Source organism: Aplidium turbinatum, chromosome 18, assembly GCF_918807975.1.
Source record: "Aplidium turbinatum chromosome 18, kaAplTurb1.1, whole genome shotgun sequence".
NCBI classification, from domain to species: Eukaryota; Metazoa; Chordata; class Ascidiacea; order Aplousobranchia; family Polyclinidae; genus Aplidium; species Aplidium turbinatum.
The window spans coordinates 2195470-2339648 of record NC_137489.1 but is presented as its reverse complement, the minus strand read 5'-3'; the positions used below and the strand labels follow the sequence as shown (position 1 = coordinate 2339648).

The 144179-nt window shown below is 36.8% G+C and overlaps 1 non-coding gene and 1 pseudogene across 1 annotated transcript; one reads left to right on the top strand and one right to left on the bottom strand.

Annotated features, from left to right (window-relative positions):
- Positions 1-46959: 46959 nt before the first annotated feature.
- On the top strand, positions 46960-122078 carry LOC145787878 (cullin-4A-like; annotated as a pseudogene).
- LOC145788016 (U6 spliceosomal RNA) lies at positions 86100-86205 on the bottom strand. Its single transcript, XR_014291477.1, has one exon. It is a non-coding gene; the product is annotated as a U6 spliceosomal RNA (small nuclear RNA).
- Positions 122079-144179: the final 22101 nt, after the last annotated feature.

Here is a 144179-nt window from a genome sequence, read left to right as displayed (position 1 = left end):
ACAAGATAGAATATGTTTAACAATCCTCACTCAGTAACCACAAGTATTTTCAAAGTTAATTAAATATATAAAAGCAACAATAAATCATGGATTGTAATAGTAGAAAAAAATTATATACAATAATTTTGCTTTATTTGTTATGTTTTTTATTTTATTTCTTTTTTATTGTGTACATCTTCATAAAACAACTTTTCTTAATTATAAACATTATAAAGCGGTCGTTGACTGGATTGCACTGCGAGGTTATTAAAGGGCAAACGATGTCTAACAATCATCGCATAGCAATAACAATATTCTCAACGCTAATTAAATACATAAAAACAACAACAAATCATGAATTAGCAACAGCAAAAATTTATACACTATAATTTTTTTATTTTGCTTTTTTAATATTTTTTTTTACTGTTTTTGATTATTTTTCATTCCATACATCAGCACAAACAAAAGATTTCTTAATCGTAAACATTTTAAAGCTGCAGAGGCAGGCAAAGAGATTTGTTGCACTCTTGTGTGACGTCAGACGCATCAAACTAACAGTGGGTCCAAATGGAGCTCGTACGTAACGTTGATTCAACGTCAGTTTAAAGCTCGATGTGATATCTGGGATAAATATTTAGTGGAATAAAAGACTAATTAAAGTCTTCAAACACCGGACGTGATCATGGATACAATGAAAAAGTCAAAATACAAGGGTACTCAAACTGAGTGTCAGGCATGATTGGAGTAACCCAGACGGCAAAATCCGCCATTTTTACGTTGATTCAACGTTTTTAGACGTTAAATCAATGTAAAATGACGGATTTTGCTGTCTGAGAAAGTCATTGCCCACTCAGGTATGGATGCTGCAAATGTCGACAGAAATGATTATTCTTGTGCAATGTAGGATGAGCAGAACAACTTAAATCGTTCTAAACATGAACTGAATTTGGAATCTCATCGAAACACAACTGTGTTTAGCATAAGTTATGTCTTGTTGCTTTTTCTAAACGCATGATTCCAGTGTGACAGAACTTTCTAGTCAGGTCAGATTAATCAAATTGAAGGCAAGATAATCGCAATGCGCATACTTGTGTAGTTATTCGTTTCATTCTTAACAGTTCAAATGAAGCTATTTCTTGCTTCAAGTTCAAATCAATTACCACGAGTCTGTAGCTTACGCAGAAAAAGATATTTTGAACCAAAAGTCGTTGTGTTGATGTCATTGGCAATGTGGCACTTTGCGTTGAAAAAGTTGTCGGCTCCTGATGTAGGATTGCAACAACGAATAGTAGATACATACAGAACACGTAATCTCAAAGCAGTATTTGCACGTACATGCAAAACATCAATATATAGCCTAATGTCATAAAATGTCAATTATTACGCATATGTTGACAATGCAGGTGAACAACCTCTTGAACAATACAGAGGATCAACATTTGTGTGTGATTTGTTGTTCATGAACTTTGCCTTTGCTGCATTCGAATGCGTATCAATGACGGAATCTCCTTTACCTTTCTTGCTAGAAACAACGAGTATATCCACGGATTCACTGCGCTGTTGATCGGAATAAGAAAGATGGCGGTTATCACGTAAACAAAATTTGGTATTTTATATCCATCAAACGACAGGAAGGACATAATGCAAATAGGAATCCAACACAAGAACTATAGTCCTGTTGCTCAACACAACAAACAGTGTACCAGCCTCATTTTTTTAATCAAAAATCGATTTCGCTTTTAAAGCATCTTCAGTTTGATATTGTCAAGAGAAAAAAAAAAAAAAAAAAAAAAAAACACAGAGAAGTCGGTGATCACAATGCGCATGATTGTTCCCGATAAGACTTTGCTTCTTTTGGCTTGTGCTTGACTGACGGTGTTGACATTGCCTTGTCTAGCTGCGGCTATAATGATAAGTGGAGGTTGAATGTTATGGTACTTCGTGCATGAACGTAGATTAATAAATAACAAGTAAACAAAACTACGCAATACAGCGCAGCCATTAATATGGGTAAGAAGATTGCTTGTAAAATCAAAACAGTGACACATAGTTAATAAGTACTCTAAGACCATGATCATTGGTAGGTTTGGTTGGTAGGTTTGGATTCCAGCTCTGGTCATTAAAAGAGATGAATAATTACCGTTTGTCCTTCTTCCGTAGAGCTGTGAAATGAGTCGGGTAACAACGCCAAAACATTTTAAATATGATTCAAAATTGAAAAAAAAAGGACGGTGCGTGAAAGACCATGGCAGTTGAAGAACGACAATAAATAAACAATATCATTATTATTATTTACCAGTGCGAACACATTACCTTGATTGTTTTTGTAACTTGCAGAATAGTAAAGTATCACGTAAACAACGAACATGTAGAAGAATGCTGCGAAATTCATCATTAAAATCGCAAACGAGTAGATGAATGCCGGTTCATTTGCAGTGCCGTAATATCTGGTAAATTAAAATGTGAAAATAAAGATGAGCAGGGTTACAAAAACTTATTAGACGTATCCTAGCCTATACAACTAACGAGATTTGTTGGTATTTGTTCTATTGATGCAATCACACAAAATAGAATAGATCTTTCCCACGGGAAGCGTTTGGAAACTTATTTCATCTGCGTGTGGTTTTCCCCATGATGCTATTGAGTACAAAAAGGTAAAAAGTGGTTGCAGAAGAAAAACTGGAGCAGTTTCTTCATTCAATCACCTCAAGTTCCCAATCTGGTGTTACAATATAGGCTATTGTCGAGATGAAAGATATAAGCGATTGATGTGAAAATACTGCGACATTATGAATTCGTCAGTAGGATAAATTGTTGCTCGTTTTATGAATTTCTTTTAACCATAGACAAATATAACCTAACAACCAGACGACATTTTACATAATAACATGAAAATAAACCACAAATTACAAACGTTTTCGGCCATACTCATGTTAGCCCTTTTCAAGTAACCAACTGACATGAGTAACATGAGTATGGCCGAAAACGTTTGTAATTTTTAGTTTATTTTCATGTTATTATGTTAAATGTCGTCTGGTTGTTAGGTTTTATTTGTCTATGGTTAAAAAAATCACCTCTACCAAAATTGTATCACGAATTTCTGTTGCGATAATGTCACGTTTTCATCACCAAACCAGAAATAGGGATAGCATGAATTAATTTTAATTTCAACTTAGGTCTGATTTTAGGATACAACAATACATTCCAAGACCTCTGGCAAAAATGTTTTGAAATTTCTGTCCAACTCCCCCCCACCCTCAAAATTACTTTTTGCGTAAACATATCTCATCTTGTATTGATGTCACTTTTTGTTTATAATATCTAAAGTTCAAATATTATTTATTATTTGCTACTGCACTTAAACGTAATGTCGGTTCGTGTGCATGACTAAGCGCATGCGCAAAAAGGTAGGTACTGGAAATACAGATATTCTGAAAGAAGAAATAGAGTAGAGAGTAGGCTACCACATTAAATTGATCCAAGCGTATTGTATAGCTTTTACTACACAATTATGGCTTCGTCAATTGCTTGACTACATACCATTCTTGCCAAAGTAGAACTCGATTTCGATTGTTATATCATTGTCACTCTGATGACGTCATTTATGAAACTGTCGATGCCATAACAGCAAAATCGATTTTTGATTATTAAGAATGAGACAGGTAAACTGTTGTTGCGTGACTATAGATGTATACTAATGATATATGAGACAGACAGACTGTCAACCGTTTCAAGAAGACAATTTTCTGGGTTAGATTCACAATAACAGAAAAGTTTTATTGGATAAAGTAGAACTTTAAACCTTCTTATTTGACAAGATTCTTATTTGACAAGATAGACAGGTATGTAGTCACTGTTAGTTCGCCCCGTTAGCTCAGTGGTTACGCGCCCGGCTCACGATCACGCGGCGCAAGATCGACCCTCGGGGTGTGCGCTTGAGCAACGCATTTCAGGACTGCTCTTCATTCAGCTGCACCTAATGAATGGAATAATTTCCTTGCAACAACACTTTACCAATCGGAAACTTCACTCTGTTAATCACGGTAACCAGCCGCAAAAATTTTTTTCCCCACGACAGTTCTGTCTCATAGATTCTAGTCACTCTAAAAGTAAGATTTTCCGAAAGTATTTTGAGAGATTGGTTGATTCAGATTGCGAAATAACTATTTGCCAATGAAATTCTGCAATCATGATAAAATATAAGCTTTCCCTAACCCTACTTTTTTTGAAAAGCTCTTGTGCACCGCAAAAATTAATTTAAAGAAAAAAAAAAGTTTGACTGCGACAGGCGTCGAACCCTCGTTCTCACAATCACCAGACAGAGAAGCAAACCACTTCACAAACCGTGCCAACGAGAAACCAGTGCATTCACACGGTTTTAATACAAACTTTTACCAAATACGTACATGAGACAAAAATATCGTGGAAAAAAAATTTCGCAACCGGGCCAGCGTCAAGAGCCCCTACAAGTATGCGAAACTATCAAGAATAACCTATCAAGGCCAGTGGCGTACGCAGAATTTTCTCAAGGGGGGGGGGGGGCATTGAGAGTAGCGTAGCCAGAAATTTTTAAAGGCGCGCGAAGCGGCGGGGGGTCTGGGGGGCCTCCCCCAGAAAATTTTGAAAAATTACTTTGAATTTGGTGAATTCTGAGAGCATTTTCAACAAAAATGTGGGTATGAATATTATTGTAAAATGGTGCTGTCAGGTGGCATAGCAAAAGGATAAGATCATGTTTTCTTCGGCATTTTTCGAAAATAAAGCTAAGTCTCTATGTTTTCTTGTTGTTAATTCCTGGCTGAGATGTTTGAATGTTTGGTATTGGCAAAACTCGCTCTTTTAATGCAGTTTATTTTAAAATTAGGCAGTTTTTTTTAGACTGAAAGCATCATTCCCAAGCATAAAGAGACTGAAAGCATCATTCTCAATATCGTGACGTCACACGCGTGCTAAAGCGGGGTTTTAACCCCAACCCCACCCCCCCCCTTGGCTACGCCACTGGCCATTGAGATCCCAGACGTCTTCATGATATCCCAGTATGGTTTTAGTTTAGACTTTATCCACTTCTCTCTCACTAATCGCTATAACAGGCTTACAGAACACTATGCTGCATTGGCATACCTGGGGTGGGGTAGGTGGATTGGGCCATGTATTTCGTGGCTTAGTCTATAAAACAACATTGTTACAGTAATTGCTTTGACAGAGCAATGCAAAACATATTAAATGCCTTAATCTACGTCGTTAACTACTAAAACATTTTTAAGGGGGGGGGGGGGGGGGGCATGGCCCAATGCCCCTCTCTGCGTACGCCACTGATCAAGGCTTTGTCAGTCCGAGGATAAAGATTCAAAACCAACCAACCAACCAACCACTGACGAAGTCTTATGTGGCAAAAACTTTACAATACGATACACTTGAATTCATCAATTTAGAGCAGTATCCTACTCCCTATTTCATTGATTGCTATTTAATAATGATAATTTTTGTGCAAATTATAAAGATAATTAAGTCATACATTATCTTTATATATACATATCACAATCTTTTTCACAAATTGTAATTAGAAGTTCATCATACTTGACCACAAAATCTACACCAGAAAACTGTTCGCTGCAGTCTTGCGACGTGTTGGCGAGTATTAGTGAAGAAGCAGATCTCATTTGAACTTGAAACGACGTAATCAAATAGTAGAGCGGCAATTTTTGTGACTTGATGAATAAAAGTCCTTGCAGAAATTAATTTTCAGGGTAAAGAATTTTAGTGAAAAAAATTGAATGCAGTAATATGACGACCTTTTAAAGTACATGTAGTTCAAACAGCAATAGAAAATGTTGGGTGGAAATTCAATGTTCATGACAAAGTCCAATTGATATTCGTCTGTTGCAGATCGCGATTTCGGGTATTAAACCCTCTTCAGTACAACTTATTAGCTCATAGTATCAGTAAAATTTACAGCAGTTCAATTTAGAAAATGATTAAAAATGTTATGTGGTTGCTAAAGAACAAATTAGTCTGCGAGATTAGTCTGCGAGCAGTAATAATGACAATTTCTATGCAAATTATGAAGGTTATTAGGTCAAACAACCGACAGTTGCAACAATAAAAAGCACGAAAATATTAAACATTCAGGCAAAGTATGTAAATTCTAACAATAAACAAAGGGGTCAGTCAAGCTGACATACACCTAAGCCTGGGACCAGTCAAGCCGGCCTCCTGTAGAATGATCCATATAAAACAGGGGTGGGGAACCTGCGGCCCGCGTGACTGTTCCATTTGGCCCGCGTCAAAATTTCTTTACCCAAAATATATTGAAACAACAGCTTAAAAAAGAGTAGGCTTTGCATTCTCAGTATATTGCGAATGGCTTTCTATGACTAGTTAATCCATCATAGAAGGCCATTTGTAACAACAATGTGTACGTCACAATGTGACCGTCACAATGTGACCAGTTATTGTTAATCGGTCAGTTATGGCCCAGGGCTTCCCAAACTGGGGGTCGCGTAATGAACTTCAGGGGTCGCAGAAAGTATACCAATTTGCACAATAGACTGCATATTAACACTTCTGTGCGAGATGCTGTGACAGTTATTAACTTTATTCAGAGTCGCGCACTCAATAGGCTGCCCGTATTTTTGAAAATTTAAGAGGTGAAATGGAATCGGAGTTAAAAACTCTTTTACTACATCGTGAAGCATCAGGCCAAACCCTCGACATGAGGATTAATTCATGGCCTGTATAATCAAAATTGGTTGATGATGATGATGATGAAGCGAGGTGGCTTTCAAAAGTCAATGCTTTAAAATGGCTAGCCAATTAACGTTGAAAACCGAAATCGCGATTTTTCCAACAGAATAAAATTCAGTCTTGGTCCACCATTTTCGCAATGACATCTAGCTTTTGGAATTATGCCAATTGTCAGATTTGCTTGAAGAACTGAACGAATTTAATTTGTCCCTCCTAAGAGAAGACATCAATATTTTGCATTGAAACCTAAAATTGATGCGTTCATCAAAAATTTGAACATCTGGAAACAAATATTTCAAAATGATTTATATATCTGAAATATTCTCACTTCGCCTACCGTCGTTCCAACCTAAACAGCATTGAAATCGCCTTAAGACCTGCAATAACAAACACTGAGCCACGGCTGGACTTGCTTTGTTGCAGAAAGCAGTCACACCCGTGACCCATCACACTGAATGTGTTTGTTTTTTGTTTTTGTTTCCAGTAGGCTGCCAGTGCCCATAGCCCCATAGGCTTTGTTGCTATGGTCAGAAATAAATAAAAACAAATCGACCTGAGAACGGTAAATTGTTTTTGACTTTCGTTAGATTTAAGCTTTTCAATAAATATCACAATAGTATATTTCGCACTGTTGGTCGTTTTAATGGTAAGGGCCGCGAAACATTTTAGGAGATCAAAAGGGATCGCGAGCAAAAAATTTTGAGAAGCCCTGAATACCATTCGTGAAAAGTGTTTTGCAGAGTAGCCTACTTCTCAAATTAGCAAAATTTTACGTTGTATAATGGCTTCTAGAAAGAAAAGAAAGATTGGTGATGAAGGCAGAATGTTCCAGAAAAATTGGACAAAATTTTGAAATTTTTAGTGGCCCGCCTGTGTTATTTCTCTTTTTATGTGGCCCGCAATACTAAAAAGGTTCCCCACCCCTGATATAAAAGGATGCGAGATACTTCTAAAATAAATGAAAAAAATAGAGAATTTCGACACTTTAAACCCTGATTAACGTAAAGTCAATAGAGGATCCGCGTAAAGCAGATACAAAAGCATCTAATTTAGTGAAAAAAATTGAATGCAGTAATATTGACGACCTTTTAAAGTACATGTAGTTCAAACCAGTGGCTCCGAGAGGGGGGGGGGGGGAAGTCGGGCTACTTTCCCCCCCTAGCATAACATTGTAAAGGAAAAACGAGTAGTTTTTCGTTTTGTCACTTTAGAGGGGGGCCCATTTTTACTACTAAAATAAAAATTTATCAACTTATAAATATTTGAATGAAATGCGTAGTTACAAATATTTTTCGATCATTGTAGATGCTACTTTAGATGTTTCTTATCAAGAACAAACCATTCTTGTATTGAGTCCGGCTGTGTTAAACTGCTTCAACGCGTGAAGTCTGTTGCTGTTAAGCCTGCTGATCTCTGTATCACTAAACGTTTTATCTTGTGCTAACTTGAAAACTAGTGCTGCTTTGGCTAAGCGTGTATTATGTTTGCTTAACCAACTGTACCTTGACATGAAAAACTGCGTTTGCCAGGCATATGATAATGGATCCAACATATTTGGAAAAGTGTCCAAGCAAGATTGAAGGAAGTAGGCTAAATCCTTCTTGCCTATTTTCTGCTTAAGGATGTCATTGCTTAAATGCACTAGAGTTGGAGTTCATGGTGTGCAGTGTTGTCCAAATATTATATTAGTTTTAAGTAGTCTAATTGATCGACTATGAGCTTATGTCATTTTCAATTGCAGCCAGGCCAGATAGGAAATTTTAAAGAAAGTTATCCCATTTCCAAGCATCCTACCTGAGCAGTTTCAAACCTGTGCTTCTCTGCATTATGTAGATCACAGTCCTAAACGAGATTCATTCTACTAACCTATTTATGCAGAGATAAAGAACTGTGCAATGTTTTTCGGCCCCAAATGAGGCCCACACGACGACGACGAATGGACAATAAGCTGATGGATTTAATGAAGTTAAAGGAAGATGTAATCGAAGTTACAGAAAGCTGGAAAGAGTTGACTACTCGCAAGCTTAAGTTGTTATGGGAAATATGAATTAAAAAAAAGATTTTATTTTTTGGGGACGGAACGCTCCAACAACTCCGCTTCACCAGCTCAATCTTACAAACGAAATTTATTCTACTGTACGCTATGTTGCAAAGGATTCGCTAGCTGTTGGTAGGTTATTCACAAATGTATCAACAAACTCAAAGATATCGATAAGTTTGAAGTCCTATGGAAATATCATTGTATGTCTGATGTGTAGTTGCAAGCATGTGGAACAAATTTAAACAAGTTGTACAACAATGACATGTTGGATGAGTTGGTAGGCTACTTTTGAAAGAAAGCTACCCAGCAAACTTGAGCTGCAAACCGGAACGCATCACCTCAGGCTCATGATATCTGCTCAAGGAAATCATTGATTGCAACTTTCGAAACACTTTTCCAAATATTTTTGTTAGGCTACTCCAAAAATTTGTTACGTAAACCAGTACCTCCAACGGTTGCAAGTTGAAAACGTGGTTTTAGCACACAGAAACTTGTAAGAATTGTTTACGCTCCACCACGACTCAAAACCGAGTCAACAGTTTATGCATGTTGTGCATCAAATTAGACCTTTCAAAATCTTTATTATTTGATGCTGTGATCCGTAACTTTGCATTGCAAAAGGTTCGGAATGGATTGAATGCTTTTTGAGCTATTTTCATTGCCCGCACTGTGTCTGTGTGTTTACAACTCTTCCTCTATCTACTGTAAGTTATACTAAAATTACCACCTATAACACTTTCGATTCACAACATGACTGGAGCCAACGCAGATGCAGTGACGCAGACTTGTCAAAGGAGGAGACGTTATCACCGACCCAAAAGCGATTCTTCCAGGATTCCACACAACAAACAGACAAGAATTCATCAGCAAATACGCCCACACTGCCCAAACACCAGAGAGTTTGCACAAACTACTGCATTCTTTGGATATGGTGCATTTTTCTTAGAAGTGTCTTTATTTGGGAATAGAGAATCGTTTTGGTACGGGACCTAAATTATTCTCTTAACGGCCATAGCCAAAGGCACCATGTATGAGATGTGCATGTAAACATCATATAACTTCACTGCGATTCTTTCAAGAGAAAATATTGAGCAACAATGGCAATTTTGCTGCAAGTGTAGTCGAGTGATTTTTGTTGATTTTCATATTGAAAGAAGTTCTTTCTTATAAATATATACGCTGTTTAAAATCGAAACTTTAAAGGAATTCAATTTCACGATGAGGAAAGTAGCCAAGTTCGGCTTAAGACACATGATGCAAGGCATGATACAAATTTGTTACTTGTATTTTTGCTGAAAAATGTGTTTTTAGGGCCCACTTTTAGTATTGTTTCCCGACCAGTCATGATTTCTCTCGGAGGCCCTGGTTCAAACAGAAATAGAAAATGTTGGGTGGAAATTCAATGTTCATGACAAAGTCCAATTGATATTCGTCTGTTGCAGATCGCGATTTCGGGTATTAAACCCTCTTCAGTACAACTTATTAGCTCATAGTATCAGTAAAATTTACAGCAGTTCAATTTAGAAAATGATTAAAAATGTTATGTGGTTGCTAAGGAACAAATTAGTCTGCGAGATTAGTCTGCGAGCAGTAATAATGACAATTTCTATGCAAATTATGAGGGTTATTAGGTCAAACATATTTGGTCAAACAACCGACATTCCAACATTTTCTATTTCTGTTTGAACTATATGTACTTTGAAAGGTCGTCAATATTACTGCATTCAATTTTTTTCACTAAATTAGATGCTTTTGTATCTGCTTTACGCGGATCCTCTATTGACTTTACGTTAATCAGGGATTAAAGTGTCGAAATTCTCTCTTTTTTTCATTAAAGAATTTTATATGGCATTTTTAAAACAATTTACCAGAGGTCTTAGCATACTCTGTTGTATCCTAAAACCATGGCTAAAGTTAGATTTGAAAAAATGCCTCCTCCAACCCACTAAACGTTAAAAAAAAATAATGTCAAGCAATGTAACCATGGAATCTTGAACAGTATGGCGCCAGCCGCCAGGTTACTTGTTGATATTTTCAGCTCTTTCAAGGTTTTGCAATTTTCATGCGTTTCATTTCTTTTCAACAAACACAAACAAAAAACAGAAGTAAACCAGTCAAAATTGCAAATAAACGTTTAAATTACTTTTGTTTTGAATACCCTAAGCTGCTTAAGAAAAGTATTTTAAAACTCCTTAGGCCTACTTACCTTGGTAAGCATACTCCATCTGTGCTGTAATACCTAAATTTTTCAAATGTGATTTTGTTAGATTCATCGCAATAATATGGAACGACGGAAGACTTGTTGAATATTTGGCAAAAACTTAAAATTGACATAGATGTTACTTCTGGAATGGTTTGTCTTTCACCTGGAAGCTTGTTTGCTTTTTTAACAAAATGTTGTAATCTGTTTATGTTGAACACAGAATTGCGTGCATAAGGTTGATCTATAACAATTGCAGTTGTCAGGTGGTTGGAGATTGATGGAAAAGTTGGAATGACAGCAAGAAGTATAGACAAGACCCACAAGCATGCGATTATGGAACTGAGACGCCTCCAACTCATGAGCTTTGCTTTGAAAGGTTTCCAAACTACATACAATCGATAAGAGGACATCACAACCAGCATGCAAACTGACATTTGACTTGAAACTACAGCAAGGACACCAGCAAACACACATTGATTGCTGAGTAACCAGTTTCGTTTGTGCTGACAATAAGTTCCAGAATACTCAACAGATTTTGCAGCAATAAATAAAAGATAGAAACCCATCAAGAAATCTGACACTGCTAAGTTGAGGAGCATGATGTTGAAACAGAGACCAGTTATAGTGGAAGAAGCGTTTGCGTTTCGATTGGCTTCCACAATGTCAGCAGATGATCTAATGATTACGATTAAGTTTCCTATCACCGCTGATATCATTATGATCCACAAAGCAGCATAGAAGAATTCGTTTCCAATCAATTCTTTTTGTGAAGAAATAATTGAGTTGGTGATAGGGCATTCGTCGGAGTAATCATCACAATCAAAGAATCCGTCATACATTTTTCCTGCAGAAAGAATTTTTTTTTTGTCTGCACAATAAAAATAGATCTCAGGTGAACAGTACAACTCATCCATCAAATTGTCGCAATCTTTTGCAAAGTTGCATCTGTAAGCATTAAGTGATGAATAAACACCAGCTTTAAATTTCAATGAGGTATGGCGTGCGTAAATAAGTTATAGCGTAAATTTAAATAAGGAGCGAACGATTTGCGTCCGAAAATACTTGTTGGTTAAAGATGCCGGTCAGAATTAGGCAGAGGAGATGCATGTCTGCGCAGAAGTAGTGTTAGAAATCCTGTTGAAACCGCGTCTCGAAATCTGATAAAGCGACCAGCTGGGCAGACAACAAGTTTTTGTCCCACAATTTTTCTGCTTATCGCGGTAATTAAAGCATCCTCCAGTCACCACGTGTTAATTAAACTCACTGCTGTTACAAAAAAAAAACTGGTAAACGTATGCGGTGCTTTAAAATAGTAATTGAGCATTAAATAGAAATCGACCAACTAAATTAAATTCAATTAAATTCAAAAAATAGTAATTGAGCATTAAATAGAAATCGACCAACTAAATTAAATTCAATTCAATTAAATTCAATTAAATTCAAACTCAAACACCTAAAACTTGGAAAAGCTCCTGGTCCAGAATATTCACTCGTCCAGAAGTTTTCAAGCACGCCGGTTATGCTTTGACGTCTTAATTATGCGATTTCAGTCTTCCTGCTTGCGCTGCCTGATTTTGAAAGTATGTAGATTGGAAGATCCTTGATTGTCGCGATTTGTAAGCCGAATAAAACACCAGACCAAGGGTTTTTAAACACTTTGAGTTGACCCCCTTGAGGTCACTTGTAAAACTTTGTGCCCTCCTTTTTCGTTTAAGTTTTAATCAAAATCAAACTACATAAATTTTACATGTTTTGGATTTTAAAACAAACCTTATTTTCTATAAACCATCATTTTAATTCGACATTTAGTTGAAGACAACGCACATCGCATGTCAGATTCACAATTAGGCTTTTTCCGAGATTGTTTCTCTTCACACTTGCAAATGCAGAAAACGACTTTACCATAAAATAGGCGTCACAAACAACCATTGTTAATACCGAACAATGGACTAAACAACGACCACAAGAAGAAACGCTGGGAAGTAAAGTCAAAACTAGGTCAGATTACCAACCCAATAATCGTGACACAAGGTAGGCTGATAAATAACGTAATACAGGAGATGTAGCCCAACAGTGCGCAGTTTTTCTGAATTTTTCCTCAGAAGCTTTTCAACAATATTGTTTTGTCTATGTGATTTGTTGGTACTGTCTTTGTTCTATTTATTGACAGTTTAGTTTAAGTTGTGCGATAAGCAGTGTTTGTATAATGACAGTATAAAAATGCTTCCAAAATGTGAGCAATGAAGTACACGGGTGTCATACAATGTCCAATGCCCATGTAGAGTTGCTACAATACCCTCTGTACCTACTACCAATTTCTTGCGGTAATATTGTCAAACTAACACTATATCTTGCAGCTTAACTGCTTTAATCTCTTCTTCTTTTGGAAGTATGAAAGTTAGAATTTTATGAGATTTCGACTGATCTTTTTTCATCCATATTGTTGTAACCTACTTTTCGTTGTAGCTTTCAACCCTAGTGTTGAACCAATTTTTTCGTTTCCATCTTTGCAAGTATGTAGGCCAGTCGTTAACTTATATAGTTTTCTGTTCTGTCGACTATCTTCTTTGCTTCCAAGGTTAATGTCTTTTTCATCATCGTATGGCACAACCATTTTATTGCAAGTGGAGTTTTCAGGAACCAGAAACGATTTTTTAATTTGTTTATTTTTTCTTTTTGTCTGTGCACTTTGAACTACCTTTCGTCTTTCTTGATTTTTCTACCAGCTGTTTGCAAAGTATATTCTCAACGGTTGTGTGACCTGTATTAACGCTAGTGCTTGGTTGGTTAGATTTAATCTTTATCCTCGGACGGACGAAACCTCTGGTAGATTAGGCAGTTTCACATAAGTTAGCCTCCTTGTAGAGGCTTTGAACCACTGACGCAGGCCCGGTCACTGAAATTGACAGAGTGAAGCTTCCTCTTGTTGTTGAAGTGTTGTTACCGGGGAATTATTTCAACCACTCAGTGCCGCTGAATGGAGGGCAAGCTAGAAATGCGTTACTTAACGCACCCCGAGAGTCGAACCAGCGCAGCTTGATCTTGGAGTTTCTTTGTGTAGAAAGTCAGGCTCTTAACCACTGAGCTAATGGGGATAACAGGTTTCCCTCCTTTTGTTTTTTGATAGATCTCGGTCAATCTGCTTTAGGAGATTGGAAATGATCCACTGGGAAAAGTTCTTCCTGGGTTCCCATATCAGTATGTTTCATCAGAAGTGATATATGGATTTGGGCTTCTAACATACCATCGTTTGTAACTTGGGGCTGCTCTTGGTTTTCTATTGTAAGTGGAGTACATTTGCAAAAAGCTTAATCTGGAGATGCTGCGATTGTGGAAATCTTCATCTGATTGCGATGATGGAAAGTCTGTAGCATATTCTGCCAGGAAGTCATTTTGTATAAGTATGTTGCCAGGACTTGTTAGAGAACAATTTCATTCCACTGTGCAAGGTTGCAACTTTGGGCACTGTTGGGCAAGGAACTATCGTTGGTGGGCACTGTTGGCAACAACGCCATTTTGAACAAAACAAGCTGTAACTTTCTAACTGGTGCAGTAATGCTATTGCAAAATGTAACAGATGAGACTACAGGCAACCTATTCACAACGGCATCGCTAAATATGTGATAAAGGTGATGATGTGTTGATGAACACTGTTTTCATTTTGACGCAAAATAATGAAACTCTCCTCAAAATTTGACATTCTTTTACAGCCAGCTGCACGTCTCTAGCTAAACTTCCAAGTTGTAGTGGGGACATCGTTGGTCACGTTGCAGTACTTTAAACTCGCTTAAGAGTAAAATCAGAATGCATTGCCGCCAAAGCCGGAGGTTGGGTTCTGTAGGACACTGGGCACTGTTGGAGGATCTCCCCGACATTCTTCTGTATTGAAATCTATATGATAGACTTGAAAACTCAGTGATTGTCTGCATCTAACAGCGTGTCATGGGCACGCAGTGTAAAGCATAGTTGTAGAGTCGGAAAGAATTTGTCGGAACTTGAACGTCTACGAAGTTATTAAGTCCGAATTTTAACATCATGCATTACAGTTTTCAAGCGTATGGGTCGCCTTGTTTAGGCGTACGTGTAACTTATGCTTTACCGTGAGCCAGAATATCCAACATTGCGTTTCTGACTTTATCCCCACATTACAAAATTGGAGATTTTTAATCGAATTGTTTCATTGAACAGCAACTGAGCTGCTGGCTCAAAGGTATTATTGTGCAGTCATCATAAACCTGGCACACCGGTATTTACTGCATATACTATTCCAACATTCTATTTACCTGTCTCCTGTACAATGATCGTGATAAATTGGTGATGACAGATCGTTTTGATCACAATGCTTCAGAAGGGGACAATACATTTCATCGCTTGAGTCTTCGCAATCTATCGTTTTATTACATGCATACTCGGACCTTGGCCCGCAACGTTCGCCACATTTACCTAGTAGTCGTGTATTTGGTTGGCCGCCATACCAACTGCAATTGAACCAATCACAGTAAGGGGATTCGACTGAAATAGAAGTACACGATGGAGATACAGTAGTTTCATCTATGTTATTTTCATTGATGAAGTTAAAGGATAAACGTTCAGTTTGTTATGAAATTAATAGTAAGTTAGCCTACGTTAATAACTGGATAAGATATAGGCCTATTAATATTGATAATACTATTATTATGATAATATTACTAATAATATTGATAATAATTAAAATAATTCTACAATTGTGAAAACGTTTTAGACCAGGGGTGTAGACAGCACAAAATTTTGGGGGAGAGGCAAACAAGTAATATTGCACGTGTCAGTAAGCCCGGCAACGAGTCGATGAAAGCAAAGCACCTGGAAGGGGGTCTGCGGTCTTCTCCAAAAAAATTTAAAAAATATCTCAAAATTGTGCATTTTCATAGTACTTTTGGCGTAAATAAATAATCAAACTCTGTCAAAAAAATCTGTAACACAGGTTGACATGTTTATTTAAACTATTTAGGCAATTAATCTCTTTGCCCCCCCCCCTGACTACGCCCCTGTTTAGCACGGTCAATCCTCGTAACAACTTCAGAAGATGATGAAAATAAAAAAGTAATGTTACCTAAGTGGTAACTAATTTTCAAGATAACGAGATAATTCAAGTCATGGTGATCGTTTGCATTTAAACTTTCGACAGGAAGAGCTACGTAGATCAAACGTTACTGAAATGCAATATCCATCTTTTAGCCTACAGTACATTGACCAAGTTTTCGGTATTTGAACAATGGAAAATCCAATGAGATTGTGAAAGCTAACTTGGGCTATTCAAAATAAAAATATTTAAAGTTTTAGGATAATTTTAGTTCGATAAAAATTGTCCTATTTTGGTTTTGTTTCATTTTGTAAGAAATTTCTTACTTATTCCCTTAGGTTTGTTGCAAAAGTCAAGCTATGTCGTTTGATTATTATGAGTTGAAAGCGAAACTTACAAAATCTCAAAACGCTGAAAAGCGTGGAAATACTTTACTCCAACTAGTCCAATTTTGCGTTATTTTTTATAGATATAATAACTTTTAATCACTAAACTCGTTCTTCTTTTTGCTTTTGTTCTTCACTATTCTTGACATGTCATTGCTGTTCTGTTAGATTTGACAATGCTTCAGACTCACCAGGGCATCCAGCTCCACATTCATCCTCTCCGCTAGAACATTCGATACGTCCATCACATTTTACGGCATTGATCCGATTAAAACTTGAACTGGAATTGATTCGTGTAATATATAAAACAAAAACAATTCAAAAAAAGATAAATGAACTCAACATGTTGTAAGTTACGAAACGAATGGTCACATTCAGTGGCGTAGCGTAACTCATTTGATTGGGGGAAAGTCCAGAAGCATGAACATTCAACTTGACGTAAAACTTAGCCTTAGGTAATTTTTAATTTATAAAATTTGATATTTTACCCAATAAGTTATCCAATAAACAATAAAACCTGAATATTTTCATATTATGCTCAACACAAAAAAGAGTCATAAAAGACAAAACTTGATTTCTCTGAATTCGACAACGCAGGTTTTGAAAAACTAATTATTGAAATTAGCCTACTATTCCTGCTGTATTGTCACAAAGATAAAGTACTAAACATTTAACTCTCAAAAAAACTTTTTTAAATCAGTCACGTACGCAGAAAATTTTTTTATGTGGAGAAGTTTGAAAAAAAATTGCATGAAACTACATTGAAAATAACCAAGGTAACCACATTGTCAGCAGTGTTGGGCGCGATAACTCATTTTTCAGTTAAGCGATAACGATAAACGATGAATCAAAAAAAAGTTAAGCGATAACGATAAGCGATAAATTATCGCCGATAATGTCCGATAACGATAATTTTTTTTTTCCTGATTAGCGCTGCCCCATCCCACGCAGCACGAACTGTTTTCATCAACATGACGAAAAATCGAACATAATATATATACTGTAGTGTAAAGGGACAAAAGTTTTTGTAGGTTATACATAAATAGAATCGCAACAGCGGCAGTAGGTATATCGAATCTTCAACCTCTTGATCCAGAATCAAACCACTGAGGTAACCGCCGTGCTTATAATTATAGCCTACCTTCAGATACCAGTTGGATGCGTTTATCAATTGAGTTATAGGCTACTGCCGCTTACGTGCAGTAGGCAAAATAATTAAATCAAATGAATATACCATAAAAAATTCCAAACTTTGTATTTTGCTTTCTGCTTAAAGGTCTGTTTACAGCAAAGTCAGCAATAATTGAAAAAATTCCAAAAAAACGCAAAATGCTTGAAAATTTATCAGTAATCTTAAGCGTTATTGGTAGTAAAAATGTGCATACTGTGAAATCCATCAAGCTTGTCAAATTAGTCGTGTTTGTTTAAGAACAAAAACATAATTATCGTAATTTACTGATAATTTCAGATAATTTTTTTGTTTTCTTTGTGAACACCATCATTAAAGCAATGGCAGAACGCTGAGTTATTGAGATAAGAATTACAATATAAGCACTGTATTTGTGGGAATAAAAATATTTGATTGAGGTAGGCTAGGTCGCATAGGTAAATGAGAAAGGTTATACTGTATTTAGTGAATTTTACCACGCAACTCGATGCGCCTATTGTCATGCAAAAACTACTACAAGATGCAAAAATTGTGATGTCGGTCTGCATGTTAAATGCTTCAAGCAATATCATATTCCGCAATGACTTGTTTCAGTGATGTTGTGTTACTTTGAGCGATAAGTGAAATGTAATAACTAGGGCCATTTAAAGTCATTAAAGTCATATTTTTTTCTATGCATCAGTAAGTCGTGAAATCAATTTTAACGCAAAAACCGCATCCCTGTGAGGTATATTAAGAAAGTTATGAAGTCATATAAAGTCATATTTTCCTGGTTAGGTCATAAATCAGCTTTTTAAGTTATATAGTCATATTTTTGAGTTATAAAGTCATGCCGTTGTATACTTTAAATAAAAAGTACCAATTTAAGCGGTGAAGCAATTAAGCACTAAGAAAGTAAGGCAATTTCTGATTGAACGAAGGCAAACTGTAAGATTAGCCTACATAACACTTACAGTCACAGACTTCCACAACACTTACAGTCACCTATATTTTATGAGGTCACACATTGCATTGTGTTGCAAAGCATTGTGTTGCAAATCAAAGAGGCCCATGCTGATCTAAATGCCTTTGATTTCGGAAAAGATCCGCTTGAGCTCAAAAATTACATTAAGAAGCGATTGGACAAAAACGATGTGAAACAAATTATGGAGCTACTAAGACAAGACATTTCACCAGCGCTTTATGCAAAACTGCAGAAGTGTCAACCCACATCAGCGTCTGTGGAGCGCTCATTTTCCTTACTAAAGTCATTTTTACGTCCAAATCGTAACTTCAAAGACTCTAACATTCCACACTACATGAAACTGTAGGCTACTACAACAGTGGTTTATAAAAAAAATGGATGTGTATTACTGTTATGTTGCGTATGATTTACTCTTTAGTTCCGTGAGTGACGTTGTGCGCATGTAAAAATAAACAATTTTCACATAAAGTCATATAAAGTCATATTTTCCAAAAAATAAAGTCATATTATTGATTTTTTAAGGTCATATAAAAATGGCCCTAGTAATAACGCTTAAGCATTACGCACAAGAAACATGTGAAATTTGATAACGGATTTGCCTAGCCTCCTATATATACGACGGCTTTTTACTCAAAAAGTACAAACACAATTAGGAAATAAATAATTGTGATATGTTTTTTGGTCATAATTATGCAATATTTAAATTTTCTGAAATTTTTTTTAAGTACTTTCACTTTCGGCACAAATGGGTTAACTTTTTAAGTTAAATGGCACTTACGCATTTGGTTATTATTTTTGGATTAAAGTTATATCGCCAAGCTAGAAAAAAATCGATCTTACAGTCTATAACCGATCTTGTGTTGTTATTGTGTGTGAATTGTGTCTTTTCAACTGAGTTTGTGACGTAACCGCACGTCAGCCACGTCTCAAGGCAAGTTCTTGCAATTTTAGTTAATCTACTCAACTAAAAATTTAATGCGCTTAAAACAGTAAGTTTCATGTTTTGACTACAGCGATTTTATTTTTTTTCGACAATTACTAAAAACTAACACTTCCAACGAAAAAAGAAAACACAAGAATAAAATAGTTTATCGTGAGGTGGCGCGAAAGACCATGTTTCCGATTTAAAAGCGGCCTCGTACTGCGACACTTTCACAAACCATTTGCCAATTTCTTTCGCTTCGCTTCAAAGGAATCTGTACCGCCTGTGCGCTTACATTTTAATTGTAAAATTTACTCGCGATTGCCGATTGCAGCAAAACAACAAGAGGCTTGTTGCATGCATTTCATTGCATTGCAATTTGCAACTCTAAACATTATTGTGTTGTCAGGGCCGTCGCTGCAGGGGGCGTGCCTCCTCCCCTGACAACGACCTGTGCACACACACTTCAGGCACTGAAGAAGAACTGGTTTTAATTTTAGTTTCATTAACTAAGTGGCTAGTAAAAATATTACTTTTCATGGTCTTTCCACTTGTGTGTTGAGCCGAAATAAAATTTATCGGCGATAATCAAATATTGCTATTGGCGATAACGATAAACGATAACTGAAAAAATAATTGAGCAATAACGATAAGCGATAAATATCTATCGCCGATAATTATCGCCGATAATGCCCATCACTGATTGTAAGAAACCTACTCCTTATGGACTAGACGCCACTGCCTGTTCTTGTTGCACCCTCTGTGCTTTAAAAAAGTACCTCACGAAAATATTGAAATTTTCCTTAGTGAGAATTCAGTGCAATCAGTACTAGTTGAAGATTTGCGGATATCTGATTTCAAATAACTGATTTCAGCTGACATTCAAAGATTGAGAGGTAAACAAACTTTTGATGTAACCGAAAGATGGTAGTACTGTAATGTCACCATTCTTTTTTAAATTATTAAATTGGTAGCAATGTTTTTAAAAACACTAACTTTATTAGTGACTTTATTTTGGAATGATAAAGCTTTGGTAGAAAGTTTGCTTTGTTGAACTATAGAGAAATAAAACATAGTAACCTTATTACACACAAAAAATATAGCATAATTAAAATAAACTCAAACGTTTTCGACACGTACGTGTGTCCTCATCGGGAATTAAATCTGCAGTATACATAAAATGAAAAATCGTAAGATAAATTTGACTTTGCACTGTAACTGTAACGACACTTTGGGCTGAAAAGCACAAACTTAAAAAATGATACGAGCATCATTGCGATTAAATTATGCGATGAGAAACAGATCACATCAGGTGTAAACTACTGGCATTGCACAAACAATTAGAACACACACTAAAGGAACGATGAGCCACAGGCGAAGAACTGCCGGTTGAGAGATGGATTGTTACGTTTGATTCTTAAGGCTTCCATGATCTTAGTCTGAAAATCAGATCTACCTCGAGAGATGATTTTAAATTGGTCGATCGAGACATTGTCAGTGCACGTTTCACAAGAGGCGATTTGCTCAATTGAAATCAGAAAATTATGTGGCTTTACGATCTCATTAATATAGATATGTAAAAATACTTTTTAAAATGAGACTTTTCATTTGATTACCAGTATCTTTTTTTTCAAGTACGCTTAACCTTAAAATGTTTTCATCATTGAATTAATCTGTTTGAACTTCTTTAGAAAATGTAAAAATATGACTTTCTTACCTATAACATTCAATTGTTACATTGAAGCAATCAAGAGAATGTGTGCATTGGGTTTCATCACTTCCACCAGGACAATCATAAGAGCCGTCACATATTTGATGAACATCAATGCATTTGGTTCCAAACTCGCATGGAACTTTGTTTTCGGAGCAATTGTTATCAACAAGCAAAGGATCACAAATCTCGCTGGTAAATTGTCTCTCGCATAGACATTCGTCCGATAAGTCAGCGCAATCAAACACAGCATTACACACTTGTTGACGTTGTATAATTGTTCCATCAAGACAAGGCCAGCACTTGGAAATGTCTAAGATTGGCTTTCCATCTTTAAACGTATAGCAATTGTCTGTATCATTAAAACAAACTGAAAGTCTTTTCTTACTTGATGTTAGCCGTATATATTGCTGTGGAATAATGCATCGATATGGAATAGCTGGAGAAGCTGGAATTCGGTGGGTGCCATCTGTAGGAATACCATTGCAATTGAAACCAAATCCAATTTGTTTTTCATCTGATCCATCAGTACAATGAACAACACCATCGCATAACCAAGTTAAAGGCAAGCACTTGGATCCTTCATCGCATTTAAAATAGTTGGAACTGATCCTATTAAAACAATTAGCAGATAATAATAAATTAACTTAACAACAGTATAGCAGAATGGGATTGTTCACCAGTTGTTATAAATTATAATTTACGATAAGTGTTTCAGCCCCCTTGATAAAGTCAGTCGTACAAACTCATGAAACGTTGGAAATAAAAAGTTAGTTATAATTTCAACTCTTGTGATAGTCTAGTCTAGAGTCTACGAAAGTACTCAAGAAACTGATGTATTGCCTAATTAACAACAATACCTTAACAAAGAAAGTTAACTTAATTAATTAATTGAGCAACAATAATATTAACTTATTGATAGTAACAAGTAACTTTAATTAATTAACATAAGGAAAGTACTTTTGATTAGTCATGCTAGAACAATCTAGTTCATCAGAGCAATTGAAGCAGTTTGGAAAACCATCACATTTCTGTTCTTCTGTGTAACTATAGTTGTCAGCGCCACATGAGTTGTTAAACAGACTTCCCAGAACAGTGTTGCATTCAATCTCATCCGACCCATCCTCACACTCGTAATTTCCTGAACATCTCAAGTCGTCCGAAATCGTTTGTCCAGTGTAGCATGTAAACCCACCAGTGGTTACCAACAGAGTAGCAAAAACCAAACAACTACTTAGTAACTCAAACATGATTGTTCTTAACAAAATAATTAGGCTACTCTAAATAAAGAAAAAAAAGTTTAAGCTATGCACTGTGTGGTTACATTGTAGCATGAACAAATGAGGTGACAATGTTACTTGATGCACATTTATTCAAAGCAATTCTTTAACTTGATAAAGACTTATTATCTATGCCTTGCCATTATAACGTTATTTAAAATTTTATGTTATCATGATGAATTCATGACACGAAACAGGCCTACCCAAACATCGCACAACTGATGAAAAACTGAAGTTGAAGTCATTCAAACGTTTCTGTGTTGGCTTGTTAAACCATTTTTTTAATTCTTATTATACTAATGCTATCTACAGTACCTTTCAAATGCATTTACATTGATAACTTTATTGAAACATTGGCATGCAACCTAAACATGATTTCATAACGTTGCGTTAAAGCGACTGAAATACCTTTTAGCGTTGTGTAGCAAATCAGAATGCATCTAACGCTATGGTACAAAACGTCGACTTGGTTTATTTTTGAACCATAAACAGACGTAAGCCAGGCAACAACACTACGCTGGAAGAGCGTCATCTTGCAGCTTTATCAAGCGTACTCTGGTTTTCAGAATTGTGCAGCTTTGTCAAGCGTACTCTGGTTTTCAGAATTGTGCCGCTTTGTCAAGCAAACTCTGGTTTCAGAATTGTGCGGCTTTGTCAAGCAAACTCTGGTTTCAGAATTGTGCAGCTTTGTCAAGCAAACCAAATGAAACCATTTCTTAATCGCAGCAAAACTTTTTCAGTGATTTCCAGGGAAGATTTCTAGGGAAATTTCTTGTGCCATTATCGAGAGGTCACATTTTCGTTGCTTTTTTGCGTTGATATGTTTTTTTTGTTTGAACTTCATATGATTTGATTTTATTGATATTGAACCTGACTGAACAGCGCTGCATTTCAGCAGCAAAAATATCGAGAAAATGATAAGATCACGCAGGAATTTACATGCAATAAAGACCTAGATTGAAATAGACTGCTAACAAGCAAATGATATTACTCACTGAAACATGTAAAAAACTCAATAACCTGAAAACGTTAACTGTTTGAAGGTTGGGGGGGGGCTGTCAATTCAACTTTTTTGCATCAACAGTTGTATCTCTAAAACCACTGAGGCTGCGACTACGAGATTTCTTGACTTTTCCTAACTTTCATTCACCTCTATTGAGCTGAAATTTTGAGCGAATAAAGGTTATAAATTGAGAGATATAAGGCATTTCTCAGCACATCCTCTGAAATATTTCATATTCTATTGTTCAAAACTTTCCCACCAGTTGGATGAAAGTAATTAATTTGGTCCATGTCTAGTTAATCCTAACTGCTTCACAGCGTGAAGGAAATTGGCAGAATGCGTGGATCTTTTGTTCTCACCACGGCTTATAAGCGACGTCGATACAGGAAAAGCTTCAACTTTGATACGATGATTTACCGTCGCTTGCGGTTGAAATTGCGTAAAATTAAACATAAGACTTGGTGACAATACATCTAGCGCGACAATTGTTTTTCGCAGAAAATGATGTCCTTTCAATCAAACAAAGCATAGGCTACAACGTTATTGCAATGACTCAGCGTCATTTGGAGTAGATTTGATATAAAATGTGAGATAAGTATTGAAAGTGATTGGCTGGTTTCTTTTGATTGCATTTTCCTTTCTCGTGACATATTCAACGTTGTGGACTGGTTTTAGATTGTACTGTTTGGGCCACAACGCTTTTTTGAATAATTAGAAATTTAGCTACTGTAGAAGCTGCGCTGTAACATATCATGATTTTGGTTTCAAATCTTTCCTTTTGTCCGACACACTATCAAAAGCAGAAAAGGCGTCGATGTTCCCAAAGCTTCTCACATATACTTGTAAACATTTATTTCCAAGTCGACATGTAAAGATTTGAAATGCAATACGCTTCTCATTTGTGTAGGATAAACCAGAACATCACGCTTTTGTGAAAAGGACGATCGTTCCACCACGTTTATACGTGATGCAGCTTAGTTGAATCAATATATTCGAGGCTTCTTGTACCAGGTTCACTGTCACTGATAAACTAAACCACAATGCAGTACCTCCCAAAGCAATTGTAGCGTAACATTGCCATGTGCTATAACTCGTCGTAAATTGTGAAAACTTGTATATTTACTTGTCAAGTTGTCTCATGTGAAATATAAGTTTACATAGCAATGTCACAATGAAATATTATCTCTGTTTACCAAACTAAAGATATGAACTTATGCGACGTCTTGCAATGTTGAATCGACGGAAAGGCGGGTAACTGCCAACCTGAACTGAGAATGCATGAAAGAAATCGTTTGTTGTCGAATGGACGTGACGTCAGAAAACGGTGAATCGAGATAGGCTAGCGGCGAGAGATATTTTAGTTAGATAATGACACGCGGCAGCGCGTTTACATTGAATAAAAATACCTTTATTTTATCCATTTCTATTTCCATTCTTCCTAGTTTCGTCTCACAATAACAAACAGATGAAGTTACGCATATTTACTAAATTATTCAATAAACAATAATGCATCATCCAGCATTATGTCAGCGCTGATTGACTAGACATATTCACGAGTTGTGTGAGAATTGTATTCGATTAATCGCATTATTTATTGTAGGTCACACCTGCAAAAATTCAAGTAATTGCAGACTCTGCCTTCATAAGTGTAGTTTAGAAGTAGCCATCTCATATTGAGCCAATCGAATCAATGTAAAATAGAACGCTTTTACTTGATAGCGCATGTGATATATAGGTTTTATCTAACAACTATTTTCAGTTACATTGAAAGTGAATGAGTGAGCATTATGCAGTCTGTGACAAGGACTGGAAATGTATAATCAGAAAATATAATATCATAAAGTATATTGCGTTATGCAGGCTACATCGAGTAATTTTTATGAACATGGTATCATCTTGCAGGCAGGCGTTTTTATAGGGAAACAAACTTATTCCATAGTTTGATTTATGGCACTTATCCAACTGTTTCATAATGCGAATAGCTGTTTTAGTTCAATTTAGAAAAAAATATAACTTATAACCGCAGACAGATGCAACTTTTTTTATGCTTTAGGCAATCGGCAGTACGGTGAACCATAGTGGTACATAACATACCCCATATGCGGATTAATTGCAAGGGTCAACCCAAGTAATGGAAAGGTTCTTTTTGAATTATGATGATGGAATTCTTGCAATGCTATTGAACTTCATCTTGTTATGAAAAACTTATATTGTTTGCATTTGCAAGAAATATCAAACTTTTGGATTTTTTTTATCACTGAATTGTCCGTTAGTAGAATGTTTCTTTATTACCTTAGTTAGGCCTATTTGTAAGTCAGGAAAGTATTTGTTGATGTGACATATGAGGATATTCTAAGAGATCGAGTTATTTTGTAAATAATATTTGATTTTTGGACACCATCAAAATTTTACACAATACACAAATGCGCATCGAGATATAGTGCTCATAGTTGGGAAAAGTTAGATTGTGATAATTACAACTTGCCTAAGTACGCCTACAGCAAGGGACAATCAAAATAGATGAAACCGCATTCATGGTAATATAGACGTTTTGCAAACTTTTTTTTAATTTTCAATATAATAACAAGAATGACAACTTATTTTCACTAAACATATAAACAAATATCAAAAATTATGGATGAACAGCGCATCTATATTTTTCGGTTTAGGTTCAACAATGCATTCTAGCCGTCAAAATGATGGAATATTTGGTAATTTTGTTGAGACATACCATTGCCCAATCGTTGAATTTACATCAGAGATTATTTTATTAGATAAATTATCAGCTTCATGCACATGGTTTCATTCAGCGTTATAATGTTGTTTTTCAAGCCATGTGGCGTTCATGGTCATAACGCAACATTACAGAAACAGCCAATATTGATACCAGGTAGGTCTAATAATTATTACGCCGCTTTCGTCGAATCTACGTCGCTAAACGACGAAATTGTGCAAACGCCTGTTGGATTTCCCTTCTACGTGTAGTTTATCATAAACGTGAAGCATTGCTCAAGAAGCTAATCTGAATCACCATAGATAACCATAGCATTCATATAGTTTCATCATCAGTAAATATGTAAAGTGCACTTCACAATTTTTGACAACGGTCTGACAATTTATTATATTGCAAAGTTTTGGTTTATTCTTGACTTTTATAATTCTGTGTAAAAGTTTTTTTCTAACTAGTTTCTACGTGACTAACAATTTGTTTCATTATACATTTTCTTTAGTATTTCAACGCCATTATTAAAAAAATTACGTCCTTTTCACTTTTAAATAAAACATGGCAAGGCAAGGATTCAGTGCTGAAGAAATATTGCAACATGTTTTACTGGATTCTGACGACGAAAGCCAGGCGGATGATTTGGAGGATTTATGGCACTCCGATTCAGATGAAGAAACGGATTCTTCTCCGTCAACTTCCGCAACAGCGATTCCGATCGAGATTGACGACCAGTTACCTTCCATGGGCGATGTTCAACCGGAGTTTGCGCCACCACGACGGATTATATCATCGAAAAGACTGGTGAACAGCATAGATTCCTCTCTCGACATGAACAACTACGATGCTGTTGAGTTTCCCGACACACTGAAGTCTTATACAACTTTTGTAGAAAAGCCAAAGAACAGACAAGAGGGCGGCGTCAGCATTACTTGGTCTAATGCGAGACCGGTGCACAAAGGGAGAAGGGGCCGGGCTAACATTATATCTGGCTCGACTGGTGTGTAGCGGCCAGTTTCCTTTGCTCCCTTTTTTGTTTTGTTGGTGCTCTCTACCGCCTTCCGCAAGGCACGCCTGACGCCTTGTAGATTTCAATAAATTTAGTTTTTGGGTTTTTGTCCGCCATGGAAAGAGTACTGTAAGTAAATGTGTGTTTTAATCTTTTAATATTGTTTTTATGTTTCAGCACTGGAACATTGTTAAATTTAAATCAGTTTTTGATCACCTGCTGAAAGACACAATTAATTTGTCATAAACGCCATTGTTGGCTATTGTTCTCTGATTCCTGTTTGGTGTTACCTGGTGATTTGGTATTTGCTTAGGTTTGAACCTTTTGTTTTTCATCTTTGTTTGTGTACTTTCTTTCCTTTATGCCTCTCGGCCATGTACGACCTGGGTGACCAAGTTTTTGCCTTTGTTGCACATACTTGCTAGCTCCCATTCATAAACTGCATTTTTATACAAGTTTGCTAGTGCTCATTTCAAATAGTCTCTGTAGACAGGGTTTCTACATCATTTAAATTTAACATTAGGACATATCCTTTGTTGGTTTAAAGTTTAAACTACTTCTTTAGGTCTGAATTCATTTAAACATGTATCAGACAACTCCTAATTGCCTCTTTGGTAGTAGACTTTCCAAGTTAGAAGCAATATACAATACTAAAATGAGGGGATTGCTCGAATCTGAAAGAAATGTTTTAGCTGCCATAGCTGATGGCTTTAGTGCTCCTAAGGTCAGAGAACTAGAAAAAGATTTTTTCGATAGTCATAGTAACACCATGTGTGCTTGCTTGGATCTTATGAGTGCCATTCCTTCGGACAATGTGCACATGGAAAGGAAATCCATTGTCAGAGCTCAGTGTGAGAGGTTGAATTCACTGAAACTGGCAATGGATAACCGGTGTGCGACATATACAAAACAACATAAGGCTGTTGGCCCTAGTGCCATGCACTCATCTCTCAATCAGGTAGATAAACCCTTTTGTCCCTCTAGCGGCACCAGGGAAAGAATGCGTAGATTGGCTCGTGAAGCCATACTAGAGTATGAGCTAAGTGCCCCTAACCAAACCCAATCTACCTCTCCATCAGTGTCTGCGAGTCAAACAGATCCAAAACAAGTCTTTAAAAAATCCCCCAAAGCGACCGATAAAAGTGACTTTATTACTCTCGACCAAACAGGGGGGAGGCCTGAAAGTTGGACTTCTTGCCGCGACGACCCAAAGTCTCACCAAAACGACAAGCAGCTGCCAGTACATGCAACTGGTGAACAGTCGTCAGGTGTTTACCACTCATGGACACCAGAATCTGTCAATTCTGCCACATGCGGTACGCCTTGTGGGTCAAGCTTACAAGCACCCAGTCTTGGTGAGTCACATTCCTTAGCCAACGCTATTTACAGCATGGCTAGTTCCATGCAATATCAAAGCCAATCCTTGCGTGTGGAAGAATTGTTTGATGGTACGCCTACTAAGTACCATCAATTCATTTCTCATTTTGATTCCTTTGTCATACGAGGTGTGTTGGATCCAGCTATTAAACTGGATCGACTTATATCTTCCTGTACAGGTGATGCAAGAGATTGCATTGCGAGCTGTGTACTGTGTTTCTCTTCTGAGCATGGCTACCAAGAAGCAAGGAAGTTACTGGAGTCCCACTATGGCCAACGGCATACCATTGTTGGTGCTTATGTAAGCAAGTTAACTGAAGGTCCACCAATCAGGGCCAATGATCCTGCTGGTATAAACAGATTGGCCAGGGAGATGAGAAATTGTGAAATGGCTTGCAAGGGTTATGAGATGTCTGATCTGGATACACAACAGACAATTGGAAAGATCTTCAGCAGGCTTCCAGTCCATCTGCAGCAGGCTTTTGCTAGCAAAGCAAGTTCGCTGTTAGGAGCCGGTCACCGGGTTAAATTCTTCGACCTCATGGAGTTTCTTCAAGCTCGCGCCGAAGTTGACCGAAGCTTTCTTGGCCAATTAATTGGCCAAAGGAAAGATAAAATGAAGCCGGATGCATCTAACTGGCGGAGTACAGGGGCATCCTCATACTTCACCCATGGCGCACCAATAGAGAGATCTAATTGTATGGTTTGCAGCGAAATTCACATGTTAGCTGACTGCAAAACATTCCAGCATATGCCCCAAAGATCAAAGTGGAAGTTGGTGTTGGACCATCGGTTGTGCTTCAACTGTCTAGGAGACCACTTCGTTCGCCGTTGCCAAAGCAATAGCAAGTGTGGGATTTGTCCAGAGAAACATCACTCCCTGCTTCATAACGGAAGATCTCATGGGAGAGAAGGAGAGCAAGGCCCCTTGCATGGTGGAAATGAAGGACATCCAAGGGTGTCCACAAACATGATTATTGAAGGTGATACTGAAGACGTAGCGGTCACTTGTGCAAGTAGCATTGTGTGCTCCCGAGGGGATGGTATGGTGAAGTTAAAGGTTGTTCCTGTCACAGTGTATGGAAGTGATAGCCAGCATTGTATTAACACATATGCGTTTTTGGATGAAGGGTCTAATACCACATTGTGCTCCACTAGTTTAATGGATCGGCTGCAAATGAAAGGACAAAGTGTGAAGTACTCTCTTTCTACTGTAAGTGGCACTTGTGTAGAGCAAGGATACAGGCTTTCCTTTTTGGTTAAAGGTATCAATGAGAGCACTGTGGTGCCCTTGAAAAATGTACTTGTTGTTGCGAACCTACCAGAGTTGCGTGACAGCATCCCTACAATGAGGGACACGGAAGGACGCGCATACTTGAACGATGTTAGATTCCCAGAGCTTGTGGGTGAGAAGGTGGAAATCTTGATTGGTGCAGATGTGCAAGTTGCCCACCGTTCACTGCAGCGCAGAGAAAGTCCGCTTGGAGGCCCTGTAGCATTGAAGACTGAACTTGGATGGACTCTGGTAGGCCCGATTAATGACCAAGTTCCTAACAGTAGCTTGGCACATGCTAACTTCATTCATAAAGATAGTTCTTTTCTCCATGCTCAGATGGAACGTATGTATAACCACGACTCCAATGATGGCCCTGACGTTGATGATTCTTCTCTCTTTGTCAATGACAAAAAGGCTGTTTTGCTAATGGAGACGTCAGTGAAAATTAGTGAAAACGACCGGCCTTCTTTTCCCAATCTGGTGTCTTCTGTGGCAAGCAAATATCCTGAGTTGAAAAAACAGTATCGCATAAATGCATTAAGCCAACAGTCTGATAATCAGAGTTCTAAACTTGCTCAGCTATTGCACCACTTTTCATCATACCTTCGCCTTAAAAGGGCTGTGGCTTGGATGCGGCGCTTCAAGGAATTCTTGAAATTTAAGGTCAAGGGAAGTGCGGTTGATGAACCCAGTAAAGCAAGCTTGACCGCACTGGAGCTAAACGAGGCAGCAGACGATAAAGTGAGGCTTGTGCAAAAGCAGACCTTTGCAAGGGAGATAGCGCAATTGCCTGATCATGAGACCCTTAATGCTTCCTCAAGTCATACACATACGGTGAACCTTAAGTTCTCCCCACTACGAAAGCTTTGTCCCATCCTTTTCGGCGGTATTTTACGGGTTGGGGGTCGTCTGCAGAGATCACCTTTTTGCTTGGAGATAAGACACCACGTTATCTTGCCTAGTGATCATCATGTCACAGGCCCCATTGTAGATTTCTTCCATCGCAAAGAAGGACACTGCAGCACATTACACACACTCAGCACCACTCGCGAAAAATTTTGGATTGTAAAAGGCCACTCCACGGTAAAAACGTTTTCAAGGAAATGCTTAAAATGTCGCAGCATTGGCGCCTCTTGTGGCCAACAGCTAATAGCACCCCTTCCTGAGTTCCGCGTAGCTCCCGGAAATGCGGCATTTTCGTGCACTGGGGTAGATTACATGGGGCCTATTATCGTCAAACGTGGTCGAAGCATGGTTAAGCGTTACATCTGTGTTTTCTCCTCTCTGGCCACTAGAGCCATTTACTTAGAAATCTCTCATTCTCTTGAAACTGCTTCCTTTCTTCAAGCCTTGCAAAGGTTTACCTGTCGCCGTGGTACTCCAAATCAGATTGTCAGTGACAATGGCAACAACTTTGTTGGCGACGACCGTTTGCTCAAAGAAGGTCTGAAGAAGATGAATGCAAACCTAAATGCCAACAAGCTGAGTTGCCGTGGGATCGAATGGAAGTTTAACACTCCAGCCTCGAGCCACCAAGGTGGCATATGGGAGAGAAGGATAAGATCGGTTCGTAAAATCCTAAGGGCATTAACTGATGAAAAGGCTTTAGATGATGAAGAACTTCTGACGTTTGTTACCAAAGTGGAGCGAATTCTAAACGGGCGGCCCTTGACACCAGTGAGTTCCGACTGGGACGCCGAACGCGCTTTTGCTTGGGAAGATAGACAATTCTCTACCACCAGACGAATTTCTGGTTGGAGGCCGTGGAGTAATTAAGAGACAATTGTACGACGGATTGTTGTTTTTCATCGCTGTTTTCCTTTAGGCCTATGTGTGTGCATGCGTTTTTATTGTATTCCAAACTTTTGTGTCGTTGGCCTGTTTCGATCTTGTGTGTCTTCTATCACACAGTCGTAGCGCTAGAGCCTGTCTCGTCATCTTACATTAATATTTTTTTTTGGATGTTGGCCACACTTCTGTGCGTGTACTTTAACTTAAATATAACCATTTGATGGCATGGTTACATTGGGGCGGGTGTAGCGGCCAGTTTCCTTTGCTCCCTTTTTTGTTTTGTTGGTGCTCTCTACCGCCTTCCGCAAGGCACGCCTGACGCCTTGTAGATTTCAATAAATTTAGTTTTTGGGTTTTTGTCCGCCATGGAAAGAGTACTGTAAGTAAATGTGTGTTTTAATCTTTTAATATTGTTTTTATGTTTCAGCACTGGAACATTGTTAAATTTAAATCAGTTTTTGATCACCTGCTGAAAGACACAATTAATTTGTCATAAACGCCATTGTTGGCTATTGTTCTCTGATTCCTGTTTGGTGTTACCTGGTGATTTGGTATTTGCTTAGGTTTGAACCTTTTGTTTTTCATCTTTGTTTGTGTACTTTCTTTCCTTTATGCCTCTCGGCCATGTACGACCTGGGTGACCAAGTTTTTGCCTTTGTTGCACATACTTGCTAGCTCCCATTCATAAACTGCATTTTTATACAAGTTTGCTAGTGCTCATTTCAAATAGTCTCTGTAGACAGGGTTTCTACATGGTGTTAGAGGAGAAGCCAAAGAAGCCAAGACTCCTCGGCAAGCATGGGAACTATTTTTTTCTTTAAACATTTTGAACATTATTGTTCAAGAAACAAATAGAAAAATTGCCACACTCATTTCTCAATTGCCAGAGAGAATTTTACATGACAGCAGGTACTGCTATTTTGGCCCAACCAACAACGAGGAGATGCTGGCCTTTGTTGGATTGGGGTATTTTCGGGGGCTTTTAGGACAGGCTGGTCATTCCACGGATGTATTGTTCAATCAACTGCAAGGGCATCCCGTGTTTAGTGCAACAATGAGCAAGAACCGCTTTAAATTTTTATTTTCGAACATTTCGTTTGACGACCAAAATACTAGGCCGCAACGTTGGAAGAATGACCGGTTTGCCGCATTTCGAGTCATTTTCGAAATGTTTAACAAAAACTGCGGCAAGCATGTCATTCCAGGTGACTACTTGTCGTTGGACGAAACGCTATACCCCATGAGGACACAAATTGCCTTCAAGCAATATAATCCAAACAAGCCTGCGAAATATGGCCTTCTGTTCAAGTCGGTAAACGCCAGCAGATTCCCATACACATTTACGGCATCGGTCTATTCAGGTAAACCGAAGGAAGAGCCATTTAATTTTTACGTTCGTGGAACAGAAGAAGTGGTAAAAGGAATGGTGATGAGCCTGGAACAACACGGTGACCTTCAAGGTCGGAATATTTTGTATGACCGCTTGTACACCTCCATACCACTCGCGCAGTGGTTGCTTGACAGGGGTATAACGTCAGTGGGAACCCTCAACGCTATACGTAGAGGAATACCCCTGGAAGTGAAGCAAGTGAGTGGTAGGGAGAAATTTTCATACGAAATTTATTGGCAGACGAGTGAGGCTGATCTTAGTCTACATTCTTATGTAGTAAAAACGAAGAGTTCTGGCATGCGGAATGTTTTGATGTTGACGACCATGCAACCTCTATTGGGGATTACCAAGGATGACGGCAAAAAGAAGCCAGGCTTGTATAAGCTTTACGACTTCACAAAGGGTGGCACCGATATCATCGACCAAAGGATGGGTTCATTCACGTGCAAAGCGAAGTCCCCACGGTGGACAACTACTGCGTTTGCTTATTTTTTGGATACTTGCCGCGTCAACGCATCTACAGTTTTAGCACTAAATGAAGGGACTGATCCACGCAAGCGAAAATCCTTCGACTTCGGTTGGGAACTGGCCATGGAACTCGTGAAGCCATTCATAAAGTCGCGATCTCTCCAAGGCCTGAACTATCACACCATACATAAGATTGAAGCAGTAATAGGGAAACAACCTTCAACAACAACTCCAAGCGGCAGAAGGGCCACTCTGTCCCAACTATCGTCGACACGACGTAGATGCGACGTATGCAAACACGCTATTATGGGAGAAGGTGCCAAAGCCAGAAAAAATAAACTACCAAAAAACCGTGGCCAATGTCAGTGCTGTGAAAAGCCTTTATGCCCTGCACATTCCACACGAGTATGTCAAGCTTGCTTTTGGGCAGAATAAACTATTTGAATGATTGCGGTTTTATAAACATTGGCTTCAACCACAGCCTAAATAAAACGCGGAGCTCAATGAAAGTTTTTCCTTTCATTAGACAGATAGCTATTTTTAGGTTGATTCAACATACCAAGACGTTGAATATTTGTAAACATGCGCGGTTTTGCAATTTGATTGCTTATCAAAATCATCTATCCTTCTTTGTATAAAAAGTGGGTCATAAAACTAATCGTAATACTGGATGTAAAATTCAGCATTTTTATATGCTGAAACAGTATTGTATTCATATTTTATAAATCCATTTTCTATTTAGAAAATATCAATATAATGCGGTTTGAACATAGCTGAATTTTAGCACGGATACAACGACTGATTTTATGACTTTTATACAAACAAGGATAGAAGAGAAGTAATCTAATTGCAAACCCGCGCATGTTCACATTGTCTTGCAATGTTGAATCCACGTCGAAATGATTGTATTAGCTTGTATTCAATTCCTCGTATTATCGAACTGTAAATGTGCAGCCACTTGTAATTTCAATGTGCCTCATTGCATATTCCTAAATATTTCTGAACTTGTGTGTACATAACCTGACAGAACACAGGTTGCTTTACCATTGAATCAAGTTGAAAAACGTTGCTGCAAGAGCCTTGTGCCAATTGCTGCAGTCCGGTATTGCTGTAACCAAATCAAAATACTTATCAATATTTTGCTGCCAAACTGACATTTTTATCGCATAAACGCCCATTAGGCAGCTAATTCTTTGTAAAGTATTTCTCCAGGTTCACAATGATTTGACGCATAATAAATACTACTTTGAATAAATCTAAATATTGTTTGGATTTTAGTGTGTGGCATATGAATCTTAGAGAGCTTATTGAATCCACAAGAAAATGACCCGAGGCATTACAGATTTTCCTTTTGGTGAAAAGCGTTGTGACGTTCTGTTTATAGATGAACCGTAACTGTTTTATTTTGAATTTCTTTCTGACTTCTGTTTACGTAGAGCATCATCGACTTTATCGGGTAATCTTACTCCTAGTACTAGCCTTGTATGTAGCCGAGTTCACATTGAACTTACATTGAGAGACGCTGTTGCAACTACAATACATTGCATTTAAACCCCGTTTTTGTTGCATGATCTTCCATTCGTTTCGTGGATTACATAATAGTATTTGATAAACGCGACCCTGCTTCTTCAGCTGGTCTACATTTGTTAATAAAGCGTAGGAGTTGCTGTTCTTGGAACCGAGGTCACAAGATCATAATCCAAATTGGTGTGACACGCGTTCAGAAATCTCATTACTGCATGTAATAGATGAAGCATTGTTCTTTTAGTCAAGTAGCGAGGTTTATTTTGAGCGTGGGAAAAGTTATTATTTTGCATGAAAAATATAGATTCAAATTGAGATTATGTAAAAAAAATTTAATCACAACATTGCAATGCATGTTCTTCATTACTCTATCAAAAAATAATGTGTAAACTCAAGCTACAATCGCTTTAATCGCAAAATAATCCAAAAGTCATAAGTCACCTCAACATTTCAACGTCTATGAGCAGTTCTAAAATTCACATAGGTTTAATTTTCGGATATGCTCAGCGTAAATAATTTTACAAAGTGAATCCCAAAGTTTGAAACCGTACCTTAAAAAATAACAGAGATATCACTCCTAAAGCATAAGAAGAATCGACAGCCCCCCCCCCCAAACTGAGCAAGACTCCAGGGAGCCCAACCTCGTAAGGGTTAAACGTCAGTGTTTGGTTGTGAAAGCCGGAGTCATTGCTTTCAGAAAATGTTAAACACATACCTACGTCGTTGCATGCTCACTTCATACGATGAGGCTTTTTAGCTTTGAGTCAGAGTCATGACTCAAAGCATCTATTCTACGGTAGCTTATGTCTATTCTTAACTTTAAACTTCCTTTAAAGCTACTTCCATTGTTATGATAAAACAACCACCTTGCTTTCAGCAACATGTTAGACATGCACCTTCGTCATTACATGTTCATACGTTGAGGTTTTTCAGTTTCCTTTGGACCAACCATAAATCTACCGACAAAATACAAGGAAAACCTTTACCCTTTGTTTGTCTCACATGCAAGTACAGTAACACTTAAAACTGGGAAATCTAAAGATTGCCGAACTGAAGCACGTCCTGAAATGTATGGCACACCTCAAGGGAATGACTCTTTTCAGAACTTGGCGTTTATTCTGCTGTTGACAAATGCTGCTATCGCTCTACCGCAGATACAACTTAAACACATAGAGCGTTGCATCCCAATATTTGTAATAATATCGAGTGACTATTCACAAGAAACAATCCCTTGCTCTTTGGTTGTTGTTGAGCGCACTGCTCGACGACGGTGCTTGTTGGAAGTGGGGAACTACTGCATTCTGGAAAGAACGGTTTTAATGCTGAACATTTCGACTCAAGGTTTGTTGTCATCCACCTGACAATTATATGTTTCCAGGAGATCCTTTCCATCTTACAAGAGATCCTTGCTGCCCTCCACGAGACAATTGTGTTTTTCTAGGCCAGTGCTATTCCAACTGTGGTAGCCTATATGTACCGGTGTCGGTAAGCATGCACTTGACTGTAGGGGGAGGAATTTAATTTTAATTTCAACTTTAGCTCTGATTTTAGGATATAACAAAACATTCTAAAAAGGTTCCGAATTCCAGGTTGGAGATAAGGTTCGCATCAGCAAGGTGAAGCAACTGTTTGAGAAAGGTTATATGGCTAACTTTACTGAAGAAATTTTTACCGTTTCAAAAAGGTTCATTGGAAGCCCTACTCTTTACACACTAAAAGACTACAACAACGAAGCACTCCAAGGTCGTTATTACTCTCAAAAACTTCCAAAAATCACAAAAAATGATGATGAGTATCTAATTGAAACTATTGTCGGGGAACGAAAACGAGGAAGAAATAAAGAAGTACAGGTAAAATGGTTAGGTTATCCAACTGAATTCAACACTTGAATCAACGAAAAAGATTTAATTGCTGTGTAACTTCGCTTACGATTTCTTCGTTTGTGCAGTACAACCAATAAAACAAACAAACTGCTTACAATTTGTGTGTGGTGTATTTCGATAATATAGAAAACAACACTGATGGTATAATATTTATTTACACAATTTATTAACGCTCCAAAACTCATCACTAAACAAATCGGATGGGGGTTAAGATGGTGTTTAAACCTCCTCAAATAAGTCAAAAATCTCGCAGAGGCATTGTGCGTCACATCCTCGATGCTCACATCTCCTCGAATCCCATTCATCAAGAGTTTGAAGGGGGCTTCGATGCTTTTTTCTCTTTGAAGAGGAATTGAATTCACTTTTTCATCGCTTTCCTCCACATCAAATATTGGAGAAGGGGCTAAGAAGGGATCACAGAGGGTGGGTAGAGGAGGAATGCATACCTCACGATCGGATAAGTCGAACCTTTCTAAAACACCTTTTGGGGTTGAGCTATTTACAGGGATAACACATCTTCGGCTGTAGAATTCATATCCACTATCCCCATCATCACTATCAATTGGTTTGAACTGTTGAGGGAAGAACTCCTTTTGTAGATCATCATCCCTTCTCATCACACGCTGAATCTTTTCATAAAACATTCTTTTAGGCTCATGATCAGACATTTCTGCTTTGTTTTATAATTTAGAAAATTAGTAGCCTACTCCTTTCGTGTTTATATACAAACACCAGAGTAGAAAAAGGCAGAGTGATAGACAAGATTCAAAAGTAGGCTGTTGATATTTTAATGGAAATTTTGGAAAATCCTTTCCCATCACGCGATATGGGCTCATCACGCCATATTGCCATATTGGCACAAAAATTTTTAATGGAAATTTTTGGAAAATCATTTCCCATCACGCGATATAAGCTCATCGCGCCATATGGGCCCACCACTCAATATGGGCTCTTGCTACACTCACTACTTAGCGTCACTACATTTACAACTTGTATCTTACATTTACATACTACTAACATATGTAGATGTAATATTACTGCAGGTACTGTAAGACGCCACTGTTTCGATCTTAAGGCCTCATCAGTGCAGTGAACGTACACAGACTTAAACGCCTTACTACTATATAAGTAATGCAGTGTAGTAACTTGTCCATTTTTGTTGCACAAGGAACAACAGTGTTCCGAAGCAGTGTTCAGCGCAATGACTAGCCCTACATTAAAAACGAAACATCGTAATTCGTAATCGATTGAAAGTAGAGCACGACATGCGGTTATGCTTATGTAACACAGAGCTATGATACAATTTTGGTAAAGAGGTGACTTTCTTCAACCATAAACAGATGAAACCAAGCAACCACACGGCATTTAGCATAATATATTAAACTGAACATAAACTATAAGCTACGAACGTGTTCGTTTACTTGAAAAAGGCTAACATGTGTATGGCCGTAAACGTTCGACATTCTTTTCCATAAAAACCAAACACACGAGAATTTAACTTGCATTACAACTTGAATACCTACTTTACTTTATTAGAACTGGTTGCCAGAAAAATTTACGTTATTACCAGGTGAAAGTTTCTCCAAATATACAGGCATGTTTAAACATTTTTAAATATACTAGTCCGGGGCTGAAAGTGGGTTTTTAAAGTCAACCTATACTGAAATACTGAGTGGAACTTTTTTGTAGAAATACTTAGAGGGGTCCTATAGGAATAATTTTAGAGATGTTGCCACCTTCCAAACCCTGGGCAACATCCCGATTTCGTTCGGTTTCGAAAGTCCGTAAAATCGGGAAAATTTGCCAAGACAAAATTTGGAAAAAATTTCAATTGGTCTAAACATAGGCATGTTATATATCATTTTAAAGGATTTTTTGTCCAGAATAATAATATTGAGGTCTTAAAAGTTCTAATCACTTTGAATTTAAGTTATTTAAATTAACAATTCTCGATTTTTTATAAAAAATCGTAAGAAAAAGAGAGATTTAGAGAAGCATTATTTTGAAAAACTGCTGAACTCCTCTTTTTATTTAACAAAATACATAGTCATTCTTTAGCAGATAAAAGTTCTTCGTCACTGTCACTCTCACTTGGACTATTGCCAACATTCCATTCATTTTCGCAATCGCTGCATGTACAAAAATCGGTACAGCCAATTTTCGATTTCGAACAGGAACATGCTTAATTGTGTTACATTTCGAAACTGAAAAAAGAAAATAGTTTGTCTTAGAGTTTTTCATGTTCATGATAATCCTTGTCTTTTTACCACTAAACATGGCTGTCAATTCATTCTTCTAAAAATGGATGGAGCAGCCAAATTGAAGGGTAAAACAATGAATTCGTGTATCATGTGACATGACTATCATTGATCGAAGCTATGGAAAGATTAAACTTGCTATTACATGATATCATACATATCAAATACTAACTTGTGCATCCACAGCTACTGATTTTTAAGACCTCGTCAGGAGAAGATTTGATTCCAGTTGGTAGCATAATTGGATGGAGTGTTTTGGTTTCTTTGTCTTTATCCCATCCGTACTAAAAGAAACCAGAAGAAAGAAACACAAAAATTATGATCTTTTTGAATTGTATAGCAATCTTTTTCAATGAAATAAATGCCTTGTTACACAGAAATTAAAACACAATTCAAATATAAATGTCTATCTATTTTAAACTACCTGGCAAGGGTCCAAATTTGGTGGATTACCATCGAGACACGATCCCCAAACCAGTCTTTGATATCTTGCTCGTTTGATGTTAAGTTCGAGGGCTTCATCTGTTGGTGGTAGCGAACAAAGAGGTGGTGGTGTGGAAGTTATTTTGACTCCCCCGGTTTTACGTCGCCAAATAGTTTCCCTGAGAGGCAAGATTGTATTTAGTTATTTATTACTATGACTTGTTTAAGGTTGTGATTATCACAGTTGCATCTGATGACTGACGAATGTAACCTAGGATTACGAAACGCTTTGCGCTATTTTCAACAACTAGTTTTCTTATTTGGGCTGCTGTTCACAATAGTTTATTAAGAGTTAATCGAAAAAAATTATTGACACTTTTTTACGAGTAATAAAGAAGAAAGTTACCTGTTATCAGCAGAGCTCGTGCTTTTTTCATTGTAACAAGTAGCCACAAAGTTCTTGCACTCGTTGATATATTCATCCTCGTCAGCTGTTTCGTCGCCCAGATGAAGAAGGGGTGACTTTTTGATGGCACTTAGGGCTTTCTTCTTACCCACACCATACATCATAGATACACTGTCACAACCGGTCATTGCATGCATGGACATGATCTGGGGAATGATATCTATGTGCTTTCGAACAGACTCTTTGATAGAGATCAGATTCTTTCCTTCTTTAAATCCTTCCATGAATACTTCAGCTTCCCACTGTTTGATTTGATACGAGTGGCACAGAAGAACGAAAACATCCGTATCTTCACAACAAACTTTGATTGATGATTTGCCATCAGTGATTGCTGCAAAAACCTGACGAGGAATGATAACATCAGCTTCTTCTTGTGTCGTCATCAAGTCGTGTCTTTCTGAATGTCTACCATAGTGAAGTTCCTCCGGGATGTCATCTTTTGAAGTGATGATGAGTTTGTTGGAAACTGATGGGAGATTTCCCATCAAATCTGCTTTAACCATTTCAATAAGTTGGACTTTGGTTTTAGTGACAAGTAAGGTGATTTCTTTGGATGGCAATGGGCTTGACTTGTTTAGTGTATGTGAACATTGAAATTGATCCAACCTCTCTTGTCCGGTGTCAGATTTAATGCTGAATTCTTTGTATCGATCATAGATTAGATAGACATCTGACTTCGCCAACTTTTTAGAAATGTAACATCGAACACCTGCAAGGAAATCGTTCACCTTTCCTCCCTTAGGCCAATGAATTGCACTGTGAAGCATTGCACAACCATCAATTACTATCGCATCAGGAGCAATTTTCCTTGTAGAGACTTCGACTTTCAAAGCATTTTTTAAAACAGATTTTGATGTAGAGTATCTGTCTTTTCCTGTGTCTTTAAATAGTGCTGTTGGAACGGGTGCAAGTTCATACTTGAAAAGATCCTCCAACTGGATACGACCAGCAGACAACAAATACATGACTCTTGAGAAAATTATATTTTTGTTGTATACCTCTGCTGTTTTGTTCTTTGTTCCAGACTTGCCTGTTTCTTTCATTGTAACAACTTCCTTCTTTATTGTCGATCGAAAACCATCAGGTAATGATTTTTGGAATGAAGCCATTTGTTTTTTACCAATCTCCACAGATTTATTGACATTTACTTTAGTACCACACAGCTGACCATTATAAATGTTGCAAAGAGCACTTTCTGGATGGTTTGAAAAATCGAGAGGATGGAGGCATGTTTCAAGAAAGTTTTGGAGCTTTACCTTGTCTGTAAGATCTGCTTTGATCCTTCCTTCTTTTTCTTCCTTGTGGGTTGGCAGTGTACATTCTTGATTCTCCCTGATGGCATCCAAAGATTGGAGTACTTCATTGCATGAGTGTTGACTTTTGGCCCAGATTTGCAAGGTTCTTGGCTTTGTTGTCTTTCCGATGATTCCATTAGGACCTTTGCCGAACTTCATGTAGGAGGTTTCAATCATCATGTCAGACCAAATACCATTCCATATGCCTTCTCTTTGGCGCAGAACATGTTCTCCTTTCAAAAACTGGTCGAGGATTGTTAGTGGTAACCTTGACATTGTCAGCAGATAACATAACCCAAATCTTGTATAATTGATATGTCCAGCAGCAAAGAAGTAAGGAATCATTTGGTGACATGCATAAAGATGTAGGGGAAATTCTCCTTCTTGTTCTGCTCGTACAAACAACATCATAAGCAGAACTGGCCGTATCAGATTGTTAATCCAATGCTCAGCAATCATACTCTTCTGTGCTAAAAATTCCATTCTTTTTTCCAGATCTTCAAAGGAATATACATCATCTATGAAACTCTTAAGCAATGCCATGACAGCAAAACGTAGTGCGCACATGTTCATAGGGAACTTTTTACCAGTCAGCATTTTCGGTACACTTGCAAAAGCAGATTGTAACCAAGGGACAAGACCACTGTTTTCCATTAGAACTCCAACACATCCTATGAAACTCATTAACCAGTGCATACCACCAAGTCTTGGAATTATGTGGTTCCATCGTAAAGCATCAGACCAAATAACATCTAAAGCTACTTTGTAAAGTTGCTGATCCAATGTGAAAACAGTAAATCCTTGCCCTGATTGAACAGTGATTCTTTCAGCCTCATGCATCACAGCCAAAATTGTTGAGGGATCAGATGGTGTTTTATCGATGAGTGGTAAGAAAGTTACCTTGGATTTTGGTTTCAACGAGATGCCAGATTCTCGCAGCTGTCTGCAATTATATCCATTGAAGTCAGGAGATAACTCTGATGCTTGATACTTCTTAATAAATGAATGATCGTCGCATCTACTTCTATTTAAACTCAAAGCTTGATGACACAATATCTTCAGTGGCAGTATTTGGTATTTGCAAAATGATTCTGGCATAGGGGCTTCTTTTGCCCCTTGAAATACTTCATTTCAGTTTCTTTCAGTTCAACGCTTTTTAAGTTCTCTTGTTTCAGTCTCGGAATGGGTGTCTTCGACGGTTCAGATTTTGGTGTTGGTTGGGCAACGATTGTTGCCATATTGTGTGTTTGTTTTAAGCCATTTTGGGAATGAATATGTGCATTGAAGTTGTCTGCAATTATTTGGATAAGACTACCTCTCGACCTAGCTTCATTATCGTTGTTGTCACTTGATGCTGCTGCCGATATTTTGAATCTTCGGAATTCTTGATATGTAGCCTAGATGTGATCCCGTACTCATGCAAGTGTTCAATCAATTTCCTGTCATTTGCTAAAAGTGAAAGTGCCAATTGTAATTTTGTGAAACGTTTTGTTACCACAGCGGTCAATATATGTCCAATCATAGCAGCTAGCCTAGATGTGATCCCGTACTCATGCAAGTGTTCAATCAATTTCCTGTCATTTGCTAGAAGTGAAAGTGCCAATTGTAATTTTGTGAAACGTTTTGTTACCACAGCGGTCAATATATGTCCAATCATAGCAGCAGGTAAACTTCTTTCGAAAGTCGGAGATATATTTGACAAGAAAGTCATCAGAGTCTCGCTGCATTCATCTATGAGATTTTCGGGTTCAATAACACTGTATTCATTCTTGGAATGTGGCAGCTTACGAATCTCTTCCTTTATTTTCTTTGAAAGGACACTCATTGACGAATCAGCGTCATCGTTGTCGGTTTCAGAAACAGCCTTTACCAGATGGGACGCTTTTCGCTTCAACATCATAATGCTTGCTACTCCTGGACAAAAAAAGACATAGATTTCTTCATTCATGTGATCCATCAATTTAGTGATAAATCTTGATCGGTTTCCTTCTATCCCTCCTTGGGCCCTATACATCTCGTGAAGCTCCAAAGATGACCATGATTTTTCTAGAAGGTTTCTAATTGACCTCGAAACGTACTTGAAAGCGGAGATCTCTGGTGAATTGATAGAATTATCACGCTTTGCTGATGCGATCTCTTTGGGGTTCTGGAATAACTTTAAACATTTTTCATGGTACCTGTATAAATGACTTAAACAAAACAATGGGCGATTAAAGACAGTTGCTTCATGTTATAAAGAAGGAATATTGCACCAAACAGACAAAAACAAAGTTCAGAGAAGATCACTGTGCTACCTACCAAAAAAAAGGCTGTACGCTGATAGATATCAATATATTTCAAAACTATAATAACTCATTAATAATTGTAACACAGATACCTCGCCTCTGCTGCATGCAAGTCGCTACATGTACCTTCTATTCTGATTCTAACTAAATCTCCAGTTGCATCACCACGTTCCAAACATTGCTAAAAGAAATATTATCCAATTTTAAATATGCCAATATCTAATATTAATCTCTAAATACTACTCTTTAATCTCTAATTGAACCATGGCTAAATCCCAAAGAATGAAAAAAAGTACACTCGGAATTCATTGACTTTGTATAAAGTAAGATTTGTTTTGCAACTCGACAAAACTTTTTCCAGACAACACAAAATTCAAATGCAATATTAAGCATACTTGAAGAAGTACGTCTTTAAATGGTAGGTTTCCCTTTCCACGATCGGCAGTTCTGCACAAGAAGCTTTTGTTCTTTTCCCATCTTTCTGGGTGCTTTTTATCCTTCTCAATGTCACATGCTTCCCCACATATTAGACAAATTTTCTTGAAATCAAAAAATGTACGTGAAGATCGTTTGCTACGTTTCACATATGACGTTTCTTGATTTTTGTTCTTCCTTTTCAGATATCTCCCGATATGATTGTTTGATGTATAAGTAAGATAACAGTTTTGATGGTAATATATGGCATTGCTTGAATCCAATGTTTCATGAAAGTGATCACCTCTTCTTTCGCTGCATTGTTTTACTTTTTCTTAGCGTGTCAATGTCAATTGTGCCTCCACTAGCTTATTCGTATCAGAACAATCCAATATACTTTGAAACATACAAAGGGATTCCATACTCTGCATATTATTATTTAGACAAATTACTTTTTATCTTCTGAAAAAACGAAAAGAAATAAAATGAGAAAACAAACTCAATGCAAATATTCCAAACAAGGGTGATGAAGACATGCCATAGCAGTTTAGAATGAACTTCACAATGCAATACCATGTCTTCATGTTCTATATTTACACAATTTGCCAACAAAATGAACAAACACTAATGGGAGAAAATGTGATAAACTGATCAGAGTTTTTTGTGAATAACTTCAAATCAAAGTGAAAAGAACTTTTAAGACCTCAATATTATTATTCTGGACAAAAAATCCTTTAAAATGATATATAACATGCCTATGTTTGGACCAATTGAGATTTTTTTCCAAATTAGCCCTGGCAAATTTTCCCAATTTTACGGACTTTGAAAACCGAACGAAATCGGGATGTTGCCCAGCGTTTGGAAGGTGGCAACATCTCTAAAATTGTTCCTATAGGACCCCTCTAACTATTTCTACAAAAAAGTTCCACTCAGTATTTCAGTACAGGTCAACCTCACCAGCCCCGGACTATAGGCTACGTGGTAGGCCTACATTCTAAATTTTGAGCCCCATTAAAATTTGAAGCCCTAGGCTGCAGCCTCTCTAATGTAATGTTAAATCCGGGATTGGGCACATGTATTACGCTGAGTTAATTTCTCTTCAAATTGTGGGGCCGCTTCTTTAAAAGGTTAGGGACCATTGTACCCTACTATAGTCAATCGCCACCCTACAGAGATGATAATTTTGTTATTTCAGACACAAAATAATGTAACAGAAAAATACAGTGTTTCATGCTTCACAATCACCAAAACGAAACACACAAACATAATATGTTTAAGATAAAGTTTAATAACAAAAGGAGAACTCATATTAGGCTACACAAAATTTCATGAAATAAGTTGACATTACTCGGATTTCCGACATTTTTAATTGCATGTTAAACTGATATGTAGAACCATGGCCACCTGGAGATCCGGCCTGATTTGTCACATTTTGCAGATTTTGATTACAGCTACTGCTAGTGTTTGACTGACATTTTCTGAGATGGTTTTACTTTTTGCGGTTTCCTAATGCCATAAAACTTTTTTGTTGCTTTGGGGAAACAGTAGCAAATGAGCAAAAGTAAGTTGAAAAACGCTAAATCAGACTGTTATTGAAAATTAACAGTCTGATTAAAATCTTCGAAATCAAATTTTCTTGGTTATTCAACATGTGAGGATGTTAAAACCTATTGTGTCATCTGGGGAAAAGAATAAAGAAAGCGTAAAAATCTAATTTTTAGAAAAATTTATTTAAACGTTCGCCCAAAGTTAGAAAAACCTGGAAATTTCTGCAAAATGTGACAAATCAGGCCGTATCTTTAGGTGGCCATGGTAGAACATAACATATAATCAACGATTCGCCATAGCTTTGTAAAACTAAGGTTTTAATCTCTTTTTTAAAACAATGTATCAATCTAGCTTGTTGACAGTTAAGCTACCCCGAAGTGGCAGCCTAAGTGCAACGAAAAGCAATGGTTCATAACTACGCATATAGCTTAGTCTATCTATTGAAAAACAAAATATTAATTTACAAGTCAACTACGCTGCTAAAATTATGCATTGTCTGAATTATGTTGAGCCTTAGATCTACTGGTTAACCTTTCCACAATCTAAATGAAAGCATAATCATTTTTAATTCTTATATACGAAAAGCATGAACCCGTCTAAGATATCTAGGAATAAACAACTTCCTGAACGTATAGGCTATTTGTAGATAGGCTAGTACTTTTTCGAAACAACACGGTTGAGAAGGACCAACGATAAGAACAAGAACAACGTGACTTTACTGTTTCGGCGATTACACTCATCGAGTAGTCTACTGATAATATTAAAAACAGTTGAACCTAAAAAGTTTTTGATCATCGTTGTTTGCATTTAGCCTGAACCCTCTCTATTGACATTTTCAACCAAAATCTTAGAAAAGGGATTTTTGATCGAAGCAGTGTTACAAATCATGATGATGACGATCTTTGTTAGGTGCAAGATAGGTTTCCGTTAAGATTAGATCAGTGCCGTGTGAGTACCACCTCTCCCTCCAAAATTAACTAGTTGGCTACATGGCTACCTGGAGATGCGGCCTGTCTTGTCACATTTTTCAGATTTTGGTTAGGGCCATTGCTTTTATCTGACTAAGGGAGCGTTCAAATATTACGTAACGCTGTTTTTCCGAATTTTTGATCCCTCCCTCCCATGTGACGCCAGCGTAACGTTTTTGTCAACCCCCCCTCCCCCACGTGACGCTTTTCCATTACAAAGCCCGTTTTGATACCAAAATTATGACGTAAAAACACGTGCTGATAAAATATCTTGGTTTGTATGCACCTAAAGCTTACGTTTGAGACATGAAATTTTAGCTATATTCTTTTTTTGGAATTAAAACGTTATGTACCTACTGAAAACGTTTAGTAGCCCACCCGGTTCAACTCAATGGAACCACCATGTCCACAGCTAACACATTCTCTACTCTCTACTTAGTGATCAGAGAATTGCTTCCATCTAGCCTTCCTAAAGTTCCAGCGTCTGACTGGGTTGGTTGGTGGCGGTTGCACAATAGATGCAGGAAAGATTATAGAGGGTCTGTGCTGAGATTTGGGAAATTTTTCTATGACTTTACGATCTGGGATGGATTCGCCTTGGAGTACTCCTGCAAAAGCAAGGTCAGGATTGGTTCCTGTGTTCCAGCGTCCGGATAGAAAACTATCTGGTTCTCGAGGATTATATAAAAGGGAAAGATCGTTTTTGGAAGCCCATTCATTTAAAGTTTCACCATCAGTGTTGTTGTTGTAATTAATACGGATGTAGTTCAGGCTTTAAGGCAGTGGTTTTCAACCAGGGTTCCGCGGAACCCTAAGCTTCCGCCAATAAAGTCTAAGGGTTCCGCAAGTTTACATTCAAATCCGAGAGTCTATTATATTATTATTATATGCATATTGTTTAAATAAAATCAAATATTGATTACGTTTGCCACTATTAATAAATTTTCTACAATTTAACACGTTCGCTGCGATCCCGAATTTTCGTTGTTTTCTTGTGGTGCGATAACCTTTAACTTTCTGCTTTCCCGCCAAATTTTGTCGACATGTTTTCTTCGCTTCAAGGAGTTCTTTCAGACAGTTCGTTTGTACACCGGTGGGTCAAATTGCCGTGAACGTGTTAGAGATCATTTTGTTTTGCCAGTAGGCTATTAGGTTTTTTACAGTTTGTATTTTTATTGTACATGAATAAATCTGAACATGAGTATTTTAATTTAATTTTATTAATCAAATAATGTTTTTTTGCATAAGGTAATTAAATTATTGAACAGGGGTTCCTCGAGTTTTGGAATGTTTCATTGGGTTCCGTTCTACCAAAAAGGTTAAAAACCACTGGTTTAAGTGATGATAAGTGATACTTTTATTTGCAATGTACTTAAAATAATACTTTCTAAACCGGTCAAAATTTGCAGCCATAAAAAGGGCCAAATAAGGCCAGATTTTTCTGGCCTTATTTGCATCAATTTTTTTAAGCCAACTGCAATTTAAAAAGGCCAGATTTTTGGAATTTGGCCTAAAAAAGGCCATCTGGCAACCCTAATGCTTTTCACTCACATCAAAGCAAGCTTTGTGATGTAAGAATGCTGCCTTGCAATTTCGCAATGCGAGGTTTTGAGCACTTAGACAGTGGTTCTCAACCGGGGGTCCGCGGACCCCAAGGGGTCCGTGAAGCGATTTCCGGGGGTCCGCGAAAGTTTCCGAGTTTTCAACATGACGAATAAATTAAGAAATTTAAAAATTGTTTGTGCTTTGTTTATGTATTAGCCTACAGTGATTCTTAAACTGTAAGTCGCAACGCACTGGTGCGTCGTTTGAAATTGCAAAGGACATTGCACAAAGGTTTGGTTTCTTAACTAAAATATCATATAAATTACTTAAACCTTTTAATAAGGCTATGTTGGCTATGTTTAACTAAATTCTTTTAAGACAACAGATTGTTGATCAATGATTAATTTAGAAATACAAACGTTAGTCAGCAGTTTATCACCACTCACGGTTTTGCAATGACTGTGATTATAACGAATTAATATTGATTTCAAATGAAAAAAGGAAGAAATTCTTTGTAACAGTCGCAAGTATTCTATTAACTTTTGATAAAAGTTATAGAAAAACATCAAATGAGCATATAGCTTACCGATGTTTGATCCTGTGTGCCAACATATAGCTCATAAGTCATAACATAATTTCGTCAATCTCATCAATCGTCAAGTGCGTTGCGAATTCAGCAAATTCTTTTAAGTGTGTTGCTTTGAAACTTATGTAACATATGATTCCATAAGGAAACGCGATATACCAAAATTTCAAATTGAAATTTTTAGGGGTCCGCGACCGCTTCGAAGACACCAAAAGGGGTCCACCAAGACAAAAAGGTTGAGAACCACTGACTTAGAACCTTTATGGAATTACAGTAGGCTACCGTAGTTGATACTTGATAGAGATTTTGTTGGTGCTGAATACGTGCTGTTGGATATGATTTCAGCTTAATTTAGTATCCAAACGACGATACCAGCCAGCACAAATAAACTACCGTACCGTACTCGTAAGCTTTACGTAACGTTTTGCTTGAACCCCCTCCCCCCGATGTGACGCTAACGTAACGCTTTTCATAAACCCCCCTTCCCCTCGGTAGCGTTACGTAATATTTGAACGGTCCCTAAAAGTTTCTAATTTCTTTTTGCTGACTCGTAATCAAATAAAAGCGTTTTGTTGCCTTGGAGAAGCAGTGGGCTACGAAATGTGAAAAGTAAATTACAAAACGTTCAATCAAACTGTTGGCAAGTGGAGAGTTCTGTTAAGAGGTTTCCGTTAAGATTAGTTCAGTGTCGTGTGAGTACTACCTCCCCCTCCAAAATTAACTAGTGGGCCCATGGCTACATGGATATGCTGCCTGAGTGATTTGTCACATTTTTTAGATTTTGGTTTGGGCCATTGCTACTATCTAACTGAAAGTTTCTAATTTCCTTTTGCTGACTAGTAATGATATAAAAGCGTTTTGTTGCCTTGGGGAAGCAGTATAGGCTAAGAAATGAGAAAAAGTAACTTACAAAACGTTCAATCAAACTGGTAGCAAGCGGAAAATTTTGAAAGTGTGTTTGTTGTTCAAAGCCAAATAAAGTAAAGCCTAATTTGTCACCTGGGAAAGACAGTAAAAAAACGTTAAAATATTATTTTTATTAAATCTCATTCAGACGTTTTTAAAAAGTTGACAAAATTTGGAAAAGTCTGCAAAATGTAGAAAATCAGATCGTATTTCTAGTTAGCAATGGTGGGCCCCTATTTGTAGTGATAGCGCCTAAAAAATTTTCAAACCCTGAGCCTTATTGACAATAGGTTAAGAAAGTATCAGGATAAGACTGAAATATTTTCTAGTTTTATAATGTTTTCTTTTAGGTGCAAGATCAGTCCCCGTTGAGATGTGACAAACAAACTTAGTTGACGTTCGCAATCTTGTTTACATTTTTGTACTTTACTTGATGTTACTTGCAGGAGGACCATGTGAAGGTAATTGCCTTTTTTTTTTTTTTTGTATACTTTGCTTGCAGTTGCAGGAGGGCCTTGTGAAGGTGATTGCTTCTCCCCCTCTATGAGGTTATTGATAAAAAAAGAAACTAAAAAACTTCAAAATGATGCAACAAATAATTTAAGTTAATTAATTTTAATAATACAAAAATAAGTTAATAATTTTAACATAATATTGAGATATTGAAAGTAAGTTGGTTGCTTGGTGTAAACAAAGAAAGTGTTGCTTCAAAAGAAGCCCAAAGTTAAAATTTAGACGAAGTAAAGGTTTGTGGTTTGACTCGGATTTGCGCAGGAAGCAGGGAAATGATGACGTTAGACATAGTCAGATTTTAACATTCGCTGCGAAAGTACCAAACTTTGTTGTTTTCTGCTTTTGTTCTCAACAACAAAATTACATGCAAATATCGTTCACGTTATTTTGTAGGTAAATAAGTCAAGAACTCGTCTGTTGTTGCTTTTCGAATGAAAGTTGACAAAAACGAAACGATCAATTTGCTTGTTTTAATCAGAAAAGAATACAGGCTTTAGTAAAAGAGTTCAAAATGTAGACGCTAAACTCATGTTCAGCAAACGTTTCGAAAACTAAGCTATCGTTGTCATGGCCGTAGGAGAATAAAACATTTTGGGGATGCGGACAAAAATTTTCCAAGTTTTGTTTTTGCAAATATATTTTAAACAACGCAATAGTTTACAATTTTCCCAAATAACTGCACATTTTTGGCCAAATTTATGACAATTGTTTTGTAGCGGGTGTGCGACTTTCCTCTACATCTCCATCTCTTACTGTTATGGTTTTTATTATTATTGATCATTAAGATCCTTTCATTTCCATCAAAAATAGTTTTAAACTTAACTTGAATTTGTAGCCAAAACTTTAACTTTCACAAAACTCCTTTTCCCATTTATGTGATAGTAGACTAAACAGATTCTCACCCCTGCATATAACAATTATCTAGCCTACTTGAAACTTTAGACTCACTTTCGTTGAAGTAAGTGGTGGAATCACACCGCCGCGCGTGTTGTGTTTAAAAGTCTTAGCTCACCGCTCTTCGAAAAAAGCGAAACTTCGACGACATCTACAGTCAAAACATGAACATACCTAGATAGAAGCCATGATATCTCTAAAAATAAAGGACTTGAGGTAAAATGAAGTCGTTGCTGAGGATTTTGAAACTAGAAAATTGTCGAAAACGGTTTATATTTTGAGACACAATTTTTTGTCATTTGATTCGTTGCGAGTTGCGACCCCACGGCTTGAGTGCTTGGCTTGGTCTGTTTCACAAATATGCTTTGGCAAGGTTTTGATACACCACTTTGATTGACGGCTAATAACCCAGTCAGCGAAGTTTTGTTCGTTTTTTTTAGAAATGTCTCTTCATTGACATCAAAAAGCCCAGAAATAGATAAATTGTTAAACAAATAACTGGTTTAACATTATCTTTCATTCCAGAACGTGACTTCAACCATTGTCTTGGATGAGAGTTCCGACAGCACGATGATGCAGGATCTTCTCGACATGAAGGAGCGGCTGGACAACATTGTGACAAAGACCTTGTTTCAACAAAGACCCTAAGTTCGTCGACGCGCTACGTGGCGCGTTTGAATCGTCCGTCAACAAAAGACAAAACAAGCCTGCAGAGTTAATAGGTCTGCACTAACGATTTCTATACAACTTTTATTGAATTAATAATTGACTGTCTTTATTATCAGCTTGATCGTACCAGTGCCTGAGTCATTGAGTCAACTGGGTTCGATACCTCATCCCTACTCTGCAGTTAAACATTAAGGGTTGAATGTAGAAACTAAACTTAACTAAAGAAGTGCTTAACGCTAAGAAGAACTTAGCCAAGCATTGTTTAAGTCCTGGTCGATTTCCTGTTCAGAAAGTATTCTTAATCTCTTCTTAGTTAAGTTCTGTTTAAGTTTTCAGTCAATGACTTAAGTCTACGTACGTGACGCATTGCGTAAGAATTTCTTACGTCGTCGCTGATACATCACCGACGCTAGACTTGCAAAGCAGCACCTGCGCATACGAAACTTCTAATTCTGGTCATTTGTATGCTGTAATAACCCTTTCTAATAACAAGAATTAAAAATAATGTATAAAGCGATCCAGTTTTGACATAGTACTGCAAATTACATACTGGTCACTGGGAGCGACAGCCGTTTGCAGTGGTGAATATAAGAATGGGCAAATTGGGCAGTTGCTCAGGGCTCCCCCACTTTGATTTACGCGCTTTCGAGGCCCCCCCAATTTGATTAGAGCGCTAAAATTTACTGCGGTGAAGTATTTTCCTCTTGTATTTACATAACTGAAGTCTACAATACTTGTGCATTTTTGCAAATTGTAGTTATCCCCTGCAGTGAATTTACATGCCTCATTATTAAATGTGGTCAACTTTGCTGAACCATCATTGTAACCTCTAAAGGTAACAATGATAATAAACCACTTCAATTCCCTGATACCAGTTTTTTATTACCATGAATCTGAGTTTTTTCAAGCATGCATAGTCGCATAAACTCTTGCCAAAGGGTCTATTAACTGAAAGTATTGGTTTATTGGAAGTTTTGGTTTATTAACTGCAAGCGAACCGCACGTCCTTGTAAGCTTGTTGCTGAGGAAGATAAAGGAGCAGCATAATCTACTTCTGGTCCTTGATTGTGGTCATCTTGTTCAACAACATCTTCTGGAAGTGGTTGTCCACGTTTAACTGCATAATTGTGCAGACAGAATACTGCTATTATTATTACCAAGGAGTTGCTGAAATGTGTCCACAGTGGAACGCGAAGACACCTGAAGCGTTGCTTCAGGACACCAAATGACTGTTCGATTCGAACACGTGTGTTAATGTGACTCCTGTTGTATCTTCGTTCCCTATCGTTAGCTGGGTTCAGCACTGGCGTTATTATGTAATTAATTATGTTATAAACTGATTACCTATTCAATTAATGCGTTTTATGTATCCAAAAGCTAACAGAAGTCACTCAGAAATAAACAATCACCTGATTACCATTCACAGAACCATTTTCCAATTATCTTGCTACGGTACCTTTGTAAAACCTTGTAAACTGTGCAAGTAGCCTATATAACGTTTTTGTTGAAAACTTTACAAGCATTCACCAAACAGTACTCAGTAGCACCATGAATGATTATTTCACACCAGTTAATCAGTGTCAATTTGACATAAAAGGAAAGGATTCCCTCGTTTTCTCAAAACCATAAAAATTCCAAAGAAAATCAACCAAAAGCGAACGGAGCAACTCTACCAGTATAAAAGCAATCTCCCCATCACCTCGTATCAGCCTAACGTGTACCATAACTTTAGGCATTCCCAGAAATAATCACAACTCAAGACTGGTCAGTAGCAGTCTTAACTTTTAAACATTTTGATAAGAACTTAAGTATTGTTTACTCAAAAGTTTAGTTTCTGCATACAGTTTTAAGACATGATTAGTACTTAAGTAGTTCTTATGGCTAAGGACAGCTTAAGTTTAGTTTCTACATTCAACCCTTAGTAGCTTGATTTTTGTACAGTGGCTTTTAACCTATTTCGTTGTTGGCATCATCTTGCAATCAAACCAGTTCTTGCACTTCCTCTTAGAATGGCTGAAAAGGAATAGTCGTCTGCAGTTTAGAAAGTTTGTTGATACTCGATAAATAAGCACAGCTTCTTTCGCCATATTATAACTAATCTTAATAATAAAACATCCTGCACCCCCATGGGTCAGGTTTCACACTCCTTGTTAAGAGCACGATTTAGTAGACGGAAGAAAATTTTGTACTTAAGCTTGGTCGTTTGTAGCCAAGTACGTTGATCAGAGAATGAAATCCGGGAACAAGGAAGCTTCGGAGGCGGAGCTGGATCGTAGATTGGACCGGATCATGTTGCTTTTCCGCTTTATCCACGGTGAGACAATACCGAACTTCCTTCATTAACTGATTTTTTAGTTGTGATGCATTCTGACTTTTACTCGTTTTCTGGCTTATGTGATTGATAGATATGATGTGGACGTTTTTCCTGTTTATAAAACATTTAAAATTAGTTCGTATTTTCAACTAAAGTCCCAGACGCCTTCGTCTCTCTGCTCAAATGTCGTATATTGTTTTACATGTCCGTGTGATTCGGCATTGACGTACATCGGTATGTCCACCAGACATTTGACCACGAGAGTACGGGAGCATCTGAACTTTAGAGACTTAAAGAAAAGTGCCATCAAGGACCATATCATGGATTGTTCTTTTTGCACAGATCAAAAATTCTCTGCTGAATCATTTAAAATTTTACGCAAAGGCAAATCCCAATTTGACACAAAAATTCAGGAAGCGTTGTTAATCAAACGCTACAATCCAAATCTAAACAAACAATTATTTGCCGGTGGCGCCTCCATTCTCCTCAATATTTATTAGCCTAGTTGTATCACGTACTCCGTGGTGCAAATTCGTTTGTAACTTAGTCATGCAGTTGCCTTTTCTTAATGTAATTTTTCGTCTGTCTGTATGTTTTCCACTCCAGTGCTTTTAATCGTGCGTGTTTCTCGATGCTTTTAGTTAGTTAGTTAGTTAGTTACGGTAGTCACTGTCAAGAAGTGAAATTCATTGTAGTTTATAATTATTTACAGATTCCTGATGAGGACTTAAGTTAAGTCGAAAACGTTTGAATGTTGAACTATTTGTAAATATGTAATATACTGTTGTAATGCTCAACCCTGTGTTATTGTTGTGTCTTGCCTGTCTTTGGTATAAAAAAGCAAACTCTTTCCCGAAACTATATTATCATATCAGCAACAAGAGAGGTATTCCTGTAAACCAGCTCAGAAACATAGAGCGCTGCGGAAGAAAATTAGTCAAATTGAGATTGGACAAACGATATTTTGAAACATGCTTAAATTTAAAAATATGCCCAGAATTTTTGAAATTTAAACCGCCAAGATTAAGTGTTTATAAAAAGCCGGATGAACTCTATCAAATCATTGTAACCAGAAAGTTAAAAGAAATTAGCCGGGAATTGCGCATTGTGGAAAGCAAATATGAGGAAAACAAGAGACAGACGCTAGCAGCACTCAGTTTCTTTCAGAAAACATGTTTAATATCTTTGTTGTCAGAACAATTTAAAGTCTTTGCAAAACAAACTCTTGATGTTCACCAAAAAAAGCTCACCAACCTCTGGCGACGACAGTGAAACAAATCTCCTAATTGTATTATAAATTTGAGTAGCAAGAAACTCAGTCTATTGGAAGAAGACGCTTTGCGGTTTGGATTAGACCATCACGTTTTGCCGAAAAAAGTTCAAATTGACAGCATAAAAACGAACATGGAACAATTAATTTACTCGGCAAGGAAAGAAAAAGAAATCACGCTTGACGATGAATCTAAGGATGAAATTAAGTTTATGGTTAAACGATTCATGTCTGATGCAAAACGTGCTTGCTCGTCAAAACGAAATCAAATAATACACCGAACTCTGAACACTCTATCAAAAAACAAAGACATCAAGATCTGTAAATTTGATAAAGGAAAAGGGACAGCAATTTTAAACACCTCGGATTACTATCTGAAACTGGACTCTATAGTCAATGATAAATCGAAGTTTGAACGTATTTCAGACAGCGGCAAATCACATCCCATCATTTCAAAAGAAAAGTCAATTGCGTACTACATCCGTAAGTACTTTAAAGACTTCGACAAACAATTGATAACAAAACTGATTCCATCGGGCAGTAACCCCGGTAAACTATACGGCTTGGTAAAAGTGCACAAGGAAGGTAACCCTCTTCGGCCTGTTGTTTCTATGATAGGCTCTCCGGAATATGAACTGGCAAAATTCTTAGATAGCATGATTAAACCGTACATTCCAAATTCGTATATGCTTAACTCCACAAGTCATTTTTTAGAAAAACTAAAAGATTATTCTCCGTCTTTTGGACAGATGATGGTCAGTTTTGATGTTAAATCTCTGTTTACGAACGTACCTTTGAAAGAGACTGTTAACATCATTGCTGACTACATTTATTCGGAAACAAAACCAACTCAATTACCTTTCAAGCGTGACGTATTTGTCAAGTTGATGAATTTAGCTACCGAAGGCATATTTATGTATAAAAACCAATTGTTTAAACAAATTGACGGTGTGGCCATGGGATCTCCATTGGGCCCTACTATTGCTAATTTTTTTCTGGCACATTTGGAAACAAAATTATTTGAAAAACATCTAGCATTTCACCCGAAGTTGTTCTTACGTTACATTGATGACATTTTTGCGGTATTCAATAAAGAAACCTCATGTGAAACCTTTTTAGATATGCTGAACTCTCAACATAAAAACATCAAATTTACAATCGAAAAAGCACGTGAAACCCTTTCTTTTTTGGACGTTGAAATTAAAATTAATGCCACTGGATTTGATACTTGGGTTTGGCGCAAACCAACTCATACTGGTTTGTTTTTGAACTTTGATGCATTATGCCCATTGAAATGGAAGTCTGGTTTGATCTTGTGCCTATTAGCTCAGGCTAAAATGATTTGCTGCAATGATGCTCTTTTTAATATTGAAATAGAGAAATTGAAACAAATGTTTTATAATAATGGTTATCCAAAATTGTACTTTGAGAAAATATTGAATCGTTTTATCTCTGATAATTCCAACCAAAAAGAAAAGGCTGAAAATGAGTTAAATGTGAAGCATTGCTTGTCCATTCCGTTTGTGGGAAAAGAATCCAAAACGTTTGCTCGTAAAATCGGACAGTTTATGAAAAATAAATTTGATGTGGACGTTTTTCCTGTTTATAAAACATTTAAAATTAGTTCGTATTTTCAACTAAAGTCCCAGACGCCTTCGTCTCTCTGCTCAAATGTCGTATATTGTTTTACATGTCCGTGTGATTCGGCATTGACGTACATCGGTATGTCCACCAGACATTTGACCACGAGAGTACGGGAGCATCTGAACTTTAGAGACTTAAAGAAAAGTGCCATCAAGGACCATATCATGGATTGTTCTTTTTGCACAGATCAAAAATTCTCTGCTGAATCATTTAAAATTTTACGCAAAGGCAAATCCCAATTTGACACAAAAATTCAGGAAGCGTTGTTAATCAAACGCTACAATCCAAATCTAAACAAACAATTATTTGCCGGTGGCGCCTCCATTCTCCTCAATATTTATTAGCCTAGTTGTATCACGTACTCCGTGGTGCAAATTCGTTTGTAACTTAGTCATGCAGTTGCCTTTTCTTAATGTAATTTTTCGTCTGTCTGTATGTTTTCCACTCCAGTGCTTTTAATCGTGCGTGTTTCTCGATGCTTTTAGTTAGTTAGTTAGTTAGTTACGGTAGTCACTGTCAAGAAGTGAAATTCATTGTAGTTTATAATTATTTACAGATTCCTGATGAGGACTTAAGTTAAGTCGAAAACGTTTGAATGTTGAACTATTTGTAAATATGTAATATACTGTTGTAATGCTCAACCCTGTGTTATTGTTGTGTCTTGCCTGTCTTTGGTATAAAAAAGCAAACTCTTTCCCGAAACTATATTATCATATCAGCAACAAGAGAGGTATTCCTGTAAACCAGCTCAGAAACATAGAGCGCTGCGGAAGAAAATTAGTCAAATTGAGATTGGACAAACGATATTTTGAAACATGCTTAAATTTAAAAATATGCCCAGAATTTTTGAAATTTAAACCGCCAAGATTAAGTGTTTATAAAAAGCCGGATGAACTCTATCAAATCATTGTAACCAGAAAGTTAAAAGAAATTAGCCGGGAATTGCGCATTGTGGAAAGCAAATATGAGGAAAACAAGAGACAGACGCTAGCAGCACTCAGTTTCTTTCAGAAAACATGTTTAATATCTTTGTTGTCAGAACAATTTAAAGTCTTTGCAAAACAAACTCTTGATGTTCACCAAAAAAAGCTCACCAACCTCTGGCGACGACAGTGAAACAAATCTCCTAATTGTATTATAAATTTGAGTAGCAAGAAACTCAGTCTATTGGAAGAAGACGCTTTGCGGTTTGGATTAGACCATCACGTTTTGCCGAAAAAAGTTCAAATTGACAGCATAAAAACGAACATGGAACAATTAATTTACTCGGCAAGGAAAGAAAAAGAAATCACGCTTGACGATGAATCTAAGGATGAAATTAAGTTTATGGTTAAACGATTCATGTCTGATGCAAAACGTGCTTGCTCGTCAAAACGAAATCAAATAATACACCGAACTCTGAACACTCTATCAAAAAACAAAGACATCAAGATCTGTAAATTTGATAAAGGAAAAGGGACAGCAATTTTAAACACCTCGGATTACTATCTGAAACTGGACTCTATAGTCAATGATAAATCGAAGTTTGAACGTATTTCAGACAGCGGCAAATCACATCCCATCATTTCAAAAGAAAAGTCAATTGCGTACTACATCCGTAAGTACTTTAAAGACTTCGACAAACAATTGATAACAAAACTGATTCCATCGGGCAGTAACCCCGGTAAACTATACGGCTTGGTAAAAGTGCACAAGGAAGGTAACCCTCTTCGGCCTGTTGTTTCTATGATAGGCTCTCCGGAATATGAACTGGCAAAATTCTTAGATAGCATGATTAAACCGTACATTCCAAATTCGTATATGCTTAACTCCACAAGTCATTTTTTAGAAAAACTAAAAGATTATTCTCCGTCTTTTGGACAGATGATGGTCAGTTTTGATGTTAAATCTCTGTTTACGAACGTACCTTTGAAAGAGACTGTTAACATCATTGCTGACTACATTTATTCGGAAACAAAACCAACTCAATTACCTTTCAAGCGTGACGTATTTGTCAAGTTGATGAATTTAGCTACCGAAGGCATATTTATGTATAAAAACCAATTGTTTAAACAAATTGACGGTGTGGCCATGGGATCTCCATTGGGCCCTACTATTGCTAATTTTTTTCTGGCACATTTGGAAACAAAATTATTTGAAAAACATCTAGCATTTCACCCGAAGTTGTTCTTACGTTACATTGATGACATTTTTGCGGTATTCAATAAAGAAACCTCATGTGAAACCTTTTTAGATATGCTGAACTCTCAACATAAAAACATCAAATTTACAATCGAAAAAGCACGTGAAACCCTTTCTTTTTTGGACGTTGAAATTAAAATTAATGCCACTGGATTTGATACTTGGGTTTGGCGCAAACCAACTCATACTGGTTTGTTTTTGAACTTTGATGCATTATGCCCATTGAAATGGAAGTCTGGTTTGATCTTGTGCCTATTAGCTCAGGCTAAAATGATTTGCTGCAATGATGCTCTTTTTAATATTGAAATAGAGAAATTGAAACAAATGTTTTATAATAATGGTTATCCAAAATTGTACTTTGAGAAAATATTGAATCGTTTTATCTCTGATAATTCCAACCAAAAAGAAAAGGCTGAAAATGAGTTAAATGTGAAGCATTGCTTGTCCATTCCGTTTGTGGGAAAAGAATCCAAAACGTTTGCTCGTAAAATCGGACAGTTTATGAAAAATAAATTTGATGTGGACGTTTTTCCTGTTTATAAAACATTTAAAATTAGTTCGTATTTTCAACTAAAGTCCCAGACGCCTTCGTCTCTCTGCTCAAATGTCGTATATTGTTTTACATGTCCGTGTGATTCGGCATTGACGTACATCGGTATGTCCACCAGACATTTGACCACGAGAGTACGGGAGCATCTGAACTTTAGAGACTTAAAGAAAAGTGCCATCAAGGACCATATCATGGATTGTTCTTTTTGCACAGATCAAAAATTCTCTGCTGAATCATTTAAAATTTTACGCAAAGGCAAATCCCAATTTGACACAAAAATTCAGGAAGCGTTGTTAATCAAACGCTACAATCCAAATCTAAACAAACAATTATTTGCCGGTGGCGCCTCCATTCTCCTCAATATTTATTAGCCTAGTTGTATCACGTACTCCGTGGTGCAAATTCGTTTGTAACTTAGTCATGCAGTTGCCTTTTTTTAATGTAATTTTTCGTCTGTCTGTATGTTTTCCACTCCAGTGCTTTTAATCGTGCGTGTTTCTCGATGCTTTTAGTAAGTTAGTTAGTTAGTTACGGTAGTCCACAGACATCTTATTATAACTAGACTGCGCTTCTCGTATTTCGATTGAAGAAATTGAAAAAAGGCGGCGGCCATTGTTAGTGTCTCAAACTCGCGTGAAAGCTGCGCTGTTAACGATAACATTTCTGAGCTGGTTGCGCTTCTGCAGAAAACTAACTTGTTAACTATAATTTAGAACTTTGGTGTAATAGAGGTTTTATTCATCTATGAAATGAATAAAAGCATGTGTTAAATTGCACAGAATTATACATACAGTCTATAATATAAAGCATAAACACTGCGATGCGAGAGCACGTATACGATACACTGAATGCAGCAGTTCAGCAGAACTCTTACCGTATTCAATTTGGCGTTACAGCTGAGCTGATGATTAGCCTATTGTAAAAATAGCAACAAACAGTTTATTACATCAAACCTAAGCGAATGATACGCTATATTATAGCGGCTATAACGTAGGCCTATAGCTCAACAAAATCAAAACAAATTAAATATTCACCAATACTGATGTGATGTCGAAAGGAAGTGGTTTATTGGTGTTTGAAAACCACTGTTTTGTTAAGCGTTTTACGAACCAATTTGCCTTGTATTTGCTTGCAGGTTTCCTTACCAATGTGGTAAAACCTAATTTTTAAATAACATTTGGACACAGTTTTGACTAGCGTAAAAATGTGATTATCGGTAACGGTGCATTCAAACACATGATCCGTGAGATTAGTAAATATCTTGGAATGATTTATATTTCCAAGCACAGCTACCGCAATAGCTTCCACAATGCCTGGACAAAGAGGTAATCTCCCAGCTGTGGTAGTTAGTAACCGTTTAATGCATAATTCAGTTTCCTCACAAATATATACAACACTGAAAGAAGGTTTAAAAAGTCCACTTCTATCTTTAAACGATAAGAAGCTGGGTTGAACAGGTAAAGTGTGTGAACTCAGTTCAAAGCGGCACCTTGCACATAACGTTATCTTTGCGCACATTTTGGCAGCATAACCAGCAATGTACGAAATTGCAGCTTTTTTGTAAACTGACAAAACGGCCTACTATATTATATGTAAAACTTGTTTGTGCGGAGGTATATAAAGCACTTTCAAAACAAAAAAAAAGGAAGCAATTACGTAATTTAAAATTAACAAATTCCAACAATATGTTTGCGATTATAGAACAGCAAAGGTGAAATCATATAAAGATTTCGTCATACTAGGTGAATTGCGGAGATATTTATTAGTTGTTATTTCACAGCAACTTGAAACTGAAGCTATTTCTTTAAAAGTTATTGTTGATGAAATCACACGAATTTACGTCATAATGCAACGTTTTGCTACAACGGAGAAAATCGAAAGCCATCAATCTCTATTGAACAGAATCCTGGTAAAAGCTGCGGTTGTGTTGTTGCATAGAAAACTATTTGTTTTGTCAATTATTTGTTCACAACAACTGAGTTTTTTAAGAAACGCAAATATTATAGGAGAATTACATTTTGTAGAAAGTTAAGTTGTGTTCAGTCGTGTTCTCATTGCTTTAAGAATTGGCGCTCCAGTTGTTTCAGGAACGAGGAGGCGACTGATTCTTAACTAATTAATTCATCTACTTCTACTTGTTTTAAAGTATCAGGTTTGGTGGCCGTGCTTAACTACTGTATAGGCCTATTTATCGATTCATATACCGCAATATTAGATCCTTTCATGCACGTCTTAAACAAACCATTATAGTTTTGCCACCTTTTCCTTTTGTTGGTTTTGTTCCTGTATTTCTTTTTCACAATATCATTTCTTTTTCATTCTGACAAGGAAAAATGAATTGAATTGAATTCAAAACAATGAAAATTCATTACGGGTCCCTACAAAAGCATTGGCAAACGCGCGGAATAGGTACACTAATAATGGCTGACGTCTGAACCTGCTTTCTTCAAAAATCGTAAACGAGAGAAGTGACGATGCGCGGTCTAGTTATAATAAGATGTCTATGCGGTAGTCTCTGTCAAGAAGTGAAATTCATTGTAGTTTATAATTATTTACAGATTCCTGATGAGGACTTAAGTTAAGTCGAAAACGTTTGAATGTTGAACTATTTGTAAATATGTAATATACTGTTGTAATGCTCAACCCTGTGTTATTGTTGTGTCTTGCCTGTCTTTGGTATAAAAAAGCAAACTCTCTCCCGAAACTAAATTATTTATTCAGTCAAAAATAAGATCAGAAAATTATTAAATTTTGTATTGCAATGCAGCACAAGCAGTTTATAATATTGTGCATTTAAAATTTTCTACTGTATGCCTGTTTTACTTTGGATTGCAACAAATTGCCCAATGACGACTAAATAAAATCCTGCTTGAGACTCGCGGCAGATTGAACATAGCGACTTTGGTATAGCGCCTGTATTGCGAAGTCCACGCAGAAGTTATTTTCCAATGCAGAGCTAACTGCCATCAAATTGTGATAATATTTAGCAGGTGGAAATATGAAAAGCACATGGATAACTCTGTACTGCAGTTGGGCATAATGTGTTGCCAAAAAGCAAACCTTGTCATTGTTTTGGTTTTGTTTCACTTTTCTTTAGTTAATAGAATATAGGAAAATTTTTCCCGGTTCTCTATACTCCTAATTTCAGTCGGAATCCCTTTTCGAGAAGCCTTTATAGTTCCGGCTGATGTTATGCAGCTATGCTTCGCTCTAAAAGCCACTCGGCTAAATGTTGCGTCCCTGTAAATCTATGTTTTCTGCCCGTGGAAAAGACATTTTGAAGCCAAAGCGAGCTGAAATTGATGTTGTGCCTCTTCGCTCATTTTAGATACCGGTATAAAAGTATTGACACGGCCTTCTGCTTATAAGTACGGAGTGTCCTTGGCATGTCGTTTTTTCAATTTTTAATTTTTTTATATTTGGTAGGCGGACGTTTTGGGCTTGGATTATGGATTTTTAGAAGCATTATAGTATGTGGACAGCTAGTAGAGTGGTCGCTGTTTTGTAGTTAGGCAACAGCTACGAACAAAGTATCGTCTTGCCCTTTATCATGTATTTTTCAACTTGTAGCCTACTTCATGCAAAGAAGAGTAGTTATAGGTCAGTACACATCAATTTCTTTGAAAAGTAACTGCAACAAGTTACTTTTAAAAAAAACGGTAACTGTAACTAAAACTAGTTACTTTTTGAACGAAGTAACTGTAACTCAATTACTTTGAAAGTAACTAGTGCCCACCACTGGAAGCTATGCTTCGCTCTCAAAGCCACTCGGCTGACGTCACTTATGTATACAGTCTATTTTCTAAAGTATAGCGTAGTTATCTAAATCTTTAGAAAGTTAAAGGCATAAAAGATGTTAGAAATTGTCAAATTGTTGCCCACATTCGATAAATGGATTCATAATTATCAAAATAACTTATAAAATGAGACCCTGATTGTGACTTTAAAAAAAAAATTATTTACATGAACATGAAAGACCAGCCACCAAATTAATCCTTTTTAGCTTTGGTTCAACGTCTGCAAATGTCTGTCTGGGCGATGCTTAGGAAAAAGAGGGTAGCTTCATTTCTAATGGATATAGGCGACAGCCCTCCGCGATTTACAAGAAGGTATCTACGCTCACTTCAAATGCTTCCTTCTCAGCACTTATATAAAAGTTGTCGCCTTTTCGTTGACATAAATGTTTAATCAGTGGGAGAAAGGTTTAAAAATATTGACAAAGGTTTAAAAATATTTGGAAGATTTTACTGTAATGAATTTTATAGCCGGTGCATTATGACGGCAACAAATTATGATTTTCCTTGAGTTACGTAACCTAAAGCAGGTGATCGATGCAAAAAATAATAATAACAAGTACGTACACAGCAAAGAGTGATCAATGTTCTGATCTAATACTTCGAAAACCGTACGTTATTATAGAGTAAATACTCGTTTTTTTTCTAGGTATGGCAGAGCGAACAAATTCGCTCTCATAACGTTGATTCATTGTCTACAAACGCAAACAAAAGAAATTGCGGACATTGTAGATTGACCGAATCAGCATTTGCGTTGAAACGATAAAACTCGCACCAAGCAAGCACTTTCATGAAAAATTGAGATCTGTCCAGAAAATGTGGATAGCCTACATTTTGCAACATTTGAACATTTAGGCGACTGGAGAAAATTCAAGTTTGCAGTGATATGGCGTTTTTGAATGAAGGCTCTTTGTATTGTCATCGCCACTTCCCAGTTTTGAAGGTAAAATAGATAAATGTGTACAGTTTTGTTGTTAGAAAAGGAATTCATAGATTGCGTTTGAAGATCAAGGAATTGTGAGGTCATAAGTTACAACTGCTATGAATCTCACAGCAAACAAAAAGATTTTTTATTTAGCAAATTGACTAAAGATCAGCGTTGCGTTCAAACGATGAAATTAGTAGCAAGCGTTTTGATAAAAAAAATTTGAAATCTACCAAGAAAATTTACTTTGTTTTTTCACGCCGCTTCTAAACGTTTTCTGGGGATGTTACGTTTACTGCAGCAATATGATGTTATTGGATGAAAGGTTTGTGTATGAAATAAAATCCTGCGTCAGCACAAATCTTTGATTGACAACGCTAAAGCAGAAACCACCAACCAGAAAATGAGTCATACATTTTTGCGGTTTTGTTTTTAGACAGTTCTCGGCCAGCGCGACGCTCCATATGAGCAATAAAGAAACACACAGTCTTCTCCGAAAAGAGCAATTTAGCAAAATTTCACCAATTGCATTTCAAAATGCATATGTTTGCATGAAAAGTATAAGACATTGGAGGCCTAAATTTACACACAATAAAATTCGATGATATTTAGGAAAAGTCAAAAAAATCTGGATGCATGGAGCCAGTGGTTAAGCCGCGACAGCACATTTGAAGTGCTTGGTGCTGATTCAGCACCACCTGGGCAATATAGGGTTAAACCTAATTTGGTTATTTTTGGAACACTATGTGGTTCACAATAAGCACTTTGTCACAGGTTGTTCAGAAATTTTGTCTAAATTCCTAGATTTTGGCAATGGGCATCGAAATGACTCATCGCTTCTGCTATTGTATACACAGTGGCCGCAGTCAACCGCGAGTCAAGTCATCAATCACACATTAAAACTAAGAACGAAACGCAATGGGACTCATAGTACAATTTATCGTTTTATCTCAATTCAGGCAGTTTTTGTTGCGTCATTGCAAGGCAAGTGAAGTTGACCAGTTTTTACGAAGAAAAAACGTGTTCACAACATGAAAAGCAAACTTTAGCAACTAGTAATGATCCGTTACTTTAGTTTAGTATTTACACTTTGCTACTTTTGAAAAAAAAAAAACAGAGCTAATCACAACGGAATCATCAACCACAGCCATCCACAAAGCGTTTTGTACCATATGTGTAGACGACATCAGAGGAACAGATTATTCCAAAAAAAGAAATAATCTCGGCAAAGTTCCTCATCGTTGCTTCAAATGCAACATGCCTTTTTGCACAAAGCACATGTATGTTATTGCCATTCATGACATGTATAGCTGAGAAGGAGCGATATTCCTGGCATCAGCACTACCTGACTGCTCATGACAGAACAGCGAGCATTGTGTTTCGCTAAACTGAATTTTTCATAACTCAACGATCATTCGATGTGTGTTGATCCAGAATTGTGGTACATTTCATTTTGAATCTTGAAAAGTAAAATTAACTTTTCTTACATTGTCTCGACATTGCTAGACTCAAGTTAAACAACCCAGACAGAAAAACCCGTCATTTTCACATTGATTCAACGTCTGAAAAATGACCAGTTTTGCTATCTGGGAAATTTAGCAAAAAGCAGGCAGCCCAGGCAGAACAGTTGGCTTTTATATCGTTTCAACGTTTAGCTACATTGAAAAGTATCAAAAAGAAGTTTTTTTTCCTTTGATTCTATAACATTTGGCAGGTTGAAATGAAAGCTACACTCTATGAAATGAAACGCCTGACAAAACAGCTGACTGGAAATCGTGTTACCTATACTTCTAACCCAGCCAGCAAATCAACCACTTTCAACAATGATTCGACGTCTGCAGACGTTAAACAAATGTAAAAAGGACCAATTTTGCTGGCTGGATAGAATGTGATAAACTAGAGTTATTTCAACCAGAAAATCAATCTGCCAACGTTGAATCAATGTGAAAAAAAAGATTTGCTGGCTGGGATCGCTACAACTATTTTATGCTTTCATTCATCTTGATTTGTCATGAGAGATACTACGATGCTCAGCAGCCATGACCACCTGCGGAGAAGCAATTCATCACAATAACCTCAAAACCGCTTGATGTAGTATGAATATGAAAAATACTGCATTTATTGCAGGAAAAAATAATTGGTTTCAAAATATTGTTGTTGAAAGTTCACAAATCATTAAAATTAAAATTCGAACGAACAAAATCGGACATAAAATGACTAAATGCCAGTAAAATTTGCGTTTTTAGAGCTTTTTTGCAACATATGTTTACAGAATGCACAAACTAAACATTTGTTTTGAAAACAAATAATTAAAATATAAAATAAAAGCATTTGACTATGTGCATGCCGATTTTCTCAAATGTGCGATATTTAGCGGTTGAGTTATAAACCAATAATCAGGGCGTGGCCAAATGGTCACGTCTCGTGCTTTTCGCGCGTCTTTGAGACGAATACCAGATAGGGTTAAAAATGTAAGTTGTTTGGAAGACAGCTTGATGCCTGTCTTGTCTATGCTTACATCACAATCTACCGTACGTTGCTCAAAAGTCGTTTACACAAATACAGAGCTTTTGCTTAACGTTGTAACTCTTTAAAAGCGTTCTTTTCCCGGAATGGCCCATTTCGAAGAATCCGATTCGGAGATGCCGATTCGGAGACAGTCTTTCGGAGAAAACCGATTCGGTGCTTTCTTAATTCCATCGTCGGCTTCTGTTTATTTAGAGAATTTGTCTGGGCAGTTTTTGTGTTTACCTTCCCATGCCCATGCAAACGAGAAAGTTATTGTTTCAGTCAGGTAGATTAAGATTAGCTGATGTCTTGCGGGTATGGGCTATAGCAATATCTAGCAACTTTAGTTGAGGCCTTTTCGCTGAGACTTCATTTGATTAACCACTATTGTTTGTCACGAAACGCCGTTTGACAACTGTTTTTTTTTTGCTGAGACTTTGGTTGAGACTTTATTTGATTAACCTCTATTAGAAGCTGATTCCTATGAATAATCAGATGCCACTGTGAGGTTTTAGAAATCTACGAAAAAGGCGTCTCCGAACTGGGATTTATCCAAATAGTAGCAGACCGTTCTTTTTCTATGCCATGTCATTTTGTATGTTTAAAAACCTGTTAAAGTTGTTGTTTGTTGCATCAAATATTATGAGCTATTTCTGAACATTTGCAACTTTTCAAAGAAATAATCTAAAATTAACGTTGTGCATCTCTTTCCAGGGCAACAAAGAGCTGCAGGTGTCATTGTTTCAAACCTTGGTCCTCCTCCTCTTCAACGAAGGCGACTCATTTACCTACCAACAGATACGAGACGCAACATCCATTGATGAATCCGAATTGAAGCGGACTCTTCAGTCGCTGGCGTGCGGGAAGGCTCGGGTGCTGACGAAGGTGGGGAAAAGTTGTTTGCGATGCTTACAGTCGGAACAAGTCGGCAAGGATAAATTCGATAAGAGATAAAAAGCAACTGGGCTAAGGAGTCATCTGCTTCAGAGAACGAAACTTGAATACGACTTTTTCTCTAGGCATCAGCTTGATGGCACTGAAAACCCTTAGAAAGAAACCAAGCCTTGTGCGATATTGTGATTTAAAGAAGTATTGAAAGGTCAAGCAGGCCCCTCCATAGAAGTGAGGTTCTGATTTCAATTCTTGAAAAATATCCACTCATGGTAAAAATCTCTGGGCCACACTTAAAAAAACTATTGCGCCAAGATGGGACATGAAAGTGCATTGTTAAAGAGATGTTGCTTTGCTAATAACTAAAAGCAACTTGCAGTGATCGGGTTTTGCGATGTGTGTGGATTGATCATTCTTAGCGAGCCACGTTCAAGCGTGGTCTGCAATATTTTATGGTTTTTCAACTGGTGTATCGTCTCCCGTCAGTGACTGGGTAACACGAGTACTTGTCTGCAATAAAGTAGTGAAGGGCGTACACAGAAAGTGCTCAACTTAATACGTCATCATCTCACTGGGGTTTGATCAAAAGATTGATTTTGTATCTCAAGGTTCCCAAAGGCAAGGAAGTCGCAAGTTCCGATGATTTCGAGTTCAATTCCAGCTTCAGGCACAAACTAATCCGCATCAAGATCAATCAGATACAACTGAAAGAAACTGTGAGTATGAGGCTAGTTTAGACGTCCGCCAAGCCTCCTGCGAGAATATTAGAATACATATGTATTTCTCTGATTGTTGTGTGTTCCTTTTATTGTGCGTATGTTATTATGTGTGTTTCTCATGATCGTGTGTATTCCTTTGATTGTCACGTTTTTTTCTTTAATTGTTCCGTGTATAAGCCTTCCTCTCATTGTCATGACGTGTGTTTCCGTTTGTCACATGTGTGTTTGTTCTCAGGTTGAGGAAAACAGGGACACGACGGAACGCGTCTTTCAAGACCGACAATACCAGATCGATGCTGCCATCGTGCGGATAATGAAAATGCGAAAATCTCTTTCACATCAACTTCTTGTTTCTGAACTTTATGAACAGTTGAAATTTCCGCTTAAGGTGAGCGCCGCAAATTCTGAATTGTGTGTCAGTCCACGTTTACAAAATAAGCTATTGTGAAGAGTTTGTTCATATTTCACAAGTGTACATAAAACAATGTTTGTACATAAAAGTCTTCAACCATTTGTTTCGTGCAAATGTCTAAATCGGGTTAGGAAGTTCCCAGTTATGTCAAGTACGGTATGCTCCTGTTGAGGCTGTTAGGCTTGTTATATTAAAACATTTGCTACCACCACAGCACAGGGTTGAAACAGATCGTTTTATCCACACTTGTGGAATATGTAACGATCATGCTGCCAAAAGCGAAACCTATTGCTATTAATCTTGTATGTTTTGTTTATTGCTCTTTAGATGAGGTCATGTAAAGAACATTTTGTTTACAGTTTACCAGTGGGGAGTTGCTTCTTTAATTACAGTATGTAAACAGGTTGCATCGGCTTTGTGTTCCATCTTGTTTAATTCTCTCGTTCATTCGACCAAGTGTTGAAGAGACACCCCCATTCTTTTTTCTTGTATTACGTTTTATACTATAATATGTACTATGTAGTGCCAGTCATCTGGAGTGGGATTTACGAATGTGGGAATGCCCGCAAAACCCGCACGTTAAAAAACTAAACCCGACGATGATCGAATAGCCATTAAATCGACCAACCCAGACAGCAAATTAGCCGTTTTCTACAGACGTTGAATCAATGTAGAAATCAACTGATGTGATGTCTGGAAACAAACTTCCGTTTGTGAATTAGCTTCGTTTTCAAATCTTTTAAGTTACCTTCTGGCCGTGATGTGAATATCTAAATCTTAGTGAGATGAGAAGTAGCTTGAAAATGAAATGAAAGAATCGTCGTTGTTTTGCAGCCGATGGACATCAAGAAACGCATCGAGAGCCTAATGGAGCGTGACTATATGGAAAGAGACAAAGAGAACACGACGCAATATCATTACGTCGCATAGCGCGGTGGACGCGATTCACAATCCAATCTCAGACTCGAAGCCAACGCGTGATGTTGGCCGAGTAGGGACCGCGATAACAAGATTTGACTGTTCATCGTGGCAGGTCGCGGGTCTTGTACGCGATTATTGGTTTGAATGAGACCTCTACAATGCGACATGTGGTGTTCTCTCTATGTGCATTGTTTAGAAACTATCGATTCTTGTTGTTCATTGTTTCAAACTCTGCGAAGGTATTTTTAAACATTGCAAGCGTCACAGCACAAGCAGAGATTCAGTTTGTGTGATTCTACTTTTGCCCTTTCATTGCTTTTTCGTCTTCATAACCCTGACAGCAAATCAGTTGCCTTTGCATTGAGTCAACGTCCACAGACGTTGATTCAATGTAAAAAAACACTGATTTTTTGGTTGAAAATGTTTTGAAAGAAAAAAGTATGTGGCTGTTTCTGCGTTTGTACAACATTCTAACAACGAACTTTTGATACTTGTGATGAACCAGACCTTTCACAATGCTAGACTGCTGTTGTCACAATAATCACCAATCCTTGAAAACAAGGCGCCGAATAACGGCAGAAAAACGTTCATGAGTCTTTGCAAACGTTCGTTTTTGTAGTGCTGCTGTCTCCCATCTGGTGGATATAATTGATAAACTTAATTTCTGGAACAACTTAGTCTACATACTCAAATCTTTAACAGGATTGGCAGGGGTTTTGTTTTATGACGTAGTGTGGATTGTGAAGTTGGGTCCATACTTTAATGAAAACCTTTCAAAAAACAACTTCATGAGATTCTGTGCATCAAGATTTGGGTTATTGACGTGACAGTCAGCTGTTTGATCAGTAGGCTATATCAACTTGAGCATATCCGCCACACTGGGCTTTTGTATCCGTCGAAAAGTGGACAACACCGGCCTGCCATGGGTTGGGTTGCAACGGAAGCAATTCATTTTCATCACAATGCTTGTACTCCCCAACAGCACAATTCTCTGCTAATGTACAAGGAGTTATTTTACGCATTTTCTTGCAAGTTTTGTGTAATAATAACATTGCACTCGCGAGTTTTGGTTTGTTTTCACTTCATCTTCTCTAGTGCTTGTAGGACTGAGATTGATTGCAGGTCTGGTCATACCGAAGACTTCAAAAACAGTTCGGGTTGTGTTCTTTCTTGCATAACGCAGTGAGTATGAGTCGGATAATAATGTGATGACATCGTAAACCTGATATAAAATTAAAAATGAGCCCTGTCGCTAAAAGACCTTAGCAGTTGCAGAGCGACAATAAATGGTTTGGTTTGGTTTTAAATCTTTATCCTCGGACTGACAAAGCCATGATAGGTTATTTCCAGTAGTTTCGCATACTTGTAGAGACTCTTGACGCAGGGCCAGTTACCGAGATTGACAGAGTGAAGAAATAAACCAGAGCTTTCCAGTATCATTCAAAGATGTACTTAGTTCGGTTTTCTCGACTCCTGTTCCACTCCGACGTCTGTGACTCCAAATATTTTGGAAGTATCGAGTTCAATCTGACTCTAGATGCAAAATATAAATCACAGACCAAATTTTTGTAGCTTACTATGATACCTTCCCTCCCTTGTCATAGAAAGAAAATCATATTTTTATGTGAGAAGAATACTGTTTAGAAATAAAACCATAATAATAATTTATTTTACACCAGTTGGGCGCAAAATAGTGTCAATAAAAAGTCTCCATAATTGACGATTTTCAGCCAACTGTCGCAGTTCTTCCAGGCTGTAGTTTGTAAGAAATCGAACCCTTCGCATGAATGTTTCTGCTGGTCTTGATTTGGTTCTATAAGTATTAACTGGCAAAAAATCTGACTCCGGCTCTTGTTTTTGCCAAGAATCTTCGGCTCCTAAATTCTCCACAACCCCGGCTCCTGCACACCTCTCGTGTCAGTTAGGACAAAGGTAGTAGCGGTAGCCCGCGCTACTTTTGGTCCGAGTAGGGGCAACGCGCTAGTTTCAAAGTGTCGGATTCCCACCTCTGCGCATTGTATAGCTTTCACTACAACAACATTGGACGAAGTCACTGCCTGCTTTGAACTGTCAAAAGAGTACCAGACAATTGGGTTAAACCGAATATATTGCAAACAAAGATTGAAAGTTTTTCACTTCAATTAGGAACAGAACATTTGTGTGAATAAAATCGCGATGTAAGTTTAAGTCTACTTTGCAAAGCTTTAATTCAAGTCGGAAACATTTTCAGCAAAGCCAAAACCAGCTCAAAAAGCCCCATATTCAATTAAACAATACCAAGAATCGAACTGGGATCTTCGGGTCAGGTTCTGGTGCAACATCACACCTTTGAGTTCAACATTTAGAGTTTGTGGGTTCGATACCTTATTCGGTCATATCAAAAACTTTATGAAAACTAAGCCACTAATATTTTCTTCATGCGTAGCCCTCAGCTTGTGGAATGACACAAGTAGCTTATGGTTGGAAATACTTCGCCATCCACCCAGACAGCTAAATCAAACGTTGTTTACATTGATTCAACGTTTGCAGACGTTGAAACAATCAACTAATTATCATTGTCCGGTTTGTGCGATAATGTAAATCGTGGGAGAAATATAAATTCTCAAATCAGACAACTATTGAATTGTTCGGGTGCAACAATTCAAACTCGCTTCAAATTGTTCATTTAAAATGTTAGACTGGCATTGAAAAACTGCGAGTAAAACTTCAATCATGGAATAAAACTGAGAAAGCAAGGGTTAACAGTGAAATATCTTCTACTGTCAACCTCTTATATTGCAATTTAATTCTAAGTAGTGAACTGAAACGCATTTAATTTGAGAGAAACAAATTTTTGTTATCAAATTTTCGGATTTGAATCGTCAAGTTACCAATGCAATAATTGTGGAGTGAAACCAAATCATTTAATTTAGTTCAAAAATCATTATCAACTCTTAAGTTGAACCGATCCATTGTGTGTCATAATTCTACACGATGGTTCTAAATCAGGAGCGGGCAACATACGGCCCACGGGCCAGAGCATGGTTTGCGGTATTCAAATCAAAATCTGAACGAATGTGAAGAGAGGGGCGTTCTTCCCGGCTATCAGCACAAGGCTGAGCACTCGCTAGTACAGCGAGCAGCTGCGATTCGCTAACCATAACGGTGTAGCTTCCACGCAAGCCATTCAGACTTTCCAATCAACGATATGTTTCTCGGCAGCCGATTTGTAGCAATTTGATTGAAAATAAATTTTCCTTCATTCGAATGCAGTTCGATACAAAACTAAAGCAGAAAATTTATATTGAAATAAAATTTTAAAATATTCGTATTTAGAAACTCCAGATTTTTTTTGGGCAAAAGAATAGAAAACACGGCACAGGCCGCGTACTTCAAATGTTATCTTGCATTTCTCCATCTCTAGTGTTTCATTTTCGTTCTGAGGAACGAAATCCAGAAAAGAATCGAATAATACGCGATTAGTGACATTCTTCACTCAAAATCAAAAGTGATTACACTGATTACTCATTGCATCATCACAATATACAAATAGACAATATTACGCAGAATTACGTAAGTTTTGTTCATAATCTTATTGTTTACCACAGGGGTGTGCAACGTGCGGCCCGCGGGCCAAATACGGCCCGCGAAGAAAAATTGTGCGGCCCGCGAAGATGTGCCAATTTTGAATTGTAGCCTATGCAGCCCGCGAAACGTGTTTATAATTTAGATTAGTCTGGCACGTGTGAACAATTCATTGTGGAGTGGATTATTGTAGATTTCGCATCTTCTGTTAACCATTTTAGAAGTCTCCCACCGGCCACCGCTAATCCATTGTTTTTAATTATTTGGAACGTAAAAATGTATGGTCACATAAAAGGCATTATGAACAAATTACGACTTTGGAAAGCTCACGTAGCTTACAGACAGGAAATCTCTTCCACTTTCCAACTTTGAGAGACTATGGAATGCATCCTAAGAAGGAAACTGAATTTGCAGACCAACTTGAAAAATTGTTGTATGAATTTTTGGCTCCTTTCAAGGACTTCAAATCTCATGAACATTTGTTGGTATGTTCTCTTCGCCATTCAACACAGACATTGACAAAGCACCAGCAGATATAACTTGAATTGATTGATCTTTAAGAAAAAACGGATTTTGAAAGTAAAGTATTTAGAAATGAATCTTGGCGATTTTTACCGAAAACATTTCAACTAAGATGACTTTCCACATTTCAAAAAATCCATGGCTTCAAAAATGGCTCTTCTTGGCTCAACGTAGGCTATTTGTGCGAACAATTTTTTTCTAAAGTGGGCGTCATTAAATCTCCCTATCGATCGGTTCTGACAGACGAACACGTGAAAAATAGACTTCGATTGCGAGCACTTCCATCAAGGTAAGTTTGGAAAAAGCCGTCAGGAAAAGAAGCCAGCACGGTGTGACAATAAATTTGAATAGCATTTTTTTTCAGAAATTAATGTGTCTTAGCTTATTATATCTGCAAAGAGATAATCCCTAATAATGCCATAAGAATAACATGAATAACAAAAAAAACTACTTTTTTGTGCTTGCAACTACTAGAAATCATATGTTAAATAAACGTGCGGCCCGCGGCTTCACCCAGTTATTTATATCTGGCCCTCCTGTAATAAAGGTTGCACACCCATGGTTTACCAAATTACTGATCAATCCTCGAATGGCGATCACAAATATCATCAAAGTCTATACATGAATCAACAGCAGAGTCCAAATGATGTTGAAGAAAATGAAGCAGGAAATTAACGAATTTCACACCAATATTTTCACTGGGCATGCTCACTGCTCAGATACAAGACTTTTAATTGTTTTCTTCATTAATCTTGTTGCTAGGGGTTCTGGGGGCGACGATCTATTCGTCTACCACTGCGGTTTGTCTTTGTTAGGATAACAATGCCGGGCTATAATCGGGCGAACAACAACATAGAAAATGTTTAACAATCCTCACTCAGTAACCACAAATATTTTCAAGGGTAATTAAATATATAAAAGCAACAATAAATCATGGATTGTAATAGTAGAAAAAAATTATATACAATAATTTTGCTTTATTTGTTATGTTTTTTATTTTATTTCTTTTTTATTGTGTAGCCTACATCCTCATAAAAAAACGTTTCTTAATCATAAACATTGTAAAGCTGAAGAGGCTAGAAAAAAGGTTTGTTGCACTCTTGTGTGACGTTAGATGAATATCCCTATACAGCAAAACCTATCATTTTTACATTGAATCAACGTATGCAGACGTGGAATCAATGTAAAAATGAAGAATTTTGCTGTGATAGAGCTCGTACATCGACACTAACGAGACGTTTTCAACGTCGATTTGAAGCGGTTGTTGACGGAATTGCACTGCGATGTTATTGAAGGGCAAACGATGTCTAACAATCATCACATAGCAATAACAATATTCTCAATGTTAATTAAATTCATAAAAACAGCAACAAATCATTAATTAGAAACAGCAAAAATTTATATACTATGATTTTTTGATTTCGATTTTTATATATTTTTTTACTGTTTTTGATTATTTTTTCCTTCCTTCCATACATCAACACAAACAAAAGATTTCTCAATCGTAAACATTTTAAAGCTGCAGGCAGGAAAAGTGATTTGTTGCAAGTTCAAATGAAGCTATTTCCTACTTCAAGTTCAAATCAATTACTACGAGCCTGTAGCTTACGCAGAAAAATATATTTTGGACCAAAAGTCGTTGTGTTGACGTCATTGGCAATGTGGCACTTTGCGTTGAAAAAGTTTACGGCTCCTGATGTAGGATTGCTACAACGAATAGCAGTTACATACAGAACAAGTAACCTCGAAGCAGTATTTGTACGTGCATGCAAAGCATCAATATAATGTCATAAAATGTCAATTATTACGCATATTTTGACAATACAGAGGAACAACCTCTTGAACAGTACAGAGGATCAACATCCAAGGGCGCCGGAAGCGGGGGGGCAGGGGGGGCAATGGTGCCCTTTTAGAGTCATGTAAGCTCCTGCACATTTTGCAATATAACAATTTCTGCTATTCGCTTTTAGCCTAATTATAATCTTTCATTTTTGCCTCAAAATAATATTTACAGCACAAAATTTTGCAACACAGTACAGGCCTTAAAACTAGTTGTTTTTTTCGGTTGCCATCGTGGCCTACCGGGAGCTCCTTCTCGGCGGCCAAATCTGCGTGCTTGGAGGCCAAAATACAAAATAAAAATAACAATAGCACAAGTAAATAGAATTAAACTTGCAACAATGCTAAAGTGATCACTTAGCGTTGTTAAAGTCTGGGCCTGGGCGACATCCTACAATAGAATCGTTGCACCACGCAATAACTGCTTTGTCGGGATTGTAATTCAGTACTGCGGGACCATCTAACGACACTCGCACGAGTGTCTTCAATGTGGCTGGTTTTAAAGAAGTTCGCCATTCCCCTAGAATTATTTTTAGCAACGAAAAACAACGTTCGACATGTGTTGACGATGACGGCAAGGTAATAAAATAAGTATTTCAATGATGTGAAGGACATTACTAAAAGAAGCATAATTTTTGCAAAATATGATCAAAAAATGTTTTCCCTTCGGATGTCAATTTACCTAGTTCTCCTTTACAACGATTCAATGTCCGACAACATCGAACCGACATAAAAACGACAATATTGCCAGCCGATGTAAATTAGCACTTCGGATTAACACGTTGTTAAAATAAACTTCAGGAGTTACAAACAAAACTTATAGCTGGTGGTCGCAGATGGATATATTCCATCAATAACAAATATCCCCGCACAATGCAACAGTGGCGATTATGACGCGCTGACCTAATTTTGCGTCACTCTTTGATACTACATATTTTCGATGCGAAATTAAATAATTGGCTAGAAGAGACCGGCGGCCAAACTTGGCCGATTGAGGAGGTAGCACCGGCGGTCATTCAAGCACTACTTAGCGGCCATGGCCGCAGGCTGCTTTAAGGTTTGACAATAGGTTACATCATTATAACATAGCATGATGTCCTTCTTTGTATACCGGACACTTGTAGGCTATCATTACTCGCTATATCTTATCTTAAAACTTGAAAAAAATTGGCCTTTTAGTAAACAAAAGTGCCCTTTTTTCGTAATCTTGCCCCCCACAGTCAAAAATCGTTCCGGCGCCCCTGTCAACATCTGCATGTGATTTGTTGTTCATGAACTTTGCCTTTGCTGCATTTGGATGCGTATCAGTGACGGAATCTTCTTTATCTTTCTTCCTAGAAATGACGAGTATATCCACGGATTCACTGCGCTGTTGATCGGAATGAGAAAGATGGCAGTTATCACGTAAACAAAATCTGGTATTTTAACTCCACCAAACGACAGGAAGGACATAATGCAAATAGGAATCCAACACAAGAAGTCGGTGATCATGATGCGCATGATTGTTCCCGATAAGTCTTTGCTTCTTTTGGCTTGTGCTTGACTGACGGTGTTGACATTGCCTTGTCTAGCTGCGGCTATAATAATAAGTGGAGGTTGAATAATGAATATAGTACTTCGTGCATGAACGCAGATTAATAAACAACAAGTAAGCAAACCTAAGCAATACAGCGCAGCCATTAATATGGGTAAGAAGATTGCTTGTAAAACTGAAACAGTGACAAATAGTTAACAAGTACTCTAAGACCATGATCATTGATAGTGTTGGTAGGTTTGGATTCCAGCTCTGGTCGTTAAAAGAGATAAATAACTTTACCGTTTGTCTTTCTTCCGTAGAGCAGTGAGAAGAGTCGGATAACAACGTCAAAACATTTTAAATATGATTCAAAATTGAAAAAAAGGACTGTGTGTAAAAGACCATGGCAGTTGAAGAACTCATTATTATTATTTACCAGCAAACACATTACCTTGGTTGTTTTTGTAACTTGCAGCATAGTAAAGCATCACGTAAACAATGAACATGTAGAAGAATGCTGCAAAATTCATCATTAAAATCACAAATGAGTAAATGAATGCCGGTTCGTTTGCAGCGCCGTAATATCTGGTAAATGTGAAAATAAAGTGAGTAGGGTTACAAAAACTTATTAGACGTATCCTAGCCTATACAACTAAAGCGATTTTTTGGTATTTGTTCTATTGATGCAATCTTATTACACAAAATAGAATAGATCCTTCCCACAGGAAGCATTTGGAAACTTATTTTATCTGCGTATGATCTTCCCCATGATGCTATTGAGTACAAAAAGGTAAAAAGTGGTTGCAGAAGAAAAACTGAAGCAGTTTCTTCACTCTAATACCTCAAGTTGCCAATTCAATTAATGTATCCTGATGTTACAATATCTTTTTGAGATGAAAATTATAAGCGATTGATGTCAAAATACTGCGATATTATTAATTCGTCAGTCGAATAAATTGTTGCTCGTTTTATGAATTTCTTTTAACCATAGACAAGTAAAATCTAACAACCAGACGACATTTAACATAATAATATGAAAATAAACTACAAATTACAAGCGTTTTCGGCCATACTCATTTTAGCCCTTTTCAAGCAACCAACTGACATGAGTAACATGAGTATATGGCCGAAAACGCTTGTAATTTTTAGTTTATTTTCATGTTATTAAGTTAAATGTCGTCTGGCTGTTAGGTTTTACTTGTGTATGGTTAAAAAAAATAACCTCTACCAAAATTGTATCACGAATTTCTGTTGCGATAATGTCACATGCAAATGCATTGATTGTAGGTTATCTTGAAAACGCCAACAATCATTCCAGGTGCGGTACCCAATGACGTTTTCATCACCAAACCAGAAATATAGGGATAGCATGAATTAATTTTAATTTCAACTTAAGGTATGGTTTTAGGATACAACAGTAGGCTACATTCTAAGACCTCTGGCAAAAATGTTTTGAAATTTCTGTCCAACTCTCCCCCTCAAAATTACTTTTTGCGTAAACGTATCTCATCTTGTATTGATGTCACTTTTTGTTTATGGTATTTAAAGTTCAAATGTTACTTGCAATGCACTTAAACGTAATTTCAGTTCGTGCGCATGACTACGCACATGCGCAAAAAGGTAGGTACTGGAAATACAGATATTCTGAAAGAAAAAATAGAGAGTAGGGTATCACATTAAATTGATCCAAGGGTATTGTATAGCTTTTACTACACAATTATGGCTTCGTCAATGGCTTGGCTACATACCATTCTCGCCAAAGTAGAACTCGATTTCGACTGTTATAGCATTGTCTGTCTGATGACGTCATTTATCAAACTGACGATGCCATAACAGTAAAATCAATTTTTGATTATTAAAAATGAGGCAGGTAAACTGTTGTTGCGTGACTAAAGGTTTATGCTAATGATATATGAGACAGACAGTCAACCGTTTCAAGAAGACAATTTGCTGGGTTAGGTTCACAGTAGGCCTACTGTAACAGAAAAGTTTTACTGGACAAAGTAGAATTTTAAACCTTCTTATTTGATAAGATAGATATGTAGTCACTGACGAAGCCACAATTGTGCAGCGAAAGCTTCACAATACGATACACTTAAATTCATCAATTTAGTGCAGTACCCTACTCCCTATTTCAGTGATTGCTATTTAATAATGATAATTTTTCTGCGAATTATGAAGATAATTAGGTCATACAAAATGTGAACCAGAAAACTGTTCGCTGCAGTCTTGCGACGTGTCGGCGAGTATTAGTGAAGTAGCAGATCTTATTTGCACTTGAAACGACGTAATTGAATAGTAGAGCGGCAATTTTTGTAACTTGATGAATAAGAGTCCTTGCAAAAATTAATTTTCAGGGTAAAGAATTTTATGTAGTATTTTTAAAACAATAAAATGCCCTGTTATATCCTAAAACAAGGGTTAAAGTTGGATTTGAAAAAAATGCCTCCTCCTACCCACTGAACGTTAAAAAAAGTAATGTCAAGCAATGTAACCATGGAATCTTGAACAGTGTGGCCCCAGCCGCCAGGTTACTTGTTTGATTTTTTCAGCTCTTTCAAGGTTTTGTAATTTTCATGCGTTTCATTTCTTTCCAACAAATACAAACAAAAAACAGAAGTAAACCAGTCAAAATTGCAAATAAACATTTAAATTACTTTTATTTTGAATACCCTTAAATCCTTAAGAAAAGTGTTTTAAAACTCCTTAGGCTTACTTGCCTTGGTAAGCATATTCCGTCTGTGCTGTAATACCCGAATATTCCAAATGTGGTTTTGGTAGATTCTTCACAATAATATGGAACGATGGAAGACTCGTTGAATATTTGGCAAAAACTTGAAATTGATATAGATGTTACTTCTGGAATACTTTTTCTTTCACCTGGAAGCTGGTTTGCTTTTTTAACTAAATTTTGTAATCCGTTTATGTTGAACACACCGTAACCTGCATAAGGTTGATCTATAACAATTTCAATTTCAGTTGCCAGGTTGTTGGAGATTGATGGAAAAGTTGGAATGACAGCAAGATGTATTGACAAGACCCACAAGCATGCGATTATGGAACTGAGACGCCTCCAACTCATGAACTTTGCTTTGAAAGGTTTCCTAACTACATACAATCGATAGGATGACATCACAACCAACATGTAAACTGACATTTGACTTGAAACTACAGCAAGGACACCAGCGAACACACATTGATTGCTGAGTAACCAATTTCGTCTCTCTGGACAATATCTTCCAGATAATTCAACAGATTTTGCAGCAATGAATAAAAGATAGAAACCCATCAGGAAATCTGACACTGCTAAGTTTAGGAGCATGATGTTGAAACAGAGACCAGTTGTACTTGAAGAAGCGTTTGCGTTTCGATTGGCATCCACGATGTCCGCAGATGATTTAATGATTACGATTAAGTTTCCTACCACCGCTGATATCATTATGATCCACAAAGCAACATACAAGACTTCGTTTCCAATCAATTCTCTTTGTGAAGAAATAATTGAGTTGGTGATAGGGCATTCATCCGTGTAATCGTCACAATCAAAAGTTCTATCGAACACTCTGCTTGTTGGAAGAAATCTTTTGTTGTCGTCGCAATAAAAATGAGTCAAAGATGAACAATTCAACTCATCGGCGAAATTCTCACAATCTGCCACGTAATTGCATCTGCAGCGAAAGAAAGTCATGAAATTGAAATAGAAATCGCTAGCAAATGCAGAAAAGCCACTTTTACATATTAATAGCGTCACAAACAACCATTGTTAATACCGAACAATGGACTAAACAGCAACCGCAAGAATAAGTGCTGGGAAGTAAAGTCAAAACTAGGTCAGATTACCAGTCAATAATCGTGACACAAGGAAGGCTGTTAAATAACATGATGTAGATAGGGGATGTAGTCCAACTGTGCCCAGTTTTTCTGAATGTTTACGTGTAGTGCAACTTGACAGAACAATGAGTTCTTATGATGTAACATTACGTAACCTTCTCGAAGTTACTAGACCAAACAACGTGCTATAAATAGTGGTGTAATTTGTGTAATTATGATAGATTGTTGTTGTAGTAGTTGGTAATAGATGCAGAGATTATTGCTGATTGAGAATTGAAGTAATCGAATACGAGTAGATGAGAGTTGGTGGTGATATAAATTGTAATCGAAATTAGAGTTACATGAGAAGCTGTGAGTGAACCACGTTAAAGTCCTTCAAGAATTTTCATTTATCATCTTATTAGTAGAACTATCCGACCATTTGATTGACTGCTTTTCGGTAATATCCCATTAAACTACGTCATTGAACCTTTCCAAGTCTCTTTCCTGGTAAGAGATAGAAAGAATAGTGACACTGTTAAATAACATGATATAGGGGATGTAGTCAACAGTGCCCAGTTTTTCTGAATGTTTTCCTTAGAATAGTGGTTCCCAACCTTTATGTTGTCCACGGACCCCTTTAGACAAATTATTAATTCTGCGGACCCCTACCTAAATTTTGCATGAAACTCAATTAACATACTATTGACTATTGTAATAATTATGCTACTCAACTACTGTACTGTGTCATATTGCATTGCCGCTATGACTCCTGCGAAAAATATTAGGTTAAACAGTTGCTCAAATAAGAAAATAAATGAATTGTTCAAGAAATGTCAGCAGTAGGCTATTTGAATCTTAAGGTGACCAAAAGCGCCATGCCGAAACTTTTTCAAAGTAAGCAAATTTAATGAGAGAAATGAAAGTAAAAAGATCGCTTTTCGTTTTTTTCCAAAATTCATCAAGGTAATTACGGACCCCCAAATGCTTTCTCACAGGTTGGGAACCACTGCCTTAGAAGCTTTTCAACAATATTGTTAGTACCGTACTGTCTTTGAGAGTTTGAGTTATTTTTTGATAGTTTAGTTTATGTTGTACGATAAGCTATATTTGTATAATGACAATATAAGAATGCTTCCAAAGTGTGGGCACTGTAGGATACAGGTGTCATATACTGCCCAGTACCCATGTACGGTTCCTACAGTGCCCACGAGCAATTTCTTGAAGTAATATTGTCGAGCAAACACTATATCTTGCAGCTTAACTGCTTTAATCTCTTCTTCTTTTGGAAGTATAAAAGTCAGAATTTTATGAGACTTCGACTGATCTCTTTTCATGGGGGTTTTCATTTGACTTAAGCATATTCTAAAATTCAACAATGTCTATTGAGTTGGTGTCCACTGTCCCTCTGTGATTTTCATCATTATTGTTCGTTGGAAAATCTCGTATACATTATACAATTCTATGAAGCTGACAGTTAATTGTAAGTTACTAATCGAAGTATTAGTCTTGTTTGTGTTTTCTTTTTTGATTGTAACCGATTTGGTTAAATTGTTGATTACTTTCATAACTCAAATTATTCTTTTCAGGATGGCAACTGACTAGTTGACCTTATGGTCGTTTCGTTGTCTCCCTATGCATAACAAAACCTAAACATTGTATGTATTATTGTTTTATGTCACTTTTGTGCTTTGTTTGTTGATGAATAAACAATTGATTGATTGATTCATCCATTTATTGTTGTAACGTACTTTTTGTTGTAACTTTCAACCATACCCACATAGTTTTGAACCAATTTTTTCGTTTCCACCTTTGCAAGTATGTATTGTAGCCCAGTCGTTAAATTTTGCAGTTTTCTTTCCTGTGGACTATCTTCTTCGCTGCCAAGCATGTCTTCTCATCATCGTATGGCACAACTTTTTTGTTGCAAGCAGAATTTTCAGGAAACAGAAAGGATTTTTTTACTTTTTTTTTTTTTTTTTCTTCTTTTTGTCTGTCCACTTTGAAGTACCATTCGTCCATTTGTCTTTCTTGATTTTTCTACCAGCTGTTTGCAAAGTATATTTTCAACGGGTGTGTACTGTGTAGCCTGTATTAACGCTAGTGCTTGGTTGGTTAGATTTAATCTTTATCCTCGGACTGACAAAACCTTTGATAGATTAGGCAGTTTCACATAAGTTAGCCTCCTAGTAAAGGCTTTGAATCACAGACGCAGGCCCGGTCACTGAAATTGGCAGAGTGAAGTTTCCTCTTGTTGTTAAGGTGTTGTTACCGGATAATTATTTCATCCACTATGTGCCGCTGAATGGAGGGCAATCTAGAAATGCGTTACTTAACGCACCCCGAGAGTCGAACCAGCGCAGCTTGATCTTGGGGTTTTTTTGTGTAGAAAGTCAGGCTCTTAACCACTGAGCTAATGGGGATAACAGGTTTTCCTCCTTTTGTTTTTTGGTAGGTTTCGGCGAATCTGCTTTAGGAGATTGGAAATGATCCACATGGGAAAAGTTCTTCCTGGGTTCCTATATCAGTATGTTTCATCAGAAGTGATATATAGACTTGGGTTTCTAACATACCATCGCTTGTAACTTGGGGCTGCTCTTGGTTTTCTGTTGTAAATGGAGTACATTTGCAAAAAGCTTAATCTGGAGATGCTGCATGGTGGAGATCTTCATCTGATTGCGATGATGGAAGGTCTGTAGCATATGCTGCCAGGAAGTCATTTTGTATAATTATGTTGCCAGGACTTGTTAGAGAACAATTTCATTCCACTGTGCAAGGTTCCAACCTTGTGGGCACTGTTGGGCAAGGAACTATCGTTGGTGGGCACTGTTGGCACCAACACCATTTTGAACAAAACAAGCTGTAACTTTCTAACTGGTGCAGTTATGCTATTGCAAAATGTAACAGATGAGACTACAGGCAACCTATTCACAACGACATCGCTAAATATGTGATAAAGGTGATGATGTGTTGATGAACACGTTTTCATTTTGACGCAAAATAATGAAACTCTCCTCAAAATTTGACATTCTTTTACAGCCAGCTGCACGTCTCTAGTTAAACTTCCAAGTTGTAGTAGGGGCATCGTTGGTCACGTTACAATACTTTAAACTCGCTTAAGAGTAAAATCAGAATGCATTGCCGCCAAAGCCGGAGGTTGGGCTCTGTAGGACACTGGGCACTGTTGGAGGATCTCCCCGACGTTCTTCTGTATTGAAATCTATATGATAGAATTGAAAACTCAGTGATTGTCCGCATCTGACATCGTGTCATAAGCACGCAGTGTAAGGCATAGTTGTAGAGTCGGAAAGAATTTGTCGGAACTTTAACGTCTACGAAGTTATTAAGTCCGAATTTTAACATCATGCATTACAGTTTTCAAGCGTATGCGTCGGCTTGTTGAGGCGTACGTGTAACTTATGCTTTACCGTCAACCAGAATATCCAACATTGCGTTTCTGATTTTATCCCCACACTACAAAATTGGAGATTTTTAATCTAATTGTTTCATTGAACAGCAGCTGAGCTGCTGGCTCAAAGATATTATTGTGAAGTCATCGTAAACCTGGCACACCGGTATTTACTGCATATACTATTCCAACATTCTATTTACTTGTCTCCTGTACAATGATCGTGATAAATTCGTGATGAAGAATTGTTTTGATCACAACGCTTCAGAAGAGGACAAAACAGTTCATCGCTTGAGTCTTCGCAAGCTACCTTTTGATTACATGCACATTCGGGCGGTGGCCCGCAACGTTCGCCACATTCACCTTGTAGTTCTGTATTTGGTTGGCTGCTATACCAACTGCAATTGAACCAATCACAGTAAGGGGATTCGACTGAAATAGAAGTACACGATGGTGATAGTTTGATCAATGCTTTTTTCATTGATGAAGTTAAACGATAAACGTTCAGTTTGTTATGAAATTAATAGTAAGTTAGCCTACGTTAATAACTGGATAAGATATAGGCCTATTAATATTGATAATATTATTATGATGATAATATTACTAATAATATTGATAATAATTTAAATAATTCTACAATTGTGAAAACGTTTAGGACCAGGGGTGTAGACAGCACAAAATTTTGGGGGAGAGGCAAACAAGTATTATTGCACGTGTCAGTAAGCCCGGCAACGAGTCGGCGAAAGCAAAGCACCTGGAGGGGGTTTGCGATCTTATCCAGAAAAATTAAAAAAAAGATCTCAAAATTGTGCATTTTCAAAGTACTTTTGGCGTAAATAAATAATCAAACTCTGTCAAAAAAATCTGTAACACAGGTTGACATGTTTATTTAAACTATTTAGGCAATTACTCTTTTTGCTCCTCCCCTCCTGACCACGCCCCTGTTTAGCACGGTCAATCCTCGCAACAACTTCAGAAGATGATGAAAATAAAAAAGTAATGTTACCTAAGTGGTAACTAATTTTTAAGATAACTAGATAGTTCAAGTCATGGTGATCGTTTGCATTTAAACTTTCGACAGGAAGAGCAATTAAGCTAGATCAGGGGTCACCAACTGGCGGCCCGCGAGCCGCATGCGGCCCGCCACGCTGTATCGCTGCGGCCCGCGGAAGGTATCAGCGTACAAGTATAACCAAAAATACTTTTCTTGAGGAGTTAAAGAGCAACGAAGGCAAAAAATACTTTCCGGGAAGCATATTTTCGCTTTGCATACGATTCCACCGATCTACCAATCAGATTATAGTTCTAGGGGGGGGTTGCTTAAAGCTATTCCAATGCGATGTCTAGCCACACTGTCCCAGTGGTTGATTAAAATGTCTGTTTTTGAAGTTCGAAAATGTCTGTGAGCATAGGGTTGCTTATTTTAAGTTTGCAAATGTCATGTAAGCACTAGTGTGCGTTTCATCGTTATTGTGTTTCACGAGCAGTGTTCTCTTTATGCAGGTTTTTGTTGGCAAAATAGATCGGTGTGCCAACTCAAGTTATAATAAATTGGCAAAATATTATATATAAATTGAAAGACTTTTTCTGATTGTATTATGAAAATATTTAGCTTAGTACTGCAAAATGTTATTTTTTTAAGAAATATGGAACGCTTCACGATTTTGCGTGTCATCCTTGCGCAGGGACCATGCTAATCTTCTCTGCTGTATCGTTCCAATTTTAGTATTGCCGAAGCATGTACTGCCGAAGATTGCAAAATGTTGTTAATCAACAAATTCTTGCCACGCTGATAAGCATCGCAAGTGACAGTTGTCTATAATAAAAGAAAGACGGTTTTATAGACTCTCACAAAAAGGATGTAAAACCAACTCATTGCTTTATTAAAGGGAAGACTGTTCATGAATTACGATAGAATTACGATTTTTCGGTGATTTCCACAAGCGTTTGTTTCATGGTGCCTGGTTTCTTTCTCCTTGTTATTGGAGCCTATTTTTCGCTGATATGTTTGCCGGTCACTATTGTTGCCTGTATTGCGATGTGTCAAACATTTCCTTGTTTACTGAAATTGTTAATTGCAAGATATCTTTTGTGAAGCGAAGTGACAACACCACTCTTGCTTGGCGATGAATATTCCGATGAAACCGCTCGCCTCGCTATACGTGCGCAATACAAGTGGCCTCGTTTATTAGGCATTGTTAAAAAAGTCAAAAGTGTTGTAAAAGGAGCTTGACCTGGCAGTAGTGTTGTTCGATTAATTTTGTTGCTGCGGTATTCTAACATAAATATGAACAACATGTAACGCTGGATATTGGGTACGAAATGCGTTCTTTTCTAGCATAAGAGTCAACCTACCTAACATTTTTTTAGTGCGGCCCGCCACAGCTCTCCTTAGTGCCAAAGTGGCCCGCATGCAAAAAAGGTTGGTGACCCCTGAGCTAGATCAAACGTTACTGAAATGCAATATTCATTTTTTAGAGTAGCTTGACCAAGTTTTCGGTATTTGAACAATGGAAAATCCAATAACATTGTGAAAGCTAACTTGGGCTATTCAAAATTAAAATATTTCAAGTTTTAGGATAATTTTAGTTCGATAAAAATTTCCCTATTTTGGTTTTGTTTCATTTCGAAAGAAATTTCTTATGGACGTAGCTTGTTCCTTTAGGTTTGTTGCGAAAGTCAAGCTATGTCGTTTGATTATGAGTTGAAAGTTGAAAGCGAAACTTACAAAATCTTAAAACGCTGAAAAGCGTGGAAATACTTTACTCAAACTATTCTAATTTTATTTATTTTTTATAGATTTAATAACTTTTAATAACTAAATTCGTTCTTCTTTTTGCTTTTGTTCTTTACTATTCTAGACATGTCATTGCTGTTGTGTTAGATTTGACAATGCTTCAGACTCACAAAGGCAGTCAGCTCCACATTCATCTTCTCCGCGAGAACACTCGATGCGTCCATCACATTTTACGGCGTTGATCCGATTAAAACTTGAGCTGGAATTGATTCGAGTAATATAAAAAACAAAAACAATTCAACACAAGATAAATGAACTCAACATGTTGTAAATTACGAAATGAACGGTCACATGCAGTAGCGTAGCGTAACTCATTTGATTGGGGGAAACGTCAGAAGCACAAACATTCAATTTGACGTAAAACTTAGCCTTAGGTAATATTTAATCTATAAAATTTGATATTTTACCCAATAAGTTATCCAATAAACGCAGTTATAATAAAACCTGAATATTTTCATATTATGCTCAACACAAAAAAGAGTCATAACAGACTAAACTTGATTTCTTGATTTCTCTCAATTCGACAACAGGTTTTGAAAAACTAATCATTGGAATTAGCGTAGCCTACTATTCCTGCTGTATTGTCACAAAGATAAAGTACTGAACATTTAACTCTAAAAAAAACTTTGTTTAAATCAGTCACGTACGCAGAAAAATTTTTTATGTGGAGAAGTTGAAAAAAAAATTGCATGAAACTACATTGAAAATAACCAAGGTAACCAAATTTTAGGAAGCCTACTCCTCATGGACTAGACGCCACTGTCTGTTCTTGTTGCACACTCTGTGCCTTTAAAAGTACCTCACAAAAATATTGAAATTTTCCTTAGTGAGATTCAGTGCAGTCGGTACTAGTGGAAGATTTGCGGATATCTGATGTCAAATAACTGATTTCAGCAGCTGACATTGAAAGAATGAAAAGCAGACAAACTTTTGATGTAATCGAAAGATGGTAGTAATGTCACCATTATTTTTTAAATTATTAAATTGTTAACAATGTTTTTAAAAACACCAACTTCATTAGTGACTTTATTTTGGAATGATAAAGCTTTGGTAGAGACTTTGCTTTGTTGAACCACAGAGAAATAAAACATAGTAACCTTATTACACACAAAAAATATAACATAATTAAAATAAACTCAAACGTTTTTGACACGTACGTGTGTCCTCATCAGGAATTAAATCTGCAGTATACATCAAATGAAAAATCGTAAGACAAATTTGACTTTGCACTCTAACTGTAACGACACTCTGGACTGAAAAGCACAAACTGAAAAATTCATATGAGAATGATTGCGAGTAAATTACGCGATGGGAAACAGATCACATGAGGTGTAGACTACAGGCATTGGACAAACAATTACAACACACACAAAAGGAACGATGAGCCACAGGCGAATAACTGCTGGTTGAGAGATGGATTGTTACGTTTGATTCTTAAGGCTTCCATGATCGTAGTCTAATAATCAGATCTACCTCGAGAGATGGTTTTAAATTGGTCGATCGAGACATTGTCAGTGCACGTTTCACAAGAGGCGATGTGCTCACTTGAAATCAGAAAATTATGTGGCTTTACGATCTCATTAATCTTGATATGTAAGAATACTTTTCAAAATGAGGCTTTTCATTTGATTACAAATATCTTTTTTTTTAAGTACGCTTAACCTTAAAATGTTTTCATCTTGAATTAATCTTTTTGAACTTCTTTAGAAAATGTAAAAAAAAATATGACTGTCTTACCTATAACATTCAATTGTTATATTGAAGCAATCAAGAGAATATGTGCATCGGGTTTCATCACTTCCACCAGGACAATCATTAGAGCCGTCACATATTTGATGAACATCAATGCATTTGGTTCCCAACTCGCATGGAACTTTGTTTTTGGACCAATTGTTATCAACAAGCAAATAATCACAAATCTCGCTGGTAAATTGTCTTTCACATAAACATTCGTCCGATAAGTCAGCGCAATCAAACACAGTATCACACACTTGCTGACGTTGTATAATTGTTCCATCAAGACAAGGCCAGCACTTGGAAATGTCTAAAATTGTCTTTCCATCTTCATTGGTCTTATAACAATCGTCTTCATTATTAAAACAAACTGAAAGTCTTTTCTTACTTGGTGTTAGCCGTATATTTTGCTGTGGAACAATGCATCGATATGGAACAGCTAGGGAAGTTGGAATTCGGTGGGTGCCATCTGTAGGAATACCATTGCAATTGAAACCAAATCCAATTTGTTTTTCATCTGATCCATCAGTACAATGAACAACTCCATCGCATAACCAAGTTAAAGGCAAGCACTTGGATCCTTCATCGCATTTAAAATAGTTGGGAGTGTTCCTGTCAGAACAATTAACAGATACAGCATCGGTAGAGAGTTTGTCTTGTTGAACCATAGGCATGCGAAGCCGAGCAACGTTATCAAGTTTAACATAATCAAATAATATAATAATCTTTAATATGTTAAACTTGATAACGTTGCTCGGCTTCGTATGCCTATGGTTCAATTAACAGATAATAATAAATTAACTTTAACAACAGTATACAGAATGGGATTGTTCACCAGTTATTATAAATTATAATTTACGATGAGTGTTTCAGCCCCCTTGATAAAGTCAGTCGTGCAAACTCATGAAACGTTGGAAATAAAAAGTTAGTCATCCTTTCAACATCTTGTGATAGTCTAGTCTGGAGTCTACGAAAGTACTCAAGAAATTAATGTATAGCCTAATTAACAACAATACCTTAACAAAGAAAATTAACTTAATTAATTAATTGATCAACAATAATATTAACTTATTGATAATAACAATTAACTTTAATTAATTAACATAAGGAAAGTACTTTTGATTAGTCATGTTAGAACAATCTAGTTCATCAGAGCAATTAAAGCAGTTTGGAAAACCATCACATTTTTGTTCTTCTGTGTAACTATAGTTGTCAGCGCCACATGAGTTGTTAAACAGACTTCCCAGAGGAATGTTGCATTCAATCTCGTCCGACCCATCCGTACAATCGTAATTTCCTGAACATCTCAAGTAGTCCGAAATCGTTTTTCCAGTGTAGCATGTAAACCCACCGGTGGATACCAACAAAGTAACAAACACCAAACAACCAGTTAGTAACTCAAACATGATTGTTCTTAGCAAAAGAATTACTCTGAAGAATAAAAAAAAAACAAAAAAAACAAGACTTAAGCTAAACACTGTGTGGTTACATTGTTGCATCAAGAAATGAGATGACAATTTTACTTCATGCACAGTTATTCAAAGCAATTCTTCAACTTGATAAAGACTTATTATCTATGCCTTGCCATTATAACGTTATTTAAAATTTTATGTTATCATGATGAATTCATGACACGAAACAGGCCAGTAGTTAATCATGTGGTTCTATCCCCTCATCGGTATCACCGGAAGTAGCACCAAAGGTAGACCCAAGGGTATTGACGGAAGCGGTATCCCCGGGTATCACCACAGGTAGGGTATCACCATCTCATTTCGGCGCGTGACATCATTCTATGAAAGTATTTTTTTAAATATGATAAATAATAATTGTTTTTGAAATGTGTACCTTTCTTATTTTTCGAATCTGTTAAGAATGATATTAATGAAACCGTTTTGTTCTACACAGCTGTTGGTGGTAAAAACTCTCATAACCCAGTAGTCTAAAGTCCACTAAACAGAGATTTGTCTATCATAAGCAGTTTTGTTGTGGATGCACGAACTCAGCCTGCTTCCTGTATAATGATATCTTCAGAATAGCCTAGCAAGGTCTAAAGTCCAGTAAGCAAAGGCTGGCAGAAGAATTATTTACGGTTTCTAAAGTATTGAGAGTGAGAGCTTGTAAATGATGTGATTTTAACTATTTTTCATCTTCGCTTCGAAGTACTGCCATAATTATTATTCCAATACAAGTCCTAAACACACCTAAAGCATATATTTGAAGATCATAAAGGTTTATTAACGTTATTTATATTTCTTGCTCAACAAACATAAAATATCAACCTCACAAAATATTAGCTAATGTAGTGTTGCTGATTTAAACTGCAGATCTTTTGGTTCTAGGCATATAGAGCAACACGATTTAAATACCATAAACGAATGTTTGTTTTTCTTTTCGTACAATACGTAGTGGGAGCTGATCGCGTTTAAGTTAGCAAACTGTCTGTATGTATTTGTTTTGTATATGTTCTGTATGTGTCTGTATGTTTTGTTAATTTTTTATCGGTTTGGTTGCAGCCATGTTTTTTCGCTAAGCTGTTTGCTTGCAGGAGTGGAGTTTTTACTATTAAATCTGATGGATAGGTCTATTGGTTCGATTCCAGGTCTTTCCGAATACTGTGTTGCATTCTTATGGGGAGTGGATCTTTCGAGTTTCATAACTTGTCATTGATTGGTGGGATCTTTTGGTTCTAGGTATATAGAGCATCACGATTTAAATGCCATAAACAAATGTTTGTTTTTTTTTTCTCGTACCATACGTAGTGGGAGCTGATCGCGTTTAAGTTAGCAAACTGTCTGTATGTATATGTTTTGTATATGTTCTGTATGTGTCTGTATGTTTTGTTAATTTTTTATCGGTTTGGTTGCAGCCATGTTTTTTCGTGAAGCTGTTTGCTCGCAGGAGTGGAGTTTTCACTATTGAATCTGATGGATAGGTCTATTGGATCGATTCCAGGTCTTTCCGAATACTGCGTTGCATTCTTATGGGGAGTGGATCTTTCGAGTTTCATAACTTGTCATTGATTGGTGGGATCTTTTGGTGATTTTATTGGTATATGAGGTTTCACTGTTGTTTGGAATGTTTAGGTTGATTGAACATTTCGTTGTACTTTGATGAATCTTTTAATCAGTGGAATGGTTTAGTTCATTGTAAGGCAAAACCCATGACTTGACCAAAAAAACTTAATAAATACTGCATTTAATCATCTTGAACACTAATAAATATTGCATTTTATCATCTTTTCGGTTTATGTTGGTTTCAGTAAACCTTTATTTCACCAGGTCTTCGTTTCGCTGTAACAGCGGCGTCAGCTAAAACTTTATGGTAAGGTTTGATAAATGTAACTAGCCTGCAGTAATAGCTTGGTCAAAACAACGTAACTTTAGGCTTATCATGCAGGAATAAATTTTACATTTTTATTTTAGATGATGCTAATTCCAGCTAAACAATCAACATTTCTTTTAAACAACGAGAACACCCAAATGAACAGCTATAGAACAAATTGTTGCAACATATACTTCTACAATCTGAGGACTGGAAAAAAAATCAACAAACCTAGCGCAATCTACATCACAAATTGTTACCTTAAGACAAGCATAAAAAAATACAAACTCCAGCAGAATATGACACCTGCTGATAAAAACACACAAACAAATATCCAAACACAGATTTTAACGTTACAAATTTTGCAACACGTAATGACACCTGCTGATAAAAACATACAAACAAATCTCCAAACACAGATTTTAACGTTACAAATTATGCAACAGAAACTTGTGATATTTTGTAATAGTTTTTTAAGCTTGTAAAAATAAAATTGCAATTTGTTGAAAATATTTTTTAAGTTTGTAAAGGAAAACTTAAGTTTGTCACTTAACATAATTTTTCATGTGTATGTTTTCATGTGTTAAACTTTCAGATTATAATTTGTTAAAACTATTTTTTTATGTTCAGTTTGTAAGTTATGGAACTTATAAGTTTGTAGTTTGTTAAAACTATTTTTTAAGTTGTAAATTATGGAACTTAAACGTTTGTTAAAACTAATTTTCAGTAGTAAATTATGGAACATAAAGTTTGCACCTCGTTAGTTAATGTTTTTTTTTAATTTATCAATCATACAAACTGAAAGTTTGTAGCTTGTTAAAAATATTTTTGGTTGTTGGTTTGTGCAATTAAAAGTTTGTGATTTGTTAAAACTATTTTTCAGTTTAATAAAAATTGAGTTTGTGATTAATTTTCGTGTTTATGTTATTAGAATAAAACTTTTAGTTTACGATTTGTCAAAACTACTTTTTAGTTTGTAAAACAAAACTTAACTATTTTTTTATTTAAAATAATTTTTCGTGTGTATCTTATTAGAATAAAACTTTATGATTTATTAAAATTATTTTTTTTTTAGTTTTGTAAGTTGCAGAACTAACATTTTTAATTTCTTATTTTTTTTCGTGCTAATGTTTTAAAAAAAGTTTTAGTTTACAGTTTGTTGAAATAATTTTGTTTTCAGTTTTAAATTATGGAACTTAAAAGTTTGTAGTTTGTTAAAAGTATTTTTTAGTTGTTGGTTTTTGCAATGAAAAGTTTATGATTTATTAAAATTATTTTTTTTCAGTTTTGTAAGTTACAGAACTAACATTTTTTAATTTCTTAAAACAGTGTTGTTGTTTTTTTTTTGTGTTAATGTTTTAAAAAGTTTTAGTGTACAGTTTGTTGAAATAATTTTTTTTTATTTCTCTCAAGAATAATACATACGCTTATTTATTCTTTTCTTTTTAAGATGAAGTATTTCCAGCAACCATAAGCTTACTCCCAGCAACCTTAAGCGTATTTCCAGCAACTTAAAGCACACTTATGATTTGCAAACTCTTAAATTGTTTTTATAATCTTAATCTAAAAATCATAAAACACTTTGGATGTGTCTCATGAGACTTTTAAATGACAACACTGTTTACTTAGGGTTTCACCTCCATTCGGTTCTGAAGGTTTTATTGTTGAGCTGTTGGATCCGTGATCGATCCCACGCTTACATTTATAAAACGGATTAGTGTCTTGTTTATACTATGGTCACAAGTATTTTTTTTCATATTTTCAACCCCTGTTATTTTTGTTAAACACACGCATGGTTTACTTTGTAGATGATAAAATTTTATACTAGTAGCCTAGTTTTATGAAGCATATTACTTTAAGTGATTTATATTTTCTACCTGCTACAACTACAATTTAATTTCATATTCATTCTTAGCGATTTAAAGATTACTTATGTATATTCTTCCTATTCCATAAGTACAATTCATCTGTAAAGATAATAATTATCTATAACTAACTGTTTTGAAATAACAACACATTATTTTTGAATCGTGGTAAGTTGTATTGCATAAATCAGTCTTAATGCTGTTTTATTAAAAACGTCTTTGGTAGGCTTCATATGCGTTGCATTTTACAAACTCCAGAACCACTCCGCAAGATTGTTTAAGAAACAGAAGAAGTCACGGAGTTGCATTGTTTTGATGAAATGCTTTGACGGGTAAAAATTTTGTAGTATTGACGTAAATTTACCATTCAAGGGTTGGTAGTTTATAAGTTTATAACACAAGATTCACTTTAGTTATAACTTAAGATTCACTTTAGTTTCCTTGTTGACTTGCATAAATAACTAATCAATGTTGGTTTATGAACTTTCATAACAGGTTGCTGTTTCGTTAGGGTTCTTCAGTTTTATAACGCTCAGTGCTTAAACTGTTTTGTAATTATATCTTACCTAATATGTAACCTCTAACAAATATACCAAACTATTTTATCACATTGAAAGATGTTTTTCTAGTAACCCATTGTTTTATACGTTCTATATGCCTCTAACTTTATGTAATGATTTTTCCACATCTACTTATAACCTAATTTCAGTGAGGTAGGTATATTTAAGCCAACAACTTTCTATGAGTATCAATCCACAACTAAATTTTTTCACTTCAATTCATTGCTGGGTGAAAGCACGCAAGCAGATCTCGGAAACAAAAGATTATTTTATACCAGTCCTAATACATTGTCTTGTATTACATCCAAACTTCAAAATTTATCTGTTACACTGATTGATTTGTATAAAAACGAACCCATAGTTCCTTAATTCCTATCAAATTCGTCTAACGAAGTGGATCTTACAACTTAATCGCTTCCCTTAATTGGATGACACCCTTTAATAAACTGCTAGCATCTCCTGTTTGAAAAGCTTAGGCACCTGCTATAGCACATAATTTCATGATCACGAGTTTTCACAGTTGAATTATGACTTTAAACGTCTTTGTTTTATCATAGTCAAAACATTTTTTAAATGAAATTGCAATAAACTGTTTTATGTTGTTTAAAACAGACGTAATATAACAATTTTTAGTTTGATCATGCGTACTGAACACTAAGTTAAGGTGTTGATCTTAAGAACCAATGAACTAAAGTCCGCGTGGGATCGAAATCCCACATCTAGTATTTCAATTTTTGGGTTAATGTTTAGCACTTAATTCTGTTTGTTTTGTTTCTTAACCTCACGTCAGTTGCTTGTACACACGGTTGTGGTTTTTCTTAATCACAACAAGATTCACTTTTTCACATAAAAAACATAGAAATCTAAAAATTTGCCAATAAGTCCCTTTTGTTTGCTCAGATTCCAACATAAATAGATGAAAAATCGCTTTACCTTTGATCTATTTTACTATTTTCTGACAAACAATCAGGTTTTAGCAACACTTTTGCAACAACTTATTAGGTTTTTACGTGTTTTCTAGCTACAATCTACTTATCACGAGTTTACTTATAATAAAAACGGTGGATAAAAATAAAGAAACTCAAGTTAGAATGATGTAACCTTCGTGATTTGCGATAATTTTGTGCCTACAAAATGTCAATTTTGAAACTGAATCAAAGTTAAACACATATAACGAATAACATTTTACTTGTTTGTATACAGAAATACCAAAAGTATTAATTATTTCCAACCATATAACGCCATCCATTCGTTTAGAATCGACATAACCCATTTTTTAAAACAAGTCTGAACACGATTTATATGAAATTAGCGGTTTATTTTAAATCGATTACAATATCGTTTCAAATTGATTTTGTGGCAAAAATGTTTATTTATTTACATCATGTAAAAGTACGATTTTTTTTTTTCATTGTGATATTGTTTGGTAAATTTTTGTTAATATCTCCACCTCTTGTGTAACTTTAAGTGTTTTACAAGATCTAAACAAAAATCAAGCAGTCTGATACATTTCATGGTAACTTTTGAACAGGTCTAAACCGGTTTTGATGAAAATATGCTTGAAAACACATGATGATGCTTTATTAAATGATCCACGTTTATCACCACGAGCCAAACCAGTTGCAATAATTTTGTTTCACAACATCAAAAAACTTTGTGTTCGTAGATTTTAACAATTGTTTGGTCTGTAATCGACTTTACCGGTTTGTTTACCATCAACTTACGTTTAAACATAAAAAAATTACTTGAACGTTCTACTTGGATACATAGTACCATAGCATTTACGCATGATGATTACTTTTAACAACTGCAAACCAATGACGCCAATTTATTCAACAGACCCATTAAGCAAAGATTTGTTTATCATTATCCGCAACTATTTCTATTGTCTTTTCACCATTGAATCAGTTCCTCAGACTTTCTTTTGTCGTATGTTGTGTAATGTTTAATTCTTAAAAATATGTTATTTGAACAATTTTCCGCTTTTCTGCTTATCCTCATCTCAAACAGATTGCTTGTGAAGACCGTATATTTTAATAGTTTCCATATTTTAGTAAAGATTTCCATGTTTCATTTAACTCTTTTATCTTACCCCTACATCTAAACTTATTGTTTAGTTCCTCTTGAACTGTCTTTTGGTCACATGTTCCTGGTGCTTCATCTTTATTACCTTATCTCACTTAGAATACACTGGTTTGTGGTTAGTCTATGTAATACCGACATATACACTTGGTATTAATTATTACTTCCAGATAGTAGATTCATCCTCTTTATCTTCACTTAATCTTACAGTACAACGGCTTTAATCTCTTCCAAACTCCTCTTCTTTAGTCTTTCTCTGATCTTATTGGCTCAAAACGTAATAAGTTTACCAACTAGTCTTTCTGTTTTTACATATCCATGGTATTTTACCGCCACTCGTGTGTTTTTCAGATATAAATCCAAAGGTAAAGCTTTAATTTTGTGTAACATTTTCAAAATAACGTCAAACGATTTTTTAAGACATGTACAAAATATCATAAAATTGTGTTTGAACCTAGAAACAAATAGAAAAAAAATGTATATCTACGTAATACTTTTCACTAAACACAGATGCAAAATTGTTAAATCACTCAGTTTTGATGATCACTATCTGTTACACAACAACAATCTATCTTTTGCTTGAGTAAACTTTTTTTTTTTTCTCTTTTAGATAAGTCACAATATCTGTACACACCTTTCCACAGTGATTGTCTACCAAAGTGGTGCTCCTTCAACAACAGCACTTGTTCGAAATATTTGTGGTGACGTACTTGTATTTAATATGATTGTGATATGCTAACTGTAAGCTATCAAACAAAATCTAAGACACTGTAAAATATATACCAAAGAGTATTTGCAGAAAAACATATTATAACTAGATTATCCTATAAAATTATACCTCTCTATTATATTTTTTATTATATATATAATATCATATTATAACTATTAAAAATTATATAGAATATGTTAAAGTAGTTTTCTATTATAGTATATTCTAGTTTTTCTTGACAAATGCTCTTTGGTATATATTTTACAGTGTCTTAGATTTTGTTTGATAGCTTACAGTTAGCATATCACAATCATATTAAATACAAGTACGTCACCACAAATATTTCGAACAAGTGCTGTTGTTGAAGGAGCACCACTTTGGTAGACAATCACTGTGGAAAGGTGTGTACAGATATTGTGACTTATCTAAAAGAGAAAAAAAAAAAAGTTTACTCAAGCAAAAGATAGATTGTTGTTGTGTAACAGATAGTGATCATCAAAACTGAGTGATTTAACAATTTTGCATCTGTGTTTAGTGAAAAGTATTACGTAGATATACATTTTTTTTCTATTTGTTTCTAGGTTCAAACACAATTTTATGATATTTTGTACATGTCTTAAAAAATCGTTTGACGTTATTTTGAAAATGTTACACAAAATTAAAGCTTTACCTTTGGATTTATATCTGAAAAACACACGACTGGCGGTAAAATACCATGGATATGTAAAAACAGAAAGACTAGTTGGTAAACTTATTACGTTTTGAGCCAATAAGATCAGAGAAAGACTAAAGAAGAGGAGTTTGGAAGAGATTAAAGCCGTTGTACTGTAAGATTAAGTGAAGATAAAGAGGATGAATCTACTATCTGGAAGTAATAATTAATACCAAGTGTATATGTCGGTATTACATAGACTAACCACAAACCAGTGTATTCTAAGTGAGATAAGGTAATAAAGATGAAGCACCAGGAACATGTGACCAAAAGACAGTTCAAGAGGAACTAAACAATAAGTTTAGATGTAGGGGTAAGATAAAAGAGTTAAATGAAACATGGAAATCTTTACTAAAATATGGAAACTATTAAAATATACGGTCTTCACAAGCAATCTGTTTGAGATGAGGATAAGCAGAAAAGCGGAAAATTGTTCAAATAACATATTTTTAAGAATTAAACATTACACAACATACGACAAAAGAAAGTCTGAGGAACTGATTCAATGGTGAAAAGACAATAGAAATAGTTGCGGATAATGATAAACAAATCTTTGTTTAATGGGTCTGTTGAATAAATTGGCGTCATTGGTTTGCAGTTGTTAAAAGTAATCATCATGCGTAAATGCTATGGTACTATGTATCCAAGTAGAACGTTCAAGTAATTTTTTTATGTTTAAACGTAAGTTGATGGTAAACAAACCGGTAAAGTCGATTACAGACCAAACAATTGTTAAAATCTACGAACACAAAGTTTTTTGATGTTGTGAAACAAAATTATTGCAACTGGTTTGGCTCGTGGTGATAAACGTGGATCATTTAATAAAGCATCATCATGTGTTTTCAAGCATATTTTCATCAAAACCGGTTTAGACCTGTTCAAAAGTTACCATGAAATGTATCAGACTGCTTGATTTTTGTTTAGATCTTGTAAAACACTTAAAGTTACACAAGAGGTGGAGATATTAACAAAAATTTACCAAACAATATCACAATGAAAAAAAAAAATCGTACTTTTACATGATGTAAATAAATAAACATTTTTGCCACAAAATCAATTTGAAACGATATTGTAATCGATTTAAAATAAACCGCTAATTTCATATAAATCGTGTTCAGACTTGTTTTAAAAAATGGGTTATGTCGATTCTAAACGAATGGATGGCGTTATATGGTTGGAAATAATTAATACTTTTGGTATTTCTGTATACAAACAAGTAAAATGTTATTCGTTATATGTGTTTAACTTTGATTCAGTTTCAAAATTGACATTTTGTAGGCACAAAATTATCGCAAATCACGAAGGTTACATCATTCTAACTTGAGTTTCTTTATTTTTATCCACCGTTTTTATTATAAGTAAACTCGTGATAAGTAGATTGTAGCTAGAAAACACGTAAAAACCTAATAAGTTGTTGCAAAAGTGTTGCTAAAACCTGATTGTTTGTCAGAAAATAGTAAAATAGATCAAAGGTAAAGCGATTTTTCATCTATTTATGTTGGAATCTGAGCAAACAAAAGGGACTTATTGGCAAATTTTTAGATTTCTATGTTTTTTATGTGAAAAAGTGAATCTTGTTGTGATTAAGAAAAACCACAACCGTGTGTACAAGCAATTGACGTGAGGTTAAGAAACAAAACAAACAGAATTAAGTGCTAAACATTAACCCAAAAATTGAAATACTAGATGTGGGATTTCGATCCCACGCGGACTTTAGTTCATTGGTTCTTAAGATCAACACCTTAACTTAGTGTTCAGTACGCATGATCAAACTAAAAATTGTTATATTACGTCTGTTTTAAACAACATAAAACAGTTTATTGCAATTTCATTTAAAAAATGTTTTGACTATGATAAAACAAAGACGTTTAAAGTCATAATTCAACTGTGAAAACTCGTGATCATGAAATTATGTGCTATAGCAGGTGCCTAAGCTTTTCAAACAGGAGATGCTAGCAGTTTATTAAAGGGTGTCATCCAATTAAGGGAAGCGATTAAGTTGTAAGATCCACTTCGTTAGACGAATTTGATAGGAATTAAGGAACTATGGGTTCGTTTTTATACAAATCAATCAGTGTAACAGATAAATTTTGAAGTTTGGATGTAATACAAGACAATGTATTAGGACTGGTATAAAATAATCTTTTGTTTCCGAGATCTGCTTGCGTGCTTTCACCCAGCAATGAATTGAAGTGAAAAAATTTAGTTGTGGATTGATACTCATAGAAAGTTGTTGGCTTAAATATACCTACCTCACTGAAATTAGGTTATAAGTAGATGTGGAAAAATCATTACATAAAGTTAGAGGCATATAGAACGTATAAAACAATGGGTTACTAGAAAAACATCTTTCAATGTGATAAAATAGTTTGGTATATTTGTTAGAGGTTACATATTAGGTAAGATATAATTACAAAACAGTTTAAGCACTGAGCGTTATAAAACTGAAGAACCCTAACGAAACAGCAACCTGTTATGAAAGTTCATAAACCAACATTGATTAGTTATTTATGCAAGTCAACAAGGAAACTAAAGTGAATCTTAAGTTATAACTAAAGTGAATCTTGTGTTATAAACTTATAAACTACCAACCCTTGAATGGTAAATTTACGTCAATACTACAAAATTTTTACCCGTCAAAGCATTTCATCAAAACAATGCAACTCCGTGACTTCTTCTGTTTCTTAAACAATCTTGCGGAGTGGTTCTGGAGTTTGTAAAATGCAACGCATATGAAGCCTACCAAAGACGTTTTTAATAAAACAGCATTAAGACTGATTTATGCAATACAACTTACCACGATTCAAAAATAATGTGTTGTTATTTCAAAACAGTTAGTTATAGATAATTATTATCTTTACAGATGAATTGTACTTATGGAATAGGAAGAATATACATAAGTAATCTTTAAATCGCTAAGAATGAATATGAAATTAAATTGTAGTTGTAGCAGGTAGAAAATATAAATCACTTAAAGTAATATGCTTCATAAAACTAGGCTACTAGTATAAAATTTTATCATCTACAAAGTAAACCATGCGTGTGTTTAACAAAAATAACAGGGGTTGAAAATATGAAAAAAAAATACTTGTGACCATAGTATAAACAAGACACTAATCCGTTTTATAAATGTAAGCGTGGGATCGATCACGGATCCAACAGCTCAACAATAAAACCTTCAGAACCGAATGGAGGTGAAACCCTAAGTAAACAGTGTTGTCATTTAAAAGTCTCATGAGACACATCCAAAGTGTTTTATGATTTTTAGATTAAGATTATAAAAACAATTTAAGAGTTTGCAAATCATAAGTGTGCTTTAAGTTGCTGGAAATACGCTTAAGGTTGCTGGGAGTAAGCTTATGGTTGCTGGAAATACTTCATCTTAAAAAGAAAAGAATAAATAAGCGTATGTATTATTCTTGAGAGAAATAAAAAAAAATTATTTCAACAAACTGTACACTAAAACTTTTTAAAACATTAACACAAAAAAAAAACAACAACACTGTTTTAAGAAATTAAAAAATGTTAGTTCTGTAACTTACAAAACTGAAAAAAAATAATTTTAATAAATCATAAACTTTTCATTGCAAAAACCAACAACTAAAAAATACTTTTAACAAACTACAAACTTTTAAGTTCCATAATTTAAAACTGAAAACAAAATTATTTCAACAAACTGTAAACTAAAACTTTTTTTAAAACATTAGCACGAAAAAAAATAAGAAATTAAAAATGTTAGTTCTGCAACTTACAAAACTAAAAAAAAAATAATTTTAATAAATCATAAAGTTTTATTCTAATAAGATACACACGAAAAATTATTTTAAATAAAAAAATAGTTAAGTTTTGTTTTACAAACTAAAAAGTAGTTTTGACAAATCGTAAACTAAAAGTTTTATTCTAATAACATAAACACGAAAATTAATCACAAACTCAATTTTTATTAAACTGAAAAATAGTTTTAACAAATCACAAACTTTTAATTGCACAAACCAACAACCAAAAATATTTTTAACAAGCTACAAACTTTCAGTTTGTATGATTGATAAATTAAAAAAAAACATTAACTAACGAGGTGCAAACTTTATGTTCCATAATTTACTACTGAAAATTAGTTTTAACAAACGTTTAAGTTCCATAATTTACAACTTAAAAAATAGTTTTAACAAACTACAAACTTATAAGTTCCATAACTTACAAACTGAACATAAAAAAATAGTTTTAACAAATTATAATCTGAAAGTTTAACACATGAAAACATACACATGAAAAATTATGTTAAGTGACAAACTTAAGTTTTCCTTTACAAACTTAAAAAATATTTTCAACAAATTGCAATTTTATTTTTACAAGCTTAAAAAACTATTACAAAATATCACAAGTTTCTGTTGCATAATTTGTAACGTTAAAATCTGTGTTTGGAGATTTGTTTGTATGTTTTTATCAGCAAGTGTCATTACGTGTTGCAAAATTTGTAACGTTAAAATCTGTGTTTGGATATTTGTTTGTGTGTTTTTATCAGCAGGTGTCATATTCTGCTGGAGTTTGTATTTTTTTATGCTTGTCTTAAGGTAACAATTTGTGATGTAGATTGCGCTAGGTTTGTTGATTTTTTTTCCAGTCCTCAGATTGTAGAAGTATATGTTGCAACAATTTGTTCTATAGCTGTTCATTTGGGTGTTCTCGTTGTTTAAAAGAAATGTTGATTGTTTAGCTGGAATTAGCATCATCTAAAATAAAAATGTAAAATTTATTCCTGCATGATAAGCCTAAAGTTACGTTGTTTTGACCAAGCTATTACTGCAGGCTAGTTACATTTATCAAACCTTACCATAAAGTTTTAGCTGACGCCGCTGTTACAGCGAAACGAAGACCTGGTGAAATAAAGGTTTACTGAAACCAACATAAACCGAAAAGATGATAAAATGCAATATTTATTAGTGTTCAAGATGATTAAATGCAGTATTTATTAAGTTTTTTTGGTCAAGTCATGGGTTTTGCCTTACAATGAACTAAACCATTCCACTGATTAAAAGATTCATCAAAGTACAACGAAATGTTCAATCAACCTAAACATTCCAAACAACAGTGAAACCTCATATACCAATAAAATCACCAAAAGATCCCACCAATCAATGACAAGTTATGAAACTCGAAAGATCCACTCCCCATAAGAATGCAACGCAGTATTCGGAAAGACCTGGAATCGAACCAATAGACCTATCCATCAGATTCAATAGTGAAAACTCCACTCCTGCGAGCAAACAGCTTCACGAAAAAACATGGCTGCAACCAAACCGATAAAAAATTAACAAAACATACAGACACATACAGAACATATACAAAACATATACATACAGACAGTTTGCTAACTTAAACGCGATCAGCTCCCACTACGTATGGTACGAGAAAAAAAAAACAAACATTTGTTTATGGCATTTAAATCGTGATGCTCTATATGCCTAGAACCAAAAGATCCCACCAATCAATGACAAGTTATGAAACTCGAAAGATCCACTCCCCATAAGAATGCAACACAGTATTCGGAAAGACCTGGAATCGAACCAATAGACCTATCCATCAGATTCAATAGTGAAAACTCCACTCCTGCGAGCAAACAGCTTCACGAAAAAACATGGCTGCAACCAAACCGATAAAAAATTAACAAAACATACAGACACATACAGAACATATACAAAACATATACATACAGACAGTTTGCTAACTTAAACGCGATCAGCTCCCACTACGTATGGTACGAGAAAAAAAAAACAAACATTTGTTTATGGCATTTAAATCGTGATGCTCTATATACCTAGAACCAAAAGATCCCACCAATCAATGACAAGTTATGAAACTCGAAAGATCCACTCCCCATAAGAATGCAACACAGTATTCGGAAAGACCTGGAATCGAACCAATAGACCTATCCATCAGATTTAATAGTAAAAACTCCACTCCTGCAAGCAAACAGCTTAGCGAAAAAACATGGCTGCAACCAAACCGATAAAAAATTAACAAAACATACAGACACATACAGAACATATACAAAACAAATACATACAGACAGTTTGCTAACTTAAACGCGATCAGCTCCCACTACGTATTGTACGAAAAGAAAAACAAACATTCGTTTATGGTATTTAAATCGTGTTGCTCTATATGCCTAGAACCAAAAGATCTGCAGTTTAAATCAGCAACACTACATTAGCTAATATTTTGTGAGGTTGATATTTTATGTTTGTTGAGCAAGAAATATAAATAACGTTAATAAACCTTTATGATCTTCAAATATATGCTTTAGGTGTGTTTAGGACTTGTATTGGAATAATAATTATGGCAGTACTTCGAAGCGAAGATGAAAAATAGTTAAAATCACATCATTTACAAGCTCTCACTCTCAATACTTTAGAAACCGTAAATAATTCTTCTGCCAGCCTTTGCTTACTGGACTTTAGACCTTGCTAGGCTATTCTGAAGATATCATTATACAGGAAGCAGGCTGAGTTCGTGCATCCACAACAAAACTGCTTATGATAGACAAATCTCTGTTTAGTGGACTTTAGACTACTGGGTTATGAGAGTTTTTACCACCAACAGCTGTGTAGAACAAAACGGTTTCATTAATATCATTCTTAACAGATTCGAAAAATAAGAAAGGTACACATTTCAAAAACAATTATTATTTATCATATTTAAAAAAATACTTTCATAGAATGATGTCACGCGCCGAAATGAGATGGTGATACCCTACCTGTGGTGATACCCGGGGATACCGCTTCCGTCAATACCCTTGGGTCTACCTTTGGTGCTACTTCCGGTGATACCGATGAGGGGATAGAACCACATGATTAACTACTCAGGCCTACCAAACATCGCACATTTAATGAAAAACTGAAGTTGAAGTCATTCAAATGTTTCTGTAAAGTTGACTTGTTAAACCAGACTGTTCATTGCTTGCAACTTAACAAAGTGCCAGAAATAATTCGCTTTATAATTCTTTTTATATTAATGCTATCTACAGTACCTTTCAAATGTATTTACATTAATAACTTCATTGAAACATTTGCACGCAACCTAAACATGCTTTCATAAGGTCGCGTTAAAACGATTGAAATACCTTTCAGCGTTGTGTAGCAAATAAGAATGCATCTAACGCTATGGTACAAAACGTCGACTTCGTTTATTTTTAACTTCAAAGTTTCTTTAACGTGATCAAACATCTGCCTTGTCTTCACCAACTCCTTGCACTGATACGAAACGTTATGACGTTTCGTTCTTGTTCTTGTGTAAAGGTTCTTTTGTATATTTTGCACCAAGTATACAAGGCTATCGTAAAAAAATAGATGGAAGAGCGTCATCTTGCAGCTTTGTCAAGCATACTCCGGTTTCCGAATTGTGCAGCTTTGTCAAGCAAACCAAATGAAACCATTTCTTAATCGCAGCAAAACTTTTTCAATGATTTCCAGGGGGATTTCTAGGGAGATTTCTTCTGCCATTATTTTTTTCTTAATCCGACCTGTAAAATTCTACAGGCTTGTCCATGGGAATGGGATTCCCACGGGAATCCCATGGGAAATGTCCCATAGGATGGGATGGGATGGGACAGCACGAATTGCATTTCCCATGGGACAGTAGCTAGGCATTTTTATTTAAAAATATTTTAGACAGATTGTCAGAAATTCTTCTTGCGAAACTTTAAAATTAATACGATATGTTATGCTTGAATTGCTTTCATAGTTTACTTCACAATCATACAACACTCAAGTCCGAAAGCCATGTGGCCTGGTGTAAGGTGCGGCAGTCTGACAGACAGTTGAAAATTTGCTGAATGAGCACAGTGACTCGGAATATGAGTGCCAATGATAATGAATTGTCATAGATAGACAACTTTTCTGAACTTTAAAGTTAACAAAGTCAATAAATTTTGTCGTTTTGTATCTCTTTTTGTACATTTGTCCTATCTAGTACACATTAGACTTAAATTTCCATAAATTTAATAACATTTATTGAATTGTATTTTGATGGGAATCCCATGGGATGGGATGGGATGGGAGGGGACAGGCATGAATTGCTATGGGATGGGACAGAAAAAAATGTCCCATGGACAAGCCTGAAAATTCATCTCAGCTTTTCTACATTTTACTGCTGCGTGTACGGACAGTTTTAGTAAGTTACCGTATTTGATTGTTGCAATATATATTTTCTGTATTTGGCATATTTAGCAATACTATGAAGAAAAAAAAGAAATGAAAATGAAAAAGAATAAAGCAAAGAAATGAAGGTTTTGAACATTCAGTGACTTTTATTTATTTAATATGTAAAAAAAAATTTTTGGGCTAGTTGTGCTAATATTTCCCTGCTACTGTAATATTTTTGTTTCGATTCAGTTGTGCTGATGACTCCTAATGGAAGAAAACCGGTTCCACAACATACATTATATTAAAAACTTTTTTTTTGAAGTGCTATTGTGAGTGTTAACCTGGTCAAATGATTTAAGGTTTAGACTTGAAAAAAAAAACTATTGATTTATTTTCTTAATGATTGCTTTCTGTGTTAGGTAGATCGCCCATTTGAGGATGTGTCATAGTACCAGATCACCTTTTCCAGTTAGTGTTTCTCACAATTTAAAATATTATTTTTATTAAATCTCATTCAGACGTTTGCCAACAGTTGACAAAATTTGGGAAAGTCTGCAAAATGTAACAAATCACACCGTATTTCTAGTTAGCCATGGTGGGCCCCTATTTGTAGTGATAGGCCCTAAAAAAATTTCAAACCCTGAACCTTATTGACAATAGGTCAAGAAAGTATCAGGTTAAGACTGAAACCTGTTTTAGTTTTAGGCCTATAATCCTTTCTTTTAGGTGCAATATCAGTCCCCATTGAGATGTGACAAACAAACTTAGTTGACGTTTGCAATCTTGTTTTTATTTTTGTACTTTACTTGATGTTACTTGCAGGAGGGCCATGTGAAGGTGATTGCCTCTCCCCCTCTATCCGGTTATTGATAAAAAAAGAAACCAAAAAAACTCCAAAATCATGTAACAAATAATTTAAGTTAATTAATTTTAATAATACGAAAATAAGTTAATAATTTTAAGCATAATATGGAGATATTGAAAGTAACTTGGTTGCTTGGTGTAAATAAAGACAGTGTCGTTTTGAAGGAAGCCCAAAGTTAAGAATAGACAAAGTAAACGTTTGTGATTTGACTCGGATTTGCGCAGGAAGCAGGGAAATGCTGACGTTAGGGTTAGTCAGATTTTAACATTCGCTGCGCAAAATACTAAATTTTGTGGGTTGTTTTTCGCTTTTGTTCTCAACAACAAAATTACATGCAAATATCGTTCACTTTATTTTGTAGGTAAACAAGTCAAGAACTCGCGTGTTGTTGCTTTTCGAAAGAAAGTTGAAAAAAACTAAACGATCAATTTGTTTGTTTTCAGACAAGAGTCAAGAATACAGGCTTTAGTAAAAGAGTTCAAAATGTAGACACTAAACTCATGTTCAGCAAACGTTTCGAAAACTATACTGTCTTTATCATGGCCGTAGGAAAATAAAACATTTTGGAGATGCGAACAAAATTTACCCAAGTTTTGTTTTTGCAAATATATTTTTAAAAACGCAACAATTTACAATTTGCCCAAATAACTGGACATTTTCGGCAAAATTTATGACAATTATTTTGTAGCGGGTGTGCGACTTCCCTCTACATCTCCATCTCTTACGGTTATGGCCTTCATTATTATTACGTCCGCCCCGTTAGCTCAGTGGTTACGCGCCCGGCTCAAAATCACGCGGCGCTGGTTCGACTCTCGGGGTGTGCGCTTGAGCAACGCATTTCAGGACTACTCTCCATTCAGCGGCACCTAGTGAATGAAATAATTCCCCAGCAACAAGACTTCAACAATCGGAAAACTTCACTCTGTCAATCTCGGTAACCGGCCCTGCGCCAAGAGCCTCTACAAGTATGCGAAACTATCAGGAATAACCTGTCAAGGCTTTGTCAGTCCGAGGATGAAGATTCAAACCAAACCATTATTGATCATTATAATCCTTTCATTGCCACCAAAAATGATTTTAAACTTAAATTGAATTTGCAGCCAAAGCTTTAACTTCAACAGAAATCTAGCTTTAAGTTCACGAGCATGGTCAATAGCTTACAAATGGGCGTCTTAAAAAACATTAATCCACTGAGTCACAAATACGGAAACAAAACGACCAAAACAAGGCGAAATTTACTATATATTTTCTGAGGAGCAAGCCCAACCCATGCATTCTATGAACATCTTTAGCTCTTTTATGCTGCATTTTTAAAGTATTCAGCAAATTTTGCTTCTTTCAAAAACATTTTGATACCCTTCCACAATTGCTTTTCTAGATCCGCTACTGTTTGTTATATCTTTTAAAAAACCAAGATTTTGTGTAGGCTAGTTGGAATAGGCAATTATTTATTATGTTTGCTGTATTGCATTTAAATTTTAGTGGCCAACAGAAACTATTTTCCCATTTATGTGATAGTAGACTAGACAAATTCTCACCCCTGCATTAGGGTGGAGTGAAAACACTTTTTATAAAATTTTTATTAGCTTGGGGTTGGAAAACTTGCCAATTACTACCAAAAACAGTTGTGCAAAATTAGAATGTAATCTGACGACATCTTGATCTGCCACCAGCCACTTGAAAATTTACTATTTCCTTCTACATTAGGGTGGATCAATATAGGGGGGTGTAAAACTTTTTTCCTCATTTTGCTCAGCTTGGGTAGCCATTGGGCATATAGAACACTGTGCCAAAACAATATTTCGATCAAACAAATTTTTGATCTGCAACCTGGCCATTACTTATCGACTAAAAATGCAAAATACATGCAAATGTATATTTGAATTTGACATTAGCATAGAGATTTATTGCAATGCAATGGAAATGATAATATGCATCAAACATCAATCATCAAACTTCCATAGTCACGTTTCGATTCGAACTTGGGAATTTGTTGTCGTAATTCAATGCGTGAGCGTATAAATCCATCTTGCGAATTAACCCCTCACACCGCCGCTGAAGCTTCCGTCACCAACTTGGCGCACTTTTCCACCACTTGCGTGTGACACGAAAATCGAGGAAATAAAATCTCTGGAGTGTCCTTAGCTGCAATCATGTCTCGCAGTTCTTCGTTCCCCATGTTTCTTGTTACAGGAGCCTCCGTAAGATTGAGAGCCTGACAGTCAACTGTATCGTAGTATTCGTTGGCGTCAAACTTTATGGGCGGAATGCAGAATCGTCGCATTGTTCTCTATTCGCGATGTCTTGATCGAGCATTCTGAATTCGCTTAAGTCCAAGCTCACGGATTATCACTACCAATGGCAGATGTAAAGTGGCAAATAAGAAGCACGCCCTTGCAGTGAAGCAGGAATGCAGTTGGTTCTGGAACTCCCCAATCTCAGATGGCGATTTGTCAGCCCCCTTCAGCACCAGAGAACTTGCATCTGTCATTAAACAAGTTAAAAGTGGGAAAGCACAAGGGCCCGATAATATCCCTCCAGAATTCTTAAGGCACTGTGGTCCCAAATGTTTGGCATGGTTGAAAAGCTTCTATTCTGCTTGCCTGACCCTCCAGGCCATACCTAAAATCTGTCGAAAAGCAACTGCAGTGGCACTACTTAAACCAAACAAGCCAGCTGATGATTCAAGAGCTATCGTCCAATATCACTACTCTGCGTCCCATATAAGATCCTGGTACGGCTCCTGCTAACTAGACTCGAGCCAGTTATCGATCTCCAACTACCAAAAGAACAAGTTGGATTTTGGCACGGACGCTGTACGACTCATCAAGCAGTCAAGCTGACCGAGGATATAGAGAAAAGTTTCGAGAAGGGCAACAAAGCAGGAGTAATCTTGGTAGACCTCACTGCTGCCTATGATTCTGTGTGTCACCAAGGGCTAACCCTAAAGCTCCTCCGCATGATCCCAGGCAAAAAGGTAGTGCGATTTCTCGCCAACATTCTGGCAAATCGGACCTTTTTGCCGAAGACGAGTGATGGGCAGTGCAGCCGGCCCAGCCGCTTAAGAAACGGTGTTCCGCAAGGATCATGGTTAGGTTATCCCCTCTACTATATTTAACATCTACATCAGTGACATGCCAGAGACTACGTCACGCCAGTACGGCTATGCTGATGATCTGGCACTACTCCATTCTGATAAGTAGCCTACTGGCATGTGGTAGAGGAAGCACTTACAGATGACATGGCCTAAATCGCAGACTACCTGAAGCTTTGGATGCTGAAACTGAGCCTGGCAAAGATCACTGTCACACCTTTTCACCTTTCCAACATGGAATCTACGCGTCCATTGTCAGTCTTAACGGAAACCCACTCCCACACAACCCGTGCCCCACCTTCCTAGGAGTGAATCTCGATTGACAATTAATATACAAGCACCATGCTGAAGCCCTACATGCTAAGCTATCAGCACGCAACAACTTGCTGAGATGCTTAGCTGGAACATCCTGGGGTTCTAGTACATCTGCACTCCGTACAAGTGCTCTTGCACTTGTTTACAGCACCTCCGAATATGCTTCCCCCACTTGGTGCCGCAGCGCACACACTAGCAAAATTGACACTGCCCTCAACACCACCATGAGAATAATCACTGGTTGCCTGCTTCCAACTCCCACCGACTTTTTGCCTGTGCTATCCGGCATCGCCCTAGGTAGACTGCGTAGGGAAAATCACATACGCAGTCTAGTTTTAGAAGCTATGTCAAGGGATGACCACCTCCTCAACCAGATTGTCCTAAATTCGCACCCTCAAAAGCCCCAGCGCTTGAAATCTCGACGCCCCTTTTCCGGACATGCTGCAGATATCTGCAAGTCTAACTTCCACATTACCGAAACTTGGAACAGTGAATGGAGAGAAGTTGCGAGACCAACCCAATTCACAGTTCCTCCCAATACCAACACTCCACCCGGAGCAGAACTACCTCGGAAGGAATGGGTGAAGCTCAATCGCTTGCTGACTGGGGTGGGCCATTTCAACAGCAACATGTTTCAATGGGGCCTCACCGACTCACCATCTTGTGCATGTGCCTCAGAATCTCAGACTGCATAACACATTATCTACCAATGTCCTGAATATCGACCCCAGGATAGATATAGCCTATGGAGTGTGGACCTCACAACGCTCGATGAACCCACAATCCATTGGCTGCTGTGCCTGGATGTAACAACGTGATCTGCGGCGGTCTCAAACGCAAGAGGAAGAATATTCTCGAACTTTTTGGGAAGATGCTCCATACACAAAGCAAGAGCTTATCCAAGAGGGCAGAAAAATTCACGTGGTCTAGCTGTTAGTCCATCCAGATGTGCAAATACATGTCTAATGCAAATACACGATACTGTTCTCCAGAGAAATGGATACTTTGCACACTCAGAAAACATTACGTTGGCCATGATCACAGATGAGAGGCAGATAATCCGTGAGCTTGGACTTAAGTGAATTCAGAAAGCTCGATCAAGACATCGCGAACAGAGAACAATGCGACGATTCTGCATTCCGCCCATAAAGTTTGACGCCAACGAATACTACGATATGGTTGACTGTCAGGTTCTCAATCTCACCGAGCCTCCTGTGACAAGAAATATGAGAGACCAAAAAGTAGGAGACATGATTGCAGCTAAGGACACTCCAGAACTTTGGTGGAAAGGTGCGTCAAGTTGGTGACGGAAGCTTCAGCGGCGGTGTGAGGGGTTAATTCGCAAGATGAATTTATACGCTCACGCATTGAATCACGACAACAAATGCCCAAGTTCGAATCGAAACGTGACTATTTCATCTAAAGCGAGGAAGTTTGATGCATATTATCATTTCCATTGCATTGCAATAAATCTCTATGCTAACGTCAAATTTAAATACATTTGCATGTATTTTTGTATTTTTGCGGTTTTAGTCAATGAGTAATGGCCTGGTTGCAGATCAAAAATTTGTTCGATCGAAATATAGTTTTAGCACAGTGTTCTATATACCCATTGGCAAGTTTTGGCCACCCAAGCTGAGTAAAATGAGGAAAAAAGTTTTACACCCCCCTAAATTGATCCACCCTAATGTAGAAGGAAATAATAAATTTTCAAGTGGCTGGTGGCAGATCAAAAATTTGTTCGATAGAAATGAATTTTTTACACAATGTTCTGTACACCCAATGGCAAGTTTTCCAACCCCAAGCTAAGCAAAATGAGGAAAAAGGTGTTTTACCCACCTAAATCGATCCACCCTACCCTGCATATAACAATCATCTACTTATTGAAACTTCGACTCACTTCCGTTGAAGTAAGTGGTGGTGGAATCAGACCGCCGCGCGTGTTGTGTTTAATAGTCTTAGCTCACCACTCTTTGAAAGAAGCCAAACTGCAATGACATCTAAAGTCAAAACACGAACATACCTTGATAAAAGCTACGATATCTCTAAAAATAAAGGACTTGTTTACAGTATGCAAATGCAACAATATAGGTTTCGTGACGCAGTGGTCAGAGTAGGTTAAAGGTAAAAGTTTTCTCTTTTATTTTAAACTTGCTCTTCTTGCTGCTGTTACTAACTTATTACGAATTAGTGATTCTATTCACGTACATCGCCTGCTGCCTGTCACGTAACAGTTGTTACCGGCTGTTCAGCAGATTGGCTCTTGCTTGGTTCTTGAGTGGTGGCAGTGGGTCAATGTTTCAAGGACATAATGTAGATTTAACTCAATGAAGTCTACTAAAGTAGCCTAATACAGTGAGTAACCAGTGGTTTGATGACTATCTCTGGCTGGAGTATTCAGAAGCTAAGGATGCCACATTTTGCTTTCCCTATCGAGTTTTCAACAGCTTGGTATGTTATAGTCCTGTTAACATTAGTTAAAGTTTATTCTATTAAACTGCAATTATGCTCCACCGGTGTTAAATGATTTTTTATTCTTAATGTTTCTTTATCCTATCCACGAAGATTTCATGCGCAATATAATGACAACAAAGTTTAAAACACAAAATGAGCGAGCAATTATATTATATACGTATTGAAATGCAGTATGACGAAATAATGCAACTAAAGTCAACATGTTCCTACGTTTATTATACGTTAAAATACGTTTCACATGTAGTAAAATTCTTTTCTCATTCTTTTATTTCTGAGGATATTGCGTGCGTTGCTTATTGCCTTTAAATTGGAAGACTTGCGTCCCCGCAAGCAAGATTGTGGATTTTTTACATCGATTCAACGCCCTACAACGTTGAATCGATGTAAAATCAGCAGATTTAGCTGGCTGGGGTTGGCGCTTTAGTTGATTAATTATTTTTACCTTCAGTGAAGCTTGTTTTTACGTCTAATAAACGTAGAAACATGTTGACTTTAACTGTTTTAAACTTATCATTTGATATTGTGCATTTTCCTGATGAAATCTTCGTGGATAGGAAGAAAAAATACGGTATTAAGAATAAAAAATCATTTCACACCGGCTGAGTATGTATTGCAGTTGAACTACGCCCGGTGGCCGTCACAGTATATTTATTCCATTAACTTATATTAGCCTCAATTGTCACAATGCCATAGGCTACGCAATACGCATGTGACCGCCTCTGCGTTTGATATACCTACTATGTTTTGACATCTGTATTTTCCAAGCATGGAAAAACGGTTTCACAGCGTTTCAGTACAGTATTTGGTAATTTCTCTATCAACTAACAGACTAGTCAAAATCATGAGGCATATTTAACTAACAGACTGTTAGATAATAATCAGAAAGCGCATTTGTAAAAAACGTTTTTTCAATCTGGAAAAAAGCTACGCAGAATTTCGCTAGCCATGGCAGTTGCAAGTCCCATATGGAATCAAACTGTGATTTATTTTGAATTATATTTTTTTCAACAGATCAGACATGTCAAAAATGTGGGACTTTGGATAGGCTATATTGCAGTAGACCAGGGGTTCTTAACCAGGGGTAAATTTACCCCCTGGGGGTAAATTTCACCTACCGAGGGGGTAAATTTACTGAATCATAAATTAAAGCAAACTTCATTTTTTCTGTTATTAAAAAACTGGTAGTGTTGCACTCGATTTTGATTCAAATTTATGCTGTTCTCCTTTATCACACCGAAGTTCGGTGGCTCTCCAGGGGTCTTGTTTTGTCTCGAGGTTTCGAACTACATGGTGAAATCGAGATTTTTCTTCAAGAACGAAAATCCCCGTTGAGTAAGCACTTTGGCGACAATAAATTTATTGGCGCATTTTGGTTTACTTGACAGACATTTTTTCAAGTTTGAACCAGCTCAATATGCAAATGCAAGGAAAAAGTGTTACCATTATAGATGTACATGATAAAATTCAGGGCTTTCAGACAAAATTAGATCTGTGGAGTAGAAGAGTTCAAAAAGGAATTTACGCAAATTTTCTAATATTTGATGATTGGAAAGTCAGTAGAAGTCGCAACGAGATTTCTGACCTCGAGGTCGAAATATGCCAGCACCTTGCCACCTTAAAAAACAACTTTCACGGTTACTTTGAAGGTGAAAGTTTTAACAGTAGGCTACTGCTCTTTGGATAACTCATCTCTTCGAAGCCAAGTTAGAAAGTATTGCTGACGATGATCTTTGCAAAGATGAATTGATTGATTTTCAATGTTCAACAACGCTTTGTTCCAAATTCTTATCGTACAATGGTGACTTTTCCAAGTTTTGGTGTGGATTAATCGAAGAGTTTCCTACGCTGACTAAGCGTGCATTTGAGGTTGTTATACCTTTTCCAACTACTTATCTGTGTGAAGCAGGGTTCTCTTCATTGTTGACTATTAAAAAAAAACATCGATCTCGCTTAGTTCCCAAATACGACATGCGAGTAGCTCTTTCAACGACTGTTCCAACAATCTCCAACATTGTTCGTGGAAAGCAAGCACATAAGTCCCACTGATTGACTGGTGAAATTGCGTGTCAGTTATTAATAAAAGAAAAAAAACTTAAACATTCTTGTGTGCATTTAACATTGTTATTTAGGACATTTGAGTAGACATTATTTTTCACAGGACCCCGTCAAGAACAATCGTGTCTTCGGCAAATAAACAGCTTGTTTTTATATTTGCCAAGGTAAATCCAGACAAAAAGGATGTTTTGCATTTCTTCGCATGGGTAACTGGACACAATGACATCACAAGGGGCCACCAAAACGGTGGGGGTAAATTTTCCTTTTTTCATTCCTCAAGGGGTAAACGAGACAAAAAAGGTTAAGAACCCCTGCAGTAGACAATAGCAGTAGAAAACAAGAGAAATTAAATAATATATCACTGTCTTGCATGTCTTGCACCAGTGGCGTAGCCAAGGGAGGGGGATTGGGGGTTTCAACTTTTCAAATTGAATTTACAGATGTTAATACATGGTTTGCAAGAAAAGCTTTAGCCTATGAAGTAATTGCACGTCAAACTGTGCAAGGATGCAAGCCATCTGTAACTGCTGAGATCGCTTGTTCGATCTAGATTGACGTCTAAACAGCTATTCGTTATACAAACTTGAATATATCAGAAATAAAGTAACTTCATTGCATAGGCGTAGCCAGGGGGGGGGGGCGAAAGGGGCCATGGCCCCCCCAAATTTTCAAAGTTTGGATTCCGAAGTTGAACCCTTTGTTGAAAATATAATATAATTTGTATAAATTTATATCGTTTTCCAAGACATCTGGCTATTAACACCCCCCAGGACTTGTTTTAGACACACAGAAAGACACCAATAAATTTTGCAAATCGTAAATCGCGCAAACTTTACGCGATTTACGCTTCTTTTAACCATGGACTTCTAAATAGTATCAGGACTGGAAACTCAGTTTACAACAGTAGGCCAAACAGTTGGTACAACAGTTGGCCAACAGTGGGCCAACAGCCAAGTAACTAACCTTGTTGGCCCACTGTTGACCAACTGTTGTACCAACTGTTTGGCCTACTGTTGTAAACTGAGCTTCCAGTCCTGATACTATGTTTTAACTAATCTGTGGAAGCAATTTCAGAATCGCGTACTCTGTTGGGTCTTTGCGTAGCTGAGTTTTTTGTGTTCTCTAATTTTAGCCGCAGTTTTTTCCCGTTCGTGTGTAACGGCTACCTTTAATAAGTTAATAGCTGTTCATCTGCCTATAAATTTCATACAAATATTACCCTGAAAGTGTTTCCAGAAAGCGCTATAATCCATTATTTGAGTGCAATTTTGCAAAAATTTTCCGGGGGAGCATGCTCCAGGACCCCCCTAGAATACGCGTGCCTTCGGCACGCTCTAACCCCCCGCCAGCTTTATTGCTTCACTTGCTTAACCCACCAGGATACGCCACTGCACATCAAGTGGCGATGTCTTAAATCAAACACTCTGTCGTTCTCTTCAATTTATCAAATATTTGGCCCCCCCACATTTTTTTTCTGGCTACGCCACTGCTTCATTGTCTCAAAGCTTTTTGTTTGACACTCATCAAGATGTATGACGTCTATGACGTTACATTTTCTAAACTTTGGGTTGACTTTAAAGCATAAAAGTTAGTGACTTACCAGAATAAGGTCGCTTTTTGGATCAACTAAGGAGAAAATTGATAAATAATAAAACTGTAATAATCTCGCAAAAAAATCAATCAACATAATATGTCTCTAAAACAAAGTTTGCCTAATTTTAAACAAAACCGCATTAAAAGAGCGAGTTTTGCCAATACCAAACATTCAAATATCTCAGCCAGGGAATTAGCAACAAGAAAACATAGAGACTTAGCTTTATTGCTGAAAAATGCCGAAGAGAACATAATCTTTTCCTTTTGCTATGCCACCGGACAGCACCATTTTACAGGAATATTCATACGCACAATTTTGTTGAAAATGCTCTTAGAAGGCACCAAACTGAATGTAATTTTTCAAAAATTTCTGGGGGAGGCCCCCCAGACCTCCGCCGCTAAGTGTCGCCTTCAGCGAGCACGCCATCGGGCTTCGCCCGTCGGCTGTCAACACCCACCCTTTCAAAATTTCTGACTACGCTACTATCTTGCACTCTCAATATTTTGCCCCCCCATTGTTGAAGGTCTGGCGGCGCCACTGATTATAACTAATAACGCGAACCCCTTGGGTCAGGTTTCGCACCCCTTGTCAAGAGCAAGATTGAATAGACGGAAAAAAAATTTTGTATTTAAGCTTGGTCGTTTGCAGCCAAGTACGTTGATCAGAGAATAAAAACCGAGAAAAGGAAGCTTCGGAGGCGGAGCTGGATCGTAGATTGGACCGGATCATGTTGCTTTTCCGCTTTATCCACGTTGAGACAATATCGACCTTTCTTCATTAACTGATTTGTTAGTTGTGGTGCATTCTGACTTTTACTCGTTTTTTGGCTTATGTGATTGATAGATATAGATTGCTTCCAATAAATGTTTTTAGACGACTGGATTTAGTCGTTAAACAATCTATGACGACTTTTCTTATCTCAAGACAAATACATCCTACTTTGACGACTGTTTGACTTTTCAAGCAAAGATGTTTTCGAGACGTTTTACAAAAAAGATTTGGCAAAAAGCCTTCTAGTGGACAAAGTGCTTCGATTGACGCAGAAAAGTCGACGCTATCGAAACTGAAGCAGGAATGCGGGGGCATGTTTTGAATTTTTAATCATCACTTTATACATTTAATGCGTTGGAAGGGATTGGTTGCTTCTTCTCAAACAAATCAAACCTGGAAAGTGTTTTTTAGAAAGACTCCTAGTCAGTAAACTGAAGCTCTGACACAAAAGCATTAAAAACGTGCTTACCACCGAGGTACCTCTATTTAAACCGATAATTTAAATCGTCGGTGCAGCCACTGGACTGTGGTGCTGTCAAGCGCCGTAATATTAGCATTTCAAACTTGAGGTCCGTAGATAGGACGCAAAAGAAGCGGTTCTTCGTTCATTGTGGGTTTTTACATTTTGTCACAAATTCCTTTCAGTATCAATCGTCCCACAAAGACGCCACATCCACCAGCGTTGAAATGACTGTGAACATATTGACCATGGGTTACTGGCCCACCTACACGCCTATGGAGGTCCAACTACCCGCTGAAATGGTGAGTTGCCAATGTGCCATGGCCTCCTAAAGATACGGCCTGGTTCGTCACGTTTTGCTGACTCTTAATAACAGTTTGACTGTAGTTTTCCAGCATTCTCTATCTCATGTTGCACTGTCTGGTAGTGTTACGACCCGTTATGTTTCCTGACAGAGTTGATATGAAAGAAAATATGGTTATTATAAACACACCTTTGGTGAAACTGTAAGTTTAAAAATATGAGGTTACAATAGTTGGTAATTGTTATGAATCCATGCTCATTCATCACAAATCCTCAAATTAGGGTTTAATAAACAAAACATACGATATAGCTGAACATAAACATAGCGGTTAACATCAACATAATACGGTAGTAGGTATTAACTTATGTAAAGAGATTATACACTACAGCTTACAAACTAAAGATTGCATGCAACTGAAATGTCTTCACTACTAAACGATCTGCTGTATGAAGCTACGCTGCTAGAACACAAGTGAAGTGTCGCGGCAGGTACTTGATTGTTTAAACGAGCAATTACCTACGTCATAGTACCGCAAGGAGAAGCAATAGAAATGATTAGTTGTAATCTACAAGAGTAATATAATCTCGGACCACGGGCACGGAACTGAGACACGTTGTTTGCCTCTTTCACAAGAGTGGCCAAGACCGTTTGAGGACAACACTGATTGGCCGATATTGTTGATAATCTTTGATGGTTTGTTGCAGGTTCGACTTCAAGAAAACTTTCGAACGTTTTACCTGAGCAAACATTCAGGTAGGAAGCTAACCTTCCAATCCACATTGGGACATTGCGTGCTCAAGAGCAAGTTTAAAAATGTAAGTTATTTGGAAGAAAGCATGATGTCTGTCTTGTCTATGCATATATCACAATCTACGCTGCTTAAAAACCGTTTAAACAAATACAGAGTTTTTGCTTAACCTTCTAACTCTTTAAAAGCGTTCTTTTCCCGGAATGGCCCATTTCGGAGAATCCGCTTCGGAGAATCCGCTTCGGAGAATCCGTTTCGGAGAATCCGTTTCGGAGAGGCCGATTTGGAGAAATTCCAATTCGGAGACAGCCTTTTTCGGAGAAAACCGATTCGGTGATTTCTTAATTCCAGCGTCGGCTTCTGTTTATTTAGAGAATTTGTCTGGGCGGTTTTTGTGTTTACCTTCCCATGCCCATGCAAACGAGAAAGTTATTGTTTCAGTGAGGTAGATTAAGATTAGCTGATATCTTGCCGCGGGTATGGGCTATAGCAATATCTAGCAACTTTAGTTGAGGCCTTTTCGCTGAGACTTCATTTGATTAACCACTATTGTTTGTCACGAAACGCCGTTTGACAACTGTTTTATTTTTTTCGCTGAGACTTTGGCTGAGACTTTATTTGATTAACCTCTATTAGAAGCTAATTCCTTTGAATAAACAGATGCCACTGTGAGGTTTTGGAAATCTGCGAAAAAGGCGTCTCCGAACTGGGATTTCTCCGAATAGTAGCAGACTGTTCTTTTTCTATGCCATGTCATTTTGTATGTTTTAAAAGCCTGTTAAAGTTGTTGTTTGTTGCATCAAATATTATGAGCTATTTCTGAACAAATTGTAAGCATTTGCAAATTTTCAACAAAATAATCTAAAATCAACGTTGTGCATCTCTTTTCAGGGTAACAAGGAGCTGCAGGTGTCATTGTTCCAAACCCTCGTCCTCCTCCTCTTCAACGAAGGTGACTCATTTACCTACCAACAGATACGAGACGCAACATCCATTGATGAATCCGAATTGAAGCGGACTCTTCAGTCGCTGGCGTGCGGGAAGGCTCATAAATTCGATAAGAGATGAAAAGCAATCACTGGGCTAACGAGTCATCTGCTTCAGAGAACGAAACTTGAATACGAATTCTTCTCTAGGCATTAGCTTAATGGCAGTCAAAACCCTCAGAAAGAAACCAAGCCTTGTGCGATATTGTGATTTAAAGAAATATTAAACGGTCAAGCAGAGCCCCTCCATATAATTGAGATTCTAATTTTAATTCTTGAAAAATATCCACCCATGGTAAAACTCCCTGGGCCACACTTAAAAAAATTATTGCACCAAGATGGGATACGAAAGTGCATTGTTGAAGAGATATTGCTTTGCTAATAACTGAAAGCAACTTGCAATGATCGGGTTTTGTGATGCGTTTGGATTGATCATTCTTAGCAAACCACGTTCAAGCGTACCTGCAATATTTTATGGTTTTTCAACTGGTGTATCATCTCCCATCAGTGGCTGGGTAACACGAGTACTTGTCTGCAATAAAGTAGTGAAGGATATACACAAAAAGGGCTCAACTGAACACGTCGTCATCCCACTTGGGTTTGATGAAAAGGTTGTTTGTGTATCTCAAGGTTCCCAAAGGCAAGGAAGTCGCAAGTTCCGATGATTTCGAGTTCAATTCCAGCTTCAGGCACAAACTAATCCGCATCAAGATCAATCAGATACAACTGAAAGAAACTGTGAGTATGAGGCTACGGTAGTTTAGACGACCGCCAGGCCTTCTGCGAGAATATTGGAATACATATGTGTTTCTCTAATTGTTGTGTGTTCCTTTTATTGTGGTATGTTATTATGTGTGTTTCTTATGGTCGTGTGTATTCCTTTGATTGTCACGTGTGTTTCTTTAATTATTACATGTATACCTTTCATTGTCATGACGTGTGTTTCCGATTGTCATGTGTGTGTTTGTTCTCAGGTTGAGGAAAACAGGGACACGACGGAACGCGTCTTTCAAGACCGACGATGCTAGATCGATGCTGCCATCGTGCGGATAATGAAAATGCGAAAATCTCTTTCACATCAACTTCTTGTTTCTGAACTTTATGAACAGTTGAAGTTTCCGCTAAAGGTGAGCGCCGCAAATTCTGAATTGTATGTCAGTCCACGTTTACAAAATAGGCTATTTTGAAAATTTTCATACTATTTCACAAGTGTAGATGGAACGATCTGTTTTAGCCTGATGCAGCGGATTTGCGATTACCACAGCAAACCCGCAGCATCAGGCTGAGATCGTTCTATCCACACTTGTGAAATATGTAACGATCATGCTGCCAAAAGCGAAACTTATTGCTATTAATCTTGTATGTTTTGTTTATTGCTCTTTAGATGAGGTCATGTAAAGAACATTTTGTTTACCGTTTACCAGTGGGGACTTTCTTCTTTAATTACAGCATGCAAACAGGTTGCGTCGGCTTTATGCCCAATCTTATTTAATTCTCTCGTTCATTCGACCAAGTGTTGAAGAGACACCCCATTCTTTTTCTTGTATTACGTTTTATGCTATAATTTGTAATGCCAGTCATTTGGAGTGGGACCTACGGGTGTGGGAATGCCCCGCAAAACCTGCACGTTAAAAAAACTAAACCCAACGATGATCGAATCGCTATTAAATCGACCAACCCAGACAGCAAATCAGTCGTTTTCTGCAGACGTTGAATCAATGTAAAAATCATCTGATTTGATGTCTGGAAACAAACTTACGTTTGTGAATTAGCCTCGTTTTCAAATCTTTTAAGTTGCCTTCTGGCCGTGATGTGGATGTCTAAATCTTAGTGAGATGAGAAGTAGCTTGAAAATGAAATGAAAGAATCGTCGTTGTTTTGCAGCCGATGGACATCAAGAAACGCATCGAGAGCCTAATGGAGCGCGATTACATGGAAAGAGACAAAGAGAACACGACGCAATATCATTACGTCGCATGGCGCGGTGGACGTGGTTCACAATCCAACCTCAGACTCGAAGCCAACGCGTGATGTTGGCCGAGTAGGGACGCGATAACAAGATTTGACTGTTCATCGCGGCAGGTCGCGGGTCTTGTACGCGATTATTGGTTTGAATGAGACCTCTGCAATGCGACATGTGGTGTACTCTCTATGTACATTGTTTGGAAACTATCAATATTCTTGTTGTTCATTGTTTCAAATTCTGCGAAGGTGTTTTTAAACATTGCAAGCGTCAGCCAAGCGGAGATTCAGTTTGTGTGATTCTGCTTTTGCGCTTTCATTGCTTTTTCGTCTTCATAAACCAGACAGCAAATCAGTCGCTTTTGCATTGATTCAACGTCCACAGACGTTGATTCAATGTAAAAAGCGACTGATTTTTTGGCTGAAAAAATGTTTTGAAAGAAAAAAGTATGTGGCTGTTTCCACGTTTGTACAACATTCTAACAACGAACTTTTGATACTTGTAATGAACCAGACCTTTCACGATGCTGGACTGCTGTTGTCACAATATTCGCCAATCCTTTAAAACAAGGCGCCGAATTACGGCAGAAAAATGTTCTTGAGTCTTTGCAAACGTTCATTTTTGTAGTACTGCTGTCTCCCATCTGGTGGATAATTGATAAACTTAATTTCTGGAACAACTTAGTCTACATACTCAAATCTTTAACAGGATTGGCAGGGGTTTTGTTTTATGACGTAGTTTCTTACAATGTGGATTGTGAAGTTAAGGTCAAAACTTTTCAAAACACAACTTCAAACTTCATGAGATTTTGTGCATCAAGATTTGGGTTATTGACGTGACAGTCAGCTGTTTGATCAGTAGGCTATATCAACGGGCTTATCCGCCACACTGGGCTTTTGTATCCGTCCAAAAGTGGACAACACCGGCCTGCTATGGGTTGGGTTGCAACGGAAGCAATTCATTTCCATCACAATGCTTGTACTCCCCAACAGCACAGTTCTCTGCTAATGTACAAGGAATTATTTTACGCATTTTCTTGCAAGTTTTGTGTAATAATAACATTGCACTCGCGAGAATATGTTTGGTTTGTTTTTACCTCATCCTTAGTGGTTGTAGATCTGGGTTCGATTCCAGGTCTGGTCATACCGAAGACTTCAAAAACCGTACGAGTTGTGTTCTTTCTTGCATACCGCAGGGAGAATAAGTTGGGTAATAATGTGATGACATCGCAAATCTGATACGCATTTAAAAATGAGCCCTTTCGCTAAAAGACTTCGGCAGTTGTAGAGCGACAATAAATAAACCAGAGCTTTCCAGTATCATTCGAAGATGTACTTAGTCCTGTTTTTTAGACTCCTGCTCCATTCCGACGTCTGTGACTCTAAATATTTCGGAAGTATTGACTCCAACCTTACTCCAAATGCAGAACATAAGCCACAATCCAAATTTTGATAGCTTACTATAACACCTTCACTCCCTCGGAATAAAAAGAAAATCATATTATTATCTGAAAAAAATACTGTTTAGAAGAAAACCTTAATAATAATTTATTTCACATCAGCTGGGCGCAAAATAGCGTCAATGAAAAGTCTCCACAATTTACGATTTTCAGCCAAGTGTTGCAGTTCTTCCGGGCCGAGCTCTGCAAGGAATCGAACCCTTCGCATGAATGTTTCTGCTGGTCCTGATTTGGTTCTAGCAGTATGGCAAAAACATTTTGTTTCTGGCAAGAATCTTCAACTCCTACACACCTGTGGAGTCAGTGTATGACAAAGGTAGTGAGTACTAGCGGTGGCCCACGCTACTTTTGGTGCGAGTAGGGGTAGCGCGTCACTTTCAAAGTGGCGGATACCCACTTCGAAACATTGTATAGGTTACAGCAACATTGGACGTAGCCACTGCACCTGGTTTTTCACTGCCTGCCTTGATCTGTCAGAAGAACACCAGACAATTGGATTAAACTGAATATATTGCAAACAAAGATTGAAAGTTGGCCACTTTAATTGGAAATAGAACATTTGTGTGAATAAAATCGCGATGTAAGTGTAAGTCTACTTTGCAAAACTTTAATTCAAGTCGGAAATATTTTCAGCAAAGCCAAAACTAGCTCAAAAAGCCCCATATTCAATTAAACTATACCAAGAATCGAACTGGGACCTTCGGGTCAGGTTCTGGCGCAACATCACACCTTTGAGTTCAACGTTTAGAGCTTGTGGGTTCGATACCTTATCCGGTCATACCAAAAACTTTATGAAAACTAAACCTCTATTTTTTTCTTCATGCGTCGCACTCAGCTTTGTGCAATGACACAAGTAGCTTATGGTTGGAAATACTTTACCATCCACCCAGACAGCTAAATCAGACGCTGTTTACATTGATTCAACGTTTGCAGACGTTGAATCAATGTAAAATTGACAGATTTTGTTGTATGGGTAGGTGTCATTGACAACAAACCTGCCAATACAAACTGAAACAATCAACTAATTATACCATTGTCCGGTTTGTGCGACACTGTAAATCATGGGGAAAATATAAATTCTCAAATCATACAACTATTGAAATTGTTCCGGTGCAACAATTCAAACTCGCTTTTCAAATTGTTCATTTAAAATGTTAGACTGGCATTGAAAAACTGCGTGTAAAACTTCAACCATGGAATAAAATTGAGAAAGCAAGGGTGAACAGTGAAATATCTTCTACAGTTAACCTCTTGTATTGCAATTTAATTTTATGTGGTGAACTGAAACGCATTTAATTTGAGAGAAAAACAAATTTTTGTTGACAAATTTTCGGATTTGAATCGTCAAGTTACCAATGCAATAATTGTGAACGGAAACCAAATCATTCAATTTAGTCCAAAAATCATGATCAAATCTTAAGTTGAACCAATCCATTGTGTGTCATAATTCAATACGATTGTTCTAAATCAGGAGCGGGCAACATACGGCCCACGGGCCAAAGCACGGTTCGCGGTGTTCAAATCAACACCTGAACGAATGTTATTTGATTGAAAATAAATTTCCTTCATTCGAATGCAGTTCGATACAAAACTGAAGCAGAAAATTTATATTGAAATAAAGTTTTAAAATATTAGTATTTAGAAACTCCAGATTTTTGTTGGGAAAACGAATAGAAAACACGCCACAGGCCGCTTACTTCAAATGTTATCTTGCATTTCTCCATCTCTAGTGTTTCATTTTCGTTCTGAGGAACGAAATCCAGAAAAGAATCGAATAATACGCAATTATTGACATTCTTCACTCAGAATCAAAAAATGATTACACTGATTACTCATTGCATCATCAATCATCATAATATACAAATAAACAATATTAAGTAGTTATGTTAAAGTGTTCATAGTGTTACTGTTTACCAATTACTGATCGAACGGCGATCACAAATATCATCAAAGTCCATTCCTGAATCAACAACAGAGTCCAAATGATTTTGAAGAAAATGAAGCAGAAATTTAACAAATTTCACACCAATATTAAGTTACCGGGCATGCTCAGATACAAGACTTTTAATTGTTTTTTTTTTTTCATTAATCTTGTTGCTTGGGGCAGACGATCTATTGTCTACCACTGCGGTCTGTCATTGTTTGGATAACAATGCGGGGCTATTATCGGGCGAACAACGACAAGATAGAAAATGTTTAAAAATCCTCTCTCAGTAACCAGAAATATTTTCAAAGTTAATTAAATATATAAAAGCAACAATAAATCATGGATTGTAATAGTAGAAAAAAATTATATACAATAATTTTGCTTTTTTTGTTATGTTTTTTATTTTATTTCTTTTGTATTGTGTACATCTTCATAAACAACTTTTCTTAATTATAAACATTATAAAGCTGAAGAGGCTAGAAAAGGGGATTGTTGCATTCTTGTGTGACGTCAGATGAGTACAAACTGACTGTGTGGCAAAACGGAGCTCGTACATAGACCTTAACTTAACAAGACGTTTTCAACGTCGATTTGAAGCGGTCATTTACGCGATTGCACTGCAAGGTTATTGAAGGGCAAACGATGTCTAACAATCATCGCATAGCAATAACAATATTGTCAACGCTAATTAAATTCATAAAAACAACAATAAATCATGAATTAGCAACAGCAAAAATTTATACACTATGATTTTTTTATTTTGCTTTTTTAATACTTTTTTTTACTGCTTTTTGATTATTTTTTCATTCCATACATCAACACAAACAAAAGACTTCTCAATCGTAAACATTTTAAAGCTGCAGAGGCAGGAAAAGCGATTTGTTGCACTCTTGTGTGACGTCAGACGGATCAAACTAACAGTGGGTCTAAATGAAGCTCGTACGTGACGTTAATTCAACGTCAGTTTGAAGCTCGCCGTGGTATCTGGGATAAACATTTAATGGAATGCTAGACGGATCAAAGTCTTCAAACACCGGACGTGATCATGGATACAATGAAAAACTAAAAATACAAGGAAGCTCAATTTGAGTGTCGGGCATGATTGGCCTAAAGTCTTTGCCCACTCAGGTATGGATGCTGCAAATGTCGACAAAAATGACTATTCTTGTGCAACGTAGGATGAGTAACTTAAATCGTGCTAAACATGAACTGAATTCGGAATCTCATTGAAACACAACTGTGTTTAGCATAAGCTATGTCTTGTTGGTTTTTCTAAACGTATGATTCCAGTGTGGCAGAACTTTCGAGTGAGCTTAAATCTTTCGAGTACTCCCGGCTCGCGAGCCAAACCGCCGGCCCCGGCCGCCTTAGATTCATCAAATTGACGGCAAGATAATCGCAATGCGTATACTTGTATAGTTATTCATTTCATTAATAACAGTTCGAATGAAGCTATTTTCTGCTTCAAGTTTAAATCAATTACCACGAGCCTGTAGCCAGCGCAGAAAAGTATATTTTGGCCCAAAAATCTTAACGTTGTGTTGTGTTGACGTCATTGGTAGAGTGGCACTACGTGTTGAAAAAGTTGTCGGCTTCTGATGTTTTAGTAGATACATACAGAACACGTAACCTTGAAGCAGTATTTGCACGTGCATGCAAAACATCAATATATAATGTCATAAAATGTCAATTATTACGCATATTTTGACAATACAGGGGAACCAACCCCTTGAACAATACAGAGGATCAACATCTGCATGTGATTTGTTGCTCACGAACTTTGCCTTTTCTGCATTTGGATGCGTATGAATGACGGAATCTCCTTTATCTTTCTTACTAGAAACGACGAGTATATCCACGGGTTCACTGCGCTGTTGATCGGGATGAGAAAGATGGCAGTTATCTGGTAAACAAAATCTGGCATTTTAAATCCAGCAAACGACAGGAAGGACATAATGCAAATAGGAATCCAACACAAGAAGTCGGTGATCACAATGCGCATGATTGTTCCCGATAAGTCTTTGCTTCTTTTGGCTTGTGCTTGACTGACAGTGTTGACATTGTTTTGTCTAGCTGCGACTATAATAATAAGTGGAGGTTAAATATAGTACTTCGTGCATCAACGTAGATTAATAAACAACAAAACCAAGCAACACAGCGCAGCCATTATTATGGGTAAGAAGATTGCTTGTAAAATTGAAACAGTGACAAATAGTTAACAAGTACTCTAAAACCATGATCAATGATAGTGTTGGTAGGTTTCGATTCCAGCTGTGGTCATAAGAGGTGAATAACGTTACCGTTTGTCTTTCTTCCGTAAAACAGTGAGAAGAGTCGGGTAACAACGTCAAAACATTTCAAATATGGTTCAATATGGCAGTTGAAGAACGACATAGACAATAGCATTATTATTATTTACCAGCGAACACATTACCTTGGTTGCTTGTGTGACTTGCAGCCTGGTAAAGTAGCACGTAAACAATGAACATGTAGAAGAATGCTGCAAAATTCATCATTAAAATCACAAATGAGTAAATGAATGCCGGTTCGTTTGCAGCGCCGTAATATCTGGTAAATGTGAAAATAAAGTGAGTATGGTTACAAAAACTTATCAGACGTAGGCATACCCTAGCCCAGGGGTCACCAACTGGCGGCCCGCGGGCCGCATGCGGCCCACCACGCTGTTATGTGCGGCCCGCGGAAGGTATCAGCATACAAGTATAACCAAAAACACTTTTCTTGAGGAGTTAAAGAGCATGAAGGCAAAAAATACTTTCCGAGAAGCATATTTTCGCTTTGCATACGATTCCACCGACCGACCAATCAAATTGTAGTTCTAGGTGGGGTCGCTTAAAGTTATTTCAATGCGATGTCCAGCCACACTGTCCCAGGGCCAGTGGTTGAGTAAAACGCGTACAAAGTGGAATTATTATGCTTCCGGGCAGTTGAAAAATATCTAGCTTAATACTGCAAAAATGTTGTTAATCAACAATTCTTGCCATGCTGATAAGCACCGCAAGTGACAGTTGTCTAGTAATCAAAGAAAGACGCTTTTATAGACTCTTACAAAAAGGATGAAAAACCAACTCATTGCTTTTTTTAGAGAGAACGCTGTTCATGAGTTACGATAGAAACATTTTTTCGGTGATTTCCACAAGCGTTTGTTTCATGGTACCTGGTTTCTTTCTCCCTGTTATTGGAGCCTATTTTCGCTGATATGTTTGCAGGTCACTATTGTTGCCTGTATTGCGACGCATGGGCTCTATGATCAACTCCCCCCCAACACTCATTGGAGTGGTTGGAATGACTAAGACGAGTTGAAAGTTGTTGTTGAAATGACAATGACGATTTTAGCCCACTGTCCAAAAATTACCCCCCCCCCCCCCCCGACTTCTAAAAGTGGATAGAGTGTCAAATATTTTGCGATGTGTCAAACATTTCCTTGTTTACTGAAACTGTTAATTGCAAGATATCTTTTGTGAAGCGAAGTGACAACACCACTCTTGCTTGGCGATGAATATTCTGATGAAACCGCTCGCCTCGTTATAAGTGTGCAAAACAAGTGGCCTCGTTTATTAGACATTGTTTTAAAAAAGTCAAAAGTGTTGTTAAAGGAGATTGGCCTGGCAGTAGCGTTGTTCGACTAACTTTGTTGCTGCGGTATTCTAAGATAAATGTTAACAACATGTAACGCTGGATACTGGGTACGAAATGCGTTCTTTTCTAGCTTAAGAGTCAACCTACCTAAAATTTTATTAGTGCTGCCCGCCACAGCTTTCCTTAGTGCCAAAGTGGCCCGCATGCAAAAAAGGTTGGTGACCCCTGCCCTAGCCTATACAACTAACGAGATTTTTTGGTATTTGTTCTATTGATGCAATCACACAAGATAGAATAGATCTTTCCCACAGGAAGCATTTGGAAACTTATTTCATCTGCTTATGATTTTCCCCATGATGTCATTGAGTACAAAAACTAAGAAGTGGTTGTAGAAGAAAAACTGAAGCAGTTTCTTCATTCAAACACCTCAAGTTGCCAATTCAATTAATGTATCCTGATGTTACAATATATCTTCGAGATGAAAAATATAAGCGATTGATGTGAAAATACTGCGACATGATGAGTTCGTCAGTAGGATAAATTGTTGATCGTTTTATAAATTTCTGTTGCGATAGTGTCACATATGGAAATGCATTGGTTGTAGGTCATCTTGAAAACACCTACCAATTATTCTAGGTGCAGTACCCAATAACATTTTCATCCCCAAACCACAAACAGGGGAAGCATAGATCAATATTTTAATTTCAACTTTAGGCCTGGTTTTAGGATACAACAGAACAGTACATTCCAAGACCTCTGGCAAAAATGTTTTGAAATTTCTGTCCAAAAACCCCCTCCCTCAAAATTACTTTTTGCGCATATCTCATCTTGTATTAATGTCACTTTTTATTTATAGTATTTAAAGATCAAATAAAATTAATTTGCGTTCTTCTGGTGACTATTTACTAGGTTACCTCGTGATGTTCAAGATGATAACTAGCTTTTGTATTTCCGACGTTTCGTCAGTCAGCACGACTGACTTTATCAAGGTGGCTAAAACAGGTTAACACAACCTGTTCAGCAACGATGGCACAACACAAAAACATACTGATAAAATGAATAGAGTAAAGCAGCAAGAATCAGAATTAAAACACGCCACAAGATACCTAGAGGTTAAACTAAATGCGGTGAATGCCTAAAACCAGTAAGCTGCTTTCCAACAGCGTAAATTTATCTATCTATTGGGCCACTGTCAAGAAACGTTGAAAAGACATCAGACAAGACAGAAAACAATGGGATTAGCAATAACAATGGTAGAGAAGACGCATTGAGAATGGAAAAGGTGAAGCTAAAGTTAAAGTAATTTTTTGTACACAGAGGGGAAATTCTGACCATCTTTTTGGTTAAGAGCATGTTGTGCCTTCTGCTTTATGTACCATTTTTCTGTGAACAATCTTTTTGTATAATCCTTTTCAGTTTTAAGAATGGTGGCGTTGGTCCAAGTAATTTTATGGTCTGAATCCATAGAGTGTTTGCAAAGAGCGGAATGCTCCGGACGTTGAAATTTAATAGCTCTTTGGTGCTCGTTGATTCTAGATTTAAGATCACGTTTTGTCTGTCCAATGTAGATTAAATCACAGTCATGACACGGAATTTGGTAGATCAATCCAGAAACTTCACCTTCTTTCATGGGGTCTTTAGCCGAGGGAAGGTATTTACCTATTGTCAGATAGGGTTTCATCGCAACCTTGATTCCTATGCCATTGAGGATACGCTGAATTTTGTCGGTTACCCCCCTTATGTAAGGAAGACAAGTAAAAAATTTATAAGGAGGAAGCGAAGGTTTCGGTTTGGGTCGCTGTATGCAAGCAAGTTTTCGTGGAAATCCGTTGAGCATTAAAGTGTTGTGAATGTTTTTCTTGTGGTGTGAACGTTCAGAATCATCCGTTATGTGTGTGTCCAGTCTGTTGTACAATGTTTTGGCCACTGTGAGTTTTTGATGCTTGGGGTGATGTGAGTTGAACTGCAGGTATCTGTCTGTATGTGTTGGTTTTTTGTGTATGGTAGTGGTTAGTTTCTTGTTTTTGCTATGGCGAACCACTTTAACATCCAAAAATGAAATTGTGCCAGTGACTTCATGTTCTATGGTAAATTGAATGGATGATGAAATGCTGTTAAGGTGCTTGTGAAAATCATTAACTGCAGTTTTTTTGATGATGCAAAACGTGTCGTCAACATATCTAACCCATAATTGTGGAGGAGTGTGAAAAGTGCTGATGGCTTTGCGTTCAACGAATTCCATGAAGATGTTAGCAACAACTGGAGAGGTGCAGGAGCCCATCGGCGTACCATAAATTTGGCGATACAACACCTCTTTATAACAAAAAACAGTAGATTGAAAACACACTTTTAAAGCTGGAATCACATCATCTGCACATAATTTAGTACGATTTACAAGTGAATCGTCTGCCAATAACAGGTTGGATATTAGCTCCAAGGCTTCTGTCAGAGGGACAGAAGTAAAGAGGCTTACAACATCAAACGAAACAAGACAGTCTTCCTGGCTAACGTCAATATCTTTAATTATTTTGACAAACTCCGTAGAATTTTTTATGCAATATTGATGATCGAAGAGTGGAGATAAAATATCAATTAAAAATTTTGATAATTCATAGGTAGGTGAGCCAATAAAGGAGACAATAGGGCGAAGAGGAATGTTAGGTTTGTGAATCTTAGGTAAACCATAAATTCTGGGAGTCACGCCTTTATCACATTTAAGACTGCGATAGGTAAGCATGATGATTTTTCGTTCAGTGGCTAATCGCCAAACTAATTTCGTAACTGACTTGGCTATGTTCACAACAGGATTAGGTTTCACGGGTAAAATTTTGTAAGTGTTACAGTCATTTAATGATTTAATAGAGTCATTAATTTAAAGTCATTGACAGTGGCCCAATAGATAGATAAATTTACGCTGTTGGAAAGCAGCCTACTGGTTTTAGGCATTCACCGCATTTAGTTTAACCTCTAGGTATCTTGTGGCGTGTTTTAATTCTGATTCTTGCTGCTTTACTCTATTCATTTTATCAGTATGTTTTTGTGTTGTGCCATCGTTGCTGAACAGGTTGTGTTAACCTGTTTTAGCCACCTTGATAAAGTCAGTCGTGCTGACTGACGAAACGTCGGAAATACAAAAGCTAGTTATCATCTTGAACATCACGAGGTAACCTAGTAAATAGTCACCAGAAGAACGCAAATTAATTTTATTACCAAATGCCTGGTGAACAGTCTCTCTCTGTTTTTGAAGATCAAATGTTACTTGCTACTGCACTAAAACAAGTTTAAACTGTTGCAGGACAGTTGCAAACTGTTTTTCTGGTCTTGATTTCATCGCAAAATACTTTAAAGTTGTCATTTCGGTTTGTGCGCATGCGCTAAAAGGTACTGAAAATACAGATATTCTGAAAGAAGAAATAGAGAGTAGGTTACCGCATTGAATGGATCCAAGGGTGTGTTTCTTGATTTGGGGCCCGAGGACCTCATTGGTACCGGACCCAAATTATTCTCTCAACGGCCCTGACACCAAGTCAAGCCGGTGCTAGAGAGAAGCCGAATTACGGATCCAAACGGTACAATGCTTGGAAATTCAATGTTCAAGTTAAATGTATGACAAAGTCCAAGTTACAACTTATCGTGTTACATGTCGCGATTTCAGGTGTTGAACTATCTTCGGTGCAACTTTATAATTGTCACAGTAAAGTTTATAGCAATTCCGTTAACACAATTGGTTCAGTTTAGAAAAATATTAAAATTGTATTGCGGTTCCTCAGAAACAAACGAAATTAATCTGCAAGCAATAGATAATAATGATAAGTTTTATGCAAATTATGAAGATAATTAGGTCATACATCATCTTTATACAGTATCTTTTTCACAAATCGTAAATAGAAGTTCATCCAGGGGTTCTATCCACTTTTAGAATTCGGGGGGGGGAGGTAATTTTTGGACAGTGGGTTAAAATCGTCATAGTCATTTCAACTTGCATTGCTCTGCCCCCCACTTTAATGAGTGAGGGGATGATCACCCCCTCACCCCCTTTGGATAGAGTCCATGAGTTCATTATATTTGACCACACAATCTAGACCAGAAAACTGTTCGCTGCAGTCTTGCAACGTGTTGGCGAGTATTAGTGAAGTAGCAGATCTTATTTGAACCTGAAACGGCGTAACCAAATAGTAGAGCGGCAATGTTTGTGACTTGATGAATAAGAGTCCTTGCAGAAATCAATTTTCAGGGTAAAGAATTTTATATGGAATTTTGAAACAATTTACCAGAGGTCTCAGAATACCCTGTTGTATCCTAAAACAAGGGCTAAAGTTGGATTTGAAAAAAATGCTTCCTCCTACCCACTAAACGTTAAAAAAATAATGTCAAGCAAAGTAACCATAGAATCTTGAACAGTGTGGCGCCAGCCGCCAGATCACATGTTTTCATTTTTTTAGATCTTTCAAGGTTTTGCTATTTTCATGCGTTTTATTTCTTTCCAAAAAACACAAACAGAAGCAAGTCATTCAAAATTGCAAATAAATGTTTAAATTACTTTTGTTTTGAATGCCCTTAGTTGCTTAAGAAAAGTGTTTTAAAACTCCTTAAGCCTACTTACCTTGGTAAGCATATTCCTTCTGTGCTGTAATACCCCAATATTCCAAATGTGGTTTGGGCAGATTCCTCACAAATATGTGGAATGACCAAAGACTGGTTGAATATTTGGCAAAAACTTAAAATTGATGTAGATGTGACTTCTGGAATGCTTTTTCTTTCACCTGGAAGCTGATTTGCTGCTTCAATAAAACTTTGTAATTCTTTTATGTTGAACACAGAATTACGTGTATAAGGTTGATCTATAACAATAATTTCAATTGACAGGTGGTTGGAGATTAATGGGAAAGTTGGAATGACAGCAAGAAGTATTGACAAGACCCACAAGCATGCGATTATGGAACTGAGACGCCTCCAACTCATGAACTTTGCTTTGAAAGGTTTCCTAACTACATACAATCGATAAGATGACATCACAATCAACATGCAAACCGACATTTGACTTGAAACTACAGCAAGGACACCAGCAAACACACATTGATTGCTGAGTAACCAATTTAGTCTCTTTTGACAATAAGTTCCAGAGAATTCAACAGATTTTGCAGCAATAAATAAAAGATAGACCCCCATCAGGAAATCTGACACTGCTAAGTTTAGGAGCATGATGTTGAAACAGAGACCAGTTGAACGTGAAGAAGCGTTTGCGTTTCGATTGGCTTCCACGATGTCCGCAGATGTTTTGATGATTACAATCAAGTTTCCCACCACCGCTAATATCATGATAATCCACAAAGCAACATAAAAGAATGTGTTTCCAATTAATTCTGTTTGTGAAGATATAATTGAGTTAGGGCATTCGTCGGAGAAATCATCACAATCAAAGACTCCGTCAGATACTTTTTTTGTTGGAAGAAATTGTTTTTTGTCTTCACAATAAAAATGGGTCCCAGGTGGACAGTTCAGCTCATCCATCAAATTGTCGCAATTTTTCACTAAGTTGCATCTGTAAGCATTAAGTGATGAATAAACACCAGCTTTAAATTTCAATGAGGCATGGCGTAAAGAAGCGAGCGATTTGCGCCAGAAAATGGTTGTTTGTTAAAGACGCAGGTCAGCACTAGGCAGAGGGGGTGCATGTTTATATAGAATCAGTGTTAGAAATTCTGTTAAAACGGCATCTCGAAATCTAATAAAGCGACCGGCTGGGCAAACATTAAGTTTTTGTTTCACAAATTTTCTACTTATCGCGATAATTAAAGCATCTTCCAGTTACCATGTAGTAATTAAACTCACTGCTGTCACAAAAACAAACAAGAAAAAAAAAACTGGTAAACGTATAAGCCAGAAGTTCCCAACCGGGGTACCGCGGCACCCCGGGGTGCCAGTAGCAATGCTCAAGGGTGCCGCGAGATATTGAGATATTGCAATACTGCGACCCGTTCTTTATTTTAACCCTTCAAGTGCGGAATTTATTTATTTATTTTAACTCTAATCCGCGGTAAGCCTTTATTTTCTCGCCCAGGAAATACAGCGTAAAAGAGATTTTGACTCGTTGCTGTTCTTTCCATAAAAGCGTTTGAAACGCATCATTATTGCCAGGTTTCATGATTTTATTTTGCGTTTCAAAGCGCATAGTCAAATTGCAGTGATGGATTATATCGGACCGTGTGAACCAGCACGATTATAAAATTGCACGATTGTTTGCCAACCATTATAAAATTGGAAACTTTTGCTGGGTAAAAAAATTGACGAGTTCTGGATAAAAATTCAACATGAATATCATCCTTTCGTTGGAAAGAAAGCTATTGTGCTTTTGCTGCAGTTTTCCACGTCATACCTATGTGAGAGTAGATTTTCCGTATTAACGAAAATAAAAACTAAAAAACGAGAACGGCTGATTATAGTCGTGGAAGAAAGGCGGGTGGCTATATCGAATGTGCCCCCAGATATTAAGGGACTTCGTGCAAGAAGTCAAGCCCAAATTTCACACTGACTTTTAAATAAATACATTTATTTACGCGCCATATACTGTATAACTCATTCTGTGTTATTTCATACAGTTATTTGAAATGCAGAAACCTCATATAATTGATCCAGTTTTGCCAGGGTGCCGCAAACTATTTATCTCTTTGATAGGGTGCCGCAAGGTCAAAAAGGTTGGGAACCACTGGTATAAGCGGTGCTTTAAAATAGTACTTCACAAGGTAGATTTAAACTCAACAACCAGCAGCCTCAAGCTAAACGAAAGAACCACAGTAAAGAACCACTCACTGACTTTAACACCATTCATCAAAGCACATGACTAGGGAACTGTGTTCCGAAAGCTAGCGCAACTTACTATTGCCACAGCAAACTCGTAGCATCAGGCTAAGACAGATCGTTTAAATCAGTGGTTCCCAAACTTTTTCTATTCGCGTACCATTTAGCAGTTTCATACAGTGCACGCGTACCACTAATGACGCTACAGCCAGAAAATCTCAAAAATGTACAATAAAAGGCAAGAAAGTTTAACAAATTTTAGCACAGCGCTTCAAGACTAAAAGATTTTAATATTAGACAGTTAGACTAAACTTAATTACAGCAAGCTGTTGAGCTGTCGGATTATAGTAGAAGACCCATAAATAGGGTGCACTACTAGTGCCACTATCAGTAGCAACATGGAAAACTGAAAAGTTTTGGCTTTTCTGTTAAACGACCTACCGTAGGTCAGAGGTTCTCAAAGTGTGCGTCGCCACGCTCTTGGTGCATAGTTTTAATTTTTCAAGGGCGTCACACAATGATTCCGTTTCGTATCTAAACTCAATTGCATAATAAAGCGCTCACAGATATTGTTATTGCCTGACATGTGCATGAGAATTCATCATTGCGAAAGTGTAGCAAATGCTTATGGTTTAACAATCACACAGCGCAATTCTAAATTCATTTCGTCGCGAGACAAATAAAGGCTAGAAAGGGACACAAATAAATAAAAATGACTGAAATTCCTATCGCTGAGTGCGTCGCAAGTCCAATAAAGATTTTCGAAAACGTCGCAACGAAAAAAGTTTAAAAACTACTGGCCTAAATGTTGCGTCATAAACGCTTGAATCTCCTACGAATAACATTAATTATGACACAATAATGCACAGTGAGTAATCTGAAAATTTGCGCAAATTGTATTCAGTTATTTTATTTTAACCACTGTCAACCGTGGACGTCCACGTGTCAACTTCAGTGAGTTTCTCTCGTACCATCTGAAAGACCTTCGCGTCCCGCTAGTGGTACGCGTGCCACAGTTTGGGAACCACTGGTTTAAATCTACCTAGTGAAGTAAGCAACGATCATGCTGCTAAAAGCGAAACTCAATCAATTTAAAATAGTAATTGAGCACCAAATACAAAAACGACCAACTAAATTAAATTCAATGCTGCCCTCAAACACCTAAAACTCGGAAAAGCTTCTGGTCCAGAATATTCACTTGTCTAGAACTTTTCAAGCACGCCGGTTATGCTTTGACGTCTTAATTATGCGATTTTCCGTCTGCATGCTTGCGCTGCCTTAAGATTTCAAAAGTATATAGATTAGAATCCTTGATTGTCGTGATTCCTAAGCCGAATAAAACACCAGACCAAGGGGTTTTATACATTTGGGCTACGACCCCCTTGAGGTCACTTTAAACTTTTTATGCCCTGTTTTTTCATTTAAGTTTTAAATCAAAGTCAAACTACATAAATTTTACATGTTTTAGATTTTAAAACAAACATTATTTTCTATTTTCTATAAACCATCAGATTAATTCGACATTCAGTTGAAGCCAACGCACATTGCATGTCAGACTCACAATTAGGCTTTTTCCGAGATTGTTTTTCTTCACACTTGCAAATGCAGAAAAGCCACTTTCACATAAAATAGCGTCACAAACAACCATTGTTCATACCGAACAATGGACTAAACAACGGCTGCAAGAATAAGCGCTGGAAAGTAAAGCCAAAACTGGGTCAGATTGCCAACCCAATAATCGTGACACAAGGTAGGCTATAACATGATATAGTATAGGATAGGGGTTGCAGCCCAACAGTGCCAAGTTTTTCTAAATTTTTCCTCAGAAGCTTTTCAACAATATTGTTTTTTCTATGTGATTTGTTGGTACTGTCTTTGTTCTAGTTATTGATAGTTTAGTTTAAGTTGTGCGATAAGCAGTGTTTGCACCATGGCAATATGAAAATGTGGGCACTGTAGGACACGGGTGTCATACAATGCCCATGTCGAGTTCCTACAGTGCTCTCAGTGCCTACTAGCAATTGTTTGTGGTAATATTGTCAAACTAACACCATATTTTGCAGCTTAACTGCTTAACTAATCTCTTCTTTTTTTGGAAGTATGAAAGTTAGAATTTTATGAGACTTCGACTGATCTCTTTTCATCCATTTATTGTTGTAACCCACGACCTACTTTTCGTCGTAGCTTTCAACCCACATAGTGTTGAACCAATTTTTTTCGTTTCCATCTTTGCAAATATGTAGCTCAGTCATTAACCTTTACAGTTTTCTGTCCTGTCGACTATTTTCTTCGCTTGAAAGGTTAATGTATTTTTCATCATCGTATGGCATAACCCAGGGATGTCCAACCTTTTATTATACTGGGCCGCATTGTCACTTGAAATAATTCAATGGGCCGCAGAACTTATTAAATTTCAAGAAAAATAGGTACATAAAGTAACAATTAAAAACCATTAATTTTATCTTTAAAAATAGGAACAAATAACACACACATAGAAAGAAACAAAAATTTATTTCTAGAATATTTTTGACATTGTTTTCCAGCTAAGACAGTGGTTCCCAACCTTTTGGTTGTCACGGACCCCTTTAGATAAATTATTAATTCTGCGGACCCCTACCTAAATTTTTCCTGAAACTCAATGAACATACTATTGACTATTGTAAAGAAATTTATTTTCACACGAGTCAGTTCAATCACAGCACCATTGACTATTGTAATAATTATGCTACTCAACTACTGTACTGTGTCATATTGCACTGCCGCTGTGACTCCTGCGGCAAATATCAGGTTAAACAGTTGCTCAAATTACAAAATGAATGGATTGCTCAAGAAATGTCAGCAGTATTTGAATATTAAGGTGACCCAAAGTGCCATGCCGAAACTTTTTCAACGTAAGCAAATTTAATGAGATGGTTGTTGTTGCCTTTCCTGAACTAAACTACTGAACTGCGGCTGAGTTTTTGACAATGCAACACGCATGTCATCTTCAACGTCCACTGTCCAGGCGATTTTAATCTTGTTTTTATTGTAACGAGAGCTGAGAATCCTGCCTTGCAAAGGTTAAGTGGTTATGAATGGTAACAAAACAATAATCGCTTGCTTTGCCAACAATGGGTAGGTTTGCAGTTGTGAGCACCAAAATTCTTCACCAGTTTTTGAATGAAATTCAATGCGTAATAACTCTTTTGATCTCAAATCAATTAGGTCATCTTTACTGAGATCGTCATTGCCAGCAATGTTGTTCAAGTCAAAAAGAAAAGGATTTCGAAACCACGTTTCAACTTCGTTCGGCAGGTGTTCTAAATTAAAATAACGTTGAAATGAGATTTGCAGGGTTTCAAGTGTGCGCAAAATTTTTCTCTCATAGAGATTCTCTTTGAGTTTCATCTTTGTTTAGTTCTTTGAGAGTACATTCTCTTTGAGTTTTGATCCATCAAGATAAGATCTTCTAACATTGGAAAGTTAGCGTAGTTACCTGCTTCCAATCTGCGTTTCCAAACCGGCAACTTGGCTAAAAACGCTTTCAGTTTTTCAGCTGCATCAATTATTGTCACCAGGGCCCACAAGAAGGGGGACAACCGGTGCATTGCACCGGGGCCCGGTGAGTTCAAGGGGGCCCGACAAAATGTCTAAATTCACGCGATAAAAAGATTGATTTCAACGATTTTGCATAAAATATTGTTTTTATATTAGTTCCGTATGTCGAATGGGGCCCCTTATAGGTAAACTAGGCTATGCCCTTTCTTAAAATTACAGAATTTTTAATTTTTTGAGTTTAAGGGGGGCCCGACAAAATTTTTAAATTTGCGTGCTCAGGTCGATTTTGCATAAAATATTGTTTTTTATATTAGTTTTGTATATTGATTGGGCCCCCTCACGGGTATGGCCTTTTTTAGAACAACAAAATGTTCATTTTTTTGCGTTCAGGGGGCCAATAAAATGTTTAAATTTGCATGTTAAGGTCAATTTTGCATAACTGAAGATGGGAGGTGTGACCATGAAATTCTTAGACGGATAGAAATTGCAAGAACTACATTTGGAAAAATGAAAAATATTTTAACCAATCAACGTTTAAATTTATCAACTCGTCTCAGGATCTTAAAATGCTATATCTGGTCGACCCTATTATACAATTCTGAAACTTGGACAATGTCACAAAAAATGGAGAAACGGATCGATGCCTTCGAGCTCTGGACATACAGGCAAATGTTAAAAATTTCATGGAAACAAAAGATCACTAACGATGAAGTACTCTCCAAATTCCATTCAAGCAAAATGCTCTTACAAACAGTCAAAAGAAGAAAATTGAAGTATTTCGGACACACAATAAGGCAAAATTCATTACAAAGATCATTAATGGAAGGGAAGATAAACGGTAAAAGAAGTAGGCTAAAGGCAGACCAAGAATGATTTGGACAACAAACATCACAAAATGGACAAAATTAACTTATGAATGTGCAGTACGCACAGCTCATGGTCGAGAACAATGGCGCATTGTATCCAACCCTCCATACGAGGAAGGAACAAAATGATGATGATATTTTGAAGTTGGTATTTCTTATATGAAGTTGGTATTTCTTAATGTCATGAACAATAGCAATGCATTCATCCTATGTTTGCTACCCTAGTCTCTGCAGATTTCAAGGTCAGAAATGGTATTGTATGTTAATGTTAAGCTGTATGCACACATATGCAATGCTATGTCAGCCATGTCGGATAGTATTACAATTTTTATCTTTAAAATGGCTGATTTTACCCACTTGTTGCCATAGTTACAATCAGGTGTTGCCAGAGTTAGTATTGAAGTTAGGAAGGGTTAGAGTTAGGAAAGGTTAGGGTAGAGGTTAGGGTTTTGATCTTTGCCCAGGACTAAAAAAAATTTCCAAAATACAAGTTTTTGTTTTCAACAGCTATAAACTTTTCCTCAAATTAGGGCAGAAATCCATATCTGACAACGCTATTGAGGCTATATTTACACTATGTAGTCTTTTAATATTTTATCTTTGTGTATAACTAGTGTGTATCTGTGAATTTAAAGTTATATTTACAATAGTGCATTGTTTGTGAAATAATGGAGTGTAGTGCATTGTTTGTGAAATAATGGAGTGTTAATACTTTAACCTAATTTATCCTTTGTAAGAACGCGCACCGCAAATTTTGCTTGTGATTAGTGAGATATCACGCGACATGTCGCGCTGGGGGGCCCTGCAGCAACATCTGCACCGGGGCCCGGCAGGGCTCTTGGAGGCCCTGATTGTCACACCTGGTCCTTGAATGTCACGATTAACATTGTTAATATGACCGAAAATATCGGCTAAGTAGGCCATGCCGTATAGAAAACTTTTACTCTCGAACAATTTTGAGAGGGGACTTCCTTTTGCTTTCAAAAGAGTTGATACTTTTTTTATTTGCTGCAGTCGACTTCTCTAGATAACCAACGTACCTCAAAATGATACAAAAGTAGGCTACTCCGTAATCTGACCCTACTGCTTAACAGAGCGCGCTAAAAGTACGGTGGTTTACAGCTCTGTTTTTGATGAAATTTACGACTTTCACGCAATTCGTCAGAATTTCTTTGAGACTTGCTAGTAAAGTTTTTGCTGCTAAGGCGTACCGTACCTGTGCAAGAAGCAATGGGTAACAACCACGCGAGGAGCTTTATTTTTTACTACTGTAAAGCAGCAAATCCGGATTTGTTCCCAAGCATAACTGGCGCTCCATCCGTGCATATAGAACAAAGTTTTTTTTTTCCAAAATTCATCAAGGTAATCACGGACCCCCAAATGCTTTCTCACGGACCCCAAGGGGTCCGCGAACCCCAGGTTGGGAACCACTGAGCTAAGATGTTATCAACATTTATAGTAAAGGACGTTGTCTTGATTCTTGTCGTTCAGTCTGTTTCTTTCTGCAGTTTGATGTTTTTCATGGATGAAAATAACTGCTCGCAACAATATGTGTTGCCCGACATGAACAATAATTTTCTGAACAAACTAACTAATTTATTAAATTCATTAGGCCCTACGTGAATGTAATTCTTTATAAAATAAAGGAAAAGTGTGTTCTCTGTAGATGGTTTTCAAACTTTCTCGACTTTGCAGTTCAATCAGTTCAAGTTGGAATTCGGGTGGCGCTTTATCAGACTGAAATGAAACTGGGTCACTGAATAATTTTAATTCAATTTCAATCTTTTTGAAGTCAGAAAATCTGATTAAATTCTTCAAGCAAATCTTCAATTTTATAAGCAAAGCAGTAATTCACATAACTTAGCATACTTTTCATAGTTTACAGAACAGTCTTGAGCTCTTTCAGATAACTACGAAAATATACAATTACGCCAGCTTCCAGTTGTGCTATATGAAAAGTTTTAATTTCCTGGTAAAGCTACTTATTCGCTCGAACATTGAACTACACAACTGACCTTTGAAGATTCAAAGTTCAAAATACTACTTGGAGTGAAAATGATTAGTGGGCCGCAGAAAAATATCAGGCGGGCTGCAGTGCGGACTGCGGGCCCGCGGGCCGCAGGTTGGACATCTCTGGCATAACCTTTTCATCGCAAGTGGAATTTGCAGGAGTCAGAAACGATTTTTTCATAGAATTATATACTTCTGAAACAATTGTTTCAATTCATAAAAGTTAACATCAATTTTCAAAGTAATTTTCAAAATAGCCTGTGATAGCTTCGATGCATAAATTGCAATTGTATGCAATACTAACTCATATCCAATAAGCTCGCCTATTTTAGACCTACATTACTAGCGTGCTTTTCATTGTATTCTTGTTTTCGAATTTGTTTTGTATTTTTTGTGTTATGGAAAATTTCCATCAACTTACTGCACTTTTGAAAGTTTGTTGGTGTATGGGAGGTAGCAATTTTACCGACATCCAAGTGCGACAGATGGTGTTGCTACGTCACGGCCATGAGAAAAAGTAAATATCATTATTATTGTTTTTAAGGTAAAATTCATTCAATTGCTATTTCATTCACCTGTCTCCTGTACAATGATCATGATAAACTGGTGATGAAGGATCATTTTCGTCACAATGCTTCAGAAGAGGACAAAACATTTCATCAGTTTTGTCGTCGCAGTCTACCTTTTCATCGCATGCAAGCCAGGGTCTTGCCCCACAACGACCACCACAATGGCCTCGTAGTTGTGGGTTTGATTGATCATCAGAGAAATTGCAATCGTACCAACCGCAGTAAGGTAACTCCTCTGCAACGATTACACGATTGCATTAATTTGTCATATTTTATAAATAGTGATAAAAAGTAAAGTTTTACTCTCAAGTAGTTTCAGTATAGATTTATTACAAGCCGAATCAAACTTTTTTGAGCCTCGGACCACTAATAGTATTTATTAATGTTTGTTTTGCAGACTCCAATCATAATTCGCATTAATTTTTTCCCGTCCAACTGGCGTGGAAGGATAATCCAAAAAGAAAATAAATGATACGGTACTGAAGTGAAGCATTCGAATATGAGTTTCACTTTCGGTTTACAAGTTAATGCAAAAACAACATTAAATTATATTTATTGACTGCTCGGCTGTTCGACTACCCTTTCTGGGATTTTTAATGATTACTGTTGTTTTTACGTTATTTCGCCAAGAATGCGTTTTTTTTACAGCAATGATAACAAAAAAATTAGATTGCAAATTCCCCTTATAGGTAAGATAATTTGATTCACGGAATTTGGCAATACATTGACACACTGTCCTGTGTAGGTACGACTCGCTAACACCATTGATAGTAATCACCAGGCGAATTAGAGCTTGCTGTGTGCTGAACCTAAAAGAGTGTTGTTTTCAGCAGTTAAACATACTTTTCCCTTTGTAAAATTTTTGACCTCCAAAAATTTTCAGTCTGGCTACCTCACTGTGCCTTCACATCATTCGCAGTGATATAGCTAAGAAGGGCTATATAGCTGTTAACAAAAAAGTTATTTCGTCTCAATCTAGTTATGAATAAGCAGCAAGAATGTGAAGAAGTTTGCTGGTTTTTTGAATAAGCGATTCTGTATAGTTAGTTACATCAGCCAGTCGGCTGTCATTGTGACATAATGTGATTGAAACCTGACTTTAAGCTACAATAAACCTGTTCTAAATTAGTTTAATGTTCTTTAAGAATTTTATAGCAACAGTACGGTAAATTTGATTTTATTCTTCTATTGAAATTTTAAACGTCTGCAACTCACCAGGGCAGTTAACTCCACATTCGTCCTCACCATCCTTGCATTCGAAACGTCCATCACATTTTGTGGCGTTGACAAATTGATTTGCTTTGAAACTGAAATCGAACGAGGTGACGAATCAAACTATCAAAAGAACTGAATCAGAACTAAATCACAACAAAAGAACTAAATTTATACAGAGTCCGCCAATGAAA